This window comes from Sapajus apella, unplaced genomic scaffold (assembly GCF_009761245.1).
Source record: "Sapajus apella isolate SASKATOON/1434 unplaced genomic scaffold, GSC_monkey_1.0 scaffold4, whole genome shotgun sequence".
NCBI classification, from domain to species: Eukaryota; Metazoa; Chordata; class Mammalia; order Primates; family Cebidae; genus Sapajus; species Sapajus apella.
In genome coordinates this window covers 11,815,746-11,949,573 of record NW_022436944.1, presented here as the reverse complement: position 1 = coordinate 11,949,573, position 133,828 = coordinate 11,815,746, and the positions used below count along the sequence as shown (strand labels likewise).

General features: G+C 38.6%; 1 protein-coding gene and 3 long non-coding RNA genes across 4 annotated transcripts; 1 reads left to right on the top strand and 3 right to left on the bottom strand.

The window, feature by feature from the left end:
* The first annotated feature begins 12,170 nt into the window (after positions 1-12,170).
* On the top strand, positions 12,171-44,865 carry TIPARP (TCDD inducible poly(ADP-ribose) polymerase). The gene is made up of 6 exons (XM_032258141.1): positions 12,171-12,621; positions 15,426-16,383; positions 32,407-32,575; positions 34,536-34,696; positions 41,823-42,101; positions 42,785-44,865. The coding sequence occupies exons 2-6, from the start codon at positions 15,467-15,469 to the stop codon at positions 43,230-43,232; spliced, it is 1,974 nt and encodes a 657-aa protein (XP_032114032.1). The 5' UTR covers positions 12,171-12,621; positions 15,426-15,466; the 3' UTR covers positions 43,233-44,865.
* Positions 41,887-116,915, bottom strand: LOC116536460. Its single transcript, XR_004262649.1, has 5 exons — positions 116,882-116,915; positions 114,563-114,725; positions 79,029-79,116; positions 42,304-42,512; positions 41,887-41,977 (listed from the first exon to the last, which is right to left on the bottom strand). It is a non-coding gene; the product is annotated as an uncharacterized LOC116536460 (long non-coding RNA).
* Positions 46,723-50,250, bottom strand: LOC116536470. The gene is made up of 2 exons (XR_004262653.1): positions 49,454-50,250; positions 46,723-49,407 (listed from the first exon to the last, which is right to left on the bottom strand). It is a non-coding gene; the product is annotated as an uncharacterized LOC116536470 (long non-coding RNA).
* On the bottom strand, positions 90,111-95,183 carry LOC116536472. The gene is made up of 3 exons (XR_004262657.1): positions 95,173-95,183; positions 92,784-92,788; positions 90,111-91,551 (listed from the first exon to the last, which is right to left on the bottom strand). It is a non-coding gene; the product is annotated as an uncharacterized LOC116536472 (long non-coding RNA).
* Positions 116,916-133,828: the final 16,913 nt, after the last annotated feature.

Genomic DNA, 133,828 nt, shown 5'->3' with positions numbered 1-133,828 from the left:
AAAAAAAAAAAAAAATCTATTTATGACAAAACAACAGCCAATATCATACTGAATGGGCAAAAACTGGAAGCATTCCCCTTGAAATGTGGCACTAGACAAGGATGCCCTCTCTCACCACTGCTATTCAATATAGTATTAGAAGTTCTAGCCAGAGCAATCAGGCAAGAAAAAGAAATAAAGGGCATTCAAATAGGAAAGGAGGAAGTCCAATTGTCTCTATTTGCAGATGACATGATTGTATATCTAGAAGAGCCCAGTGTCTCAGCCCCAAATCTCCTGAAACTGATAAGCAAGTTCAGCAATGTCTCAGGATACAAAATCAATGTGCAAAAATCACATGCATTCCTATAAACCAATAACAGACTTAAAGAGAGCCAAATCAAGAACAAACTTCCATTCACAATTGCCACAAAGAGAATAAAATACCTAGGAATACAACTAACAAGGAACGTAAAGGACCTCTTCAAGGAGAACTACAAGCCACTGCTCAACGAAATAAGAGAGGACACAAACAGATGGAGAAACATTCCATGTTCATGGTTAGGAAGAATCAATATTGTGAAAATGGCCATATTGCCCAAAGTAATTTACAGATTCATTGCTATCACCATCAAGCTACCAATGACCTTCTTCACAGAACTGGAAAAAAACCACCTTAAACTTCATAAGGAACCAAAAGAGAGCCCGCATAGCCAAGTCAATTCTAAGCAAAAAGAACAAAGCGGGAGGAATCACACTACCGGACTTCAAACTATACTACAAGGCTACAGTAATCAAAACAGCGTGGTACTGGTACCAAAACAGAGATATAGGCCAATGGAACAGAACAGAGGTCTCGGAGACAACACAACATATCTACAACCATCTGATCTTTGACAAACCTGACAAAAACAAGCAATGGGGAAATGATTCCCTGTTCAATAAATGGTGTTGGGACAACTGGCTAGCCATGTGCAGAACGCAGAAACTGGACCCCTTCCTGACACCTTACACTAAAATTAACTCCAGATGGATTCAAGACTTAAACATAAGACCTAACACCATAAAAACCCTAGAAAAAAATCTAGGCAAAACCATTCAGTACATAAGTGTAGGCAAGGACTTCATGATCAAAACACCAAAAGCATTGACAACAAAAGCCAAAATAGACAAATGGGACCTAATCAAACTCCACAGCTTCTGCACAGCAAAAGAAACAGTCATTAGAGTAAATCAGCAACCAACTGAATGGGAAAAAATTTTTGCAGTTTACCCATCTGACAAAGGGCTGATATCCAGAATTTACAAAGAACTAAAACAGATTTACAAGAAAAAAACTAACAAGCCCATTCAAAAGTGGGCAAAGGATATGAACAGACACTTTACAAAAGAAGACATACATGAGGCCAACAAACATATGAAAAAATGCTCATCATCACTGGTCATCAGAGAAATGCAAATCAAAACAACATTGAGATACCATCTCATGCCAGTTAGAATGGCGATCATTAAAAAATCTGGAGACAACAGATGCTGGAGAGGATGTGGAGAAATAGGAACACTTTTGCACTGTTGGTGGGAGTGTAAATTAGCTCAACCACTGTGGAAGACAGTATGGCGATTCCTCAAGGACCTAGAAATAGAAATTCCATTTGACCCAGCAATCCCATTACTGGGTATATATCCAAAGGATTACAAATTGTTCTACTATAAGGACACGTGCACACGAATGTTCATTGCAGCACTGTTTACAATAGCAAAGACCTGGAACCAACCCAAATGCCCATCGACGATAGACTGGATAGGGAAAATGTGGCACATATACACTATGGAATATTATGCAGCCATCAAAAACGATGAGTTTGTGTCCTTTGTAGGGACATGGATGAACCTGGAAACCATCATTCTCAGCAAACTGACAGAGGAACAGAAGATCAAACACCGCATGTTCTCACTCATAGGCGGGTGTTGAACAATGAGAACACATGGACACAGGGAGGGGAGCACTACACACTGGGGTCAGTTAGGGGGAAATAGGGGAGGGACGGTGTGGGGTGGGGAGCTGGGGAGAGATAGCAAGGGGAGAAATGCCAGATGTAGGTGATGGGGAGGAAGGCAGCAAATCACACTGCCACGAGTGTACCTGTGCAACAATTTTGCATGTTCTTCACATGTACCCCAAAACCTAAAATGCAATAAAATAAATGGGGAAAAAATAAAAAATAAAAAACAAATAAAAATAAAAATGAAAACATGATCATGTCATTTTCCTAATTAAAGCACTTCAATGACACCCATTTTTCTTTAGGATTCTTAGGAGGCCTGAAGGTCAACATTCTCAAGTAATCTTCACCCACTCTCTTTCTCACTTTCTATTTTGCAGACACAGTGGCTCTCTTTTGCATGCCACGGCTTCACAATTCTGACTTTGCACTTACCATTCTGTCCTCTGATCACCATTAGCTGCTCCCACCCATATCCTTTGATCTAGTTCATTCTTACTCAATCATCAGAGCTCAACCAGATGTTTCTTTACCAGGAAAGGCTTCTTTTAAAGCACTTATTAAAGTTTATTCTTGTAAGTTGATTTGATTGGTTATTTGAGTTAATATGTCCTCTTCCATATGCAACATGAAGGCAGAGATCCTGTTCATTTTTTTCACCATTGCGTGCCCAGCAACTACTTGTAGCAGGCATTCAACAAAATAGGGAAATAAATAAAAATTACGTCAATCAACAAGTTATTTTCTAGGTCACTTATCTGTGTAACCATACTATTTATTTTCACCAACAGGTCTGTATCTAGGGTTCTGTCAATGCCGCTAACATTTCCTGTCTTTCAACTTTGAGGTCCGATAAAAAGTTTTGGTTTCCATTTATCTAATGCTGACATTTATTTCATTTCAATAGAGAGTTATTTTTAGCCAAAGTAACATTGTTTTTTGGTGATTTTGCAAAACTTTCAAACCAAGAGGTTATCTTGGTTTCAATGTAAACACACTGATAATTGAGAAAAAAGCCATTCAGAGCCTTGATTTCTAATTTAGCTAACTCTTCAGAAAGTGAAAAATAAAAACCAAAGAATCTCAGGCAGGTGGTGAAGTAAAAATGTTACATACAGTAAATAATGCAAGTATTTTATTTGGCTTCATATAGATTTCCCTGGTACCATAAATTTCCATCTGTTTTGCATTTGAACATAAAAGACAGCTGCTTCTTTAAAGTCTGTAGGCAAGAAGCCAATAAATAATGGGAATGCTAATTGATACTGTAAGTTTTTGTTTTAAGCCCAAACTTAAGCTTACATTACTAGAAACTTGCATGAGCCTGTACCGATTTTTAATTTTCATATGCTTGGTCTGGCTATTTTTCTTTCTTAAGTCACATAACATACACATATCAACTGTTTCTTTAGCCTCAAAGTCATTTCTTAGTCAACTTCCCAAAATGGGGTCATCAGGTAACAGTTGGGTAATGGGAACTTTAAATTAGCTTATGTTTATAGGGATTACAGTTTCCTTCTGCTGGAGAAATATGATGAGTGAACATACTACTGGGCAACACCTCACTTCCAGACTTTGTGAAAATAAATCTTCCTCCTCTGCAAATGCAGAATATGGCCCACTGCTCCGCTTTTACAAAACACACTTTAAGACCTCCTAATTAATCTACATGTAAAATGGAGGAATAAACATATTTGCTATGTAAATTTAGCAATGGGGACTTTCTTAGATATGGTAGCAAGTAGCTCCAATGTCGCCTTTGAACTTTAGACTTATGTAATTTCCTACTAACTTTCCCACTTAAATATCTAATATATCTCAATCTTAACAAGTCAAAAACTACATTGTTATTTCTCCCTGTTCCCCAAAACCTGTTCTTACCACAGTCTTCACCATCTAAGTGAAGGACAGCTCCATTCTTCTAGTTGCTCAAGCCAAAAACTGAGGAGTCATATCTGGCGCTTCAGTTTCGCTCATACATCATATCCTCTCAGCTTTACTCTCAGCATGTGTCCAGAATCTAACCACCTCTCTCCATTATCATGATCCAAGTCACCACAGTCTCTTGCTTGCTCTATTAACTAATCTTCCTGTGTTCACTCTTTCCATCCTACAAGGCTCCTCTCCACGTAACACTACAGTGATCCTTTTAAAATGTAAATTACATAGACTTCTGTCTCAGGGTAAAATCTGTCTTAGGCTCTTACCATGAGCCTAGCCTAAAAGAACTTATGAAATCTGGCCTCTGGTCATCCCTTTGACCTCATCAGCAGCACTCTTGTTCACTCCACTCCTATCAAACTGGCTTCTGTGATTTCCCTCTAACATTCCAAGCTTGTCCCTGTACATGCTATTCCATCTACTTTGAATGCCCTTTCCCTAATAGCCATGTGACTTAGGACTTCATTTTCCTCAGGCTTCTGGTTAAACGTTTTCTTTTGGGGGAGGTCTTCTAGGAACAGCACATCATATTTTTAAAAAACACTTCATTTCCTTTTCTACAGCACTCTCTAACACATTATGTAGAGTGACCACACATCTTGGTTTATCCATGAAGGTCCTGATTTCATCTGTACTATATTGACATAATTGTGAATAATTATTCTCAAAGTGTCCTTTTTTGATAAAGTATGTGTGGTTGTCCTACCATTACCATGTCTTAGTTTATCTTTACAGTTTTTATCACTACCTGATGCCACTTGTCTTCCTCTCATTAGAATGTTGATAAGAGTTGACCATTTATTTTATTCTCTGCTGTATTTCTAGCACTTAGAAGTACCTAAAACACAAATGCTCAAGAATATATGTTGAATGAATAAATGAAGTCATTGATTACCTGATATATGTCCAGTGCTCTACTGGGAATCAAAGAGGAGAAGACAAATACAACATAGCCTTTATTCATTGCACAGGGTCCATGAAATTTAAATATATATATTATATATATATAAATAATAAATATATAAATACAAATATGTAGGTATGTATAATACAAATACATATTATTTTTATATATAAATATATATGTATATTTAAAGTAGCTTAAATAATTCTCATGTGCAGGCCAGTTTAAAAACCCAGGAGCTATCTGCCTAGTGGAGGAGTCAGAAATGAAAGGCAGGTAAGCATCAGAATGAGCTCTCTTTAGTGAATGGCTAGGATGTCCAGTCTGCCAAAATCAACATACTGAATGTGGACATCAACATGAAAACGTATGCTGTGTACAGGAGCCTGCACAGTGAGGCCAGCCAGGGCTATTAAGGAATTCAATTCCTAAATTCTATTACTGTGCTGTGGGAAAAAACCCCAAAAAACAAAAACCTTCTTTACTATAAAAACAGAGTATTGGCTTTGCAGTGCCTGAATAGCAAAAATGGGAACTCTTCATGGTCCAGAACGTCTTTAAATGTCTAAGACGTGGGGAGAGGAAAGCTTTCCCACAAAGAACTGTGCCTGGGGCTGGATGAAAATAAGCACTCAGTCACAATTTATTTGCTGTAGAGAACAGATTTGTAACCAAACCCATGCACATAAGCTCTAATTATATCCTTAGGATAAATTCATACTAGTAGAACTGCTGTTAACTCAGGTGATCTCTGCACACGATTACAAGATCTTTAATTTTAGTTGGGAATTCACTTTTTTTTAAAGTAGAGGTTTAAAATTTTTTTGATTTTAGATGTACCCGAAGTAAAAAATAACTGAGTCTCTTAACATTCTAAAGAATAATACTCCTAGCTACTGTAAGAAATCTGCTGTGGTAATCCTCTTCTCTGACAATATAGTTAGGCTTAATTCATCCTCTCTATGTAGTTGTCCCTCAGTATTCTCAGGGACATGGTTTCAGGAACCCCCAGAATACCAAAATCCATGGATGGTCAAGTCCCCTACAGAAAATGGTGTAGTATTTGCATATACCCTACACACATCCTCCTATATACTTCAAAACATCTCTGGGTTACTTATACTACTTAATAAAATGCTATGTAAATAGTTGTTATATTGTACTTTTATTCATATTTAGTTTTTTTATTGTTTTCTTTCCTAAATATTTTCGACCTATGGTTGGTTGAATCCATGAATGTGGAGTGTGCAGATGCTGAGGGCTGACTGTATTTGGCCTTACATGTGTATCTCTATTATGGCACTTACCGGCTAGGCTAGTGTGTGTGTTTTCCTACCTGGCCACACCCTGAAGCCACGTCCTCCCTACCCCCAAGTGTTTTAAAAGACTATGAGTTCTTAAAGCAGTAGTGCCTAGAGAATTTCTTCAAAGTGTGAATTCTCCTGACCTGTTCCCTGAGATTTAGGAGGACTAGGGTAGGACTGGGGAATCTGCAGCAGGCTTTCCCAAGTGATTCTGAGTGGTCAGTTCACACATTTCCTTATAAGAAACCGACGAGTGGAGACTGTCTTAGTCATCATTGCATAACTACTGCCAGATAAATGTGCGTTGAATCAATTGACTGAATGGTCAGGAAAACATCTGGGGACTTCTCAGAGGAAATCATCTTATATAGACCTAAAGCCAGTTAGATCAGACAGTACTTTGAGTATGTGTTGTGAGAATTACTCAACAGGTCCAAAACTGAAGGGACTGAAGAGAATGTTTGACTGTTAAGGATTTTGTGAAAAAACAGTCAAGCAGATGATTAGGCAATTTACAAACGCAAATCTCAGATAATCAGAATACTCTGTGATACTGTTTAAGCATTTTAGATCTTGTCCTATTCATACTTTATCTGTTTCATTTTCTACTAGGCCTTGTAACCCTCACCTTTCCCAGACAGAGGCACCTCATCAGAGGCAGAGAAAAATGTGAGTTTCAGGAGGGAGGAAATTATAACTGAGAAATATTTTTAAAACTTGGAAATGATCTGCAAGGTGCATTTTCTATCAAAATAAAATTCAAAATATGAATTTTAAATTTACACTTATCAAAGCATGTTCATGACAGGCTCTAAACCAACCTACCTTTGAGGTTACATTTAAATCATTAATTCATGTGTGTTAACTCCCCTGCCTTGCTGCTCAACATATTCCCTAGCAGCATTTTCTAATCTTCTCCCACCAACATTATATTTAAAACCCAGTTGAAATAAATTACAATCCAAACCTCATCTTCTTGTAGAACCCCACAGGAACAGAACTCCTCAGGGAAATAGGAAATCTTCCTTTGGGTAAGTTCCAGGAGTTGGTTCATTATAATTACATCAAGACAGTATTTTTAATAATAAATTTTATATGTTTAAAAACAATAGTAATTCAGTTGCCTAGATAATAATAGTTTCATTTTATTTATTTACTTACTTAGACAGGGTCTTGCTCTGTTGCCCAGGCTGGATTGCAGTAATGCAACCATGGCTCACTGCAACCTCCTTGGCTCATGTGATCCTCCTGCCTCAACTGCCTAATAGCTGGGATTGCACCAATCCTGGCTAATTTTTTTTTTTAATTTTGGTAGAGATGGGGTCCCACTATGTTTTCCAGGCTGGTCACAAACTCCTAGCCTCAAGTAATCCTCCTTCCTTGGCCTCCCAAAGCACTCGAATTATAGGTGTGAGCCACTAGATCCAGCCTCCTTCACTTTAGATATATGAGATACATGCACATATACACTTTTGAGTTAAAGAATAAATTACTCTTACATGTACACTCATAGAAAACATTATAGCTCTGACTTAGCCCTCTTAGATAAGGAGTTGTCAGTCTGCCATTTATGCAAGTTGGCTTTATTTCCCATGTATAGCATGGGGAATGCTGTCTTTTTGTATAGCAAAGCTAAAAGACAGAGCCTTTGTTTTCAAATCCCAGGTTTTTCATTCTGCTGTGAGTCATGTTATTCACTGTTCCCTTATGTGGTAACCAAAAATGATTCTTTCCACAAGAAGGATGTTAGGAAATCAACTAACAATTATGAAAACGGAAAGCAACAGAATATTGATATTTACATTTTGATAGCACTTACTGTTAATGAAAATGAAAACTGGAGACCTTGGGTCACTTGAAATTCAAGTAAGAAGGAATGGCTTTTATATTAATAAAGTGTTCATTGTAAGTACTCTACTGATAACTGCTCAGTCATGCTGAAGGCAAATTCAGTAGATAAGAATAACAAAAATTATCAATAAAAGAAATTGGAAATTAAAATATTTCCATTCTTTAAGCATACTTAAAGATAATTTGGCCAGGGGCAGCAGCTCATGCCTGTAGACTCAGCACTTTGGGTAGGCCCAGGCAGGTGGATTGCTTGAAGCCAGGAGTTTGAGACCAGCCTAGCCAACATGGCAAAACCAAATCTCAACTAAAAATAAGAAAATCAGCTGAGCGTGGTGGCCTGTGCCTGTAATCCAAGCTACTCAGGTGGCTGAGGCAGGGGAATTGAACCTGGAGGTGGAGGCTGCAGTGAGTCAAGATCACGCCACTACACTCTAGCCTGCGGGACAGAGGGAGACCCTGTCTCAAAAAAAAAAAAAAAGAAAGAAAGAAAGAAATTAATAAAAATAAAGATAATTAAATAGCTTAGAGTCACATATAAAATATATATACATACATATGCCATATATATATATATGGCATATACTTGTGTCTTCTGTAGTTTTGAAGAGTGCTCTGGGAGGAGCCACATCTTATTCATCTATGTATACTTATAACATTTAGTCCAGTTACTGGAATGTAATAGATACGCAGTTAATAAGTTATGATGAAAAAAGTAAATTGACACGTGCAATGAGAATGAACTAGATAAGCAAAAAATATTATAATTACTTGGAATATTAAACAGCTATTTGTTTAAAAGACTATATTAACATGGAAAGCTGTTAATGACATAATGTTAGGTAAAATAATATAGAAAAATACCTTGAATAAATAAGATAGATTGTAACTATATCAAAGTGTTAAAATGAGATTTAGAGACCAGGTCCTGTTCTGTTGCCCAGGCTGGAGTGCAATGGTGTGATGGTAGCTCATCGCAGCCTTGACCTCCTGGGCTTAAGCAATCCTGAGGCCTCAGCTTCCAAGTAGCAGGGACTAGAGGCACATGCCACCATGCCCAACTAATTAAAAATTTTTTCATAGAGATGGGGGTCTCACCATGTTGGACAGGCTGCTCTTGAACTCCTGCCCTCAACTGATCCTCCTGCCTTAGCCTCCTGAAGTGTTGGAATTACAGGTATGAGCCACTGCTTAGCCAAAATGAGACTTTAGAAGGTTCAACTATGGGCATCATTATTTCTTCTTTCTACTTCCTGTTTTTCTTTAATTAATATGTTTATTTATCTTACAATAGTTTGATATATTTATGGAATTAGCAGGAAGTGTTACAGGAGTTGTATTGCTTTGTGACAGTTCTTGTATTTCTGACATACTAACTCACATTACTTTTTTTTTTTTTTTGAGACAGAGTCTCGCTCTGTCGTCCAGGCTGGAGTGCTGTGGTGCAATCTTGCTCACTGCAACCTCCTGGGTTCAAGTGATTCTCCTGCCTCAGCCTCCCGAGTAGCTAAGATTACAGGCACATGCCATCATATCCTGCTAATTTTTTGTATTTTTAGTACAGACAGGGTTTTACTGTGTTAGCCCGGATGATCTCGATCTCCTAACCTCATGGTCCACCCACCTCAGCCTCCCAAAGTGCTGGGATTACAGGCATGAGCCACTGTGCTGGGCCTACTTACATTAGTATCTAACAGGTAGAGCTTAGAAGCAGGAAGATTACTTAGGAGATACAGTTTATGAATTAGCTAAGAAGGTGTTCATCTATACATAACAGATAACAGTTTAAAAAATTGGGATTTATTTTTTAAACACATTAAATCTAGAGGCAGCCAGTCTAGGACAGCTGCAGCAATTTTAAGAGGTCATGAGTGAATCAAGTTCCTTCTATCTTTCTGCCGCAGCATCCTTAGCTTATGGCTTCTATCTTTACATTTTCCAAGTCATACTTACCTTCATTTTTGTCATGAAATTTCATCTCCATTCTGTTATTCTAGAAGAAAGAACAAAGGAAATGGGTGACTCTATATTAGGAAAGGAAATGCTTTTCTAGAAATCTCAAGCATGTGTCTAGAAGTGTATTCCATGGCCATCCATAACTGCATGGGATACAGGGAAATGAATTTTTCAGCTAGGCACATTATCACCTCTCCTTCAAAAAAAGATGGGCCACATCTGAAGTAGAGATTGTAGATGATACCTTTTCTGGAGCAGTAAAACTTCAGCAGTCTGAGGAGCCTAAATCCAAGATTTTGAGTCCAGAATTTGGTGCCATTTTTCCCTTTGAGGCATTAACATTCGGAAAGCAATAGTGGAGAGAGATTGGGAAACTAGCCCGAGTTTTCAACTGCCTCAAGGAGAGTGGGTGTGGGATTGGATGAGTAAAAATTTTGAGTTCAGGACCTAAGGAGGAAAGATTTTAAGTTGGAACTGGGCTATACCCTGGAAGTAACTTTTAATTATTCTTTGATTGGATTAAGGTGGTCTGTCCCTAATCTAAGTAACTACTAATATGTCACACCTCCCAATATTCACAATCTTGTGTAGTTCCTTCCCACACTGATGCTGAGCTTGCCCATGTGACTTGCTTTGGCCAGTGACACATTAGTAAGCATGATAAAAGTAAAGGCTTGCACATTGAGGCTTGTCTTTTTGGAATGTCCGCTCTTGCAACTCTAAGACTATGATGCTGCGAGGAAGCCTAAATTAGCCACATGGAGAAGCCATGAAGAGAAAAAACAAGGCATGTAGCTAACAGTTTTCCTTCTGTTCCAGCATCCTTAGCTTGTGGCTTCCATCTACATATTTTCCACATCATGTTCACATTCATTTTTGTCATGAGACTCCATGTCCATCCTCAAGTCCCAAGATTTATGACCCTAGTTTAGCCATTCCAGCCAGGCCCCAGACATCATGGAGCAGAAATGAGCCACCTGTACTATGCTCTGACTGAATTCCTGAGCCGAAGAATTCAGAATCATGAGCAAATAAAAGAGCCATTGTTTTAAGTCATTGTATCTTGGGGGTGGTTTGAACATAGCAATAAACAACTGAAATACTACTAAAAGTATAAAGAATGTATAACAAATAACCTAATTGTTGGAAAAGAGTGGAATTAAAAATAATCTATTAAAAGGACAGTAAAGAAACAGAACAACGAGAAAAACAGAAAGCGAACAGTAATATGGTAAACTCAAATATTAGCTTCTAGGCAATCCATGTACGAGTAGACACAGACCAAGATCTTGTCTCAATAAGATTTTAAAAGTAAAGATTTTCATCTTTTACCTATTGTCCTCTGAAGTCCGCCCATATCATTCTCACTGTAGTTTAATGGCCCTGCGTTGATGCAATCTGAAATAAGCTGCTGAAAGGTAACACCCTTAATCTATTCTTTGCTGGTGTGCTTACCTAGTCTGGTTTAGAACAGTTTAACAAAGGCTTAGAATCATAACGTCTATGATTTTTCCCTCTTAGCTCCTAGTTTTACTGACTTCCATGTCTGGAATTACCAGCACTTTTTTTCATATATATGAATTATAAGAACTCAATGTATTGTTTCTTTTCTCACCACTGAAAATCGATTCAATATATGGAGTCACAATTCAAAGTATTTTACAGCCCAGAAAATATGGCCATTCCGTACGTGGTGTGTATTTCAGAGGTGAGTACACGGTGCTCTGCAAGCTCCACGAGGACAAAAATGAAGTCAAGGCTACATGCCTGGCACGTAATAGGCGCTCTGACAGACATTTGCTGAAAGAATAAATTAGTCACTAAGGCGTTTGTGGGCTTTAAAACACAAGTAAATGCGCTTCTAACGTCAAAACCTCGGAGCTAGGTTTCCCTTCTGCAAGGTGGCGTACGAGGCCCACGAAACAGTCGGCCCCTGCAGGTGAGCAGCCCGTCCCGCCTGTCCCCCGCGGGACGGGCTACCTCGTCTGGTGGTGGCGGCGGCTGCGGACGCGGCCTCTTGCTTCCTCACAGGGTGCGCCGGCCTCAGGGGCTGGAGGCGTCTGGGGAGGAGGCAAGTAAACAAAGCCAACCGCACCGAAACGGGTTGTTCCGTTTCACATCCTCCCTCGAGTGCCTGAGTCTCCTCGGAACAAAGTGACCCTCTATCTGTCCGCAGGCAGGTGGAGCCCGCCCCACGCAGCACGCGTTTTCCTTCCTCACAGCCGCGTGTAGACGCGGACCCGCAGGGACCCTGCCGGCCAGAGAAAAGACACGCCCCCTCGCGGGAGCACAGGTCCACCACACACAGCCAGCGAGCCTCTCCTCGAACGAGCGCGCACGCGCGTGCAGGGGGGCGGGTCTTCTTCCCGGCACCCACTGAGCGCCCGGCCTCCTCAGCCCACCCCATCCCCCTCCGACCGCCCAGGCTCCGCCTCCGCGACGGGGCCGTCGGGAGGCGGCGACCGGAAGCCCTAAAAGCAGAGATCGAGGTGACAGGCGAGCTGGCTGGACTCAGAGCGCGGTCGAGGCTTTCTGCGTTCGCGGCGGCGGAATGGCCCGTGCGCGGCTCGCCGCGTCGCCGCTCTGTGATCCCTAGACGCCGGCTCCCGCCCTCGGCGCTGACCCCTGGCGCGGACGCTGCTTTCGACTCGGCTCCAGTCGTCCGTTCTCTCAGACTCTCGTTCAGGTAAAGGGCTCCGGGTGGGCACTGAGGGGCTGAGGGACGCTAGCGGGGAATGCGAGCGCCGGCCTCGCGGCCCCGGCCCCTCGCCAGGAGTGTGCTGGGCTGTCGCGGATCGGGGTGATTGATTTTGAGACTGCCCTTTGTACCGAATTCACTCGGATCCTGTCAGCATCAGGATGGAATTGGCTTACACTTATTAGGCACTTGGAGCCTCTGGCAGGTGTATACATCAGACCGAGACGCTGAAGGATTTAGTTGGGGTCGCCGGCGCCTGCCCCTTCCCAGTTCGTCAGGGCGGGGGTGCGTCTATGTGGCCTTTCCCGCGGGCCGACCCCGGGTGCTCTGAGACGCTGAGGAGTCCTTTCCAGACCCGAGGGGAGGGCACAGCGGCTGCGGGAGCCTTCCCGCTACCCCGCGTTTCGGGCTGCAGCCCAGAAGTTTGGAAGCTATTTTCACGTTAACTTTGAAAGCGCACAAGTCTTCGCCTTCCTCCCAGCCGCCGCGGGAAGCGTCAGCCGCGTTTCCCCCACGCTTCGCGGCTCAGTTTTGCGAGCCCTCAAGACCCGTTGGACCTCCTTGGGAGGTGGGCTGAGGAGGTAAAGAAGAATTAAAGGGAAAGGTGCCGCGAGTGGCTTCTGGGATGCAGGGAAGCCGGGGCGAGTCGTTGGTCAGGAGGAGGCTGGACAGGGGTTGAGGGGCGCCCCGACGCCTGCTGAGGGGAAGGCGGGGGCGGGGACGCCCGGGAACACCCGGAATTGCAGAGCCGGGCGGCGCCTCAGCTGCGCTGCACGGAGTTGGCGCGGCCCGGGACCAGGAGCTGAGCAGACCGCCGCGGCCGGCAGGAGGCGTCGCTCGGACCCGGGCTCGGTCGGCGCCGGGGTGTCGCGCGGCTGCTGGCTGGCAGGCTTAGGAGCGGCGGTTTCTTTGCGAAGGGCAGTCAGCCGGGAGTGCCGGAGAACCCCGGCGTCAGGAGGTGAGGGGAGTCGCGGTGTGTCGCCTGCCGCTGGAGACCGGAGGATGTGTCCTCATCTTTATTTTTCTGTTACGAAAACTAATTGAGGAACTACGTTCTAGTCGCTTCCCCACTCCAGCCACTCCTCTAGTTCTCTGCCCGCCCAGTTTTGTTTCCGAGTTTGATGAAGGGCAATAATAGGCAAAGTTGCGCGCTTGCTTGCGTGTGTACGCGCAGACACGCATATAAATGAAATTGATTTAGTGTCTATTTTGCCTTGATTGGGTTTGATAGGAGTGGTCTGAGTGAGTGCGCGTGGGGAAAGCACAGGCCAGTTTGGTATGGTGGAGAGGGAATACCACAATCTGTGCCAATTGTGCCTTGAGGCAATAGCACCGAATGATGAATAATAACGCCTGGCTTGGCTGCTTTCCAGTTGATTTATGTCTCACGTCAGATCCCTCCTTCTTCGTGAAGCTTTCCATAACAATGCCAAGCTCACAATAAACTCTCCTTTTTCTACCTTTTCCTTTTGTACTTACCATGTACACTTAACACTTTGTTATAAACTAGGCTTTGTATTTTACTTTTCTGAATTTGATGCACTTCTTACACATAGATTATAACTCTCCAAATAGATTTTTAATATTCATTTTTGGGGGACTCAATTTTATCTTTTGTTGACCAACAACAAAGAACTAAGCATTTAATATGTGCTTAACTAATTCAGCCAACAAAATGTGTATGAAACACCAGCTGTGTGCATTGTGGTGGGCACTTTACTAGGCACCTAGGATGCATATTTGATTAAGTCATGGGCCCTTGCGTCACAGATCTCTTTCAGTCTGTTGGACAAGAGAGAAGAGGATTAATTGCTCATCACCATTCCTTTCTCACTTGGCACCGTCTCGGAAAATGTTTTCAAATTCAGTTTTTTCAAGGACTCTGATTCTTGGAAGATAGGACTTTTTCGTCTCTTTCAGTAGTTGATTAGGAATCTGAAATTTGGCATGTGTTTATATTGTTTTATTTTTTAATAACATGCCATCATTTGCTTTTTAAAAAATGTATATATGTAACTTTTCTGAAGACAAGAACTAGGAAGCTCTTTCTGTGTTACCAAGTTGTGCTTGTTTTCTGACACAGTGTGCAGTGTTTGTTGCTGATGTGGCCTCTCTTACTAAACACACTCTGGTATTCCATCAAATGCTTTTGGGGGTTGCAAAAGTAGACTCTTAACATTTTTGGGTAGTATATTATAGAATTTTCTGAATATAGAAATGCTTAACAGACTCCTGGCTTTCTCCCATATAACATTTCAATTGAGAGCCCCTGTTTCTTGTGTATAGCCTTACACACTTAAATTCACTCACTATTTCAGTTTGAAGCTTATCTTTCATTTCATGAACTTTTAAAGAAACTTTTTGTCAACTGATGAGATAGGTGATACATAAACAACTGTGAAGAGAACTGCAAAGCTGAGTGGAGATGTGGTTTCCCTGCTTTCATCATCTAGACAGTTATTTCTACCTCCCATTTCCCATCCCACTCTAGCCTTACAATAAAAATTCATACCCCAGCAGAACTGCAAACTCTTGTGTATTAAGTCCACAAATGCATGCCAATGGCCTGTTGAAACACTCTTCTACTTTTACCTGCTTTGTGCTTTTGAATGGCCTTGGGTGCTTTGGAGCCTTAATTTCTCAATAAAATTTAAAATTGACCTGTAAACACTAAATATAGTATAAGTGGAATGGTTTCAGGTAGTCAGGACAAAAAGAAAATATTTTAATGAATGAATGAAATCCAGTTACTGTCAGTTTGTAAATGATCATATTCCTTTCTTTCCTCATAGGATTTTTAGACTCTGAGGAGCAGTTGGAGCTAATCCACGTCATGGAAATGGAAACCACCGAACCTGAGCCAGACTGTGTAGTGCAGCCTCCCTCTCCTCCTGATGACTTTTCATGCCAAATGAGACTCTCTGAGAAGATCACTCCATTGAAGACTTGTTTTAAGAAAAAGGATCAGAAAAGATTGGGAACTGGAACCCTGAGGTCTTTGAGGCCAATATTAAACACTCTTCTAGAATCTGGCTCACTTGATGGGGTTTTTAGATCCAGGAACCAGAGTACAGATGAGAACAGCTTACATGAACCTATGATGAAAAAAGCCATGGAAATCAATTCATCATGCCCACCAGCAGAAAACAATATGTCTGTTCTGATTCCTGATAGGACAAATGTTGGGGACCAGATACCAGGAGCCCATCCTTCCGCTGATGCTCCAGAACAAGTGGTTCCAATCCAAGATCACAGCTTTCCACCAGAAACCATAAGTGGGACAGTGGCAGATTCTACACCAGGGCACTTTCAGACTGATCTCTTGCACCCAGTTTCAAGTGATGTTCCTACTAGTCCTGACTGCTTAGACAAAGTAATAGATTATGTTCCAGGGGTTTTCCAAGATAACAGTTTTACAATCCAGTATATTTTGGACACCAGTGATAAGCTGAGTACTGAGCTCTTCCAGGACAAAAGTGAAGAGGCTTCCCTTGACCTCGTGTTTGAGCTGGTGAACCAGTTGCAGTACCACACTCACCAAGAGAATGGAATTGAAATTTGCATGGACTTTCTGCAAGGCACTTGTATTTATGGCAGGGATTGTTTAAAGCACCACACCGTCTTGCCATATCATTGGCAGATCAAAAGGACAACTACTCAAAAGTGGCAGAGTGTATTCAATGATTCTCAGGAGCACTTGGAAAGATTTTACTGTAACCCAGAAAATGATAGAATGAGAATGAAGTATGGGTATGTATTTATAACAACTTGTAGAACTGTTGTTAAATGCTATAGAGAAGGTAAAGAAGCTATAAGCTTAGTAGGGTGGTTTCTTTCAGTAGTAACAGGTTTTCTTCTTTTCCACTATTATTCTTTTGACTGTGCTATCCTGATTTTTCATGGTGGGTGAATGCAGGCTATTAACCAGACAATGAAGGTTTTATGATTTGAACAGTTCATATGCCACTCAGTTCAATGTGTGTGTGACTGAGAAATTGCATATACATTGAATACTGTGAATAAAATACTGCTTTAATCATACAAGGAAAGCTGGGTTTTGAAAGAAAGTCTGGCGAATCTTACTATAACGTAATGAACACCTAATTTACCTAATTTTAAAGCTCTGCATATTGAGTAGCTCTTATTTTTTAAAGAAAAATAGTATTGTTGAGAGATGTTTGTGGCCCTCTTCATTTTGAATGGTATAAGCATCTTTTCTGTGAATGATTCAGAAGTTCCTCCCATACCTCTGGATCTTTTATTAATTTCCTTGAAGCTTTTACCATTAAGTTTCTATTATAGATAAAATAAATTTTTCCACAATTTAGGGTATTTTTTTAAAACCTGGAAGTGTCCTTTAACAATCAGTGAAGGGACGAATTTATGTTAATAGGTATGTTTATTATTCAAACAATAATCCTTGGGTTTTGGTATGCAAGATGTGTTATATACATAGCTCAGTTCTTTTAGTATAGATGTCTAAGCAGTATTCACTGGCAGGGAACTGATATTTCCACATCTGAATTCTTCTTTAAACTTTAATCATACAAGGAAAGCTGGATTTTGAAAGAAAGTCTGGCAAATCTTACTATAACATAAATAATGAACACCTAATTTATCTAATTTTGAAGCTCTGCATATTGAGTAGCTCATATTTTTTAAAGAAAAATAGTATTGTTGAGAGATGTTTGTGGCCCTCTTCATTTTGAATGGTATAAGCATCTTTTCTGTGAATGATTCAGAAGTTCCTCCCATACCTCTGGATCTTTTATTAGTTTCCTTGAAGCTTTTACCATTAAGTTTCTATTATAGATAAAATAAATTTTTCCGCAATTTAGGGTATTTTTTTAAAACCTGGAAGAGTCCTTTAACAATCAGTAAAGGGACGAATTTATGTTAACAGGTATGTTTATTACTCAAACAATAATGAAGAAAATGATATAAAGTTGCTAGTGCAAAAACAGCTATATAATAAGCATTAATCTTTGTGTCTCTAAGTTATTTCTCCTGTAGCATAGAAGTAGTTAAATTGTATGGTGTTATAGCTATTTGTGTATGACCAAGAGTAAGGATTAAAATTAAAAGGGAGATAAGAGGACTTCTGTCCATGCTCCCTGACTAGGAAGGCCATGAGGACAACCTAACAGCTTCATAGATAATGAGCGGCCTGGTGTAGTACTGAGATGCATGACCCATATTGGGTGGGGGAATACACTGAATATACCATCCCAGAAATCCGGGAGAAAAATCTTCTTTGAGAGTCATATTTGTAAACCAACAGATATGTTGGTTTACACTACCCAAGTATCTAGAGAGTCAGCAAATGGTGGAAGTAAACCATTTCCAAGTTGTCTGATTTTGGTAGTCTTCATGTCAACCTTCTGAATTCTGACTGGTGCTAGAGCATTGTTGGCATTACAGAAACTTGATCTCTCTCTCTCTTTCTCTCTCTCTTTTTTAACTTATCTTGTTCCCATTCAGTAATGGGTAAATGGTTGTCTTTTAATAATTTTACTATTTCAGTTATATAGTGCAGAAATCCATGTGTCTTTTTAGCAACTGAATTATCATGAGACTAGAACATCTTGTGTTTCAAAAGGGAAGTGTGGAACAAGAAGAGAAACAGTATAATGCCCAAATTCCAAAGTATTACATAGAAGACTCAATGAGATAAAACAGGTCATATCAAGAGTGTAGTATGCCTGACTATAAATGTATTATCTTGATAATATATTACACTCAAGATGATACCTTGCTTCGGTAGTGAAAATCTTATACAGCTAAGTACTTTTAACTTATTTTTTAAGCCAGCATTGGAAGAAATAATGTTTTTCCATCTTATTTTAAAAATCTTTTTATAAGGTATTGTCCGAAATCTCTGTTGCCCATGAACTAGCAATTCTAATTGCTATGTCAAGGGTAATTAATTTTATATACTCTCAAAGCCACTCTAATCCTTCTGTCTCTAGATTGCAAAACTCTGCAGAACAGTGGCTCCCACTTCACCCTCATGAAGCAAATTTCCAGTCTGCTGAGTACTTCAGCATCTTGGTACATTAAGTTTCTATCTGTTTGAATTGGTCAGGAAGAAACTAGCAGGATTACTGGCCAACACATGACATTCTGTTACCATGAGAACAAGGCAAGACAATCATTTTGATCCCAGAAAATCCAGGAACTCTTAGGTCAGGAGCATATGGGTATTTTTTTATCCTTTGGTAAGATTATTTTACTTAAGAGTAGACATAAATACGGGCCCATAAGCATGCATTGTTGTATTATGAGGTAGTTGCAATGGGTGCTTGACTTCTGAATCAGTTTTAGTGAAGTAAACTAATCTGACACTTGGGAGAAGAAAAGTATGAGTGAATTATTATAATTACCATTGCTCCTACTACATTGTTAGTGGTAATAAGTAGTCCTATCCTGGGAAAATAGCAAAAAAGTATTAACTGTTAAATTACTAGTAAAGTGAAGTTCTCTGAAGATTACAGGAAGAAATGTTGTAGTATAGTAGATAGCTAAGTGTCAAAAGTTAGGCTTTTGGGAAGTTGACCTGTGGTCATTGCAACCTGGTTTTCCTTGTATTCCAAAGCGATGTTGTGTTTCCTGGCAACAAGATGCAGATAACGGCATGTTGAGCCTTGCTGAGAGATTCACAAACAAGCTGGAGCAGCCCAGGTTCACATGGTTACCACATTATTTGGCTAAAGCTATTAATCTCTGTGGTCAGGCCTGTAAAGCTGGTCTATCTGTGCAGATTGCACATAACCAGGAAGTGTGTGTTCAGCTGTGTATATGTCCAAGTTGGAACCAGCAGCCTTTGGATTCAGAAGTAATGAATAATGAATGCCAGTTGTTTATCCCACAGTTTTCAGTAGTTTATATGGCTTGGTAAATCATTATTTTCTATATCCATAACATCTTAATTGTGTGATACTTAAGGAAAGTTCATAATTCTGGGTATCTAGCAGAGACAAAAGTTCATAGTTTCGAACTGTACAGATAAAATTTTTTATTTTGCTTTGCAAATGTATTAGATTTAATGCCTAAATCTAAATTAGATGTGTAGTGTTCATTTTGTTCTCAGGAATGAAATTGGAAAGGAAGTTAAACTAGCTGGATAAGTTCACAGGACCTTTCTAACTTTATAGTCAAGATGCTTAGGTACTAAAAACACGTTAAAAAAGGCTTTCAATAATACATGCTTATTTGATTCCTTGAAATGAAATTATGATGTAATCCCACTTTGCTTCCATTCTTTTGTACATCTACAAATGTTTATTACCAACATCAACTGAATACTAGTGTGTATGAACTTCCCAGATATAGATGCTAAGGCTTCTTTTTTGCACAAGATGAGCCTTGGAGAATTTCCAAATTCCAAATATGCAGTTGAGAAAATAACATTGAGTGTTGTGTTTTCAATAAAGAAAACACAGTCTCAAACAGTGCAGGCACTCATCCTTAGTAGACGATAACATGGGATGGCAGAACTAAGCAGTTTTAAAAGAGCCTTGCACACTGCGTGGAGTATTGTTGTGGGTAATTGAAATTATGGAGGTTGTGCAAATCTCTCTTTGGCAGACAAGATCACCATTAGTTTCACATCATATCCATTTTAAATAGTGCCAGAACAATTTTCTTCACCCATCAAGAAGGGACACACTGCAAACCTTATTTTGGAGGCTACCTGCAGGTGCACATATGATTAATGATTATTTCTAATTCTGAATTTATTGAAAGAGAGCGGGGGTGCAGAAGAAGATGGAAAGTTGCAAACCCAGAATCCACTATTAGTTTTTTTCAGAGGACAGGGTTTTTTTCTTTTGGGATTAATGCTTATTGATAAAAAAGGGAGTTTTACTTGCTTTAAAGCTTAAGGCTAGAGTGTTGTCATAGTTGTAGTTGCTGAGTGATTTTGATTGCTAATTGCCCTTGGAAGTCTTTATTTTTAAAATCTGCCCAAGGGGCAACATCATTAGATGACTTCACAGAAACTCTTTATAAAGAGAATTGTATATTAATGATCATAAAAAACATATACTGTTATAGTCCCTGTATGACTTGCATAGTGAATTAGCTAAACCAGAGCAAGCTCCTGACTGAACTTTACTGGAGTAGTTAAATTAGCCAAGTTAGCTTTGGCATGCACAGCTGTGATGATGTATGAACTAACTCATTATGTGTTATTGATAACACGGGAGAGAGGAGAACAGCTGAAACTTACTATGCCTTGTGACTTTTTGGTATTTCTTGAATATACACAGCTGGATGAGTTTAAATTTATTTTAAAAATTCCTGCCTAAGAGAAAGAGAGAGCCCCATAAGCAAGAACTGTGTTTGAAGTGACTTTGAAAATGTGTGTCTTGTGCTTTAGGATAAAGCAATCCAATGAATTATTTTGTGTACTTCTTTATGCTACTATTTACATATGAAATAAAACTAATTGGCTTCTATCTATACTAATCCAGAGAAGTTACTGGATGTGTGTAGAGCTATCATGGGAATCAGTAGCAATCATTCATTTATTCCCTTTCTGGTTTTTCATCAAGCAGATCAGACTTTTTGAAGCAGCTGTCACCTGGCTTCAGGTGGGGTCATTCTTTTCCTGATGTATTTATGGTAATTAAAATGAACCTTGCCAAAAAGATTTATAACTTTTAAATCAGTTAGAGGAAATAGGATATAAAGTTATGTGGCATTCCCTAAAAATATGACATGATACAGTATGTGTTTTATCATTAAGTTGAATCCAAAGCTCTTACTTTTTATTGTAAGTAAGAAAAAAGGAATACGAGTTGAATATCCCTTACCCAAAATTCTTGGAGACCAAGTGTTTCAGATTTTAGATTTTGGAATATTTGTGTAGTACCCCGGTTAAGCATCTGAAATCGTAAATGCTCCAGTGAGCATTTGGGTATCATCTGGGTGCTCAGAAAGTTTTGGGTTTGAAGCATTTCTGATTTTCAGATTTGGGGTGCTCAATTTGTAGTAGTAATTATTCAGCTTTTAAAGCTTTATTCTACACAAAGTGATATAGTGGGCATGAAAAAAACACTACTTTTGACTGGTAACTCTGATGTGTCCCTGTAAATCTATTTCCTATTATACTAGAATTTCTAGATCATAGATTTACAATCTGCCATAAAGCAAAGATAAACTTGATAAGTTCTTCTGTGTATTTCTAATCATGGTCAGTGATCCTCAGTTTTATTCTGGGTTTCGGTGCTATTCCTAAAGGGTAAAGCAGTATGTAGTCCTTAGAAACCTTGACTACTCAAGGAATGCTACAAAAATATAGCCATTTGAGATTCTGACTTTCTTCCCATGGTCTCTTTTGTTTTTATTTATTATTTCCTGATTCGAGACGGCCAGATTCTGTATCCTCTGTCTGATGGTGATGATTCTAGACTGCATTTAAATAAGGACCTTAAGTCCTCTTAGCCTTGGTCAACAACCTTTAATAATTATCAGTCTCCAATTTGTGAGTTGCAGTTGCCTTTTTGTAGAAGGAAAACTTAGTACATGTGTATATCATTTTTTTTTTTTTTTTTTGCAAAGGAAAAAACAAATCTTGGTTTTTCCTCTACTTTGCAATACCTTAAACACAAACTGTACAAGGAATAAAATACTTCTGAAGTTCACCATTTCTAGGAGCAGACAAGCCACATTTTAGATATGAAGGAATTTCTTTAACAAAACTAAATAGGGCTTATTTTTATATTTATATATTGTTTATCACAGTGCTTTCTAGGGACTGAGAATTATACTGCACACAGACTCACCCCAATTTAAAATTTCTTCCTTCAACCGTTAAACCTAAACCAGTCCAATCCCTGAAACAGTAACTGAAAGCTTTAAATTTTTAATATAGATAATTCCTTGTTAACAGGGAATTTGAAGTTACAAGTGGTAGGTTTTGGAATACATTTTGAAATTTTTGAAAATTAAGGATTTTATGTAAGATAAATTCTGTTTGTGAAGATTTACATTCAATGTGTGAAGAGAACAGTATTGCAGACTTAAGCTAAATATAATCAATTCTGTATTTAGAATCTCAAATTTTAGAAGTTGATGACATTAATAAACTTCAGATTATCATTTGTGAAACTTCCAATTTTCCCTTGCTGACCCAGCTAGTCACTGTTACTAAGGCAAGCATAGAAGAGAGTTAACTAAGCAATCCTATTTGCCATTTCCACACAACAAAATGTGTCTGTCTCCCGGATCTTTCTTGCTCTATGCTGTTTACTCGCTGGTAACACCCATTTGACCAGTGAAGAACCTTTGCATGGTCATCACAATGAAAGGATAAGCTCTTACAAAAGTGAGAATGCTAGAGCCACTATTCCTTTTAACCTTCTATAGAAACCAGTGGCTTTCAAGTATGTGTACCACAAAAAATTGTGTAAGGAGTGTATGAGAATCTCCTATAACTAAGTTGTCTGAGGAAGAGTTCAGTAAATTTGTATTCTTTATGCAAATTGAAGTCCTCTGTTTTGGTGTTGTTGCTTCTAAGTATAAGGAAGGATTTGTGAATAATCTTAAGACGAAACATAGTACTTCTTGTAATCATTGGAAAATATGTTTAAGCTACACTTACAAGAATTTCTGTTCATTACATTAGCTTTTTTTTTCTTTTTGAACTAATTGGAGGATTCTTAAATTGTCCCACTTAACATGACATAGCCAGAGAGTTTGGGTAATCATCTTTGGACTAAATATTCACCAGCACTTGAATAGTCAGTGAAGAATGGGAAGGGTGGGGACCAAAGGGTGAACTTTGCTTGCAGTAGTGCATGTGCTTTCAGAATCTTGCATGCACCCTGTGATTTCACCGTTCCTTCAGCTGATCAGATTGTAGAGAGGGCAAATGGCACAAAATACTCTAAATAATTTCCTGATGTGGTTGGTCTTTGGTTTTTGACTGTCACCTGGCTTAGCTCTTTCACTTCCAGGCATTTAGAGAGTAAAAATTAGCACAGGAGAAACACTGGGTTTGCCTTCTAAGTTTAATTATTCATCCTAACAAAAGAAAGACATCCTTGATTCTGGGCAGAGTATGTGAAACAGAAAGGAACTTTGCTTGCTTGCTTTCTGACATTTGGATTATCCAAATGCTGGCAGACATCAGAAGCATTACGTAAAGTGTTCTACAAATTTGTTACTCGACTGTCTTAACTAATTGATAAAATTGAATCTATCAGAGAAATTCGGCTTTGTAGAATCCAACTCCCTCAGAAAAAGTTACCAATTTAAGAGTATGTTGAAAGGTATTGTTATCATAGTTTATAAAATCTAGACAATAAAAAGACTCTTTGTCTTTTCTATAGGAAGTCTTTTTCTCCAGAAATTTGTTTAAAGAGCTATCAAAGTAATGAATTCTCTGTATAGTTTACTTGTATGCATTCAGATCTCTAGTCTGCTGAAAGCTGCTTACTCATCTCTGGGTTCTTAGCATCAAATACATAAAAGTCATCAATGAGTATATTTCTAATTCATTGATTAGTTCATCTGAACTAATTGGGGAAAAAACAAAGCTAAATAATAGGAAATTCTGAATAAAAACCTTTTTGTGGCGATCATTTGTAATTTAAAAGTTAAAGCAGAAATAAATTAGCTAATAGTTTATATCTTACTAGGCATTATTAGAAAATATTTTTATGATAACAATAACTAGTATTTCATTTATATGTAAATGAGTGCTGAATTGAGATTATTTGAAAGCAACTTAAGTAATTTTGTCATTTATAGTATTATTTTACATTTATGTAGAAAAATTTGATAAATTTATTTTATCCTTTTTTAAGGGATGTCAAATTCTATATCCAAAATATTGAATTGACCAGTATTTGTGCCGTGAATACATGGGAGACATTTTTTATTGTTTACTTTGAGATAAGATAGAAACCTCTCAGTTTTAAAAATATTTTTCTTAACAGAGGAGATATCTACTCTTCTTTACAAAAATCAGTGATTGTATAATTTAAGGTAGTATAAAGCATGCTACTATTTTAAAAACTAGCCTGTGCCTTCTATCCCAGCTATTCTTATAGAAATTAAGTTTCACTTTCTTATCAGGCCATGGTTGAGAAGTATGTCTCACGTATAGTACCTTCTGTGATCCCAGGACATGTGACTGATCTTGAATAAAAGTTAAGGCTTTTACGACATTTCTGGTACCTGCTGGGTGCAAAAATTTAATCCCGCACCATTATAATAGCAGTGAGATCTTCTGATCTCATAAGTAGAATTTTTATTTATGAAATATTTTAGACTTATCCATATCTTACTGGAAAGTCTTTTTGTGTTCGTTGATTCGTAGTTTTGTAATAACAAACAAACAATGAAAAAAGTCAGCGTACCATCATTCTCAGCAAACTGACAGAAGAGCAGAAGATCAAACACCGCATGTTCTCACTCGGGCGGGTGTTGAACAATGAGAACACATGGACACAGGAAGGGGAGTACTACACACTGGGGTCAGTTGGGGGGAAATAGGGGAGGGACGGTGTGGGGTGGGGAGCTGGGGAGAGATAGCAAGGGGAGAGATGCCAGATGTAGGTGATGGGGAGGAAGGCAGCAAATCACACTGCCACGTGTGTACCTATGCAACAATCTTGCATGTTCTTCACATGTACCCCAAAACCTAAAATGCAATAAAATAAATAAATGGAAAAAAAAAGTATTTTAATAGGTTCTTTTCCTTCAGTAGATATTGTAATTTGCTTTTAGTGGGTGCACTGGGGCCAGTGGACTTCATTGTATAGTGTTATTTATTAGGGGTTTAACAAACATCTATATGTATTCAAATGGTCATGTCTTAGTATCAATGTGTTTTGAGAATAAACTGTGTTATGTTTGTTTAGTTCCCCATATACTTTTGGAGAATATACAGCTGAAAAGCTTAAAAACATATTATCTTTTCATTTAGGAAATTTACCTGCCTCTTTCTTCTCCTATCTCTTATCCTCTCTTTTTCATTTCACGGGGTTCACATCTAGAATGACTTTTTTTTTTTTTTGGAGACGAAGTCTCACTCTTGTCCAGGCTGGACTGCAATGTTGTGATCTCAGCTCACCACAACCTCTGCCTCCCGGGTCCAAGTGATTCTCCTGCCTCAGCCTCCCGAGTAGCTGGGACCACAGGTGCGTGCCACCACGCCTGGCTAATTTTTTGTATTTTTAGTAGAGGCGGGGTTTCACGGTGTTAGCCAGGATGGTCTTGATTTCCTGACCTCATGATCTACCCGCCTTGGCCTCCCAAAGTGCTAGCATTACAGGCATGAGCCACCACGCCTGGCTTAGAATGACTTTTGAGACTACAGATGTCTAACAATTTGTGAATCAGACATGAGGTTTGGCACACAGATAAATGTGAATTCAGACAGCATTCTTCTCACTAACTTGCTGCCTTCTTGGAAGCAAGAATTTCCAAGATGTCTCAGGAGGTACCAAGGGAGCAGCAACATAGAATTTTGCCTAATGATCACTTCTTAAAGAAGTGATCCTGAGAAATGCATTGTATCTTAAGGTGGGGAACACTTTTACCTACTCAAAAATCATTTGAGGTATTTAGATAAATCCATGATCCGAGTTTTATGTTAATAGTTTTACAGTGTCATAGTGTAATTAAGTATAGAATTTAACCTCTGAGGCTGGGCACAGTAGCTCATGCCTGTAATCCTAGCATTTTGGAAGGCCAAGGCAGAATGATCACTTGAGACCAGCCTGGGCAACATGGCGAAACCCTGTCTCTACAGAAAAATACAAAAATCAGCAGATGATGGTGGAGCATGCCTATAGTCGCAGCTGCTGAGGACACTGAAGTGGGAAAATAGTTTAAGCAAGGGAGGTCAAGGTGGCAATGAGCCTAGATGGCAACACTGCACTTGAGCCCGAGTGACAGGAGACCCTATCTCAAAAAAAAAAAAAAAAAAAAAAAATGAGAAAGAAAGGAAAAGAAATTTAATCTCTGGTGAATATTAAAAGATGTTGCTTTGGATGTAAGCATTCATAAGTAAGTTTTATTGCCCCACCCCCCGACAGCCCTGTACTACTTTATTTTGAGGCAGTGTCAGCAAAAATCTTAATTAGCAACAGAATAAATGATAGTTTTTATATCATTTTTATTCAGCTTTCTGAATACATACTTTTCTACACACTGTTTTCACAAAATATGTTGGTATTATGTATGCCATGTCTTTCTCATCACCTTGTAACATATTTGCTGGGATATAAGCTGCCAGATATTCCAGCATTGCCAAACGAGTTCCTGGAACTATCAAAGCCTAGCATCAAAAGCCAGCTATATTTTGTTCACCTGTAAAATTGTTTTAGCAGCAACAAACATATCTCATCTGTCATAACTGTCTCAAACCAGTAGCAGAACCTCAATACTCTCAATAAATTAAATTGCATTTAATCTTTATCCTTCTATCATTACGACCCTCAGTTTTGGGAGACATTTTCACTTTACATCATAGTAATAAAAGGGCCCACTAATTGTATGTGGTGAGTCTACCTGATTAGGGTGGGTATTAATTAATTTGAGGTCACAGGCTTATGCTTGTAGAAACCAGTTAACTCTTACAGGCAGAAAGCCAAGGTTCTGAAGTTTAACTGAGCTGGTTAAAACCGTAGAGAGTGTAGGGTTCAGAAAACTTTGCATTTAGTCAACGTATGCCAATGTCTGAGTCTGTGTTTTATTTCTGTTACCTTCCCACTTAAATATGCAGTATGTCTTGTAATTTCTTGTTAATAGCACCATTATCCAATCACCCAGACCAGAAACATGGGACATCCTAGTTTCTTTTCACTCTCTTCTGCCCCACATGTAATTATCCTTCATGCAGTTAAATTCTGACTCTTAAATACCTCATATCATCCCTACATTGCCTCCTTAGTCCTCTGTCATCATATGTCTCATGTGCAGTTCTAATAGCTATAGATGGCTGTTCATAAAATAATATTGATGAATATCCTAATATTTACCAGATGAATTGTTTTCTCTATCTGTCCAATGCCAAAAATAAATAATTCTTCTTATTCATAGAAGAAATCATTCTTTATACCACTACAATTGGAGTGACCTTTATAAAGACAAATCTGGACCCTGTTGAAAATTCACTGGTGTTTCCTACTGCCCATAGAATCAAGTCCTAAATTCTTAACCCAGGAAACAAAGTTCTTCATTATCTAGCCCTAGCCAACTTATCCAGTCCAGTTTTACCCCTTACCTCTCATAGATACATATACCTTGACCTCCCACATGAACTGGGTGTGCCTCTTGCACACTATTCTTGTGTGCCTTGCTTGGTTAGCTTCTTCACATGGAGTCACTCTGCATTTGGTGTCCCACTTCCCACTGTTTGCCTGGTAGCTAGATTTGACTCACATTTTATCCACTCTGGGACGACTCCCGTGACCACTTTTATTGACAACTTTCCCAGCAGAGGTAGGCTGTCTGCCTCTGACCACCTTTGTGTCACATTTCACACTATGCTACAGGGTTTGCTTTCCCTACTAGATTGGAGCTCCATGGCATTTTGCCTTTTTCATTTTCTTATGGCCAAAGCAGAACCCAGTACCTAATTAATGTGTCTACTTTCAATTACTTTGCTTTTTAAAATATTGTCTCATTTTCTTCTTGGTTACAAACACTTTATAAATAGATAAATAGCCTAAAATGGTTACATTCTTCATGGATCTCTTAAATGTATAACCTCAAGAGCTATTTATCTGAGAAAGAAGCTGTGTTTTTACTCATTTCTATTTCATTTAGCATCTTTTTCTATTTTAGTTCTGGTTTTCATCCCAACTCCATTTATTGTTCATGTCATAGGTCCTTTCTACTTTCTTTTTAGGATCTTAAATACTAAAATATTAGTATACTTAAATGATGTGTGCAGCATACTTTCTGACTTAGTGTGGGTTTTCGTGTTCTATGCATTGGTAATGTATGTTGAAAAATGTTGGCTTAATTGGTATGTGTAGATACTTGTTGAAGAGGAAAACCATTGTTATAAAGCATCTAAATTATGAGAATGGGCGTCCTTTTCAGCATTTTAAATTAGTGTTGTATATGGATTCTTATAGTAGTATGTGTGGTGATGTGTTGGTGAAATGTGCAAAAACAGAATTGTTAATATTTCAGCGGTTCAAGTTCATTGTTCTGTTAATAGCAAAAATCAGCAATCTGTTCACCCATTTGTTTTTTTTCCTTTCTGGTTCATGATAGGGCCATATATTAGATAACACAATACTGATGAATTTAGCCATGTGATACAGGTAGCAAGATAGAAATCCTACTGTGCAGTGGCTATCACTCACACTCTTTTTTTGACCATCCCTCAGTAGAGATGCCTTTTAGGCCTGATGGGGTTCTCATCTCCAAGGATTATTGCACCTTGCTTTTACAAAGATACCCCCAATCTTTAGCACTGTCTCTCTTGCTCAGTTTCTAACAATCTGTATATACTGCTCAGTTTTCCAATATCCTGTATTTAATGCTTTGACTCTAACTTCATCTGCTCAGTAGTATAAATTCCTACCCTTATATCTTAAGTATATGAGACCCTGGACTTAAAACATCCTCAGTTCATTGCCTGACATCTCTCACATTGCTTGTTACCCACTTACAAGAATTTATAGGATCTCATTTCCTCATCTCTCAGATACCCCTGTTTAGAAGGTCTCCTTTTCCAACTACTTGTACCGATCCTGTCTCCACCCATCTTTCAAGAAGCAAAGTGCTTGGAGACCCCTTTTTCCTTGTTCTTACAACTCTTTACTTACCAGTGATATTTCCTGTTATTTAAACTGCTCCTAAAATTCTTTTTCTTGTCGAAAGTTATTTTAGATTGAAAGAGTAAAACCTCTTAATTTTCCTGACCTTTTTCCATTATTGGATGCCAATAACCATCTCTTCTCCCATATTGCTGCATGTCTATTCTTTGTCCTCTTGTTTCCTGAATGTACTTGCCACTGATGAGCTTAGATAGGCAGATGTACTGCTTCTTTGGCTTACGTTTTGTGAGTTATTCCTCTCTTAAAGCCCCTGGAAGACAGGGCTACATCTGTTTAATTCTTTGTGTATTGTGCAGTAGAGCCTACCATCACGATTACCACACACAGATGACTCATAACTGCTTTCCGATAATAAGAAACAATAGTTTGATAAAGAAGAGTGTGGTGGCTGTTGAACATTTGGCATCCATATTGCACACATTTATACTGATGCAGATTGTAGAGGAAAAAACCTCTTGGGTTTAGATTTTTAAAGCATTCCCTGTTTAAGGGAGAGCAGGTGGTAAAATTAATCTTACAAAAAGACAGTTTAATGTTTTTCAAATTTGCGATTTTGTCTCTGTCAAGTTTAGAAAAAGCATATTGAAAACCAAATAGAGCTAAAACAGTACTTTGATACATCAGTCCAAAGAACAGTTGATTGTAGCAAATTAGGATTTGTCATAGAAACTTCATAATGCCCAAAGGACTGACATGCACAGAGAATGTAGCAAAAGCTGCAGTTGTAAATGTCTTTCTCATGCAAATCGTTATCTATGAAGTCTCAGTAATACAGGCTTACACAGAAATTGCTAGAGTGATGTCCAGAATAAAATCTGACACCAAACAGCAAAAAGCATTGGGTGTTTATATTATAATGCATGTTAACATAATGACTGCTATTCTAAGAAATAGAAATACTGAGGATTTGTAACTCATAATTGGGAAAAGTTGCTGGGTGAAGCTTAAAGGTGGAAAAATATGTTTAGAAACTTAAAACAGTCTTAACAGGGAGAAAGATTTTTATCTCACTTTCTAATCATAATATCAGATTCTTCTTAAGTTAAGGAATATTGCTTGAGGCAACTTGATACAAAGTTTTAGACATAGGAGTTCTAGTTTTCAGGAGTTTTGTTTGTTTCATTTTTTAGGGTTTTCCAGAAACATTTTTCTATTTGAATTAAATATTCCTATTTACCATAAATCATTTTAAAACAGTGGCCAAATACTATTTTAAACTACATTTTATTGTATTATTTCATGCTTAATTAAAATTATATGTTGTTTTTAAGACCACATCCAACTAGTTAGTATTCTTTCTAAGGAAGAAATTGGGGATTTATTGGGAAGATCTGTAGGAATTTTAAATGAATATACTGCTCTTTACAAGTTCCATGCTTTTTGGTATCATCAGTTGGCTATGTAACCTGAGTTTTGTTTTTTTTTTCTTTTTTTTTTTTCGGAGTAGAAACTGATTCATAAATTTTGAAAATTGGGGAAGGGGGGGGAAAGTAGATTTTTTTCTTTTCTGATGTTTGCCAAAGTTGTATTGAGAGATGTTACTAGATATTTGCGGGGGAAAGGGAGAGAGGAACATTGTCATAGGTTTAGAAGGATTTTTTTAGCCTTCATCACAGTACTTTGGTCTCTACCTTAGCATAGGGACTGAGGAGAGACTGTCAAAAGTAAATTATTAAGCTTTGTATAATCAGTTTTTCAAATATTTGACTGCAGAATCTTTTGTGCACAGAATACCTATTAATAGTTTTTAAAACAAGTATTCCAAGAGCAGATTTTGGAAAATGTGCTAGCTAACAAAACCCATAGATCAAACTCCTTTTTTTAAAGACAGAGTTTCACTCTTTTGCCCAGGCTGGAGTGCAGTGGGCAACCATAGATCAAATTTAACAACCCTTTTCAAAATCCTAATTTACAGCCAGGAAATAAGTTAATTATAGGGAAAATCTGTCTCAATACCTAGACCTCACGTGTATCAGTCTTTCTGAATGCCACTAGATCTTGAGTATTTCCTGTATTGTAGACATCCATTTAGAAATCTGTGGTACACTATGCTGCAGTAACTATTGCTGTTATCATATATTTCATGTTTTATATTTTCTTCAAGTAACTTTCAAACATATACAAAAAAGAAGAGACAGGAGTACAATGACCATTATGCCAGTTACTTGAAATATTGGTTCAAATGTTTCATGAAGTTCTATAAAACAGGAAACACAAATGTTTTTATTAGACCACCATTTATAAATTGATTTATTAAATGAGTCTGATTCACTTAGTGGGACTTCCCTCCTAACTGTATGGAGACATTTGTAAAGTCAGCAGCAGCGGACCATATAACAAGATGACCAAAATATTCTCAAAGCTAAATCTCATAATAATCCAAACGATTTTTTTCTTCATGTTTTGCCAATATTTTTCTACTCACAGGATAAAAGATAATATTGATGTTGGGTGGATTAGTACTGGCTTTATCTGGAGTAATTTTATTTTTCCCTTATTTTATCCTGTCTTTGATCAGGCAATACTATATATTCCTGTGTTGGCTCAAGTAAACTGATGGCCTCTGAAAAAAAGGCCGAGCTTCAAGAGAAATTTTCTTTTGTCTATGTTTAGTTTCTACATACCTTCATAGTAAAACTGACTCCCTGATTGGCTGAGGCCAGCCCACTGTAGAGTGGAAGATGGGCTTATTTTGATTGGTTTAGGCCAGTGGTGCTGTGAGGTTAAATCAATCTTACTATAATTCCATGGCCTAGAAATTTTGGTCTTGATTATAAAGGGCATATAGGAAATGGATGCTATGGAAACAACCAGCAATAAATATTCTTTTACTCTAAGTGAAGCAAGTCTTGAGAATTCTACGACAGGCTATGCTATATATTTTTAATGTCCAATGAGATGTTTAGATATTTTTGTTTTACAAATGTATTAACAGGTTTTTGGTTTTTGTTTTTTTTTTAAGAGGTCAAGAATTTTGGGCAGATTTGAATGCCATGAATGTGTATGAAACAACTGAATTTGACCAACTACGAAGGCTGTCCACACCACCCTCTAGCAATGTCAACTCTATTTACCACACAGTCTGGAAATTCTTCTGTAGGGACCACTTTGGATGGAGAGAGTATCCTGAGGTATTTACAGGTTCTTTCTTGACAAGTACATTTTTCAAATTTAATTTTTTCCTTCTTCTATTCTTTTATTCTTTCTTTACAACAATGACTAGGCAGAACTATGAATATAATCAAAGAGCTTATGAATATAAAATTGAGTCTCATTGATACAAGAAAACTTTTTATTTTTCTTAAAATTTATTTCTTTCCATTAATTTGAAATCCAAAGATAGCATACCACTATTAGCTAAGTAAAATTCTTTCCACAGAATCTTACATTATAGAGATGAAGTACTTTGACCTGTTGCCACCTATGGAGTAATTTTCACAAGATGAGAATTGGTGTAACTTTTGATTATATCTGGCTCCTGGGCTTACGGAGATTAGATTAAGTGTTATACTTGGCATTTTAGAAGCCCAGTGGAAACAATCACTCTTACGTCTCTGGAAGAAGTACTTGATAATGTTTATTGAGCTGTGGTCAGGGAAATCAGTTATTTAAAATTTTCTCCTATGTGCATTTACATCCTTAGTCTGAGATAGTGAAAATAGCCCTTCAGTCTCAAAGCAAGATTTTAAAATGATGATGGTTTCCTTTGCTTCTTTTTTTTTTTTTTTAATTTTAATTTTAATTTTAATTTTTTATTTTTTTGAGACGGAGTTTCGCTCTTGTTACCCAGGCTGGAGTGCAATGGCCCGATCTCGGCTCACCGCAACCTCCGCCTCCTGGGTTCAGGCAATTCTCCTGCCTCAGCCTCCTGTGTAGCTGGGACTACAGGCACGCGCCACCATGCCCAGCTAATTTTTTGTAGTTTTAGTAGAGACGGGGTTTCACCATGTTGACCAGGATGGTCTTGATCTCTTGACCTCGTGATCCACCCGCCTCGGCCTCCCAAAGTGCTGGGATTACAGGCTTGAGCCACCGCACCCGGCGGTTTACTTTGCTTCTGAATGACAATTCTGAGTCATTCTAATACCCACAGATGGAATTGAGATTAATTTCACATTCTAAAAATCTGACTTCTTCAATTTGATTAAGTTCATTTCCAGCATTACAAAAGGAGGGAACAACTTATCTACCTTCACTTTGATTTTTTAAGACAATAGCAAAAGAAGAAAACCTAGTTATATTAATTATTATAAAACACAATATTAAACTAAGTAAGCTTAAGATCGGGATCACTAGTATCTACCTTCCAAGTAAGAGTACAAGGTTGTGTAAAATGTACTCTGAGAATACTTGGACCATTCCTGTCTTTTTTTCTCTGAGAAGTTTTTTGGGTTAGGAGCTTGAAGCTTGAACTTTATACACCATCACCTTTTCAAAATTTATTTATTTATTTTCAGAGCTAGGCTCTTGCTCTGTTGCCCAGGCTGGAGTACAGTGGCACAATCATAGCTCACTATAATCTCAAACTCCTGGGCTTAAGCAGTGCTCCTGCCTCAGCCTCCCAAATAGCTGGGACTACAGGTTTATGCCACTGTACTTAGCTAATTTTTTTTTTTTGCTGTTGAGACAGGATCTTGCCGTGTTGCCTAATCTGGTCTTGAACTCCTGGCCTCAAACAATCCTCCTTCCTCTGCCTCCCAAAGTGTTGGGAGTGGCTCACAAGTCACTCACAGGGGTGAGCCACTGAGACTGGCAAACATCACTATCTTTACTTCCTCTTTTGAAAACTCCCTTAACCAAAACCTTCTATGATTTTATTAAGGCTCAAAATAGAATAAAATGGTTCCCTGGGCCCACATGTTTCGTAAGGTGAAAATCCATGCCTTATGAAGAGGGAGTATCTTTCCATCCTACATACTTGGAAGGAAAAAAAGAGTCTCTTAGTATTTAAAGGGAATTAATTTGACTCACTGTACTTTATTGAAATTCCTGTGAGGTTAACTTTTGCCTTTCATTAAATTTTCATTTTTAACCATGATTATTTATTAACTTTCCTTTTTTTGTTGTTACCTTCTGTTTTCTCCTCCACAGTCTGTCATTCGATTGATTGAAGAGGCCAACTCTCGGGGTCTGAAAGAAGTTCGATTTATGATGTGGAATAACCACTACATCCTCCACAATTCATTCTTCAGGAGAGAAATAAAAAGGAGACCCCTGTTCCGCTCCTGTTTTATACTGCTTCCATATTTACAGTAAGTGCTCAGTATAAAGTCTTGTCTTTACTCTCATTTTATGGAAATGCACTCCTGAATACTAGAGAGAAAAATATTTTAAATTAAAAGTTTGCCTTGGTTAGTACCCCTAGAATGTGAAATTCCAAATTATTCGTTGGATTTTTAATTCCTCAAGAAATTGAGTACAAATAAGTTACAATTGACCCAACACTAAAAGAATGAGTATCTTATTGGATTTTTTAGAGTTAACATTTTTCCACAACTAAATATAATTGTGTCTGGATTGAGGCACAGAACTTGCATTTATCTCCTTAATGGAAGATTAAGTTTTTCCTTCTGTGAAACTTCATTCATGGAACTACTTCCAAGATGAGACGCTTCTGTGTTATAGGACAGCTTAGCCAAACTGCCAGAGCAAATGAGGAGAGTCCTACAAGGTGATTTCTCCATACCTTTTCCTTGAGTGAATTTGAATGGGAAAAATTCACCTTTAAAATAATTTACATTCTTACTGGCTAGGAAAGGCACCTCTTCCTATGATACTCATTAAAATTACTTGTCATACTAAGAATATAGTTTCTTAATATAAGGTTAGGACTAAACACACCCTTCTGAATTGTAGATGAGCTTTTCTTCCATTTTGGCAAGAGTTGGTTTCTTCCTTTCATCTCCAGATAACCCAGTGGCATATCATTACAGATACCCAAAGGTGGGCACATTACCATTCGTGTGGCCAACTTTGATAATTAGTATCTCTAGGGAAATCATTATCTACTCCAGTCAGATATGCTGTTTTTAGAGCCTGATTTTGAAAATGATATAGGTTTACTTGGTTTTATGAACTTTAGAGATTGTCTAATGGATGGTTTTTTGTGCTGATCTTTGAGGTAAACATACTGTTTTTATATTCCTACTGTTTTTATTTTAGCTCAAACTGTTTTCCCTAAATTGTTATGACAGAATCTTAGTGATTCTAATCCTGTGATTGCACAAGGAACATTAAAAACAAACCACAGATAAAAATCCCTGAAATGATCAGTATCCAAAAGAAATTTGTAGTAAGACTAATTTTAGAAATGTATATTGGATTGGGTTAAGTGTATACTTTGTTCTAAGTGCCAGTTTGAAAAATTTTACCTTGTAGAGTTTCTTTAAAAATTAGAACTAGTAAAAATGCCATTTCTGTGATTTTACTAGCACAGCTGGAGATAGTGTCAGTGTCCAGTAGTTAGGAATATATTGTCCTCCTGGTGAGACAGTAGAACTCATTAGTGAGACCAGCAGCTTGGCATGCTGAGCCAATCAAGCAAGATATAGCTTCTGTGTGAGGGTAAGAATGCAAGTTCTGCATTGTTGGAAAGTTTTAGTGAGTGGTGAAAATGCTTCTGTTTTGATCCCAAGATAAGTAATCATGGAATATGCCCTCCTCCTCTTTGTATTTTTTTTTTTTTTAACTTAGGCTTGTTTTGTAAAAGTATGAACTATTAAAATAATATAAGCAGCAATATAATTAATGCCATAAATATGTCTTCATTATACAGGCATATCTTGTTTTATTGTGCTTCCCTTTGTTGTACTTCACAGATAACTGTGTTCTTTCCAAATCAAAGGTCTGTGGCAGCCCTAGTTCAAGCAAGTCTATTGATGCTATTTTTTCAACAGCATGTGCTTACTTTGTATCTCTGAGTCACATTTCAGTAATTCTTGAAATATTTTAAACTTTTCAGTATTATTATATCTGTTATTGTGATGTAACCAGTGATCTTGGATGTTACTGTTACAGTTGTTTTGGGGTGCTAAGAACGGCACCCATATAAGATGGCAAACTTGATTGATAAATGTGCTCTGTGTTCAGACTGCTCCATGGACTGGTCATTTCCCTATCTCCCCCCGCCCCTGCCCCGCCCCCACTTGGGCCTCCCTATTTGCTGAGACAAAATAATATTGAAATTAGGCCAGTTAACAACCTTACAATGGATGCTAAGTGTTCAAGTGAAAGGAAGAGTTACACATCTCTAACTTTTAAGTCAAAAGCCTGAAACGATTAAGCTTAGTGAGGAAGGCATGTCAAAAGCTGAGATAAGCCAAAAGCTAGGCCTCTTGTGCCTTAAGATTAGCCAAGTTGTGAATACAAAGGAAAAGTTCTTGAAGGAAATTAAACGTGCTACTGTAGTAAGCACACAAATTATAAGAAAGTAAAATAGCTGCCTTGCTAATATAGAGAAAGTTTTAGTGGTCTGGATAAAAGATCTAACCAGCCACAGCATTGCCTTAAGCCAAAGCCTAATCTGGAGCAAGGCCATAACTTTTTTTTTTTGTTTTGTTTTTTTTTGAGACGGAGTTTCACTCATGTTACCCAGGTTGGAGTGCAATGGCGCGATCTCGGCTCACCGCAACCTCCACCTCCTGGGTTCAGGCAATTCTCCTGCCTCAGCCTCCTGAGTAGCTGGGATTACAGACACACACCACTATGCCCAGCTAATTTTTGTATTTTCAGTAGAGACGGGGTTTCACCATGTTGACCAGGATGGTCTCGATCTCTTGACCTTGTGATCCACCTGCCTCGGCCTCCCAAAGTGCTGGGATTACAGGCTTGAGCCACCGCGCCTGGCGGCCATAACTTTTTTTAGTTCTGTCAAGGCTGAGAGAGGTGAGGAAGCTGCAGAAGAAAAGTTTAAACCTAGCAGAGGTTGGTTCATGAGGCTTAAGAGGACATCTTCATAATACAAAAGTGCAAGGTGAAGCAGTAAGTGTTAATGTAGAAGCTGCAGCAAGTTATCCAGAAATCTAGCTGAGATCATTGATGAAGGTGGCTGAACTAGAGATTTTCAATGTAGACAAAACAACCTTCTATTAGAAGACAATGTCATCTAGGACTTCCATGTAGAGAGAAGTCAATGCTTGGCTTCAAAGGACAGGGCTGACTCTTGTCAGAGGCTCATGTAGGTGATGACTTTAAGTTGAAGCCTACGTCCCTTAAGAATTATGCTAAATCTGTTCTGCCTGTGCTCTATAAATGGAAAAACAAAGCTTGGATAACAGCACATGTGTTGATAGCATGGATTGCTGAATATTTTAAGCCCACTATTGGGACCTGCTTAAGAAAAAAAGATTTATTTCAAACTATTACTGCTCATTGACAATGCACCTGGTCACCCAAGAGCCCAAATGGAGATGTACAGGAGATTAGTGTTTTCATGCCTGCTATACAAAATCCATTCTGCAGCCCACTTATCAAGGAGTAATTTTGACTTTCAAGACTTCCTATTTTAACAGTACATTTTGTAAGGCTATAGCTGCCATACATAGTGATCTCTTTAATGGATCTGGGCAAAGTAAATTGGAAAACTTTTGGAAAGGATTTACCATTTTAGATGCCATTAAGAACATTATGATTCATGGGAGGGGGCCAACATACCAACATTAATAGAAATTTGGAAGTTTATTTCAGCCCACGTGGATGATTTTGAGGGGTTCAAGACTTCAGTGGAGGAAGTCACTGCAGATGTGGTGGCAATAACAAGAGAGGTAGAATTAGAAGTGTAGCCTGAAGATGTGACTGAATTGCTACTATCTCATGATAAAACTTGGATGCATGAGGAGTTGCTTCTTTTGGATGAGCAAAGAAAGGGGTTTTTCGAGATGGAATCTAATGGTGAAGATGCTGTAAAGAATTTTGAAATAATAACAAAGGGTTTAGAATATTACCTCAACTTAGTTGATAAAGCAACCACCAGGTTTGGGAGGATTGACTGCAATTTTGAAAGAGTTCTACTCTGGGTAAAATGCTTTCAAATGGTACTGCATGCAGCAGAGAAATCTTTCATGAAAGGAAGGGTCAGTTGATGTGGCAAGCTTCACTGTTGTCTTATTTTAATAAATTGCCACTGCCAGTTTAGCAACCACCACCCTGATCAGTCAGGCCATCATCAAGGCAAGACCCTCTCACCAGTAAAAATACTACAAGTGATCCTCCTGCCTCAGCCTCCCAAGTAGCTGGGACTACAGGTACATGCCGCCATGCCCAGCTTATTTTTTCTTTCTTTTTCTTTGGTAGAAGCAAGGTCTCACTGTGTTGCTGAGGCTGATCCTGAACTCCTTCCTCAAGCAGTCCTCCGGCCTCAGCCTCCCAAGTAGCTGGGATTACAGGCCTGATGTTGGGTTTTTAAGTTGTTATTAAATGCAAAGAGTCAAAGAAAAAGATAGGTGTTAAAGAGGCCACAATTCTCAGGGAATCAGAGATGTCTAAGAGTGGAAGGGGTAGGGTAGGAGATTGACGTTAATTTATGAATTTCCTGCAAATTCAGCTATTTTTTAAAAGGTCTCTCCTGCTTTCTAATGGGGCTGATAAAAAGGAGCTTATTCTTTAATAATCTTAGAATTCTTGAGCTGAGACTGCATAAGCAAACAAAGCTCAGATTTAGGGGTTAGGGGGTTCAGTGCTTTCAGCTGAAAGAACATCCATCCCATGCAATCACATTATGGTCATGAGAATGTCTGACACAGTTTCTTTAATTCCCCCCAAAAGGATAATGAATTAATTTTTATTTCATCGCTGAAATTGGTTTAATAAACATCCTTCAAAATGGTAAGGGGAAAGAGGGAGAGTTATAAAAAGTGACCTTTGATTCTGAAAATCCATTCTTCAGAGATCTTTGCATAGAAGCTCAATTCCTTTTGACGTGGCCTCTCTAGAGAAGGCTGGTGTGGTACAGTGACACATGCCATATATCTTTGGAATACCCATGAGGTGAATACAAACTCATCATTCTCAGAAAATAAAGGTACATTTGTAATTGTGCTTAGAATATATATTTTTAACCCATGGCAACTAGAGTCTTGAAGCCCATCAGACAGATGTGTATATGCATATTTGTGTTTTAGGCCAGTTAGGATGTTGGCTTGTTAAAAAGTAAGCATCTGTGGGTTGGAATGGATGTTTACCATGTACATAATCCAATTTAATATCTTAGAATGGATAGGAATTATTTATCTCAGCTCATCTTCAAGCATATGTTAGCAATAACAGATCTCCATCCCCCCCCACAAAAGGAAAAGCTATATTTGAAGCTTTCATTTTAAGGAACGGGTGCAAAGTAGTGATATCAGAAAGAAAAGGGCAGAATCTCTTCTGTTAGGGTTAGGTTTGCTGTACAGGCTGACAGTCTAAAACCTCGTGGGCAGAGTGTTTGGAGAGAATCTTACCTTTTTCCTTCAAACCAGAAGCCTTTGTTAACTTCAACCCCTGTTAATAATAGAAAACCTGGTGGGCTGGGGACTCACCCTTTTCTTTGCAAAGCTGGATAGAGGGAATAGCTATTAAATAAAAATAAGGGGCTTATATTGTTTGCTTCCCAACCGTTCCTCCAGAAGAGTGATGGCTTTTTGAAGGAGTTACAGATCTTTGAAAATCTGATTAAAGCAGTGAGGCCTCTCTTCATGAAAGTGTACCAGTGTACCAGAAAAATGTATCAGTACTGAGGATCCAAAGAAATCTGTGTGGGCTCTGAGAAAATGCTACAGAGGACAAGAACTGTTGTGCCTTTTGTTGTGACAGTTGGAGAAACCAGCAGCACTTTAAATCTGCCCCTGTACTTAAAAGCACCTCGGAGATTCAGTAAGCCCTGGATCCACCCATCCAGGACTCTGTCTCACAAAGAGACTCTGAGGCACATTAAATTGAAGGCACAGTCACTTGTAGAAGGTGGGGCTAGAGAAAGCAGTCATGCTTCCACAGCTTTTACTTTTTTTAAAGTCATCCCTTAAAAGACGGTGTGATGATGATAATAATGTAGTGGTGCTGGTGCTGGTGCTGGTGGTGAGAGTCAGGCAAAACCAGGTTGGAGTCCTGGTATCTTGTCTATCACTTTGTAGCTTTGTTTAAAAAAAAAAAAAGAAAAGAAAAAAAAAATTTGTGAAATACATGGAACTAAAAAGAGTATGAGATTAGAAACTACCTAGATGAGCCCAGCCTAGATTCAAATCCTTTCTTTGCTCTTTACTAGCAATACTTGGGCACATTATCTAATCTCTCTAAACCTCAGTTTCTTCATTTGAAAAGGGGAAAACCAAGTCTTCTTAAGGGTTATTGTGACAATTAGTGATACTGTATGTAAAATGACTGGTGCATAACATTTATTGGCTATGATTATGATGAGAGAGATGGTCAGCTATGCTCTTTGGAGATGAGACACATGTTCACACAATGTTGTAGTCTCTGTATCACAAAGCTCTTATGAAAATTTCATTTTGGCACACATTATTACTTCCTTGTGACCAGTATATGCCAATGACTGTTATAGTACCTGGCCCTGAAACTAAGTCTCAGGGTCAGGATTTCCTTGCTCTCTACTTTTTTTTTTTCCTCTGTTTTGAAAATGGCCAAGAAATATGATTTAAATTCAAGCATTTAACTAGGCAGGAATAAGTAACTTACCAAAGCTGCTTATCTAAAATCGTTGTTCAAAATAACAGACATGAATTTAAAGGCTCACGGATATGCATTCTGGTGTCTAGAGTTCATCGTAATTAGCTTCCTCTTAAGCACACTCATAGCTCTAAAAGTTGAATAGTGTTGGTGGTTTTGTTTCTATATGTGATCTTGGAAAATGAAACAAATGTCAAATATTTATCAGTGTTCAGGTCCTGCTCCATGACTTTTGTTTTTATACAGAAATTAAAGTAGCTTTTTTTTTTTTTTCTCCCTATAAGCTCCCTCCTTGCTGCCTGCCTTACTTTGTCTCCCACCCACATATCCTTTAGTAATGAAATCCTTTCTGCTTAGCATCAGCACATTTTGAAGAAAACATATAACAAAGTTTCTTTAGCTCTAAGTAATAAAGAGGAGTCTAGGATTCAAAAGTAAAGGTATTTGTGAACCAGCTCTTGCTTGTTTGCCTTGTAGCTATACATTTCAGAGTTTTGTCCACAGGAAGGAGGCCCAGAGGAAGCTAATATTAGGCTATTCATGTACAGGCAGTGTTTAAGACTTTTTTTTTTCTTAAATAGATAGCATTTTTTATTTTTTAAATAAGCACTAAAGCTATACAGATTACATTAAGTAGACACTGATATAGAGTCCTATAATGCAAGGTGTACTTATTTCTTAATGTTTTACATTAATGTTCCTTCCTCTTCATTTTAGAACACTTGGTGGGGTTCCCACACAAGCTCCTCCACCTCTTGAAGCAACTTCATCATCACAAATTATCTGCCCAGATGGGGTCACTTCAGCAAACTTTTACCCTGAAACTTGGGTTTATATGCATCCATCTCAGGACTTCATCCAAGTGCCTGTTTCTGCAGAGGATAAAAGTTATCGGATCATTTACAATCTTTTTCATAAGACCGTGCCTGAGTTTAAATATAGAATTTTGCAGATATTGAGAGTCCAAAACCAGTTTCTTTGGGAGAAATATAAAAGGTGAGTCAGATGTGTGAAAAGTTCAAGAGAGCTTTATTGTAGCTAATGTCAAATGAGGAACATAATAGTAAACATTTGCATACAATTTATGTTCATATTTTTCCGTGTATTAACTGACATATAATCCTCATAACAGACATGAGTAGGATTATGACAATTTACATTTTACAGAGAAGAAGAAACTGAGTCACAGGAAACTTACTTGCTGTAGGTCATGCAGCTATTAAGATATGGTGCTGGAATTTGAACCCAGGCAGTCTGGCACCAGAGGCCTTGCTCTTAATCAGTTTACTATGGTGTCTCTCAAGTCAGCCAACTAATGTAGTACAAAGCGAGGGAATATATTTAGATTTCAGGAATCTTAGGATCTAAGAGATCTTCAGGTTGGAGGAATTAGGCAAGGAGGACATCCTGAGGAAGGAAAAGATAGGACAACTCTTAATAGATTTTAGATGGAAAATAAAGCAAGTAAATGATTGGTGGAAAAAGAAGGAAAGGGGCTTTTCTTCAGTGGAAAGATAAATTTAAACTTTTATTAGGATCTTTGATGGCATTTTGCCCTTGATAATAACTAGTTTAATATTTCCTCTTCATTAAAACCATAAAGAGAAGTTTATGACTAAATCATTCCTGTTAAATTGACTCGTATTTCATCCTTCTGAATTCTCTGCTTTTTGCATTAGGAAAAAGGAATATATGAACAGGAAAATGTTTGGCCGTGACAGGATAATAAATGAGAGACATTTATTTCATGGAACATCCCAGGATGTGGTAGATGGAATCTGCAAACACAACTTTGACCCTCGAGTCTGTGGAAAGCATGCTACAATGTTTGGACAAGGCAGTTATTTTGCAAAGAAGGCAAGCTACTCTCATAACTTTTCTAAGAAGTCCTCCAAAGGAGTCCATTTCATGTTTCTGGCCAAAGTGCTGACTGGCAGATACACAATGGGCAGTCATGGCATGAGAAGGCCCCCTCCAGTCAATCCTGGCAGTGTTACCAGTGACCTTTATGACTCTTGTGTGGATAATTTCTTTGAGCCTCAGATTTTTGTCATTTTTAATGATGACCAGAGTTACCCTTATTTTGTTATTCAATATGAAGAAGTCAATAACACTGTTTCCATTTGAAAAATCTTGGTACTGCTAAATTATTTGATATGAACTCAATCCAGCATTTGTAGCAGGTTTTGAATGGGTGGGACTGGGTGGGGAACAGCATTGGACATTAATAGGGCACTTTTCAGACCCATTTTTTAAAGTGCTAGAAATTTTTTTTTGTTTGTTTTTTTTAAATGACCACTTACTCTTTAATTGTTTACTAATTGTTAGTGTACTCAGTGTGGAAAAGACTGCAGATTACATGCTCTTTTCATTCACACTTGTACATATAGATAGCAATGTTATTAGGAGCATTAAATAAAAAAAACTGAACAGCCTAATTTAAATGTGGCTTGGGTCTGGTAGAAGTTGGCCAAATGGAATGGAGGCTGTGAGCAAAATGAGGATTCTGTTTATTTATTTACATTTGATAAAACTGACTGGAAATAGTACTACCATGCATATTTTCTGTCTAAAGCATCACTGCTTTGGTATAGTATAAGTTCATGAAATTCTGTCGGGTGGAAAGAAATTTTATTTCTATCAGCAGAACTGAAATATATCAACCAACCAGAAAACATCAGTGACTAACTTCTGCAGATTTTGCCCAAGAATTCAGAGTTCTGTTTAGAGGAAGTTAAAAAAAAACAATAACAAAAAGAAAACAACCATTTGAAAAATTTTTGTCACCCCCAAAATTTTTCACTAACTAGTGATATGAAAGGCAATTTTTGTGTTGTTAAACTTCAGCTTTGGAAAACTCAGTCTCTTTCATTATCATCCATTCCAGTTTGAAGGAGTTGGGCAGCAAATTTGGTTAAAGCCAGTTTTGAGGATTAGAAGTATTATTTTCTTTTGGGGTTCCAGACCTAGCTTATGACTGAAAGTTTTAGAAAAAGGAAGTACATCTGCAGCCAAATTGATAAGTTTTATTACTGTGTTTGCACAAAGTAGATTCGCAAAAGTATTTGCCGGAATTATTGGTAGATGGCAGTCCCACCCCTATACCTGCTTTGCCAGATAGAGCTGGGTTCCCTGGCTGACTCTGTACCTTACTTACACTACTTACTTAATAGAAACACAAACTTGGAAACTGTGCCAGTGGCTCAGCTGGAGCACTGTCTGGTGAATATGCTGCTTCCTCAGTTCAGAGAGGTAGCAACTAAGTATACTCCTTATAGAAAGCAAATACCTGGATTTACAAAAGTGAAAGTGGTTTTTCATAAAAGAATTCACCATGGAATTCTTTCAGTTACCAAGCTCTTTCGGTATGTTTGTGGTTATATCATTTACACAAAACTTTTCAGGAACTTCTGTGTTGTTTAAAGCAAGATGTATCTATACTGATGTCTCAGTGAATCAGTCTGTTTATTAAGCACTTATCAGGGCTTCCACACAGTTATTTATTTTGCCGTAGTTAATCCTGTTGTTTGCTGCCATTGGCATGAAATGGCCAACTGTGGCTGTTACAGTTCTTTCATTCAATTATAACTTGTAAACCAGTGACTCCTAATCTTTTTCATGTTAAGACACCTTACCATTGCTTATTTGGTTTTATGAGAGTTGTTCCTTTTTTTCTCCCTAAGGAAAAAGAAAGCTTTATGACATATTTATTTTTTTAATAAAACTAAGCAAAAATAAAAGTTACGGTAATTCTTTAAAACTTTGTTGTTGTTTTGGTTCCATTTAAGATCACTGAATTAACACATAGTTGGTGACTGTAAATGTTGGTTGGTTGGTTAAATGTATGATTAAGTGACTGAATGAACAGACCTAAACAGAAGTTGCTGCTTAAAGTTTCCTGCGGTGGGAATCTACAGAAAGTACATTATCTAGCAGTCCACTATACACAAGAGAACAGTCCACAAGAGAACGGTCGATATTTTATTTTGCAGGTAATATTTGGAGGAAAGGGATGAGTTTTTTGTTTGTTTTTCGAGACAGAGTCTCATTCTATCACCAGGCTGGAGTGCAGTGGTGTGATCACAGCTCACTGCACCCTTCACCTCCCAGGTTCAAGTGATTCTCTTGCATCAGCCTCCCAAGTACCTGGGACTACAGGTGCACACCACCACACCTAGCCAATTTTTGTATTTTTAGTGGAGATAGGGTTTCACCATGTTGGCCAGGACGGTCTTGATCTCTTGACCTTGTGATCTGCCCACCTCAGCCTCCCAAAGTGCTGGGATTACAGGTGTCAGCCACCGCACCTGGCTGGGACAAGTTTTATATAGGTTGAATATCTCTAATTGGAAAATCTGAAATGCTCCAAATTCTAAAACTTTTTGAGCATCAACATGGTACTAAAAGGAAATCCTCATTGGAACACTTCAGATTCTGGATTTTCAGATTAGGAATGCTCAACTGGGAAATATGCAAATACTTAAAAACCTGAAATCTGAAATTCTTTCAGTCCCAAGTGTTTCCCATAAGGGAAACATATCAGCAGACAGCTGCAGAGCAGGTTGTCCCCTTGACTGGGTGTGAAGGAGATATAAAAGAAATTGTATGGCCAGGCATGGTGGTTCATGCCTATAAACCCATCACTTTTGGAGGCTGAAGCAGGCGGATTGCTTGAGCTCAGGAGTTTGAGACCAGCCTGGGCAGCATGGCAAAACTCCATCTCTACAAAAATAGAGAAACTAGCTGGGTGTGGTAAGGTGTGTCTGTGGTCCCAGCTACTCTGGAGGCTGAGGCGTGAGCCCAGGAGGCTGAGGTTGCACTACAGCACTTCCAGCCTGGGCAACAGAGCGAAACCTGTCTCAAAAAGAAAAAAAAGGGAAAGGATTTGTAGAAGTCTTATCAGCTCTCAACACGTTAGATTTCAGCTAACTTAAAAAGTCATCTGATTGATTAGTATACATAAGCATTTCTAAAAGTGCTTTTAGCCCCCCCAGTGTAATGATTTTTAAGTTCTTGATTTGGTATTGTATGTTGTTTAAGTAATAACTATAGAATCAGTCTAAATTTTGCAATGGTTCTATGGATTTAAAACATACTAAATGGCATTCATTAACTTCTACCAGCACAGCTGAAATCTACACCATTTCAAGAAGCTGGAACTTGCTCTTAAACTATGGTTAAGATTTCCAGGAAAAGAGAGTCTACAAACTCCATGAGATTCCAAAGTCATGTAATCCTGTAGACAGGAAGATTTTGTATGTTTGCAAAGTTTATAAATATTGGATCCTTGGAATTATGAATCTTAATACCCAGCTCTGCACCTTGTTACAAACCTGTTTATTTTAGTAAACAATTATTTGGTTATAAAAACAATCGCTAGGGCCTGAAATACTTTTAAAGAATTTTTATTATATAAGGTCTGAAAATGACTAAATAGAAACCCAATGCCATACTGTCAATTTAAATTTGAGGTTTTTTTCCTCCTTCATTTAAGGAAAGTAAGATTACTGCAAGATGTTTCTAGGTTTCCTTAGTTTGAATGTAACAGTCAAAACACATTTTAGAAAATCCTACATGGCACTTTTCTAGAATCTAATCCATACTACGTATGTTGTTGCTATTACCATGTGGTTTTAAAAAAAAATAGCTTAAGCTCTTCTATTGTAACTATACAGCCTTGAACAAATCACTTAACCTTCCACATGGTTAGTTTTCTCATCTTTCTTGTTTTGACTTTTTTTTTTAATGACTACAAATGAGACTTTCTAACTTTAAAACCCTACAATGCAAAAATTTTTTGTAAAGTGCTATACAACTTTTATAGCATGTACTTAAAAGCCAGATACGCTTTCCATAAAAAATATTCTTAAAAACAATCCCATCTAGTTTATTGATTTAAGTACTCTTATTGCAGTCAAGTTAAAGAAATTAAACTGCTTTTTACCTTCTTTGGCTTTCTAATCTTAGTTACTGGCAAGCTATCATTATAGAAAGTAAAAGGCTATTGAAAGATTTCATCAGCATTAATTAGTTGGCCTTATTTTATTGCTTAACTCACTTTTTCACATACCTTTTGGGAGACTTAACTCCTATACAGAACTGTCAAATGGCAGCTCTTTTGAAGCTTTAATCTTATATGAATGGAAGTGTTTGTGTGGTAGAAGTGTGTCATGAACACTTGCCAAATTCTTTGAGCTAGGGGAGCAGTGCCCAGCCATTTTAAACATGTCAATTTCATCGATTCTCACAGTAACTCTTAATGGTTTATAGAATGCAGAATGACCAAAAGCTACCAGGAACTCAATGATTTTTTAAAAATCGAACTTGAATTACTCATCACAAATATAATTTATGTTTGATATGTGGGAAATACTTAATCTACAGATATATTTGGTGCTTAAATGGATTTATGGGTTCCTCATTATAATTCCTGTATGCTACTGGTGTTCATAATTAACAGGCTAGCACCACTGGGCTAGACTATTTCTATATTCATGTTTAAATGATTTCCTTTTTTAACTAGGCTCATCTCCTTAATTATATCCAATCTTAAAATAGCCTTAAATCAGATAGCTAATAGGTTCAACCCAGTTCAAGAGCCTCTAACCCTTCTAATGCTTAGCAAGTCTTAGGTGCCGAATTGTCATTTGGTGGGCCTCATGTTAGATACATCAGAGCTGCTCTTCAAAGTGTTTCACAGTATATTAAAGATCTCATTTAACAGATTTGAGTGGCAAGAGTACAATAAACAGGTACCACTCAAACTACATGATAATGTACTCTTCAATAAGAATATGAAATTATTGTGCAAACATCAGTTTATAAGTTTTTTTTGAACAGCAGTGATAGATTTGGGGCATTAACCTTTTTTGACAAAGGTCTCACTTGAAGGTTATGTGTTTTATAGTATTTTGGTCAAGGGTTTAAGTCCTAGTTTCTAAGCTGGGTGTAATTAACTATTCCCTGTAGTCTCAGTGGTCTAAGCTAATTGAACCCAGTATCTATAAGCATTAATTCCAACCACTCATAAATGTAGCTGGATTTCTAAATGCCAATTTCTATCCATTATTATAGATTTATGACTACATTTTCTAAGCTACAAGTTTGCAGTCTTATTTATAATTATTAACAACATAGGCACATGCAAGTCAGTGCCAGAAAGGAGTAGAATGCAGATTTTGTGAGCCATTGTTAATTTTGTGATAAATTAGTGTCATTTACTTATCAGAAAGCAATGGCTTAGTCACAAGCCTGTCCAAGAAAGTTATTTAGACAATTTGAGTATGTGGCTTATAGGCCGAGATAAAGAATGTAACACGGAAGAGTGCCTGGCTCTTGATATACAATCAAATTTTAATGAGTGGCAATAAGAATAGCAGTAGTAGCAGCAGCATAAGGAATAGTAAGCAGTGTGGTAGGCTGAATAGTGGCCCACAAAGGTGGGCCTAATCCCAAGAACCTGTCAATATGTAACCTTTTATGGCAAAAAAGCACTATTGATTAGGAATCTCGACTTCTGAGGTTATCTTCTAGTGGGCCTAGTGTAATCACAAGGGTCCTTAGAAGGAGACAAGTCAGAGATGGAAAGATGCTCTGCACTGCTGACTTTGAAGATGGAGGTTGAGACCATGAGCCAAGGAATGCAGATGGCCTTTAGGAGCTAGAAAATATAGGAAAACACCTTCTCCCCTAGAGCACCCAGAATGAGTGCAGCCCTGCCAACACCTTGATTTTGGAACTCTGACCTCCAGAACTGTAAGTATAAATTTGTAATGTTTAAAGTTGCTAAGTTGTAATTTATAATAGCTGCAATAGAAAACTAATACAAATAGCAAAAATAATAGTAATGATATTGGAGAATCAGAGAACTGTTCCAATATAAATTAGTAATTAAAACAAGCTCTACAAATGTGAAAAATTTACAAAGCCTGTTGAAAAAGTAAAAAATTATGTTAAATTCTAAGAGAGTAAACTACCAGTGGCTTTTCAAAAGTGGTATATCTACATGCTAAAGACAAACCCCATTTTAAGTAAGGTTTCTTCAAAGGAGCAGTTAAATACTGAATAATGGCAAGCACTACAGTTACATAGACCAGTAAAACAGATCTCTTGTGGAAGATAGAGGAGGAGGCAAATTGGTTAGTGAAAAAGATGTAGGATGGAAAATTTTAGCAATGAGATTACCTAATAGTAAATTTACTTTGCAGATTCAAGCGCCCTTTAGGTGTTTTTTTGTTCTTACATGGTAAAGGGTACCAAGCTAGTTAGAAAAGCATTAACTAGCTCAGAACCCAGGAAGTTCCTTCTTTTTCCAGGATATAAAGTAGCTTTCTTAAGCTTAGCAAGACAGAGTTTTCTTTAGCCCCTTGTTCATAAAGAATATTATCTTTCATAAAGACGTTGTTAAGGTCTCAAACCTTATTAAGAATAATCTCAGCTTTAACCAGCTTTTTTATTGTTCATAATCAGGACTTCTTAGCAGAAGACCTCATTTTGATGCTTTGCTTTGAAGGATGGGACATCTATTTAACTTTGTTCTCTATTATACCTTTCTCTGAAGAGTTTTGTGGAGAGGGTCGGGGTGATGAGATTGTTTCAGTAAAGACACATAAAAGTATCTTAAATTATAATTAGTATAATGAATTCTATATCTCTCCTAACAGAAACCTAGAACACATTAACTCAAGATTGATTAATTCAAAGGTGCAACATTTACAAGGATTCTGTGTGATTCTCTTGGCTCTTCCCTCATGATTGCAAGGACTGCTCTAGCTTCACATACCACATCATATTTGCCGCATTCAAATATAGAAAGGGATGATCCTTGTGAAGTGCCTTTTTTTTCCTTATAAGAGTTAGAAAAACCTTACAGTAACACTCTAGTGGATTTCCATTTATGTCTTACTCTCCTGCGTACCATGTGTAAACCAATCCGTGGCAAGGGGGACAGATTCACTACAAATGCTTTGAACTAACCAACATTCACTCCCTAGGGAATAGGAGTTATCTATTAAGCAAGTGGTCACCCATACCTGAACCACACTAGGCTTCTGTTTGTAAGGAAAAAAGAAAACACTGTACAGTTTGGCCTACAAGCTGTAATTTGCCAACTCCTATGCTACTGTAACATTTTACAACTTCCCTAAGCCTTTTTTTTTTTTTTTGCAATGTTAATTCACTTTATTTTTCTTGAATAAAAACCCTATGTTGTAGCCACAGCTGGAGCTTGGGTCCTCTGCACAGAGACTCTGGTGTGGATCTTGTCCCTGAGCCTTATGACCACTTGGGAGTGTGAAAACTAGATTCTGGACCCTTTCTCAAACCTCTTGAATTTTGACAAGCATATTAGATGATTCTTAGAGATGGCAAGTTAAGAACCTATGCCCTGTGAGGCCCTCTCCCTCAGAGTGTGTGATGGAAAAACTATAGAGGATCCCTTCGCACTAAAGTAGATGCTTTGGCTCTTTCTTATCCAGAAATGGGCTCACAAGAACATTACTGCAATGACTGTCTGAAAAAGCCAAGTGACATACAACTCAAACAGCTTTCGGGATAATAGAACTCATAGGTGCTAGACACTGTTCTAAGTACTGTTCATTCATTAATCATTTTAAGCCTCATGACTTTGTGAGGCAGGTACTGTTATTATTCCCATTTTACAGATGGACAAATTGAGGCCTCAAGAGGTTAAGGAACTTAACCAAGGTCACATAATAAGCAGAGGAACTAAGTTTAAACTCAAGCAGTTTGGTTCTGGAATTTGTACTTACAGTCACTGTACCCTGTTTCCACCTATACTATATACCACTTTCATTCAATCCAGATAAACCAAAAGTTAGTTTTTTATTTACTTGAGATGTTCAGGTACTGTTTCAATTTTTTGCTTCTAGTTTCTACTACAGATGTGCTTCTAACTACAGGGAAAGCATTATTACTTTTAATTTTGTTTTTGAGATGGAATCTTGTTCTATTGCCTAGTCTGGAGTGCAGTGGCACGATCATGTCTCACTGCAGCCTTGACCTCCAGAGTCAAGCAGTCCTCCTACTTCAGCCTCTTGAATAGCTAGAACCACAGTTGTGTGCCACCAGACCAGACTAATTTTCAAACTTTATTTTGTAAAGATGAGGGCTCACTATGTTGCCCAGGCTGGTCTCCAATTCCTGGGCTCAAGCGATCCTCCTACCTTGGCCTCTCAAAGTGTTGAGATTACAAGCATAAGCCATCATGCCCAGCCTACTTTTTAAAATCCGATTTCCATTCCCTCTCTGTTCTGTATTAGATCATATTCAGTTCAAAAAGAAAATGGAAAGCCTTTAGGAAGACTATGCCTTCGTGGCCAAAGTAGTTTGTGAAGGCATACCACAATGCTTCTATTTTCCACTCAGGGAGCAGCGATGGATCATAGTTACTGAAAGAAGACTTCCACCATTGCACTGACACATCCTCCAAGTGAAGGCAATCCATCCCTGCTGTTCTGGTTCAGCAGAAACCTCCTGTTTCTGGAGGATGAGAAACCAACTGGCTCCAAGATGTTCAATCTCTTACTAGGGTGCCAAGTGGATAGAAAACTTTTCTGACTTTAGAGTTTTTTGTCACAGGATAGCCAAGGACCTAAAGAAGCTGATAAAGGCAGGGGTCCCTTATAATTCTCACCGCCACTTTTCACAAGTTAGAGTTGTCTGGATGGCACTAGGGTTCAGGAAATAGAACAGGGAGTTTTCTCTGGAGACAAAATGAAGCAATAGGATGAAAAGGGTAGAAACAATATTACAGAAGCTTGCCAATGTGCTTAACAAAACTCAGGGTCAATCCCAAACCTGAAGATGCCAATGTCAGAGCCTATAGCTGGGCTGGTGGAAGCAAGAGATCAGGACTTGGACATGAGTTTTTTCTATCCTTTTCTCTAGAAGTGGCGGGAAAGGCTATCAGCTAGCACATGCAAAAAAAAGCCAGAAGCAGACAGCTGGCAGACATGCCTATAGAATTCCCAAGATAAAGAACTTTAGAGAGCTTTGGCAGCTTTTCAGACAATTGCCACAGAGCCTCAGAAAAACCAACAAATAAGTAGTGATGGCTATAGTGATAGTGACCATTACTGTTGGGGTGATGACAGTGGTCCTTCATGTTGATGGTGATTGTGATGTTGATGATAGTAGTGATGTTGATACAGCTGACACTTTAAAAACATGGGAGTTATGAACACTGACCCCCACACAGTTGAGAATCTACATAGAACTTTTGACTCCCCCAAAACTTAACTAATAGCCTACTGTTCACTGGAAGTCTTACTGATAGTGTAAAGTTGATTAACATATGTTTTGTATATGTATTACATACTGTATTCTTACAATAAAGTAAGCCATAGAAAAGAAAATGTTATGAAGAAAATTATAAAAGGATAAAACATATTTACTATTCATTAAGTGTAAGTGGATCATCCTCATCATCTTTACATTAAGTAGGCTGAGGAGGAGGGCAAGGAAGGAAGGAGGGGTTGGTAAGAAAATCCACATGTAAGTGAACCTGCACAATTTAAACCTGTGTTTTTCAAGAGTCAGGTGTAGAGTGGTGATTGAGATGGTTACGGTGGTAGGGGGAAGGTGATGTTCATGGTCAAGGCAATCATGCAGGTCATGATGATGGTGATGGTAATAATAGCATTGTTGCTATTGCCAGTGGTGGTGGTGAAAAGGGGAGGAAATCTAGACACACAGGACTTGATTGAGAACAGGGTTTAATCTTTTATTGCCTCAGTTCCAGCATAGAGACTCTTGTAGAAGGGAAGTACAAAAATGTTGACCTTGATCTCTCCCTAACAATTCAGTCTAAAAACTTTGGAGTCAAAAGCTTCTATTAATTGTTTAGGGAGAGATAGTGACCTATATAGTGAATGACATTTTAGGATGCTCTTAGCTAATGGACTTCTTGATTTTGAAAGTGAAGTTTTTGCAAACAGCCCATTCTTGATGGAAAGAGGCAGGGCTATCTTACTATACAACTCCAGTGAGCATTTATTATTCAGTTGTCAGTGTGAATGGTACCCTGGAGAAGTTTAGTGCCCAGACTGCAGCTGTACTCAGGGCTTTGGCATAACAGAGTAGCCTTCACTAGTTTGAGAAACTAGGGGCAGGGCTTTGAGTTCAGGAAACATTTAAGAAGGCAGAAATTTTTCTGAAAGGAAAAGTCTAGTACCAACAACAGGGAAACAGTCCAGGCTCAACACTAGACAGAATTACTAAGACATTCCCAGCAATGGGTAGCAATTCATGAACTTAGGAAGGGCATTGTTTGATGCCTAAATTGTAAATTCTTTCCAGTTCTTAACTGTTAACCACAAGTCTTAAGAAAGTCTTACAATAGTTACTCTTGGAGTCATGTAGATAAGGAATAGATAAACCTGCAGGTGATAGAGAACTGAGCCAAGAGAGGGGCATTAGGCAACCAGAAAAAATGTAACATACAAAAAGAATTCAAGCACTGCTCTAGACTGAATGTTATGTCTTCCCAAAATTCATATGTTGAAATCAATCCCCAGTATGATGGTATTTGGAGGTGGGGCCTTTGGGAGGTGATTAGTTCATGATGACAGAGCACTCAGAGGGATTAGTGTCTTATTAGAAAAGAGACCCCAGAGAGTTCCCTCATCCCTTCTGCCATGTGAAAACACAGCGAGATGATACTTGTCTTATGCACTAAGAAGTGGGCCCTCACCAAATCTGCCACACCTTTCCAGACCTCAAACTGTGAGAAATAATTCTGTTGTTTACAATTTCCCAATTTATGGTAATTTGTTATAGCAGTCTGAGTGTACTCAGCACTTTCTACTAAAATCAGAGACATATACTAATTTTCCAAAAAATAAGTGGGATGGGAGGAGTTTAATTATTTTATTGAAATATTAAAGAAAAAGGTAATCCTGGAAAGCTGCTGCCGCAGGCCAGATTTGGCTCAGGGACCATAGTGTGTTGACCCCTAATTTAAACAATATAATCCTAAACCCACTCAATCAAGCACAAACAAAATGCAATATGTTACACCCTGAAAAGGAAAAAAGGCTGGATACTTCCCTCTGTTCTGGGAACTTCTCATTCTTTCTGGAGGGTACTATGCATACTGTACATGATATGTGCTCATTCAACAGACAGTCCTAATGAAAGTATTAAAATATGAGGAAACAGCATTTTTAAAAACGTTTTTAAAGATACAAGTAAATGTAAATAGATGTTACATTTGTGTCTTTCATCTCCATTGATCATTATATCCACCCCACTTTCAAGATACTGGCTTAAAGCTACTGCACATCTGCCTGCAAAAGCAGGTCATTGAGGTAAAAATGGAGGAACAGGTACACAGGACCTTTACTGTCTTTTATCCAACTTTCAGATGTGAGGCACCAATGTGATAGCTGTCTTTAAGGATGAAGTTCAGTGTTTCAGAGATGAACTAATGCATGAAGAAACAGAACAGGGCTTGTGGCTCTTGGATAAACTTTTTAATCACCATCCAGACAAGGTTTGTCGTGCTGGTACCATACCCCATTGTCATTATTTACTTAAAGATATGTTTTACAATTATGCTGTGAGCTCCTTAAGGGTATATTTGTATTTTCAGTATCTTTTTTAGAAACCAGGTGTGTCAAACACTGAATAAATAATGTTTCCTTAGTAAATGACTGCAGAGACCACAGCAAGGTGTAGAAAATTTGGGACCCAGTCTTAAGGAATAAGTTTAACGTAAGTTTAACTTAAGATTAACTAAGACACCTAAAAATATAGTCTATCTCTGCCCAAAGTATCACTGTGCATCACAGACCCACTCCCAAGGGGAGTAAAGGAGGGAGAAAATCACTTTGACCCAGCAGAATGGGGTATTTCACCATCTCTGGGAGATGTGCTACCTGAGAAGATATAAGATAAGGCACCAGATTTTTTAAATTGTGTTCCTTCACAGCTAGCCACAGCAGCAATAATTTAGTTAATTTGATCAAGATAGGCTGCCAAACTGGAAAATTCTAGTAAAACATGATCTACTTGATGTAAAATGATGTGGTTTGTTTAGACTTACTGAACTGAAAAATGCCAAATTTCTTTTTCCTTGTCACCACATCAGTATTGTCTGTAATTATTAAGTGCAGAATCCTAGACCAAATCAAGACATCACCAAGCTAATGGCGCATTGTTTTTAAACAGTCATGGCTTCCCCGGAAAACAAAAGTTAACTCTTATCTTCTGTATTTCAAAATTTTAAGATGGAGTTAGTTTATATGTGTCACGTATTTGTAAATCTGGACATTATTTGTCAATTAAGATTTCTCTGATCACATTAAGTTTTGTGAGTCCTTGTAGAGCCCACCCTTGACCCACTCTGAAAATTCCTGCTGAATCAACGTATTCTGTTCTCTTTGAGACAAGGAAATGGACCACACAGTTTGAAACAAAATGAATCAAAATGCAAGTAGAATGTGAAAGCAGGAAATTAATGTTACTTTTCAAGTAGCAAAGGACTCTCTGCCTAGAGAAAGCTTGAATTCTAGTCTCAGCTTTTCTGAGAGCTTTGACCAAATCACTTAATCCCTCTAGGTCTCAGTTTCCTCATCTTAAAAATAGTGGGGCATATCTTTACTATCCTTTCCAACTCAATTTATCTTCTAAGAAATTGTAAGTTTATAGATTAAATCATTAATAGTAAAGACTTTGACCTTAGAGAAATAATAAGCTTCATAGGGAACGTCATCTGATTCCAACTGAGTGACTCCAAAGAAGGACGTCAAAAATAGAAGGTGGAAAATACAAGTCAAAATTCAAGATTATTCACAATTGTCACATAGATCTCCAGGACTCTCAAGGCATATTTGCTGCCTATAGTAGAACAGCCCCTCCTTGGAATGGAGGTACTTTCAGCGTCTTGAGTCCTAGAGTTCTGTCCAAATTATTCTTTCTCTCTCTCTCAGATTTTTCTCTCTCCATCTCTGCTCTCTAGTGCCCACATGGTACCCCTTTCCTTCCGTCTCCCGCAAGAATACTAGAGGATATGTGTTGTTAAGGTCCACAAAAACAAAAGCCTTCCCTGAAACCTGATCATGAGGACAAGGGACCCTGATTGGGAGCTAGCCCAGCCCTCTCTAGTGACCCACTTTTTGATAACTTCCTCCCCTATGCCCAGGTCCTGCCACCACAAATAACAGGCCTGTGCTTGGAAAGGCCTCTTGTAGTACTGACTCTGGCTTTCTCTGGGGCTTGTACTGCAGTGGAAGACCAATGGCCAGTGAGCTGGTGTTCAGAAATACCTTTCATCTGTACCCTACTTCACAGAGTGGGTAGACTCTGCCACCAACTGATGGCATTCATTTCTTGAATGTTGTGTTCAAAGATTCTACCCACACGATGATAAGCAGTTTTTGTCCTCTTTGCCCTTTCTTGGTTGGGTTGTGCTCTCTGACTCAGCTCCACATACAGCTGCTCTCTGGGGTGTTACCATGGCTTTTTGTAATGAGCCATTTCTCCTTCCTGCTGCACCACTGGGACTCAAACTGTAGGCCACTCTGCCAATTCTCCAAGCTCTGCCCCTGTATGAATGCTCACATCCAGCTTGTAGCCAATGGAAATTTTGACTACAAGTGACTTAATTCCTCACAATTCTACTAGATACATATTTAATGCATTTTCAAAATAGATACTGAATGTCATTCCCATGGCTCTTCATTTTATCAATGGCAAATTTTCTTTCAAATAAAACTTGTGTGTGCATAAGTGCTTTATTTAACAGGAGACAGATTTTATTTCCACAAGAAGCAGAGGTTGTAAGTATTATTTGGTGTCCTTTCCTGGCACAGCATTGTAGGAAACAATAGAGATTGTGCACAAAATACAGACATCTAAAAAACATTTGATTTCCATTGTGTTTCTTAAAATTTTACTGGTAGCTAAAGACCCTTCTCAATCCATAATTATAAATGGTTGAGAACATAAATTAGCTGTGAGAACAGAGAAAAACATTTCTGCTGAAGCAAGTTCATTCTTAGAAACCAAGGCCTACCCCACCGTAGAAGAGGAAAAATTATATATGCATTGAAAAGTGTTTTTTAAAAAAAAAAAAATCTGTTTCAGTTCTCTATCTGAACATTGGTCAGGTTAGTTATTCAAATCTTTCAATGGATCAGAAATGAGTGCACTGTCTTCCAAAGAGGATACCTATCCTAAGAGAAAATGCCTTTCCTGAAACGTTTCCTACACTCAATTTTACAAAGACCCTACTGAGAAATGGTCTTTGTAAGATTGAGTTTAGGAAACATAAGCCCAGGCTGAGAGATGCCCATATATTGAGCCAGCCAAGAAGGTGACTATGAGAGCTTTCCCTCTTTTAACATCTAAAATTTGTTCCAGTTAAAATTGTGGTGTGTAAGTACACATGGAATGAACTTTGGATAAAAAAAATTGTAACTATTTATACTGCAATGCTTTATTTTGCAAAACATCTGTTTATTTAAATAGCCAATATATGTACAAGTAAAACAAGTGAAAGTTACAGAAGAACATATAGAGGTTATAAGTATTGTTTGATGTCCTTCTAATTCTCCCCTAACCCCTGCTGAGACAAAAACTGTTATCAATTTTTTTTAAATATATCCTCCCAAAAATTATAGCATATTAGACAAAACACATAGTTCTTGCACCTTGCTGTTATTCCCTTAACAATTTATCTTGGGCCCAACCTCATTCTGTTTAACGGCTAAAAAGTGTCCTCTCATATGGATGTTCCTTACTTTACTTAACCAACCCCCAACTTGCATATGTACCATTCTTTCTTTAGATTTAATTTCTAGAATTGGGATTGTTGGATCAGAGGATAGTGCATTTTAATTTTGGATAGCTACTGCAGTGTTGCTCACCTTAGAGACTGAACCAATTTACCAGCATTCCCTGAATATGTCTGCTCACCAAAAAAAAAAAAAAAATAGTATGAGAGGACAATGGTCTCCTAATCAGTCTCTTTGTTCTATTTGACTTTATATATTTGTGGATTTGCTTTAAAAATAGAAAAGTAAATGTAACAAAATGTGATGCAATTAGCATAATATTATTATTCAGGTCTCAACTCAAATGCTACTCCCTCAGAAAAGCTTCCCAACCAACTCAGCACTCACATCCCCAGTCACTCTCTAGGCCATTATCCTTTGTGCTGTCTTAATATTGCTTGTCACTGTCAGCAATTACTTTGCTTCTTTGTTGATTTGCTTATTTTCTCCCCCTACCAGCCACCCACCACTAGAAGCCTTGGTTTGAAAGCAGGAAGCATTCATATTGTTTGCCCAACATTTTGAACAGTACGCTGGCATTAATCAACACTCAATAAATGTGTGTTGAATGAAACCCTGGGTCCGAAGATAATGTTGGTACCCAAAGATATGAGTTTGCTCTGGAATGACTTTCCAGAGACCTCCAAGAAAGACACAAGCTTCAGGCTCAGGAGAGTTTCTAATGCATTCTGAGACTATTCTACAGGCTTTGGAGAGGAAAAAGAGGTTCCCATCAATTTCAAGGAAAACAAATGGTGCTGGTAGAAACTATCCAGTCCTTTGATTAGGGCCTGAAGAAAAAAAACTGCATTATTCTTGGTTCTGAGCAAACTATGGGTCAAAATGAAATATACATTAATATTTGTAAAGAGGTTTGAAGAACAACATTTTAAAATGAAAAGCAAAGCAGAGGTCTTTGACTTTTAGTCAATGGAGCACCATGTTTTGAGGAAGTTCAGTCAGGTGGTATCTGCAGCAGAGTGATTAACAGAATACAGGTAGTAATAAATGAGTGTTTGTCGAAAGGGTGTTTCCAAATCCTGTAAGGGTTATTCAGCTGGGTTTCGGGTGTGGCTGACAGGTTTAGCTAGGCCTAATTAATTCGATTCAGCCCTGTGGGAAACTTTAGTAATGACGGTCGGTAAAAACATTTCACACCACCCATTCACTGGCTTGGCACTAGGAAGACATGAAAATGTCATTTGAGCTTTCTAGACGTTATATATCCTGAAAGATAGAGGAGACGCCATGTGAGTTTTCCCACTGGAAAATATTTCTCAGACTTGATTAATTAAATATCTGAAGCAGGTTCCTCTTAATTGCTGAAAAATGTGCATTTTTCAGAATAGTGAGAGAATCTGCTGCTCAGTTTTTTATGTAAAAATTGCATCAAGGCTTTTAGGCATCAGTGCCATGCCAAGCGGTGGCTTTTGGACTTCAGACCTACTTTATTGCCATTGGGCCACCTTTCCCAACTCTTTATATGAACAATTGCTATTTTCTTCAGCTTATATAAAGTGCTATGAAAGCATGACTTCAAGGTCCAGCTGGCACCCACTTCCAGCTGGATTGCTGTTCCTAATCATCCCTATAGAGAAGACACTGCTGGGCGTGGTAATCCAGACTTGAAGAAGTAAGAGAAAGCAGCCATCCCTGGGCTGTCTAAAGCCAGCCTCATTTGTCAGCTCTGAGGCTCTTCTTCTGGTCAGATGTACCACCTCCAGGGAATTTATTCTTAGTAGCCTCTCATTGTTTTCTGCTGTAATCTCAGTGAGCCCAGTAATCTAAGTGAACTTCTGACTTTGTGGAAGAATGTGGCGGGACTAGGTGATCCTGTGTGGGACAAACCAATAGCACTTGGTTTAGGAAGACTTCTCTGAGTCTGCTAAGTGGTTTCTTCTCAGGCTCAGGCTCTACAAGTAGAAACTTCCAAATATTAATATTTAACACTTAGCAAAAGGGCCCGACTGTCACACAGGTTCCTCACTCTAAGGGCTGTATCATGTTCTGATTGATCCCTCTAGACCAGGGCACTTGAGCAGGTACCCTCTCCAAAGCTGGGAAGAAAAGACAATGTAGAATTGGGGGTGACCAGAGGCATTTGGGGTTTGTTTGAATCACCTGATATCTAAGACATAAGGACCAAAGTTGATCCAAATGGTTGATACTTCTTTACATAGTATATTTTCCCTAGTCTTTTTATAAAATTCCCTTCACAGAAAAATGAACTACACATTTGAATTTAAGAAATGCACAAGACTCTGAAAAGAGGTAACGCTTGAAAAAAGGTAATGCTAGAATTCTGTCTTACGTAAGATTCCCCAATACAGGTCCATACAAGTTATCAGACATCCATCTATCTGCCTTAGATTTTCTATCCAGGAAATAAGAATTTTCCTACAACAAACTTGTTTCCTGAAGGAAAAGGCAGAGAGAAACACATCCTTCCTAGCATGTGAAATGGGGAGTGCTGTTAGATCCCCACTCACGCGAAACACCAAGATTGTTTCTGGAACAAAATATCCTCTAATTGAGTTGCCCCTTACAAATGCTCATTTTGCCAACCTTGGCTTAGTCTTCACAATGTCTGTACTTCAAATGAATATCTAATAGCAACCTGTGTATTGACTCAGCTTTCCAGGGCTGAGGGCACAATGCTAAGGATAGGGCTTTCTCTGTAGTTTCTAAACCTTCTACATAACTGTTCAGTCCAGGACCTGTGGACAGCCAGCGTGGCTACAGCTATAGCCTAACCCTGAGGCAAAACCATATTTAAAAATCCGGTGTGGGGTATAAAATCAGGAGATCTGAGATTTCTGTCCTAGCTGAGGGAGTGTGAACAAATCATCTGACCTCTATATATTTGTACTTTGTCTGTGGCATAGAGGCAATTCTATGAATGGCTATAAATAGGCTTGTGATTGAGTTTCTCTGAAGAAATCACAGAAGATCTGATCATCTGTTTAAATGCCTATTTAAATACCCTTTCTCACCGAGGTAGGTAAGAGGAGTGCAAGGTTCATAAGGGTACCAGCCAGGCAAGGCTTAGCTGTTATCCCCAGTGGCTAACAGAAGGTAGCCAAGGGTCATTCATCACTCATCTAGTCCTACCGAGTCCCTACTGACTGAGCTAGGTACAGATCTAAGAACTGGGAATAGAGCAACCAAGAAAACAGCATAATTTCCTGCTCTCATGAAGCTTTATTTGCATACGGCACGAAAGTGGCCCACAGTCATTCTGATACAGAGCTAGAGCCTTTAGAGAGCTAAGGTGCTAGCACTCAACCAGTGCTGCATTTTTCATATGTGTATTAATGTTTTCTCCCTGTCAAGCTTGTGAGATACCCCCAGAGTATGTGTTGTCCAGAGGCAGTAGAGTCACCCAGGAGAGGAGCAGATGACTGTGAGCCTGGCCCCAAGAGTAGCACTTGACCCTGTTGCTGACATATTTGTGCAGCCCTGGATCAGCAGCTCCCACCATGGCCCATTTCTTTGCTGACAAAGTAGGGATGATGCTATGTGCTTGTCTCCTAGGGATGCCTGTGAATCATTCACCAGTCACTATTGGAAAAGTCCATTTCAGACGTAAGGGCAAGTCAATGAAATGAGCTTTGCAACCTGCCTCTGCACAGCTAACTTGCTGCTAGCCTTTCAGGAGACCCACATGTAAACACAGGACTGTGTAATTAACCTGATGTCAACACCAGCTGTACAAAGGCACAAGGCTAAGGGGAGTCAGGTGGCCCAAGAGAGAGAGAAACAGCAAGCTTTGGGAGAGAAAGAGCCCTTTTCTCTGGCTCTTTATTCAGATCCCTTTAAGGGAGGAATGACTACCAAATGTGTGTAAACAGTTTCCAGGACTGGTGAGTTTCATTCACACAGAGATAACAGAAAGTTAACCTGGAAGGCATTTATTTTCTGAGAGGCCATGGGCAGCCAGCAGCTGTGAGCACTTATTCAGTTTCTTCAGGTGGAAGCCTGAATTGCCCCCAGCAAATAATTTGACATGGTGGTGTCTGTTGTGCTAAGTAGGGCATGGAAGATGCACCAGGTTTGGTCTTGGCCGTTGCTGATAGAGTTGGGGCAGAGGTGGAATTTAATGGTTAAATTTTCTGTTCCCCATTTTGCCCAATGTTTATCTTCACTTGGGAATAATCTAGATATTTTGATGGGATGATTTATAGTGAATAAAGCAATTTGAACATTGAAGGAGTGAAAGAAAGCTATGTTATTATAGCAACAAAAATTGTAAAAGTGAATTCAACATGAGGTTAAAACTTACAGACCTTTGAAGAATGTCAGGGCAAGACGTGGCATTGCTAAGAGATTCTTGTTTCCACAGTTTAAAGGAAAACTTTAAAATGAACTTGTTATCCCTCCTCACCTCAGAAATAATGAAAAGCTTATCCTAAGAAAGGTAATGCATCCTAGCAAAGGAGGATATGTTTTGGGTTTAAGCTAATATAAATTAGGAGTCAGACCTCTTGCTTGTGACTAGTAGCCAACTGCCCACCCATGCTCATCTCCCTCCATTCCTTTTCTTCTTTCTCTTCCTGTCTTTACTCCCTTCTCTCCCCTTCTTCTAACCAGGATTAACAGGTTTTAGAAGTTGAAGTAAAAATGGACACCTTTTTGGCCTCTCTGTCCTCTAAGATGTTCAGAGTGCATCACATGGCCAGCGTGACTGAAAAGGAACAAGACAGAATTCCAGGTCTGGCTCTGGGAGATCAGTCCCAACACTCTGCAGTCACAGGGCATTGTTTGGGGGATTATCAGCATCCAGAGAGGGAGTTGGGCAGGCACGCAGGGAAGTGACCCGGCAGGAATGTGAGTGTGTGGCCAGCAGTGCTCAGAGTTAGTAAGCCGCTCTAAGCACCCTCACCGTGGGAAGGCCATCCCTTCAGAGCACCTGAGAGGCGCAGGTACACGGCAGAGGGACCAGGTGCTACACAGCCTTCTCAGGACAAGATGTCTGGCTGCAAAGTTTCCTGGCAAATTCCAGAGAGTAAGAACAAGACAACAAAATTAAACACTGCTGCCATGGACTGGAGCCCTCGTGCCTTCTTTTTGTCAATCCCAGACTTCCTGAAACTTCAGTGGGTGCCTCAGAACCTGCTGCAACCCACCATTCCCAACAGCACACATCCCAGAGGAGCGGTGCCCTGGATTAATAGAATAAGAACTAGATGATGATGAATCCTGGTTTCAATGCTTAACAGTCAGCAGAGATGAACTCTGAACTACACTAGTGGTTGTGTTTTTTCCCTTTCTTTTCATATTTTGCTTGTTTGGGCTCTGGTTATTCTTTATGAAACTGACTCATTTTTTATTCAACGGTTAACTTATGAGTAAACAAACATGGGAGCTGCAAGTTCTTGCTGGGGTTGTTAGTATATCAGAGTGATGATTTAAGAACAACGAGCCTTAGAAATGGCCAAACACAAGGACCACATGTCACCTTGTCAACATGCTAACACCTGCAAGGTCTTTTGGGAATGGAGAAGTCATGAATGAATGTCCTTCTTACTTTCAAATGGCAAAGATTTGACCCAGCACATCAAGCCCGGGATTTCAGCCTCTCAGTGCTTTCTTCACTCTGATAGGAGCTTCTTGGATGCATAGGCTTCTGCACACAATGTACAATGGCTAGAAGGATGTGCTGGATGTGACTCTGCTGTGTGGTTCTCCAATATCACACTGTTCCTGTGCTCAGACCAGCAGGGTTCCTTTGCTTTTTGTGAAAACACATCTGTTAGAGTTAACCTTAAGATGCCACGGATAGCATGTTACCACAGCTGTCAGGAGCTATCTGGCCCAGGCAGTGGACTTGTTTGTAGATACACCATGCAGACCTATGGGATTGCATTGGGATGGATTTTGTACAGTCAGAACTTTGGCTGGGAAAAAGTCACTACTGCTTATCCATTTGCCAGGAGTAAGTGTTCACTTACACTGAGTTTTCCTAGTGTGTTTTTTTCCTTCCCCAAAGAGGTAGCATCATCTTTTCGAAGGTTTAAAAAATACTAAGCATAGCTACCACAGAAGTTATTTTATATTTCTTACCACTTAAAAAAATTAAACAGAATTACACAAAGGCAGAGCAATGTGTTGATAATTGAGGAGCTAGGGAATAGCTATGAGGAGGGCTATTATGCTATTTTCTATATTTTTATATATGTTTGAAAGCACTTAAATGAAATCTTTTAAAGACTCTGAACACCCAGTTGAAATGATATAAATCCAATTTTCTTTATATGACTCAACTACTATTAAGAATTATCAGGTCGGGCACAATGGCATGCACCTGTAGTCCTAACTATTTAGGACGCTAAGGTAGGAAGACCATTTGAGGCCAGGAGTTTAAGACTGTATTGTGCTATGATTGTGTCTGTGAATAGCCACTGCACTCCAACCTGGGCAATATAGCAAGACCGCATCTCTTTGAAAAAGAAAATTAAAGAATTATTAACTTTAATTAAAGAATTACATGCATGATTTCTAAGCCTCACAACAACCCTGTAAAAATTGGCTAATTGATCCAATTTACAGGCGATATTCATGGGAGCTAAATGATTAGCTCAAGCTACTTGTCTAGTAACAGAGTCAAGAATCAAACTCAGATCTTTCCATAAGAAGCACAACTTTCCACAACTCTATTCTACCTCTGCTTTGTGTGAATGCAGAGTAGGTGATCACCTAGACCAGTGATTTCCAAGCTCAGCTGGTCACAAGAATGGTGCAGAACACAGACATTTTAGGTCTCTCTCCTAAAGAGCAAAGGTCAAGAGAAAGGCTGGGGAAAGCCAAGTTTTACCCTCAGGTGATTCTCACGGGGAGAATTTAGGAAATGACTATACTCCAATTCTTCTTGATTGTTGGGTCTTGAATTCCTCCCTCCCATACAGCCAGAAAAGAAACTTGCTTCTTCAAAGTGTCTTTAGAAGTTGTCTTTTAAAATGTATTGCTTCTGGGCAGCATAGAACATTACAACACAGTCCTATTTCCCTTCCTTGAATTAATTCATTATATAGCTGCTATTCCCCTGTAGGGAGAGGACATCTTAAGAGCATGGAACATCTCCTGCAGGGGAATTATTAAAAGGTGATAAAAGGTTGCAAAAAAAAAAAAAAAAAAAAAAAAAGAGGGTGTGGAAAATCCAAGCTCCTTTCCTTTGCATTTCATCTAAGACCAGTCAGCACCTCATGCTTATGGGTGTACGTTTGATGATTATACATTGCAAAGTCTGAAAATAAAAGAAATCTCATTGAAAGAGAGCATCATGTCCCCAATTTCTATGGAATATTTGAACCAAGTAATCAGTTCTGTTTTCAAAGGCCAATTTTGATATCTGAATTTTCTTCCTCACTGCCTTTTCTTGACTAGTGTAGTATTTGCTGAATGGATGCAAGGGTCAGTCCCAGGCCAGAAAGAACAGTGGATGTATTAGAATTGCCAAGGGTCAGAAAGAGAAGCATTTCACATCATAGGTCTGAGTTCCAGAAAACCATGAAATTGCTGAACTCTTTGGAGACACTGGCAAGGAGCGATAGAGTATTGTAGCTTCTTTTCCTGTCTCAGAGGACTGCATTGGGTTGCGAAAATCTGCAAGAACGAACACACACACACACACACACACCCCACCTAAGAAAACTACATCATTTCAGTGACTCCTGAGAGTCTTTGACAAAGGTTTATCCTTTTCGATACCATATCCACTCCCACTGAGAAGGATCAAGAGGGCTTTTTAACACACCACTGTGAGAGATGAAAACACACACTTTTTTTCCCCCATTTGTTTGCTCCTCAAGGCTAAGAAAACATTCAAGCCAATGGCTTCTTCTCTCAGCCATCTGAGTCAAGGGCAGAGGGATAGTGAATAAGGTCTACACTGACCTCAAGTCCAAAGATGACAGCTTTCTTCAAAGAAAGACTTCCTTGCATGTGTCTGTCTAACTTTGAAACAGGGGGTGAGAGTGGCTTAGGTCTCTGGGCACCCAGAATAGGAATGGATCTTGTATCCTTCCAGCCAGCAGGTTAGGTTGGCTGAAGAAACGACTCAGACACAGCACAGAGATGCTGTTTTTCACTATTAGCAATCACTCTGAGAAGAGACTGTATGGCCAACTGCTGTCACAGTCTTCTCCTTCTGGGCCCTGAAGGCATCTGACAGGGACAGTGGTTGTTCCAAGAGACAATCTCCTCAGAACAATTTATATTGTTATATGACTTTAGAGGCTCAGGCCTCCATGAATATAAAATCTTAGGCCTGGAAAGCACCCTGAAGCCAGTTCATTGTTGTGCTTGGTCATAGGAAAAGACAGATTTTGTAAGTGAACTTTCCACTTATCCTTTTAAGCTCTAAAATGTCTCTGGTAAACTATTTGTGAAGGAAACATTTCTAATCTAGGTTATTTACTAAGCTGTTTCATTAAAGAGATGTTAAAGATAACTCAATAGTTTCTTAATAACTTGATATCACCCTTAAGCTTCAGTTTTCCCATCTGTAAAAATAGAGAAAACAACAGCCCTGACTTTATAGAGTTATTGTCAGGATTGAATGAGACGTGACATATAAAGTGCTCAGCCCAGAGCCTTATCCACCATCAGTGTTAAATAAATAGTAGCAAGAATCACGACACCAGAGGTCCTAGCCAGAACAATTAGACAAGAGAAATAAAGAAAAGGCATCCAGGTAGGAAACGAAGTCAAACCCTCTCTCTTTGCTGACAATCTGATTCTATACCTAGAAAACTCTAAAGACTCCACCAAAAGGCTGCTGGAACTGATGAATTACTTCAGTAAAGTTTAAGAATACAAAATCAATGTGCAAAAATCAGTAGGATTTCTATACACCAATAACGTTCAAGCTGAGAGCCAAATCAAGAATGTAATCTCATTTATAATACCCACACATACAAAAAAATAAAATACCTAGGAATACATCTAACCAAGAAGGTGAAAGATCTATACAAGAACCGCAAAACACTCCTGAAAAAAAAAAAAAAAAAAAAAAAAAAAAGATAGATGACATAAACAAATGGAAAAACACTACTGCTTATGGATTGGAAGAATCAATGTTGTTAAAATGACCATACTGCCCAAAGCAATCATCTACAGAATCAATGTTATTCCTATCAAACTACCAATATCATTTTCCACTGAATTAGAAAAAAACTATTCTAAAATTCATATGGAACCAAAAACGTGACTGAATAACCAAAGCAATCCTAAGCAAAAAGAACAAAGCCAGAGGCATCACACGACCTGACTTCAAACTATACTACAATTATAGCTACAATAACTAAAACAGTATGGTATTGGTACAAAAAGACACATAGACCAACGGAATAGAAAAGAGAACCCAGAAATAAAGCTGCATACCTAACCATCTAATCTTTGACTAAATGCAAGACCTCAGACTATAAGAATCCTAGGAAAAAATCTTGGCAATACTCTTCTGCACATTGGTCTTGGGAAAAAATATATGGCTAAATCCTCAAAAGCAGCTGCAACAAAAGCAAAAATTGACAAGTGGGCCTGATTAAACTAAAGAGCTTCTGTGCAGCAAAAGAAACTATCAATGGAGTAAACAGACAATCTAAAGAATGGAAAAAAATATTCACAAACTATTCATCTGACAAAGGTCTAATATTCAGAATCTATAATGAACTTAACAAGAAAAAAAAACCCATTAGAAAGTGGGCAAAAGATATGAACAGATACTTCTCAAAAGAAGACTGCCACAGTGAAATCCCTCCCACCATGTGCTATCACCTTCTCTGAGGATCACCATCCCCTGTCTGGACACCACTTTCCTAGGGATCAGTACCCAGTGACTGGACTGTCCCCTGGCCCCAAAGTCTCCTCCATAGTGGCTCTCAAGTTCCCAAAACAGAGTTCAGGTCTCATGGACTTTTGTGAGCCCAAGGCTCACCGTGTTCCCTGCAGTAACGGGACTTCTCTTCCTCTTTCTGTTCTATCACTTTAACCTTTGACTTGCCCATAAAGTTTGGAATGTGTAATTTTGTACATTCCAAATGATATCTCACCAGTCCATCTTGGTCATGATCTCTTTCCTTATTGGAACTAATAGCATTTTCTTTAACACAGAGCTGCCTAATAGAATTTTTTTGTGAAGACGGAAATGTTTTGCATCTTTTCTTTCAATATAGTAACAGTAGCCACATTCTAAGCATTTGAAATGTGACTAGTGTAATCTAAGAATTGAATTTTCAATTATATTTAGGTAGCCACATGTGACTAGTGGCTTCTGCATTAAACAGCACAGCTTTAGATGCAGTGGTTGGCAAGTAAAAAACTTTCTCTTGACGGGAATTTGCAATAAGATAAAGGTGACTTGAGAGCAATGCTTTAACACCAATGTTTTACCCAATTTTAACAAAAGTGGCTCTTTCAGTTATTTTGGTACCTCTTTCCATTTTCTCCGCAGGACTCAGACAGGAGCCCAGGTCTGACTAATCCCATCATCCTTCAGACTTACCCACACACAACTGAATCCCAGTGATGGGTGTGACTCTCTTTCAAATGGATACTCTGCTACAATTACAATCAAACCCAGAATCTCAGGGAGGGAAAGGATGTGGCAGCATATGTAATCCACACCTCCATAGGCCCATCGCTGTTTATGATTCTGGAATTGTTTACTGGGCAGTCCAACTCAGTGGAGCAAAAACAAAATGGCTTTACTTTTTTCAATTACTATCTCCTAATCTGATTTGCTCCTAACAAATAAAAAACAAACATTTTTTTGCCTTAGCACACTGTAGACAGATTCCTTTACTCTTGTCACTTTCAAACACTAAATTGAGGTTGGTTCACTCTATAAACCTTTTTCTCATATCTAATTCAGAATGCTCTCTGGCCCACTTCTCTCAGTTTTACAATCCTCCAAGTGTTGGAGTGGGAAGAAATAGGAAAGAAGGGACCACACCATTCCATGATGTGGAAGATCCAGCTTAAAAGGACATTTTCTGCTACTTCTCAGCAACGCCCTGGCGACACACACCACAGCCTATTGTTTCTGGATCCCTATGCCAGTGGTCAGGCCTCTTGGGCAGATCTTGACAAGACAGCTCAAGACTCCTCTTTCTCCAAGTGCAAACCACTCCTCAGCTGCCTTCTCTGTTCAGTTCACTTTCTCTTGCTCAGGTAGGCAAAGGGGGAGACCTGCAAGTCCATAGCTGAAGCAGATGTCCAGCTGGGGAATGAGGTGTCACTCTTCCCTTCTTGCAGCCCCTCCCCCATTTCTTTTGCCTTGGGGCAAGAGTGGACAGTGGGGAATAGGAAAAGAGTCTCTTCCTACTATGTATAAACTTTGTCCAAGGCTGTTGACCTAGATGATTTCTTTCTGTTCTTCTCCATACAGAAGGAGCAGTGAGGTGGTAGGGATAGGAGTGGGGTTGCCTGTGGAAGCCTAATCAGTTGCTTAGGCAAGTCCTAGGGAAACAGTATCTGACCCTGGTTTCTGAGAGCTCTCTTTTGAATGGGAGGCATCTGTCACCTCTTCTTTACAAGGTCCAGTGCAGTAGAAAAACTCATTCTACCAACCTTATCTCCTTATTGTCTTGGGCAGGACGTGTGGATCTTGGCAAGCTGCTTATGGTCTTGGGTGAGCTTCTGGCAGAAGGGCTGTAGGCAGAAGCTGGCTTTTGTGGGACATGTCTGAAGATCAGAAGCTGGACAGAAATCTGAGCACCAGGAGTTGCTCTCTGGATTTTCAGGCAGTGTCACCCCTGTTCTGGGGTCCTCACATTGGAACAATGACTGCCTGCTGCCTTGCTAGGATAGTACAGGCACCCAGCATGCTAGCTCAGGCCTGAGGATAAAGCTCTTGGCTTTCTTTCTTGCCTCACAGGTGGGCAGTGGAGGAAGTTCCAGCCTAAAGTGGCCTGACCCCTTGGGATTACAGGCACCATGGGCAGTTAAGTCTCCCTGGTGAAGCAAACCTTGAAGGTGAGGTCTAGGAGGCAAAGCAAGAGGCTACGTGCTCTGCTGGGCCCGCTGCCATGGAGGCCTGGCACAGCTGATAGTTCACAGTGATTCTTGGGAATGGATAATTCTCCAGTGTCACAAGTATCTGGCCCTCACACATTATTAGGCTAAATGCCAAGGTACTGTCATTCTTAGTGACCTGCACAATCAATTTGTGTGCTCAGATGTTTGTGGAGGCCAATGGGAGTGGTAGCTCTGGCCAGATTCTAGCATTTACTGCCTCCCCTTGACCTAAACCACTATCCTCTCCTAGATATGCAAACCCTGTTTCCATCTACCCAAGAGGAAGACAGCTCCTCTGTGTTTCCAATTTTTTTTCTCTCTCTTTCCTTCCTTTCTTTTTTATACAGGATAGTAGGGACAACTCACAGCATATCTACTATTTCAGGGAAGCTTGCTGCATTGATCCTAAGGTGGTAGAAGTATCTTGTACTTCTCTTACTAAAGAACAGAAAAGAAAAAAAGAACAGAAAAGAAAATTAAATCTCCAGGACATGGTTCTGATAGAGTACCTGCTCCCCATGTACACATGAGTAAGAAAAAGAAGAAAAGCACCATTGCTCTTAAAGCATGAACCTCAAATTGGCTTTTGGCAGTCTTTTTGTAGCTTGAATATGTCCCCATTCTCAATACCATCTGTTCTCACACACCTGAAACCTTTAAATAGGCCAAACATTCCTATGACAGGTGAAAGATTACCATAAGCAACATACCCCATAAAGGAAATGTGGTTTTTTTAAACTCACTGAATTCTGAAACTTACTTATAATTCACAAGGAAAACATCCAAAATGAATGCATAATAAAAATTATAAAATATGATTGCCTTCTCTTTATTAAAAGGAAAATACAGAGCTGAAAGCTGAATCAGCTTTTCCTTTACAATTGAATGGCTTTTTCCTTGTGGTCTGGCCAACTTTCAGAAAACTTGCTTTTTTTTTAAAAAAAATATATTGGCTCTTTTTTTCCCCTTTTTCCTATTTATTTATTTATTGATGGGAACTCACTCTGTGCCCAGGCTGGAGTACAGTGGTGTGATTATAGCTCACTGCAGCCTCAAATTTCTGGGCTTAAGCAATCCTCCTACCTCAGCCTCCCAAGTAGCTGGGACCACAGATGTGTGTCACTGTACCTAGCTTTTATTAGTTCTTAAAGATGAGATTTTGCTCACTGCACCCAAAGTAACATTTTAATTAGAATTGTGGTGGCATTTTAGATTGTTCATTTTCTCATAATAGAGCCATGAAACAGTATTGTTCCATTATATTTACTAGAATGTTGAGGCACAAAAATGTAGGAAAATATTCTCCAAGGTTATAGATTAATTGACCTAAGATTTTAAGTCATCATGCTGTCCCATATATTTAAGCAGTTCTGCCACTGCTGACTTTCTGATAGGCTATTTTCCTTTAGTTTTTGATGCCAACTCCTTTACCAATATTATAATTTTGAGTGATTTGATGGTAGGTTTAGAATGATAAACATATTAACTGAAAGTGTCACAATTTTTTATAGTGGCTTAATATATAGGTAAAATATGCTCAGAATTTTGTCTCAATGTCTATATATTGTTTCAACTATCTTATTGGTGAATCTTATTTCTAATGCTTCTGTTTTAAATAAGTCCTTACTACCCTCTTGGAGAAAACATACAAGGGGGTAATAGTTTTAAGTTACCACATAAAATCGTCTTCTCAATGTTTAACTTTCATATGAAGGGATCTTCTTTCATGCTGTGCTTTCATGTATGTTGCTACTTGGTCTGCGTGTTCTTGAATTGCTTTCCTAGTTTGTTATCTTTGTTTCCCCTAGAACCACTAAAATTCCCCTCTTTTTCTATAGATGCATAGCCATCTGGCTTCTCTCATTGCTTCTTTTTAAACTTATTTTCTTTCTTTCATCCTTTGGTCACAGGCAGCACTAATACCACACAGCCAGAGAGTAAATGTTTGTACTCCATGAGTGCTTGAAGGTTTCAAACATGTAGGCCAGCAATGTAAGTGGGAGCTTGTCATTCTTGGTTGCAGGAGTAGAAACCTAAGTTGGTCCTCAGTGGACCTGTGTGCAGCAGTTCTGGGCAGCTTCCCTATAAATTGGCAGCAATCTTTTCTTCCCTTTCACCAGAAGCCTCTTCATGTGGTTACCAGGATGAGCTACTTAAGGCATTCAGGGCTTTGCCTCACCTACTTGCTGTCCTTTCATCCAACTTGTGAGCGCTTGCCATCACCTGGCTTCTATGAGCTTCCATTTCACTCTTATAAATGAAGAAAATACTTTAAAAATTACCAAATGCCCATGTCTTTTAGTCTTTGGAAGGTTTAGAATACAGCATGGAGAGAGAGGGAGTGAAGCAAAGGGAACCACCTAGAAAGCACAGAAGCTTCAGTAAATTAAGTGCAAACTAGTGCAAGTGGTGGGATAGTAGAAAACCTGACATTTGAAGAAAGAGAGAAAAAAAACTAACGTTAGGATTGACAAGGACCTAGAACCCATTGACTCCAGGTTTTGGTTCCCAAAAGCCTATCTCAGCACTGTTGTCTTAAAATTGCCAGTGGAAGAAGGTAGTGGAAAGAAGACCTTGCTAAAAATGTATTTCTGGCCCTAGTTGTGTTAGTCCATTTTGCATTGCTATAAATGAATACCTGAGACTGAATAATTTATTAAGAAAAGAAGCTTATTGGGCTCACAGTTCTGAAGACTGTATAAGACGCACAGTACCAGCACTGGCTTCAGGTGAGGGCCTCAGGAAGCTTATATTCATAGCAGAAGGCAAAGGGGGAGCAGGTGTATCATGTGGCGAGACAGGAAAGCAAGGAAAGGTTGAGGAGGTGCTGGGCTCTTTTAACAACCAGCTCTCATGTGAACTAACAGATCATAGATCAAGAACTTATTCATTACTGTTGGCATGGCATCAGGCCATTGATGTGGGATCTGCCCCCCTGATCCAAACACCTCCCACTAGGCCCCACCTTCAGCACTGAGAATCGCATTGCAACATGAGATTTGGAGGGGACAAACATCTAAACCATATCACCAGGTCTATGGACCACTGGAAATTCAGTGCTCTCTCCAATCACCATTTTACAGATGAAGCCCAGAACAAGAACATGACTTTTCCAGCATCTATGGCCATTTAATGGCAGAATTAGCATGCAAAATCTCCCAAATTATTGGTCCATCTCTTTTTCTAATACAACATGGAAATAATGTACTACAACCATGCTCAAGGGGAAGAAGGTATCCTACCAACACAATAATAAGAGCTAAAGTACTGAGCAAATGTTCAATGTCAAGGTAAAAGGAGTAGCAAGGGTAGGGATATACAAGGCCAATCACCTGGAATACTGTAGAGGTTTGACCATATGAAGTCACTATGAAGTCTGAGTTTACATGCACATTCAAAAACACCAAGGCCAGGTATTTTACACAGAGAAAAGCAAAATGACCCAGATTTGGGAAAAAATTGCCCAGCATATGTTTATAACCCCTGTTTCCTCCTCTTTCCCTTCCAAGGTTTGGACTGGTCCTGTGGTATAGAGTTTGGTGAATTCACTATGAAGATTTAGTGGCTCAGAGCCAAGGAGATCATTACATCTCCTGTGTTTCCAACACAGAGTACAAAAGTGATGGTAGGAATGTGTGATGCAGGTATTTTTTGTGTTGTTTGTGTTAGAAAACACAAACAAAATAAAATAAAAACTTTAGGGAGGCCATAAAGGAAAGAACATTTGAGGTCAAAAATTAGAGAAAATTTGCTAAAACTCAGTCATTTCTCTGACGACCTAGGGAACTTCCTTCCTTGCCACATTCAGATCTCAAAATTTTTTTCCCAGCAATGCAGTAAGACAGAAACTATATTCTGCAGAACAAGTTCATGTTGGTCTTTTGGATTGTCTGTCTTGCTTCTGTGCTTTAAGAAATTAACTCAGTAAATATAGGAGGCAAACAATATGACTAGCCTTTGCCCTAATTTGATTCAGCCCTCAGCATCACTGCTAGTAAGGAATAGGATCCTTTTTTTTTTAAACCCTTCAGATGGCACCAGGGCAAATTCTACAGTGCATTTATGAGTCAAGGGATAGTATCTCCATGTGAGAGATATTTATCTGGCTGGAATTTCTAGATGGCTTTCCCACTATAGGAATCCAAGAAACCATTGTCATTCTTCCCTCTCTAGCAAGAGAAAAGAAAATCTCAGCCTTTAGAGCATTCATTCTGGCTCAAGAACAGGGTTTTCTTTCCTGGAAACAAGGACTGGCTCAGTGAGAACTTGAAAGTTGGTGCTTTGTGGTGTTGCCAAAATGCTTGTTGCTGGCAAGCAATGGAAGGAGGTGCTGCTTGGGGGAATCTTGATGCCCCTCAGAGTGAAACAACACATTCATTATTTAATAATTATTCAGCATCGGAGAAATTTTGGCAAGAAAAAACTGAACTTAGATGACTTCGTTATTAGCAATATTTTAAGAATTATAAACAGAAATCAGATTACATTAAATAATGCGTTTCTAAGCTGAGCACAAGATAAATTGCCTAACAGGCTGAATAGGGAAATAAAGAACTTAGTTGTGGATTCACAGTCTTCTGAATGAGTCTGTAACTGGTAGCACTGGGTGAGCCCATTTCCTGTGCCCTCCAGCCTAAGGCCTCACAAGCACCTCAGCACCTGGATGCTCCTAGGACCCCTCTGTTAACAGCCCCATGTGCTGGCAATAACTGAGGCAACAGTGAGACTGACCCAAATAAAGGAGTCAGAACCATAACATGGCACATAATTCAGTCTCTTCCAGGCCTCAGCAATAACCATTTTGTACCCATAACTTCTCCTAAGAGATTTTATTTCCCAAATAATCACCCACTACAGCAGTTCTCTAAGATCCCTGGGAAGGCCAAGGCTAGTTCAGGTGGTCCATTAGATCAATCTATTTCCATAATCACACCAAGATGCCATTTACCTTTTTCACTGTATTGACACCTGCACTGATGATGTCAAAGCAATGGTGACAAAAACTGCTGACACCTTAGCACAATTCAGGGCAGTAGCACCAAATTACATTAATATTTATTATATTCTTTACTGCCACACATTTCATAGTACTCAAAAAAAAAATCCCTGCCAGTTTGAGTGTCCTCAATGAAACTGTGATAACTACTCATTTTATTAGATCTCAACCCTGAAGTACACGTTTTTAATATTCTGTGTTATGAAATGGGAAACATGCATAAAGCACATACATCTCTTGCATATGAAAGTATAATACTTGTCTCAAGGAAAAGCACTTGTGCGGTTGTTTGTGTTACAAGCTAAACTAGCTGTTTTTGTCAAAGAATATCACTTTTACTTGAAAGAAGAGCCATGAGACAAACTACAATTATTCATACTTGGGTATTTGGCAGGCATTTATTGATTGAATAAATGTACTATATTCAGTATATCAAGAAATGCTTTTGGTTTAAAGAACAGAAATGACTTTAACAGTAAGAAAACTACGTCTCATAACTAGAAGTCAAGAGACAAAAGAGCTCAACAATGTCATAAGATCCAGGTGCTTTCCATCCCTCTCCTCTGACTCCTCAGTTTTGGCTTTCCTCTTGTTGCAGGTAGCAAGATGGAAGCAGCCTGTCCAAGGCATCATGTTTAGGCAGGACAATGTCCTGAGCAAAAGAGATTATTTTCCCCTCCTGTGGCTTTCTGTTAGAGGAGAGGACACTTTTTCTAGATTGCCACTGCAGGCTCACATTTCATTGGCCTGAATTTTGTCACATGTCTATCCCTAAACTAATCCCTGGCCAGGGGAATGGAATATGCCTTTGAACTAATCAGGCCCAATATAGGGTCTACAGGTGGAGTCAAGTTTCCCTGAGGCAAAGACCTGGTAGATGAAGGGCTGATCACCCTTCAAAACAAAATTAGGGCTTTGTTAACTAGGAAGAAAAACAGGGAGACTAGAAGAAACCTGTAGGCAATCACATAGGGACCACTCCATTCAGTAAATGAAGGTCTAGAACAGTGGTTACCAAATGCGGGTCAGCAGCCAGGCTACAAAGGAATCACCTGGGAGCTTGTTAAAAATACAGCTCAAACTGTAATGTGCATATGAATTGCCTAGGAATCTTGTTAAAATACATATTCTGCATTTGCAACAAGTTCCCAGATAACACAGTCACTGCTGACTTATGGACCACACTTTGAGTAGGAATGATACAGACCTTCCACTTCAAATTACTGACTTGGAATCTCCTGAGTGATCCTAGTTTAAGAACTGGGTTCAATGTGGTAAACATCAACAATGTACAAGATTGGCATTCATTCATTCATTCATTCAGTCAATAATTATTCATAGAAACCAAGCCCTGTGCTTACTGCTGAAACTACAAAGGGTCCACATGCTGTTGGGGAGGAGTGGGCTGACCTATATACAGATATCTTTAAAGTGAGAAGGGCTCCAGTAGAGATATGCACAAAGTGTTCTGCCATCTGATCAAGGAACAAGGAGTGACTTAGTAGTGAAGGTGGGCTTGACAGGAAATGTTTCACAGAAAAGGAGAGACATTAGAGCTGACTTTCCTTAGGTGCCCAGAGACAGACAATGTGTGTGCAAGAAAGTCTGGAAATTTAAATGAGCCACGTACATTCAGGGAACAGTGAGAATGTCTCTGTGGCTTATGCACAGGCTGAGATGGGGTGGGAGAAGAAAAAATCAGGCTGAGGCTAGATTATGAGAGGCCTTGAATGCTGTATTAAATCACTCTATAGTAACTGTTCTCAACCTTGACTGCACTTGAGGAGCTTTTAAAAATCCTGATGCTGGCCAGGCACTGTGGCTTATACCTGTAATCCCAGCACTTTGAGAGGCTGAGATGGGTGGATGGCTTGAGCTCAGGAGTTCAAGACCAGCCTGGGCAATATGGTGAAATCTCATCTCTACAAAAAATACAAAAATTAGCCTGGTGTGGTGGCACGTGCTTGTAATGCTAGCTACTTAGGGGGCTGAGGCAGGAGGATCGCTTGAACCTGGGAGGTAGAGCTGCAGTAAGCCAAGAGGTCGAGCTGCAGTGAGCCAAGGTTGCACACTGCACTCTAGCCTGGGTAACAAAGTGAGGCTGTCTCAAAAAAAAAAAAAAAAAAAAATCCTGATGCCCAGGCCACACCATAGAGCAATTTAATTCTACTTTCTTTACAGGAACAGGAAGGAGTAATGCAGGCATCAGTATCTTTTAGAGGAGGTGATGCAGTGGGCTGCCAAAGCTGAGAACCACAGCTTTACAACAGCTAGTGCCTGCCCAACCTGTTTGCATAGAGCACGTTCTTCAATAAGGATAGAGCCCTTCCTTCCTAAATGTACTTTTCATTTCCATTTGATATTCAAAATCAGAATTATTAAAAAGTATTTTGGCCCCAGAGGCCACGTGATGGGCACTGAGATGGAACTCCCCTGCACAAGGGCCTGTGGGATGCAGGCAAATGAAGCCTGCCCTTTGTTCCCCTGCCTGCATTGGTGAAAGCTGATCCCTGTGAGCCTCTGTCACTGGGCAGAGGGCACGTTTTTCTCTCACTAGCCTAGACCACAGGGACCTTTGACTAGAAATATCTGCAAAGTGTTTGCTGAATGAGAAACGTTTCATCACCCCACCCTGTTTTCCTAACTGAATGCCTATTCAATAATTTGGGTATATTTTTATTTGATAAGATGAAAAGCTGAACTCTCCACGTTATAAAAGCTGACAGAATATTCTTTTTGTAGGTGCTTCACAATATGAATTTGAAAGGCTAGCTCTTGGTTTCGATCTCTGTACTCAGGTGCTGAAATGTTATAGTTAAGAAAAGTTGTCCCTTCTCTCATTTATCACCATTAAGTTTCCTGAAATAATCTTTAAAGTGTCCAAACATTGCCATAAAATGTTCGTCACTGTTGTCTCCTCAAGTTGCTGAATTTCTGGGTTGTTTTGAATTTTTAAAATATATTTTAAACACATAAATATATAAAACAAACATAACTAAAAAAAAAAAAAAAACCACCACTCCAAACTTGTTTACCATCTAACTCAGTCCCCCAGTTTTCAGTCAAAGTATTCCACCCTCTTTAGTAGAATGGCACATGCTCTTCTGCTGTGGGACAACAGAGAAAGGAGGGTGACCTGTGCAACTGCCACAGTCCCCTAGCTTCCTGGGAATGCTTGCCTGACTTTGGGCAGACATTGATGTGGCCCTAATGAGTATTTTGACTGTGTTGTTTTACAGCTCTATCCAACACACAAGTGGGGAAGTGCGGCTTTGTTTTCAGAATTAAACTGTCTCCCAGGAAGCTTTCTGCGGTCCCCTTTGCTTTTCCTTGGAAAGGCCCCAGTTAAGAGGCAGGCTGTTGTTCCTCCACAGCAATTCACGGGTTTACTTTTCAAATAATGTACCCAATCTCTTCCCTCCATGATAGCCCAGGCTTTTCCCTACAATCAAATGATGTGACCTGAAAACAAACACTTATCTGGAGTTCTGACTCAAAGAACTGGATTCTACGGGAATTACAGGCTTTTGCTCTGGCTGTACAGATGTGACTAGGAATCCATGCCATAGCTCATGCAGCTTTGGAAATGGCCTCCATGTGCAGAGGCACACCAGTGTGTGGGTGGCCCAGGATGAGGCCAGCGCCTCCTGGGCAAGCCTCAGCTGGGTTTGAGTCTCGGAGCAGGAGGTCTGTGACTCACACCTGTGCACTTATAATGTGATTGCCCCCACCACCAAGTTTGCATTCAGGGAGCCCCAGATGGACAGTCCTCAGCATCCTCACTTGTGTGGTGGCCACTCATTCCGGTGGCCACTTTAACAGAACTTGGCTCACCCAAGTCCTTGCTTGGATACAAACAAGCTGGCCTCTGACAGGAGGGGAGTGGAAATTCCCTCAGCATCTTGTTGGGGACATTACCTCCCTCTTTGTGGATGGCTGATTGCTTTTGAAATACCAGGAATCATTATTTTACCTTACAGGGCTAGTGTGTGCTATGATTAATTTAGCTAAGGCTCTTAGAAAACAGTAAATGCTGAGCAGCAGCCCTGTTAGTTCCCCTTTTAAAAAGCACTTTAACAATCCTGGGCAGCTAGTTTGATGAGAAGTGCTACTTACTGTGACTCTCATGAGCATTCCTTTTTTTTAACTGATTCTCAAAGGCTTTTCAGTCTCTCTGATAAAAATGCACTCCTTCCAAATGAATCTGAAAATTAAGCAGGAACACAAATTTTATCTTAAAAAAAATCAATCCTAATTTCTAATGAAGAAAAAAGAAGAAATAATTTCATGCTAATTAGGAGGGAGACACATAGCCTGCATTTTGGAGATAAATAGGACAAGGGTTTGAGTTTAAAGTTTAACTGGAAAATGTCTGCCTCAAAGGAAAATTCAATTTGAAGAACTTGCTCACAGCCTAGGGATCCCACTCAAACCATTCTTACAGTTTCCCCTTCTCTTTCTTTCCCCTCCCACACCCTCTTTCACTGCTGAACCCCACAGGAAACAGGAGTGAGTCTTTACATGGTGCATTAGTACATCTTGGGTGGTGCCGAAAAGCAGGGATTACAAATGCAGGAGAAGGTTTGGCAGCGGATGTGCCTCAACCCAGCTCTACGGATTCCACATTCTTCCCCCGGAGGGGAGCAGTCGCTGCGGTTGCCTGAAAGCCATACTGCCAGCCGCCAGGGGTTCAGCAAATGCCTGGGGAGCTGAAGGGTTTTCTGGAAACCTGTCCAATCTCTGCCTCTTTGGGGATGCACAAGGATGTGCCAAATGCATCCCGTTTGATAGTTTTAAAATTGCCCCTTACATGTGTTTTTAATTTTTATGTAATAAAGGAATGACTGCTTGATAATTAAAGAGCAGCTGGTGATTAAAATCAGTTTCGTTGATGACTAACAAACACAAATAAAACCTGATATAAATCTTTATGAGATCTGTGAGGCCCACAGCAGCGACAATTCCTCTTCTCCTAATCATGTTTTCTCTGAAGCAGCACGTCTCTCCACTTCCCCTAGCTTTGTTTTGGCCTAGTAATTCTCTCTGGCTTATACAATTGCTTATCCTTTAACCTCCTGTTTTTGATGACCAGCTAGTGTTTATTTTAAATGTAGTTACTGGCCAATTAAATAGAAATTAGCTACATTTAGAGACTGAGTTCCTGATTACTGCTTCTTCCTTTAGCAACTATTCATTCTTCTTTAGGCTGTCTTGAAAGCAGAAATCCCAAGGCACAGATCACTTTGCCAGGGCACCTTAGAGTAGCTACCTGTTAATCCAGAGTTGAAGAAAGTAGAGATGGGACGCTCTCTTCACCCATTAGGACCTGGAGCAAGCTGGGCTGTTACTGGAGACGTTTCCTGTTGTAATTCAGTTAACCCTTTTTTTTTGAGACAGGGTCTTGCTCTGTCACCCAGGCTGGAGTGCCGTGGTGTGACCTTGGCTGACTGCAACCTCTGCCTACTGGGTTCAAGCCATTCGCCTGCCTCAGCCTCCCAAGTAGCTGGGAATACAGGCACCTGCCACAACGCCAGGCTTATTTTATATTTTTAGTAGATCCAGAGTTTCACCATGTTGGCCAGGCTTGTCTCAAACTCCTGACCTCAAGTGATCCATCCCCCTCGGCATCCCAAAGTGCTGGGATTACAGGAGTTAGCCACTGTGCCTCGCCAACCCATTTTTGATCCAAGACAGACTCTCCTACCAGTAGATCAGGCAAATTTCACAGAAGGAAAAAGAGGAGGAGGAGGGAGAGAAGCCTTTGTTTCTTTAGGGCAGCTGAAATCCATCTTCCTTTTTACCCAAAAACTGACACAACTGCTTGTTTGGGTGAAGGAGAGGCATCCTTTCTGGGTTGGGTAGAGCACATAGGCTATAGCAGTCAGCATTAGGGAACAGCCAACCTGTAGGCTTCCTATATTTAAGTCAAAGCCATTGTGCTAATCACCCAGATAATCTGATATGGGTATCATTTATTCTAAAATGAGAACAAGAAACACATCTATGATAGAATTCATTAGTGCAATCCTTTTTCAGTCCCAACATGTGCTTCTGCAGATTGCATAATGTCTATATAAATTCTATAGGTTGTATTTCAATTTGTATTGCTTCCTCACGAGGAAATGTCATCTCCTGTTGCTATGGTTTGAATGTTTGACCCCTCCAAACCTCATGTTGAAATCTGAGCCTCAGCATTGGAAGTGATGCCTGGTGGGAGCTGTTTGGGTCATGGGGGCGGGTCCCTCATGAATGGCTTGGTGCCATCCTCATGATAATAAATGAATTCTCACTCTATTAGTTCTCACAAGAGCTGGTTGTTCAGAAGAGCCTACCCTCTTACTCCCCTCTCTCTTGCTGGCTCTCTTGCCATGTGATCTCTGCACACACCAGTTCCCCTTTGCCTTCCACCATGAGTCCTCAACCTGAAGTCCTCAACAGAAGCAGATACTGGCACCATGATTCTTGTACAGCCTGCAGAACCATGGGCCAAATAAACTTTTTTTTTTTTTAATATATTACCCAACCTCAGGTATTCCTTTATAGCAACTCAGACTATGATGCCTATAGGGATCAGTTAACTTTGTTTATAACAGCAAAAAGTGGAAAATTGCCTAAAGTACAATGAATGATTGGGATTGGTTAAATAAAGTAAATTAGACATTCATTTAATGAAATACAGTTCAGCCATTAAAAATGGAAAGGAATCCCACTCTGTAGAGCGATAGAAGAGCCATCATTCTTACACTTACAATGAAAGTAACTGGGTTAACTTCAAATTCAGAAATTATTTTGGAATTTATCAGAGAGCTGAAGTGTCAGAACAAACAACAGGCTCAAAATCCGAAGGCACGAGGGTCAGCCTAAAGCCTGAGGACACAGAATAGACCTGGTGTTGAAGAATCTTAAAGGTTTTGTCCACAATTTCTAGCCTGGAGACTGGGGCCATGGGGGGTTGCCTGGCAAGGTTTCACTGGGGCAGGTCTGCTGCTGTTTTCCAAAGTTACTTAGGGGAGCTGAAGGGTTTTCTGGAACCCCTTAGTTAGCTGGCCCTTACTTAGGTCAGCTTATTTCTTCCCCATCCCTTTCAGGGAAGTTATGATTAATTTGTAACATAGGAAAATGCACTTATCACAATCTGCATTCCATCTTTTCTCCCACATCCTGGCTGAGGTGTTTTTGTTGTTATTTTAATTTTACTTTAAGTTCTGGGATACATGTGCAGGATGTGCAGGTGTGTTACATAGGTATACATGTGCTATGGTGGTTTGCTGCACCTATCAACCTGTCATCTAGGTTTTAAGCCCCACATGCATTAGGTATTTGTCCTAATGCTCTCCCTTCCCTGGCCCTGACCCCCTGTCAGGTCCCAGTATGTGATGTTCCCCTCCTGTGTCCACGTGTTCTCATTGTTCAACTCCCACTTATGAGTGAGAACATGCAGTGTTTGGTTTTCTGTTCTTTTGTTAGTCTGCTGAGAATGATGTCTTCCAGCTTCATCCATGTCCCTGCAAAGGGCATGATCTCATTTTTTATGGCTGTCTAGTATTCCATGGTGTATATATGCCACATTTTCTTTATCTGGGTTGAATTTTTTAAATTTTACATGTAATAAAATTCACTTTTTGTGGTACAGTTCTATCAGTGTTAGCAAATGCACAGAATTGTATTATGGATCACTATAATTCTATACATAATAATTCCATGACTGCAAAGTTTCCTTATGCTATTCCTTTATAGAAAACCCACCCCTCAATCCCTGATCTGCTATCTATTCATCTATTTTCCTCCCTATAGTTTTGCTTTTTCCAGAGTGCTATATGAATAGAATCTAACAATTCTCGGTCCAGCCTGTCAAAATGCAGGTAAGATTTATCTATGTTGTTTTGTGAATCAATGGTTCATTCAGGTTTATTGCTGGTGGCATTCTATTACACATATGTACCACATTTTGTGGTATGTCTAGGTTGTTTCCAATTTTTAAATCAGCTACAAAGATTTACCTATAGGTTTTTGTATTGTAGGAGACCAGAATATGCCACCTTGAAATATGACTTTTTGGCATATGGATCGTTTTATGCTAATCATTTTGAGAAACTGTAGGCACAGAAGATCTGAAAACAGAGTACAAATTATATGTATGTCTATAAAGGAAATCTCCATTTGTACGGGTGTCTCCCTGTGTACTATGAAGAGAAGGATGACATTACATTAGTAGAGACTTAACAATGGAGAAGGCACCGGACTTAAATCTGTGTAAGAAACCTTATCCTTGTTATCCTGCTTTCCTGGGCATCTCCTTATGATTGTCCTTCCTCACATCCTTCCCTCTTTGTTTTGTTTCAGTAGACAATTGTACTTGTCTGAATTCAAAGCCATACCTTTGTGATTTACTTATTCCTTTGGGTATCTCCCATATATACATAAGTTATATATGTTGTTAAATTTTTTGTTTTCCACTTGTTAATCTACCTTTTGTTATAGGAGTTTGTTCCAACTAAGAACTTGAAGAGTAGGGAGAAAATTATTTTTTCCTCTCCTATATTTTGAACATCTCTTATTTTGTTTTGGATACATAGCTAGGCATGAGATTGCTGGGTTTTATGGTAGGTATATGTTTAACTTTGTAAGAAACTGCCAAACTGTTTCCCAAGGTGGATGTACAATTGCGCATCCCTACCAGCAATATATATGAATTCCAATCCTCAACATTCTCACCAGCACTTCATATTGCCAGGTTTTAAAATTATAGCTATTCAAATAGGCATGATGTGGGTTTTTAGTGTGGTTTTAATTTGCATTTCCCTAATGATTACTAATGAACATTTTTATTATGCTTATTTTACATCTAAATATGTTCTTTAGTAAAAACTCTTGTTTCAATTTTTTGTTTTTAAAAATTGGGTTTTTGTTTTCTGGTTGTTGAGTTTATGAGTTCTTTATATATTTTGGATATAAGTCCTTTGACAGATGTGATTTTAAATATTTTCTCCTAGTTTGTGGCTTGTCTTTTTTTATTCTCTTAATCAAAGAGCCAAAGCTTTTGCAAAACAAAAGTATTTTTAAATTTTAATATAGTTTATCAATTTTTCTTTCATAAATACGCTTTTGGTGTCATATCTAAAAACTGTTTTCCTAACTAAGGATTTCTCAACAGGTGCACAATTGACATTTTGGACCAGAAAATTCTTTGTTGTGGGGGGTGTGTTTTGTGCATTGCAGGATGTTTATTAGTATTCCTGGCCTCTACCAGTCAATGCTTGTAGCGTGCATGTGTGCATGCATGTGCAAACACATACACACATACAGGCCCCAATTATAACAATTAAAAACGTTGTCGACATAATCAGATGTTTTCTGAACTACAAAGTTGACATTTGCTCAGTGGCCTAACCCAAGGTCATACACATGTTGGCTAGACTGGTCTCGAACTCCAAACCTTGTGATCCACCTGCCTCGGCCTACCAAAGTGCTAGGATTACAGGCGCGAGCCACCATGCCTAGCCTCACTTTCTCCTGTTTTTTCTCAAAAACGTTTTGTGGTTTTATGCTTTATGTTTAGATCTATGATCCATTTTGAGTTAATTTTATATGAGATGTGAAATAAAGGCTGGGGTTCTTTTTTGTCTTTTCAGCATATTGATTGCTATGGTCTAAATGTTTGTGTTTCTCCCAAAATTTACAAGTTGAAATCCTAACCCTCAAGGTGATGGTATTAGGAGATAAGGCTATGAAAGGTGGTTAGTTAATGGGGGTCCTTATAAAAGGGACCCCAAAAAGCTGTTGGCCTTTCTGCCATGTGAAGATACAGCAAAATAATGGTTGTCTATGAACTAGAAAGCCGGCATTCCCTAGACAGTAAATTTTCCCACACCTTGAGCTTAGAATTTCCAGCTTCCAGACTGTGAACAATAAATTTCTATTGCTTATGAGTCACTCAGTCTATGATATTTTTGTTATGGTAGCCCAGATAGATTAAAATGTGGACATTCAGTTGTTCCCAAGCCACTGATTTGAAGAGACTTTCTTCTGTCTATTGAATTGGATTTGTATCGCTGTCAAAAATCAGTTGACTATATTTACGTGGGTTTATTTCTGGTTTCTCTTCTCTGTTCCATTGATATGTGTCTGTTGTTTCTGAATTACCACAGTCTTGATTACTGTAGCATTACCATAACAGTTTAAATTAGGTAAGAAGCCCTCCAACATTATTTGTTTTCAAAAATTTTTGGCAAGTCTAGGTTTTTTGCCTTTCTATATAAATGTTTAAACCACCAGTCAACATCTACATAAAAGGCTGCTGGAATTTTGATTGGAATTTCATGAATCAATATAATAAATTGGGCAGAATTAACATCTATCTTAACAATACTGAATCTTCTCATCTATGAACGTGGTATATTTCTCCACTTATTTGGATCTTCTCAGATTTTTTTCTTCAGTGTTTTGTACTTTTCATCATACAGCTTCCACATAATTTGTTTCAGATTTATACTTATGTGATTTTTTGTGCTATTATAAATGGTATTGTTATTTTAATTTTGAATTCAATTTTTCCTGCTATTATATAAAAATATCATTGATTTGTATGCATTGACTTCATATCCTGAGACTTTATTAAATTCATTTGTTAGTTCTAGGAAGTTCTGTGTTAAGTTGTTTAGAAATATCTATGGAGAAAATCTGTGAATAGAGCTGACATCCCCTTTATTTCTATATCTTGTCTTATTATAATGGCTAGCATTACCAGGATGATAATAAATGCAAACTGTAAAAGAAGAAACCTTTGCTTTGTTCTCCATCTCTGGGGAAAGGTCTTCAATCTTTTACCATTAAGTGTGATGTTAGATGTAGACTTTTTGTAGATTTTTTTAATAATTTAAGCAAATTTTCCCTCTCTTTCTTTCCTTCTTCCTTTCTCTCTCTTTTTTCTTTTCTTTCTCTCTCTCTTTCTTTCTTCCTTTCTTTTTTTTTCAAGACAAAGTTTTGCTCTTGGCATCCAGGCTGGAGTGCAGTGGCACAATGTTGGCTCACTTCAACCTCCACCTCCCAGGTTGAAGTGATTCTAGTGATTCTCCTGCTTTAGCCTCCTGAGTAGATGGGATTACAAGCATGTGCCACCACACCCAGCTATTTTTTTTTTTTTTTTTTGTATTTGTAGTAGAGACAGGGTTTCACCATGTTGGCCAGTGGTCTCAAACTCCTGACCTTAAGTGATTCACCTGCCTCGTCCTCCCAAAGTGCTCAGATTACAGGCATGAGCCAGCACGCCCAGCTGCAAGTTTTCTTTTCTTTCTACTTTGCTGAAAGTTCATGTCATTAATACATGTGGAATTTTATCAGATGCATTTTCTGCATCTATTTTCTTTTGTAATCTGTTAATAGCTTACAACGATTAGATTTTTAAAAGCTGAACCAGTCTCACATTCTTTAGATCAATGCCACTTGACCACAGCGTATTATCCTTTGTATATATTAAATTTTAAATTTAAAAATGAAAACATACATATACACATATTTACAGAAAATTTACAGAAATAGATATATAGATATATCTAGTACATGAGTTAGTGTCTATACCATATATATGTATTGTGTGTGTGTATGTGTGTATATATATATATATATATAGATAGATAGACACACATAATTTTCAGTGAATACAGCTTGGAGATAATATGCAGATATATATCTGTGTGTGTATGTGTGTGTGTGCAGATATACACACACACACAGATATATATCTGCATATTATCTCCAAGCTGTATTCACTGAAAGGGGTTAGAAACAATGATATTAAAAGGAGAGCACTTAACTTCTAATAATACTGGTTTCTAAATACTGTCCTCCAATAATAGGAACCAGGAATCATTGAAGAACTGTCTGATTCTAGGGCTCGTGCAACGGAAATAAATATGAGCCTGGCGATCTTGTGGTGTTTCAATGTAAGGACGTTTAAAAAAATAAAAAGAAAAAAACAAACATAAAAAATGTGCAGGAACCAATCTGAAAAAGTTCCCATGAAACAATCTGAGCAACAAAATAAATAATAAAAGTACAATGTTTATAACTAAAATAATAATTAAATATCCAAGATCCCATAAATAAATGAATAAATGATTAATATGTAACTGGGAAAAAAGGAAAGCTCTTCTTTAGAAAAGAATCTTAGCTATTATAAATATAGAAGGCCTGGGGGAAATACAAAAGTACTGTTAAACCCCATAGTAACCATTGCTGCAGGTTAAATCCTCCAAGGTTGCTAAAAAGAATGGCTGAATATTTAAGTAAAAACAAGATTTTGCATAGTCTTCAAGTATCTCTGTATTAATATTTAAGACTCTTCTTAACTTCGAAACTACTTCTAAATAAAAAGTAAAATATAATAAGGGAGAGAATAGTGATGTCAAAAAATGTTTTTGATCTATTAAATTTTAAAAAGGCATTAGGTTCCAATTTTATGCACCTACACACATACACACACACACATATAAACACACAACCAACTGAAAAAATTAAAAATTGATTTAAAATAGCTTAAACCAAAATGTAAGACATAGGTATCTCTTGGTGGTGGCACAGAGTGCAGTAGTAGTGATTTCGGTTTTATAGCATCATTATTATTATTGCTTATCAATATTTTCTAAAATTTTCTACCGTGACCGTGTATTCATATTAGAATTAAAAATATATTTAAGACATCCCTGGAGGATGTGTTTCATGCTTCATATTCTGCATTGTGTTGAAAACAATAATGGGTGCTGTCAAAGTGAACTGTTGAAATGATGCCTGCTATTTTTTTTTTCAAAATAGATAATCATCCACCTAATTTATATTTGGATACAGAACTTATCTTAGTGCTTTGGACAAAATACTCAGTAATAGTTGAGTTATAAATTATAGGTTTTGCTCTATTTAAGTTAGTATAAAGTTAAGAACATCTGGAAAAATATCATGTATAACATCTGATAAATAGAAATTACAAAAAACATTTAGAGCTAAACATTATCCTAAGCATTTTATATATCTTAGTTTATTCAATCCTTAGCACAACTCAGAGAGGCAAGGATACTGCTACTACCTTTCTTCATTTTACAGATGAAGAAACCAGGGCACAGAGATGAAGTAATCTGGTCTCACAGCTATAGTAAGTGGCAAGCAGTGATATAAAGCACGTCTATATTTATTGTTATTTGACTTCTCACAGCAATTCATTAAGTTAGGTATCTTTATCTCCAGTTGTCAGATGACGAAACTGAAGCTCAGAGAAGTAAGTGCTGGCCTAACTAAATGTGTCAGGGCTGGGACACTTGATCTCAAAACCCTTGCTGTTTCAGCTATAACATGCTGCCTCATGCATTAACATGCAGTGGGCAAACCAAAACAGGATATTACCAGAGAGCTGTCAAAACACATCTCCAGTGGAGAACTCCACATGTGGATTAGTTCTTTCCCAAGTCTGCTTAAATTTCACACCATCCACCTACATTTTTTTTTCCTACCAGCTGAGAATGGTGACATTTCTTCTTCTCTGGTTTAAATCAGAAAAACTTGCAGGACTACAACCACCAAAGAAGGTACGTATTAGCTTACAGAGATTTTTGTCCCCCTCTCATTTAATTTAAAGAGGCAGTTAAAAAAAAGAAAAAATCCCGGTTCCATTTCTGTCGGTAAGAAAGTGACTGTAGGAATTCTCAGGCAAAAAAATAAAGTAATTTCATTTTTAGAGTAAATGCCCTGTTGACAAGTTGGCAGGGCTGCCTTGTTTGGAAAAGAATGTGCAGAAAACCCAAAAGATAATTAGTGTGTGGTAACGTAACAGCATGCAGCAAGGCTGTAACGTGTCTGGCAGAGGCAGATGTGGCCACACAGTTCATTAACGCTGTATAGTTTGTTTAATTCCAGTTGGGGTAATTAGAGAAGGTTCTAGAACCTGCCTAGAGCTCCAAAATAGACTCTGATTTCAGCAGCAGTGGGGTGGATCTAAGCCACCACAGTGGGCCCCAGGAGATTAGAAGATTAGAATTCCTCACAAACCCATTTGCTTTTCTTTGACAATCATCTCTGCACTGACCATAATGATAGAGGAGAGGAACAGCATGATGGTCACAATAAAGGAGAATTTTTAAACTGGCTTTAAAATGCACTCTATGGTGATTCCATTATTAAGCTTATCTCTTAAATTATATTTTGCTTAAGTGTCCATTAAAATCACAGGAGCTTCTCATTTTTATAGTGAGTAAATTTTAACAAAATTCTTTATGAAGTATTTTTTCTATTAATGTAGTTTTGTCTTTCTAATAATTTAAGAAAATTAAAAATATGTCATTGGAGAAAAACATTATCTAGGTAATACTGGATGTTTTGTATATGAAAATGCTCGCTAGGACTTTGAGAATTTTATCACTTTCCTGATTTTTCTCCTATCCCTACTTCCTTTTTCTACCTTCCTTTCGCTCTTCCACAGACCATGGAAATCACACCTGTGCCCAAGATTCTCTGTCTCCACATTCAAAACTCTTGAAATTCAGCTCTGATAGATCTCTTCCTGCTTGTGTATTTATATTGTCCAACAGAGCTAGGATGCACTATTTCATATAGCCAATAGAAGCCGCTTTAAAATATGAAGGGGCCCCAACTTGATGTATCCACTTAGTAATTCTCTCATGCAAATGAGTATTGCACTTTATGTTTATTGGACCTGAAAAATCTATCATATGAATTTGTTTATAATGCTACACTTGCAGTGTGCACTTTCTGATCCTAGCAACTGATGTGAGGGAAGTAATCCAGCTATGCTGAGCAAATAGGGAAAGCTGAGCTGCTGCTAGATATTTTTCAAAAGTCTTCCTCTATATGGTTAATTGGCCAATAGATATTCAAGTGGTTTAGGTCTTTTTTTTTTTTTTTTTGAGACAGAGTTTCGCTCTTGTTACCAAGGCTGGAGTGCAATGGCGCGATCTCGGCTCACCGCAACCTCCGCCTCCTGGGCTCAGGCAATTCTCCTGCCTCAGCCTCCCGAGTAACTGGGATTACAGGCACGTGCCATCATGCCCAGCTAATTTTTTGTATTTTTAGCAGAGACGGGGTTTCACCATGTTGACCAGGATGGTCTCGATCTCTTGACCTTGTGATCCACCCGCCTCGGCCTCCCAAAGTGCTGGGATTACAGGCGTGAGCCACCGCGCCCTGCCCGGTTTAGATCTTTTTTAAAAAATTAAATAAGAACAGATTTTTTTTCTAGTCTACATGTGTAGTCTGTCAGAACAACTACAACTATTTGCCAAATTCCTGCAGCCCCTGTCTTTAGCAGAAGAAAGAGAACATGTGTGGCTTTTGTTTATAGCTATAGGTCAGTGTGGTGTGTCATTGATCTGATCAATGCTACCATGTACCCTGGGCATGACTCCAGCCTCCCAGAAAAGGATTGCTGTATCTTTCTAGGATCTGCTTTGAAACATTATGTATGTTTTGTTTCTCTCTTTTTACCTGTCTTTTCCTGACTGCCTAGAAGGGGTAAACTTGCTTCACTTACCCATCCATCACCCGTTTGCAATCCCACATCTATTTTTCTATGGAGTAAGGAAAAATCATCGTGAGACTTCTCTCCTACCACGTTAGAGGAGTGGTGACCAACATCCCCAACATTAAGTTTATTGTTGGTACTATGCCCAGTCTGGCTTCCTATCCCTAGTGAAACTGAGTAGTTCAGTGAGAACAAGATATTACCCAAAGCCGGCTCCATTCAGCAAATGGTGTAGGCTTCTTGGCTCATTTCCTCAGTTCTGGAGTTCATCACACCATAAACCACAGGGACTTTGTAGGCATGTTATTGTATTAGCACCATATGGAGGCTACTCATGGAACTCACATGCAGAATGTGTGATGTCAGAGCAGTTTACATGAATCCAAATTTTGTGCAGCTGTTAGACACAGATGTTTCATTTCATTTTTTATGTCAGCACCATCCCAATAAATCCACTGATCCTGAGATTAAAAAGTAAGGAAAGCTCTGTGTGCTCACACATATTTCAGAGCCAGGTGGCTCTATACCACTTATATGGAGATGTACACTCACTACCAGGGGTCACAACAGAGCTATGGCTCTCATACTCACAGAAGGACAAATATATCTGTGGAAATCAATAGGAAAGCAAATGCAAAAGGACAGCAGCCCTCACGCAAATGAGAAACTATTATCTAGAATCGGATGCACTCTTTGCAATAGATTCCTGCAAAGGAAAATTTCAGGATGAACATCGCAATTTCTTCAGAAGACATTTGATAAAAATGAGTTGGCTTCTGAAAAGGAAAAGTTTTGGCTAATGAGTCTCTCTGACTCTACCTTACAAGCCTGTCTTGGGTTTGCCTTCATCAGGGCAAGATATATCATTGTCTTTTACCAGTAAAAGGAAACCTTCAAAGGCTGCCACCCAAATAATGCTCATATTAAAAAATAAATAGTTCTCAATGTTTCCTTGGATTTAAGAAGGCTACACACGTGTTTTTAAATGCCAGGAGTTTTAGTTATGTATGCTATTTATGACTCTCCATTATATGACTAGATGTGTTATTTAAAAATAAATGCTGAGACTGGATTTTCTGTGATTCATTTTGGATAGGTTGTGGTTCTTCATGGTTTCTCCATAAAAAGAGGGCAAGAATTCTCTGCTTTTCTGAACTGGTGTAAGCACACTTTATGGTCCCAAATTAAGACTTGATTTTAATTTTTTTCTCCTTCTTTGCCTCACCCTTATCACCTCACTCCAGGGACTTTTACAGAGTCATCTTGCCTTGTGAGATGGCAGAGTAAAGCCTTGCACACACATTGCCCTGTGTGAAAGTGGCTCATGCACAAGAATCATGTGGAGTTGTTTGACTTGTCTCTCCTCCCCATCATGTTTTATTGTACTTTTTTTTTTAATCAGAGAAAACGAAACTGTGAACATTTTAGGGCATGCTTCTCATTTCAGATGCACGGCGTGCCTAGCTACGTAAGACAGAAAATCCCCTGCTGTGTTCTCTAGGCAGGCACATAGAGCAGATTTTGTGCGATCCTGGACTCAGTTTAGACTCTGGCTCTTAATGCTGTCATTAAACTGCCATAGAAGATGCAACTCTATTTGGTATTTTGGGGAAGATCCACTAAGTGGCTCATCCCAAATTTGGTGGGGAGAAGAAATGGATTAAAATTTAGCAACAAGGGAAAAGTGTGCTTGAAATGAGGCTTACTCAATTTAATTTGGAAGATACTGCTCTTCCAACAGAAAGTTATGCTCCATTGCACCATCAACTTCAAACATTTTTGAAACTCTCTGGACCTGGTGATAGATGCTAAAGGATTCAGGGTCCCTTTTGAGCACAGTGCTGGCTAGATTGTTGTAACTCAGGGGAGGGAACTCATGTAACAGCCATGGCTGATAAGAAACTGCTGGAAATTCTCATCTAGGAAAATTGGAAGATTTGCATGGAGGCCGCATGACAATCATAACAATTACACAAATGCTAGTCATGAAAGCTAAACTTTGTGAAGGGTTCAGCTCTTGGTGAATGAGACTCTTTTGATTGTTTTTTATTTGTTTTTTTTTGTTGTTGTTGTTTTTTTACTTATTCTTTTCATGACTCATACCACTCAAGACTAAGCTGTCATCCTTCTATTAATAATCACATTGTTTTCCCTGTGATAAATATATATCAATTTAACGAGTTCATGTAGGAATTTGCAGCATAAAACAAATCTTACAGAAAAAAAAATCTGTGCCTGAATGCTTGATTTCTGGAGGTAGTTATATTCTTTTTTTTTTTTTTTTTTCCTTTTGAGACAGTATTCCTCTGTCACCCACGCTGGAATGCAGTGGTGCTATCTTGACTCACTGTAACTTCTGCCTCCGGGGCTCAAGCAATCCTCCTACCTCAGCCTCCAGAGGAGTTGGGACTACAGGCACACACCACAATGTCCAGCTAATTTTTTGTATTTTATGTAGAGAGTGGGTTTCATCATGTTGCCCAGGCTGGTCTCAAACACCAAGGCTCAAGTGATAGGCCTGTCGTGGCCTCCCAAACTGTTAGGATTATAGGCGTGAGCCACATGCCTGACTGTACTCTTATATTTCTGCTGTTTATCCTCCACTCTCAACACCTCATTCCCTGACAAGGTTACTCATCTTTGAGTCGAAAAAAATCCATTAACGCTTTCACTGAAGAAAATCCTCTAGGCTTTTCCTACCAAGGTAATGAGAGACTTAATGATCAGATATTGAAATACATGTGATGAGAATACATGAAATTTATAGATGAACTACCCAACCTCCTTTTAAAAGCCATTGACTTTATCCTGAATAGGCAGTTTATATGTCTGATCATCTAATTTACCAAGAAATATTTTTTTCAAATATTTGATCATAATTTTTTTATCTTATCCTTCCAGTATTTAAATTATGCATATGTTACCCCTTTTGATATTGTCCACAGTTCTTCAATTTTCTGGGTTTTTGAGACTCTTTTTCCTCTTTGTGCTTCAATTTGGGAAATTTCTGTTTAAACGATGTTCAAATGCCCTGATGCTTTCTTCAACTATGTCCAGTAGCTAAACCTGTTGAAGACATTCTCCAGTTTTGTTACAGTTTTCCATTTCTAGTATTTCCTTTTGTTTCTTATATTAATAGTTTCTATCTCTTTGCTGACATTATGCATTTGGTATTGCATGCTGGTTATTTTTCCATTTGAGCCCATAACATATAAATCAGTAATTTTAAATTCCATGTATGATAATTCCAATATCTGTGTCATATCTGATTCTAGTTCTGATGATCACTCTGTCCCTTCAGGCTGTCCCTTTCTTACCTTTTAGTGTGCCTTGTGATTTTTTTGTTGAGAGCCACATATTATGCATTTCTGATAGGTACTGAAGTAAATGGGCTTTTTGTGTGAGGATTTATGTTAATCTGACCTGGAGTTAGGCAGTGTTTAATGATTATTATAGCTGTGAGTTCCAGAGGCCTCAAATTCCTCTAGTGTCCTTGTTTTTGTCCTCCCTCTTGCCTTTGTGGCTCCGTTTGTATTGCTACTCAGAGTCTGGATCTTGCAGCTCTTTCAGCTGTAATCGACTGAAAGTATATTGATATGGTGGTAAAGTGTGAAGAAGAGGAGGTGTTCTATAATCTTCTAATTAAGTCTCTGTCTTTCATTGGGCCTATGTCTCAAGGGCATGGCCTTCATAAGTATTTCTGTCCCTTTTCCCTTATAGAGGACCCCACATCACCCAACCCCTCCTTCTCTTACTATACTCTAGTCCTAGTGCCCTACTATGTTTGTTTTGGTTTTCCTTTTGTTTCTTTTAGGTTAGACAGGAAGTCTAGGGAGTGAAGTAGGGTGAAAATCCACTCCACCAGGTAGAATAAGGCTTCAGTATTGCCCTATACCGTAGTCTCCACTTATTTGTGGCTGATATGCTCCAAGACCACCAGTGGATGCCTGAAAACTCAGATAGTACTAAACTCTACATATGCTGTGTTTTTTCTTATACATATACACTTGTAATAAGGTTTAATTTCTGCATTAGGTACAGTAAGAGATTAACAATAACTAATAAGAGAAAAATCATAACAATATACTGTAATGAAAGTTATGTGAATGTGATTTCTCTCTGAAAATATCTTTATACTATACTATACCACAGGTAACAAACCATGAAAAGCAAAACTATGGATAAGCGGGGAGACTACTTTACCCTTGGAGAGTAGGCTTTTGTTACAGGGAAGCAGCTCAGAGGGTTACACTATTGTTACTCTTTCCACCGCCTTTCCAGGGCCACAAGGGGGGTTTCTCAACTTCTTACCCTGAGAACCTGGTAGGATTCTGAAGGAGAAAGACCTCAAAATTGTGGCAAGAAGTATTTAATACCCCTGTGATTGGGGCTTCACTGTTCTCACTGCCACATTAGTCCACACTTGACTTCTAGCAATTCTTCACATTTACTGGTGAAGTAAGTGTTGCCACTCTTTTTCCTACAGTGGCTTCTGCTGTATCTCTCTAGATGAACCTGTCTCCAGATCTCAGGGTATGGGTTACTCTGAAACTTCAGTTCTCTCACAGATCCAAAAAAGTCATTGATTTTTAGTTTGTCTAGCTTTTTCTCATAGGGATGGGAATGGTGACTTCCAAGCTTTTTACACACATCAAAAACAAAATTGACACAAATTTAGTTATAGATCTAACTGACTCTTATTTTCAATTCATGACTTTGGGCATCTTCCAATTCTACAAAAATAGAACAAGAGCTCACCCTGGGCAATGATAGGACGGTGAGTTTTGTAAAGTGGGGACAAAGAAACAGAACAATAGAAAATAAAAGAGCTGACTGAGCCCATACTTATAATCCCAGCACTTGAGAGGCCAAGGTAGGAGGATCACTTGAGGCCAGGAGTTCAAGACCAGCCTGGGCAACATAGTGAGACTTCATCTCCACAAAAACAAAAATAAAAAAATTAGCCAGGCATAGTGGCATGTACCTGTGGTCCTAGCTACTCAGGAGGTGGGAAGATGGCTTGAGCCCAGGAATTTGAGGCTGTAGTCAGTTATGGTCATGTCACTATACTCCAGCCTAGGTGACAGAGCCAGACTCTGTCAAAAAAAACAAAAACAAAAACAAACAAACAAACAAACAAAAACATCGATTAAAAGCTGATTGGTTAATGTCAGTTTACTTTTATGTAAGAGTTAAAGCAGATGAGTCGCCCTTAAGCTGACTCAGGCAGACTGGGGTCTCCTGTTTTTATGAAAAACTGGGCTGTTTTGGGATATGTCTGCTTCTATAAAATTTCAATTTGATAATGTAGCATTTAGCATGAGTGACTCCATTCGATTTGGTCTGGTTTGTTGGAAACTAATGTGGGAGCTCAGTCCAAAACAATGGCCTCCAAAATTTTTGTTTAGCATATGTCAGATTGGACACCAGAAGTCTACAAACTAAAATAAAATCCCAGGCTGGGAATGGTGGCTCATACCTATAATCCCAGTACTTTGGGAGGCTGAGGTGGGAGGATCACTTAGGGTCAGGAGTTAAAAATCAGCCTGGACAACATAAAGAGACCCCATCTCTACAAAAACAGAAAAAAAATTTGGCCAGACTTGGTGACACACACCTATAGTTCTAGCTACTCAGGAGTCTGAGGTGGAGGATCCCTTGAGGCAGAAGCTGAAGTGAGCTATGATCATACCACTGCACTCCAGCATAGGTGACAGAGTGAGACCCCAATCTCTAAAAAATAAAATGAAATCTCATTTTTTGCCTTTCAGGTTGACAAATACTAAGATTGATAATAATATTCAATATTAAAGAGAGGGAAGAAATGGGCGTTCTCATATTGTGCTAATGGGAACCTAAATTGGTATTGCCTTTCTTGAAGGCAATTTCACACTATCGGAGTTTAAAAGGCACAACCCCTTTGAGGCAGCGCTTCTACTTGTCAGCTTGTAGTAATCCATCCTATAGACAAGCTCACACTAATGTGAAAATATATGTATAGGGTATTCACTAAATAATTTTCTATAATAGCAATACACTGGAAACAATCTAAAGTTCTATCAGTAGAAGAATGGTTTAGAAAAAACTATGATTTATTTATTCCATGGCTATTATACAGCCTACTAATAAAGTAGATAGATTAATAAACTAAAATAGTAACATGTTCATAATATATTGCTATGTTAAAAATCAAGTTATAGAGTAGTATGTAAATATGATATTATCACGATAAAAACAAAGCAAGTACTACTTGTGCATGGGGGATGAGGGTGAGTATCAGAAATAAGTACTCGTATCTCCTTAGAAAAATGTCTACAAGTGTAGATACTAAATTCTAACCGTTAATAACTTCTCTAGCAAAGAAGGGAAAACTTCCATTTTAAAGGAAACTAATACATTTTAAAACAAATGTGGATTATTTTTGTGATTGAAAACATGCACACACAAATCAAGCAGGTTCGATTCTTTGATTAAAGAGAAACCTGTCTGGGAAAACACAGCAATAGCCTTTAGTTCATGTTTCTAAGCAATTCTAGGAGTCTTAAACAAGTTAGATTTTTGCCTGAATAAAAGACCTCTTAGGAATTTAGCAGGGAAAGAAAGTCACTTTTCTGCCAGTGGAATGGGTTGGTGGATCTTGGCTTGTGTAAAAGTGAGGGCCCAGACTGTGTCTATTTTATGTATCTTTGTCACTCTACTGTCTATACTGTGTTGGACACTTAGCAGGGTCTCAGTATATATTGTTTGGATTAATCATGTAAAAATATGACAATGTTTCTGTGACAAATTACTGTACTATGTGCAATAGGGAAATCTGGCAAGCAGTTAATAGGAAGTTTCTCTGTTCTTAATGAGTATTCTAGAATTTAAGTACTGAAGTTGCTGGCACCATAGCAATGTTGAAGAAATGAACCAAACCTAGAAAGAATGCTGCTCACTGACAGAATCTTTCTCAAACTGAAATAGCAATGAACTTGCATGGGCAATTTTCTGTCTGCCAGCTCATAAAAAGGACCACAGATTCAGGCAATGACCTAAAAGTACAACATTTTAGCTTTAATATTTGTGTTCAAAAGATAATGTAGCAAATGGGGCCCACAGTTAGGATTTCTTGGGGTTATCACAGGTTGTAGCGTTTGGCCACAAACTATTGAGATTAAAAGAGAGAGAAGAGGCCAGAATTTATTAAGCACCTCCTGCCTACTCATTGAGAAACTAGGCACATGGTACCTAGTCTAGTGACACCAGTCACTCAGCATATGGCACCTCATTAAATCTCACAACAAGCTTGTGAAGTGTTGTTATCATCTTATACTTCCAGATGAGGAAACTGGAAGTTGGACCACTTGGATAACTTGTCTCAGGACATACAGCCAGAAAGTGGGAGAGCTGGGATTTGAATATAGATGGGCCTGGCTCCAAATGCCATACTTGTGTCTCAGGCAACCAACCTGGAATAGTTGGCTTTGACATGCCTCACTTATATTGATATGAGAGAAGTCCCTGTAGAAGACTCCTAAGGGCTTGGTTACAAAGAACTAATTAGATTGAACCATCCCATCTGTAAAACTAATCCAGAGATTTTACACCCATATGTAAGATCCCCACCCCATCTTTAACTTCTACAAGCCCTGGGGAAATGACTCAGTATTACCGAATAGGGCTCTCAAAATCTTGAGTAAACACAGGTATGCTGTACAATTTTCTGAACCCATCCCATCCCAGAAAGCAGATACCCCCATACTGAGACAAATTGCAGTCTCAGTGAAGAACTGCTTACGAGGTCATCATCAGTGATATGGAGATGGTCACTTGTTATAAACACCCTCATGGAATAAAGCTATTCGTTTATTTTTCCATAATATTTGCTAACTCAGATGAAACGATTTTCATCTTTATTTTCACCACAGCAGATAGTTAACATGCCAGAGTGCTGCAGCTTTCAGCATGTTTAGGCAATGTTTGAGTCCTTCTCTCATATATCTTATGCCTGGGGTTTGGCCTCCATTTAGAGTACATTAAATGCTATATCTATTTATTGTCCAGCTTTCTTCTCGTAGGGATGGGAATGGTGACTTCCAAGCTTTTTACACACATCAGAAACAAAATGGACACAAATTTAGTTATAGATCTAATTGACTCTTATTTTCAATTCATAACTTTGGGCATCTTCCAATTCTACAAAAATAGAATAAGAGCTCACCCTGGGCAATGATAGGACAGTGGGTTTTGTAAAGTGGGGACAAAGAAACAGAACAACAGAAAATAAAAAGGCTGACCGAGCCCACACCTGTAATCCCAGCACTTGGGAGGTCAAATTAGGAGGACCACTTGAGGCCAGGAGTTCAAGACCAGCCTGGGCAACATAGTGAGACCTCATCTCTACAAAAACAAAAATAAAAAAATTACCCAGGCATAGTGGCATGTACCTGTGGTCCTAGCTACTCAGGAGGTGGGAAAATGACTTGAGCCCAGGAATTTGAGGCTATAGTCAGTTATGGTCATGCCACTATACTCCAGCCTAGGTGACAGAGCCAGACTCTGTCTAAAAAAAAAAAAAAACGATTAAAAGCTGATTGGTTAATATCAGGTTACTTTTTATGTAAGAGTTAAAGCAGATGAGACTTCCTTAAGCTAACTCCTGGGGCCCTACATGTTGGAATGCTTCATTTCTCTCCTCCTGCTACTTGCTTTTCTCTCCTCCCATAGCTTTATATATCTTTTACACACCAATCACATCCACTCTTATTTCTCCAGCCTTCATTTCTCCAGTCAGATATCCAACAGACATCTTCATATCTCCAGTCAGATATCCAACAGACATCTTTGTAACAGAGCTGCAGAGAATAATTCTTGATTCCTGCATTCATCTCAAACCTATTCTTCCCTGGTGCCATGAATTCAGTTTTCTGTCTCAGTAAACATCACCACCATACCTGAACATTTTACTGGTTTCCTGCCTTTCCCTCACCGTATATCGAATTCTTCAGTAAGCTTTCAGGATCTGCCTACAAAACATCTCAAATTGATCAACTTTATCTCGTGATATTGCCAACTTTAAGCCACCAATCTCTTGCCTCAACTACTTTAATTTGCTCTTCTTGCTTCTATCTGTCTCCCATAAGGCAGCCATAATGATAAATTTAAAACATAGATAATATTGATCTTTTCCTTGAAATCACTCAAGGTTTCCCAGCTGTATTTTACCAATGGTCTACAGCACTTGCATTATCTAGCTCCTACCGATCTCTACTACCTCACCTTGTATGTCTCTTCTAACTTGCAGCCCCACAGTCATGTTGTCCCCCTATTCCTTGAACACACCAAACCCTGGGGTTTCCCTTGCTGCTCCTCAGGTTTTTCCCCCCAGACTTTCCATTGAGTCTTGCTCATGATTTAAGTCTAAGCACAAATACTACTTCTTCAGTGGTTCTATGTCCATCCTGAAGTAGTTATGGTTCACTTTATCACCCTATCACAACATCCTGTTTTATTTTCTTCATATCACTTAAAATTATCTAAAATTATTTTGTTCAGTTGTTTATTTACATGTTTATTGTATGTTTTGCTCTGTAGAATGACACCTCTGCATGAACAGGGAGCTTTTCCCTTTTTTTCAGGACTGTATCTCCAGAGCTAATTTTTTAAAAACTGAAATAGTAGTAGATACTGCCTGCGTAATTTTCTCTCTGCCAGTCCACAGAATAATACATCACTGAACCACAAAATAACCTAAAAGTATACAATTTTAGTTTTTAGTTTTTCATTTTAAAAAAAGGGGGTCTGAATTAGGATTCTGAATCAGAATCAGACTAGCACATAGTAGGAGTTCAATAAAAGTTGGTTGACTGTGGAGTGCACAATTGCTTGAACATGATTACAAAAAAGTGAAATGCTGCCCTCAACTAACCTGAGAATATAATTATGATAAAAGAACACTGTGACGATTTTAAGCAGCATTCTAACTAAATGACAAATTCTGGCTTATATTAAAAATTTGCATTACATTGTGTCATGACTTACTGGATCATTGATCATATCAGTTGGACGTTGTGAAACATTCTCCACTTGAATTCATCCAAAGAAGAGTAGTATGGAGGAAATCTGCTTTCCTAATTGTGACTAACTACCTTTACTGAACATATCCATTTGATTTTCATCATTTCAGATGTCTAACATAATTTCTAAAGTGCTGAGATGGCCAAATAAGGGCTGCCCTGATTAGTGACCTCCATTTCCCCTTCAAAATAATCCCTCTCAGTTAGTTAAATTGGACCCTGGCAGTCCTGGCTTCTAGCCAATGAGTCAGTAGAAAAGAGGGCTGATTGCCTTTGAACAGCACCTTTCTTTAGCAGAGGTTCATGATGAGGACCCTGATCCCTTTTGATAGGGGTAGTAACATCCTTTTGCTCCTTCTCTTTCCCCTTTCAAACAGTAATATATTATGTATTCTCATCACTACTCACGAATGTTGCCTGAAAGCAAAGATGCAGAATGCCAACACTCAATAGAAGCTTGAGGTTTCCTTTCGCCTGCTAAGGAGAACTTCTAAATAGAGGCATTTTATAAACAGCTTGCATGTTCTTTTAGAGAGGAAATTGGAGAAACTGGCTGGCTGAATGAATATGAAACATGGAGCTGTATGAAAGCTTTTTCATCTGATAAATTGTGGGTGAACCTGAAGGAGCTGGGGAGACAGTGGTTCTTTTATTATCTGCAAACTGAGCCAGAGGCATGTCAAATGGCCTAGGGTATCTTCTTCAAATTGAAGTGGATATTCTTTAACTCTAGGTTAAACAACAGCAACAATATAAAATTAAAAACAGTCTCGATAGGTTGCAAGGAGGAGTCATTAATTTTCACTAAATTAAACTGGGCAAAGTTGTCTTTTGCAGGTTGTAAGAGATTTATTTCAGAAGTTTATGTCAACAAAGAGTGCAAAATGAGTTCAAGTCAGATTCCACACAGATTTGGAAGAAGGAGAACATACAAATCATAATGAATGAAGTAAGGAAAGATTTCCTGAGAAGTCACAGCAGTTAAATTCTTTGGGTTATTTTTTCGTTTGATCTGGAAAGGGAAATGCAAGATGACTTACACCTGCAAGGGAGTTAGGCTGTGCTGTTTGTTCTTGAGACTCAGGAAAGTCAAAATCTCATTTGAGCTTAGTTAAGCTTTGTGTATTTTTTAGGACTAAAACATGTAAAGTCGTGGAAATTCAGAGTTAGAGAGGTCTTTGGGGATCTTCTACTCAATTTATAGATGAGGACACATGTCTAGAAGGATATATGTCCCAAAGCTAAAAGTGAAGTTCATCTTAGGCTTACACCACTCTCCTTATAATTGCTCTCTCTCTCTTTTAAATCTGTCTCTCTCCCTTCTTCAACTTGGAAATTCCAAACCTAATTGAAACTATACAGAAAAGGATAATGGGCTGCACTTCATGTCATAGTTGGAAACACATCTCCAATTACCAAATGAAAAACAATTAGGAAAACAAAGTGCAATAGAAAAATTTACTTCTACTTAGACAAATTTTCGTGATTGCTTCTGTTTTATGTATCCAGCTATTCCTTTATTTTCCAGAGGTTTCCAAATGAAGAGAGTAAAAAGAGCTTTGGTATGATTTGATGATGGTAATTTAAGTTCTATTTTAATTTCTATTCCTCAAGTCTCTACCACTCCACTCCCAAAGTCAAATGCCACCTATTTGAATTCTACCTCTGTGTACTCAAAGAGAAGCTGGAGACAATGAAAGTTCAGGCATATAGATCTACTGATCTGGAATACTTGGACACTGGCATCTTAACTTGCAAGTCATTAAGGAAATATTTTAAAGTATTGTGAGTCAGATGATGTCACTGGCCTTCTAAAAACATGATGACCTCAGAAGTATCCCCTAAGACTTAGGCCCACCATCACTGACGTCAGCTGAGAAAAATAAAAATTCCTTTTCATTTTTTTTTTTTTTTAAAAAAAAAAAAAACACCTCATACTCTATTTTTTTTTTTCTTTTTAAGATGGAGTTTCACTCTGTTGCCAGGCTGGAGTGCAATGGCACAATCTCAGCTCACCACAACCTCAGTCTCCCAGTTTCAAGTGATTCTCCTGCCTAACCTCCTGAGCAGCTGGGACTACAGGCATGTACCACCATGCCCAGCTAATTTTTGTATTTTTAGTAGAGACGGGGTTTCACCATGTTAAGCCAGGATGGTCTCGATTTCTTGACCTCGTGATCTGCCTGCCTCGGCCTCCCAAAGTGCTGGGATTACAGGTGTGAGCCACTGTGCCTGGCCCCTTCTTTTAAGAAAAAGGAAAAATAGTAACTCTCTTTACAAGAAAACAAGCTGCTTGTACAAAAAGTGCTGTCTTGCATTAATTATAGTAGTGAACATTGGAAACTATCTTAATGTCCAATAATAAAATAGTGATTAAGTAAGTCATGGCAGACAATCTACATAAAATGCATGCAAAGATCAAAAGGGATCATTATGGAAACTGTAGCAATACGGAAGTGCTTATTTAATAATTATACATTAAGTATCTACAATATTACAGGACCCTTCTGGGTGATAGAAACAAAGGAGATCTCAAATAGCTTGCAATATACTAGAGGAATTAGACATGAATAAGCATCTCAAGAAGAAATTATAATGAAGACAAAGGTGTGGTGGTGTGTTCTGGGAGCTCTAAGCCATTCAGTATGACTAGGATGAAAGAGGCAGGGGGGAGACAGAGAGGCATGCAGGGGCCAAATTAAAGGGGCCTTGGAATTTATTCTGTATATAAAGAGAACACATGGACACAGGGAGGGGAGCACTACACACTGGGGTCAGTTGGGGGGAAATAGGGGAGGGTCAGTGGGGGGTGGAGAGTTGGGGAGAGGTAGCATGGGGAGAAATGCCAGATATAGGTGATGGGGAGGAAGGCAGCAAATCACACTGCCACGTGTATACCTATGCAACAATCTTGCATGTTCTTCACGTGTACCCCAAAACCTAAAATGCAATAAAAATAAATTAAAAAAAGAAAAAAAAAAGAGTTGTCTTTTTTTTTTTTTTGAGGCAGAGTCTCACTCTGTTGCCCATGCTGGAGTGCAGCAGCACAATCTAGGCTCACTGCAATCTCTGCCTCCCAGGTTCAAGTGATTCCCCTGCCTTAGCTTCCCAAGTAGCTGGGACTACAGGCAGGCACCACCATGCCCAGTTAATTTTTTATATTTAGTACAGATGGAGTTTCACCATGTTGGCCAGGATGGTGTTGATCTCCTGTCCTCATGATCCACCCGCCGTGGCCTCCCAAAGTGCTGGGATTACAGGTATGGGCTCCCACCAAGAGTTGCCATTTAAGTTCGAACTGGATACAATACATACTAATCTATGTATATAGTTATATTTTCTTTAATTCACTGAATACATTCACAGTTACATACTCATTAATTCGTTTGTTCATTTAATTTAAGGATCACTTTCTGAGTTTGTATTCACTTTGATGAAGACAGGTGATATAAAAATAAATAAAATATGATCTATATCTCTGATCCCTAACAATCTAGTGGTAGGATGCTGTCATCTAAGAAAATACGAATACAGTGTGATAAGCACGTCAAAGGAACCCTCTACAAGGTGCACAAAAACAAATGCTTTGACAGAGAGTGGACACAATGGTTAGACAGTCTTAACAGAGAATGACTATAAGTCTGGAAAAAAAAAACATAAAAATTTCAACAAAGAAAATTTAATAAAGGGAATTGGCTAACCAGGTCTGGATAACTAAAAAGGCACAATGGGCACATTGAGGTTTCACAGAGGCAGTAACTTTGCATCTCCCTAGGTCTGAGTAAGCAAAAGGAAGAGATTGGTATTATCTGAATTTAGAAGCTTGAAGACATACCTCATAGACATAAGACGCAGACCTCAGGGAAGGGGACATTAGCCAGTGGCGCTTGTGTTTCTGAGGAAGGTAATGAAACCTGGTTATAAGAGTGCCACGAAGCTGGATACTGGAAACAGCTGCTGCCGTCAGGATGCAGGGTCATTGAGGGGTAACGTGAACAGAACATCAAGCAAATAGAAAGGAACGAGTCCCTTCATCCTCTCATGCTTTGTGGTCTTTGTTTAGTGTCCCACACAGAGGAAAACCAAAAGGAATTCTGCTGGCAAAAGAGAAAGGTGGTTTGCAGAGTCTCAACCCCAGCATCACAAAACAACGTAGACAAAGGTGGGTTTGGAGGTGACAGGAAATAGCTTAAACTCAGCATAAGAGTTTAAAATCTTACAAAGTGAGGAGGCTGGCTTAAGAGAGGGCCTTTCAGGCAGAAGGAAACATGTGCAAGGACATGACGCCATCCAAGTGCCTGGTGCTCTTGGGAATTACACGTACTGAAGCAGTTGTGGCTAGAATACAAAATAAGTTGGGAAACTATCGAGAAGTGTATAGAAAGGGACCTTGTGTCCTGAGGGGCAGGGAATTCCATGTTAAGAGGAAGCAGGATAATATTTGTTTTTAAATCTCATTGTATTTTTCTTTTTTAGTAATTCAGGATTTTTTTTCAACCTTACAGCCAGTAAAAACCGATAGGATGTAAGGCTTTTTATCATGGAAAAGGAAAGTATTACATTTGATACAGCATAGAACAAAGAGGTCATTGCTTAGATTTTTGAATTTCAAAATAGTTTTTTAAGTCCCTAGGGATACAAAATAGCCTGAGAGTGAGGTCTTTTGGCTTGCAAAAGTCTGGCTTTTTGAGAGGAAAGATTGACTCAAACTCCAAAGCTTTAACAAGAGGAGAAATGAAAACCAAAGTCTATTCTAAGTATCCAGAGTAGGAATATACAGGATAGGATATAAGGTAAGTTTCTTTCTCACAGGACAAAGAAGAGCCTTCAGCAGCTGAGGGAACCAACCACAATGTAAAATTCTAGTGTGGTCACTGTGTTCATTTCTGCACTCCACCTCTGTGTCACACCTGGGTGGGTTGAAGGAGTGTGTATACGGATGTAAAAATGTCCTAAGACATTTAGCAAGAAGTTCCAGAATTAAAAGTTTATTCCTCAGTTCCCCAGCTGCAGCCTGTTCCAGCTACCTGCTCTTCAGAGAGGCCCTGTGTTAACATGGTGTCACAATGGTACCTTAGGATGGGTATAGGTAGTATCACCAGACAACGTAATGCATTTTAGAATCAGTTTGCTGATTTTAAAGGAATATCTTATTTGGACTTTTACTAGAATTGCACTGAATCCACTCAATCTCAACCAACTTAATTCTGGCTTCAATTGCTAGGATACCACTGAAATTGATCTTGTCAAAATCGCCAAAAATCCCCATATTGTCAAATCCAGTGGCTTTTTCTTCATTCTTGTTTTACTTGACCTGTTAACAGTATGCAACACAGATGAGAATGGCCTCCCTTTTTTGACTAACTTCATGCTCAGAGCTGGGGAAACATCACATAGTCTTGATTTTCTTCCTAACCCACTGAACTCTACTGTTTTTATAGCTGGTTGTTTTACTTCTGCCCGACATCTGAAAGTTGGGATACCATATAACCTGGTTTTCAACTTTCTTGTCTACTTCCCTTCGCCTCAGCTCTCTTCTGGTCCCATGGTTTTAAATGTTACTATGTGCTAATGAATCCCAAATACACACACACACACACACACACACACACACACACACACACCCCTGAATTTCATTTTGTTTTTTCCATTTTCAGCTCACTAGAAAGAAAAAAAAATGCTTAAATGTTTCAATGTCTCCATATATGGTGAACTATAGCATTTGTTTGTTTTCCTGTGTGAAGTGTAATGATTTTCAATGCCTTTCTGGGTACTTTTGGAGATGGCAACAAATCTAAGCCAAGAATCCAGGAAAGGCCAAACTCTTCCTTGGTTCGTTTGCCTTTAGACAATTTTAAGAACATTTTACCAATTTCTCAAGTTTATTGATTAGCAATCAGCTGATTTGGCATTCTTGGTCCACTGGGCTTATCCCATCCCCAAAAGGTAGGCACTGTCATTCCCAAAAGAGGCAGTGCTAGAGGTGTCATGGGCATGTGGGACCTCAGTGGCCCTCTGGCCTAATTTTTCTTTAGACAGATGAAGAGACTGAGCTAGAAGAAGTTGATAGAAGTAGTCCAAGCCCACACAGCTAGTTGATGGCAGAACAATATTGAATCTGAGATTCCAAGTTCTTACTTTTTTGCTTTTCTCTGTTATATCTTACTACATCTTTTACTGCTGTTGAAAATACAGACATTATCTTGTATGAATACATTAAACTGCTCTGTCCCAACTTTGTTATTTGCCCTTATCCACATTCACTGGGATAATCAGTAGAGTTATTTGAGCATTGAATATGATCTACTTCATCTTTAGGCAGGGAAATTCATTATTAGCTCAGAAATATAAACTGGTGGTTTATTGGACATTGCTTATGAGTCTGGGCTTCACCACTAATTGTGTGAATTAATTAATTGGTCAACTAACTGGGCATTCTCCAATATGAAATAAGTGGGTTGGATAAGTGGCCCATGATGTACTTCTCAGCTCTTGTATTCAGGTTTTTTATGAACTATCATTGCAACTCCCAATTATCTTGTCCATAGGTGCATTTGGAACACATAATAATCCTTTTAGGTCTCGATTAAATGAGATCTTGTTTTTTAGTAGCTTAGACAGTTTTGCTTCCTTATTTTTCATGTTGCTTTCAGTGCTTAATACACTAAACCTCTAATGTTTTTTTTTTTCCTCCAAATTACCACTAAGTATGTGGTGACCTGTCATTCTGTTCTGACTAGTCTGTTCATTTTGTTTTGGGTCACGGAGAGGTCTATTGCTAAAATCAGTAGAGAAGAAAATCTCTCATGGGTACTCTACAGCATCCCAGGGTCTAAGTCAAATGTTGTCACACTTAGGACAATCAATATGCCTCTGGTTAAACCAGGTGTTGGTGCCTGGTCCTAAGGCCCTATGAATCCTCATGGGGAAACTGATTTCAGAACTTAGCCCAAAATATATGCTTAGGACAGATCCTCTTTCTTGGAGCTTTTGAGTGGAGTCACAAAAGGTGAGCCACAGATAGAAGAGAGTATCAGAGACTCAGAGGCATGATGTGTAAAGGCTTAAAGCAGAAGCAATGAGGTAAGAGAAGACATAAAGTGGAGAAAATTTATAAAAGGAAGGAAAGTAAGTGAAGAAATGGGAATGGCTGAGTCACACTAATTGTGGACTCACTAGATAAACAAACCTGAGGTGATGCCCAGATGACCAGAGCTCTTGTTACACTGTAAGAGCTTCAGATACTATTACTACACCATGCTCTAGTTCTCTGTGAGACTGGGCCACCTACAAGGGGCTTCTTGCAGCTCCACAGTTTTCCATATGTTTTTCTAACAATTTCTTTCTTCTCAAGTAACCTAAGTATGCCTTTGTACCTTGCCAAATAAAAAAGCCTAAATAACATGGTATCTTTGTCAAGTCCATACTGTTGGAGTGCCTGCATATTGCATGGCAGTAAGCACACATACAGTGAGCCAACATGCAGTAAGCATTTAGTAAAGTTTGCTGAATGAAGCTGGGGGGGATCTGATTACTTTAGGAATGATTGAGTCCATGTTAGGCTGGTGAAAAGGTATTTCTATTTCCAGGTCAAGGTGTATCCAAAGTTATCTGAAAACTTGTGGGCTGGAGCAAAGTGAGGCCTTGTGAGAAAGTGAAGAAAGAAATAGTTTAAGTAGCAAGATTATCAAGAAGGGCCTCGACTCAAAATATTTTTGCCTCCAACTTGCCATAGCGCCTGAAATATAGACAGGATATTAACTCCTTCAGTGGAAGGCAATGGCTTTCCAAGTGCTTGCTTACAAAGTATTTATGTTCAGAGACAGGAGTAACACGTAAAGCTGTTATCATATTTCATACCTTAGTGTGCATTCATTCAGCAAATGCACTTCTAGACAGACTTTTTTTTATCCTAGAAACTGAGGAAATAGGAGTCTTGATGGTGTCAGGTCATGGAGAGTTGGAAGGTGGTACTTTTGGAGCATGGAGCACTGCCGAAAGAAATTAGGATGACCGTGTGGAACAACATAAATTCTGGGGTTACTCCTAGTGAAGGGAAGAGGGAAAGAAATGGTAGGGATGTCAGATTTTTCCAGGCCTCATTCTAGATGACCCCAATTACCACATGATAACCTTCAAGGATGATATGTGTTGTATGACAGAGATTCTAGGTTTTAGAATAAGAATATCTGAGCTTTATCCTCCACTGCTGTTTAATATATGTGAAACTTGGCGTTTCTGGCTTCAGTTTCTTCATCTATAAAATGGGAGATAACAAGATATCATTCTTCAGAGGGACGTGGTGGAAATCATCTGAGAGAAATGGTGGTCAAATGACTTCAGTAATTGCAAACTGCATGTGTTGCAGTTCAGTCTGGAAGGAACAGTGACGTAAGAGTAACCTTAGTTGAGAGTGGGCCCTCTCTGCTGCTAAGGGCCCTGACCTCTGCTCAGGCCCAGGGTGAAGTACATGGATTGACTTTTCTCCCACCTCACATGACTATTGTGATTACTCATCAAATCAAAGTAAATCTAGAGGTTTTTCCTGGGGAAAAGTTATGCCTTCTTTCTTGATAGACAAGAGCACTGGTATTAAAGAAACTTGAGCCATTTTTTTCCCTCATACTTTCCTCATCCTTTCTTTTATAAATCTCTTCCAACAGATAGGTATGACAGTTACAAAGCTTTGGTTACAAATTACAGGAAACCTGAATCAAGCTAGTTAAAGTAGTATTGGAAAGTTAATGGTTTATATATATAATCCAATTATAGATTTTCAGGCAAAGCTTGATCCAGCAGCAAAATGATGGCATCTAGGGCCTGATTTCTTCTAGTTGTTTCTCTGTTCTGTCCTCCATAGTATTTGCTTTATTTTAAAGCTGCTCATCATGATCCTAAGGTAACTGCCAACTGATCCACTGATCTTGTTAATCAGGCAAGAAAGCATAACTTCTTCCAAGAAAAAACCTCTAGGTTTACTTTGATTGGATGAGCTTAGGTTACACACTCCCTTTGAACAAATCTCTAGCTTGAGGAGATAATATATTGAATAGTTTAACCTAAGGTAAATTATCCATTCTGGGGCTAGAGGTGGATTCAGTTGTTTTAAAACCCCATGGATCCCAGAACAATTTCTGGGCTAATAAGAAAGTGAATGGGGAGAAATAGATACTGAGGAAGTGCCACTAACAAAGACCACTATTATAGGTTAGAAAATGATGCCATCCTTATATGAAAAGCTGCAGTGTCCAAATGTGTAGAGATTCTGTCATTTGAAAACTAGAGCACATGCTGTTTAAACCAAATTTGATGTGTCTACTGTAACAGAAATTGACTTTCATCAATAGGCACGATGAGCAATCATTGACCTTTGGATTTTGTGATTTTATAAAACATTGAATTCTACACTTCTGTGCTCTCAGAAGGGAAGCTTTTTTTGTTTATACATTTTGGTAATTTTTAACATGCTCTAAATTAAAATAGAGAATGTACTTTTTTTTCCTTCTAGTATAAAATTGAATAAGCAACAGTACAATGCAGGAAGTCAGTCTAGCCACAGCAAATCTGTACTTGTTTTTGTGAGAGGATGGGAAGAATGAATATTTGCCCTGTGGCATCAATTTCCTGTTTAATGTTCTCCAAGAGGCATTTGGAAAATGCCCAGCAACACAGATGTACGTAAATGCCACACATAACTTGTTTTCGTGAGTGGAAAGAAGAGTCTATAAAATTATGACAAGGCTGGTTTACCCTCACCTCCTGAAAGTTGATGAATCACTCTACCTTTAACTTAATGATTTGGAGGATGGATTATTCCAGAGTTTGGCATTGGAAGAATAAGCAGTATAGGAGCAGCATGGCTTTTGGCTTCTTAGCCCAAGTTCTTATTCATTTAAGGCTACTTTTATCCCAAAGTTTTCCATATTTCTGCTGGAAATTGCCTATAAGAAATGTATACATGGGGCCAGGCACAGTGGCTCATGCCTGTAATCCCAGCACTTTGGGAGGCCGAGGCGGGTGGATCACAAGGTCAAGAGATCAAGACCATCCTGGTCAACATGGTGAAACCCCATCTCTACTAAAAATACAAAAAACTAGCTGGGCATGGTGGCACATGCCTGTAATCCCAGCTACTCAGGAGGCTGAGGCAGGAGAATTGCCTGAACCCAGGAGGCGGAGGTTGCGGTGAGCCGAGATTGCACCATTGCACTCCAGCCTGGGTAACAAGAGCGAAACTCCGTCTCCAAAAAAGAAAGAAATGTATACAAAACAGGACAGGCTTTAAAAAAAAAACCAAAAAAAAAAAAAAAAAAGCCCTCCAAAACCAGAAACCTATCTTTAAGATTTGCAGACACAAATTTGTTTCCAAACCACAGAAAAACATATGTGCACCCTACATAATATCTATTATGGCGTGGGCAGAGACGTTCTTACACCAGACCACTCACACACCATTTTTGGACATCTTATTTAAAAGGTCATGATGTGGTTGAAGAACCAAAACCTATTTTTGTTCAACAACTAATCTCTAGGGTTACTATAGAATTTAAAACCTTGACACACAAAAGAAAATTCAGATATAAAGAATCTGTCCTCTAACATACCCTTTTGAGCTACCTCCTGACATAAAGCAATATGAGAAATAATCATTATAATCTATTAAGCACCTAGTCTGAACAAGCAAGATCTTTCTATATGTTAATGCTAATCCTTACATTATCTCCATGTTCCATATCCCTCATCTTATAGATGAGGAAATTGGGACCTTAAGAACATAAATAACAGTCTAAGGTCACTCTGGTAGCTAGTGGGGCCGCATTCAAACCTAGATCCATCTGGCCATAAAGCCAAGGCTCTTTTCTCAAATTTAGGAATTGTCAATCTAGAATTCCTAAATGGGTCTCAGAAGATTCTCAGGAGCCTAAAATTAAGTGCAAATCTGTAAGTATATGTGTACATGCATTTTTGTGGGGAGAGGATCTAAAACTTGTTTCAGATTTATTCAGCTGTATTTACAGAGCCTATCACAGTCTTGAAGACAGTAGGTACATAATAAATATTTGTTCAAAAATAATATGGGTCTGTGACACTAAAAAGGTTAAGAACCATTGCTTTTATTATGTGTCCCAGTATTGCTATAGCTTATCCCATTATCTATGCTATGGTTTAACAGATTTGAATTTCCAGTACTACTGGCTTTGTTTTGGACACAAATATTCATTCTTTTTTTTTTAAAAAAGAAGGTTTAAAATTCAGAATCTAGTTGATATGCCATTTAAAACTATTTGATATCTATATTAAAAGATTAAAAACTTTTAGACACTGTTGTCCAAGGATGATTTTTCTTAAACAGATCACAACAGTGCAAAGGACTGCAAACTATTTAGACTAGCAGTACAGAACAGAAATATAATGTGAACTCCAAACGCAAATGACATTTGCAATTTTAAACTTTCTAGTAGCCACACCTTAAAAAGTAAAAAGAAACAGGTAAAACTAAATTTAATAATATAGTTTATTTAACTCACTATATCCAAAATATTATCATTTCAACCTGCAAACAATAGCAAAGATTACTGAGTTATTTTACATTCTTCTTTTCATGCTAAGTCTTGGAAATATAGTGTGCATTTTACAATCAATTCACAAGGCTCCCTTCTTCACACTTGGTGGCCACATTGGCTCACAGCTGCCATACTGAACAGTGCACCTAGAGACTCAGGTGACTGAAAGACGTGGACAAGGTTGATGGAGGCCACAACAAAGTAGGAAGAAAGTGCAGCAGGTTTTGTCATGTGAGGAGGCACTTCAGTGATCTAAGGTACAATGATGTTAGGTCAGGCTGCCAGCTCATATTGCCAAAATTGCAGCTTTGTAGGTGATTATTAAGATGGCCCAAGAAAACAGAGTAACATTCAGCATTTCAGTAGAAGTCTTTTCTTATTCCTACAGTCACCTTTTCTTGGAAACAGACATGCACATGGGTGCACATGTAGGGGAAGATGTGATGCAGTGACTAAAGTTATGCATAGCAATTATAATAATTTTGTTCTTTTAACCACACCTAGAGCAAAGGATCTAAGGGTTTTTTTTTTTGTTTTGTTTTGTTTTGTTTTTTTAATATACAGTCTTGTTCTGCTGCCCAGGCTGGAGTGCAGTGGTGCCATCTCGACTCACTACAACCTCCACCTCCCTGGTTCCAATGATTTTCCTGGCTCAGCCTCCCGAGTAGCTGAGATTATAGGTGCCTGCCACCATTCCTGGCTAATTTTTGTATTTTTTAGTAGAGACGGGGTTTCACCATGCTGGTTAGGCTGGTCTCAAACTCCTCCTCAGGTGATCTACCTGCCGCGGCCTCCCAAAAGGATCTGTGAGTTTTATTGTGTGAAGTTCAGGCAGTCTTTGGCTCCTTAGGAGAGAAAAGAGGAGTTGAGATCCAGAGTTGCATTCTTCCATTTTACTGATAAAGGAAGAAGACAACAGAGAGCCTGAGAGTATAGACTGCAAGACCAGACCATACCTTAAAAGAGCCCAGGAAATTCTGTTCTGCACCCTAACCAAGTTTAACTCACAGATCCTGTAAGTGCTTTCTGAGACCCTACAAAGGCTTATCTTACTCTGTGCTATGGTTTGCCTCTTCTAAGGCTGAACATACTGCACACTTAAAATACCTTCCGCTACTAGGCAGGGCAGTTGTGTTATCTTGAAACTCACAAATGTAAAGTAGCTTTTGAAACTATATGTCTTCTTCTAAATTTTTCAGTTACTTAACATGACAAGCATAATATTGTCTTCCTCCATAACCTACTTATAGTCTGTTTGGGAATTTATACTTTGATTGGCAGGGGTACCATACCTGGAATTTCCCCAAACTGAGAAATTATCTGAATCCATTTGACATGGTTCCATTTTACTCCTGGCCTTAATTTAAAGGATTTATTTTAGACCGAATGGTAGATGTTTTAAATTTTAAAGAAAAAATATATGAAGACCTATATACAACTTGAGGAAAACAGAGATACTGTTTACTTGGGAATCCTCAATTTTAACAACCTCATAGCACCCTGATAAATTATGAAGCATTTATAAGATAAATCCAAATTGTCAGAGACTAGAATGAAATCATACTCTAGACTGTTGTGAGGTTCCACTTGATTGGAAAAAATTTCTTTAACACCACTGCTACTCACCACTACCGTTACCAACACCATCACTAGCATTACTACTATCATAATTGTTACTATTACAGTCAGTCTGCCATATCCACAAGTGCCATATCCATGGTTTCAACCAACGACTGATGGAAAATATTTGAAAAATAAAAATAACAATACAATAATACAAGTAAAAAAACACAGCGTAACAGCTATTTACATAACATTTACATTGTATTAGGTATTATAAATAAACTAGACATGATTTAAAGTATATGGGAGTATGTGGGTAGATTATATGCAAACACTATATTATTTTATATAAGGGACTTGAGCATCGCAGATTTTGGTGTTGGGGAGGTGGTTCCTAGAAACAGTTCCCTGTGGATACTGAGGGAAAATTGTACTACCATCATCACCACCACTACTAACATGCCTCTCTTTCCATTTATCTGCTCCATGTGGTTGGGAAAGGAACCTAGGAAAATAACATTTTATGGGGAGTTTCTTTTGCACTTAGGGCTACATCTTCCCAGCAGGTTACAGAGTCATGGCGTGATAGGAATTGCAAAGTGCAACATCTGCAAAGCAATCCACAACCCAAAAACAATTTTTTCCTCTTCTATAATGATGCAAAGTGACTTGCTGAGCTACCATTGAATAGTAGAATAGAAAAGTTGAAGAAAGCAATTAACTAGCAGGGTGAAAATAAAGGTCAGAGATAAATGCTGCTGAAACCCCATGGGGAGTAATGAGATAAGAATTCTTAGGACTTAATTCATAACGGAGACAGTCAGAATGTGGAGGAGTGGATGGGTAGGCAATGACTCATGTTCCCTGCCCAGGGTACAACCTCAAAATAGTGAGGCTGACCCAACAGGCACATATAAAAACCAGTCTCAGAATTGTACTCACTAGTCATGGATGATCTTTGTGCTGGTTAATTTCTAAGATTGCTTTTGTAGCAGAGTGGTGCCCTTCTCACAGCTAGTTTACAATCAGAAGCAACCAAGGAGGCTGGTTCCTCAACATTATGATATTGAGCAAGCTTCCTAAATCTCCAAACCTTTGTCTTCATCTGCAAATGAGAATAATGCAGTATAAATTAGAAAATGCATGCTTCATTACATAGAATCTTCAAAACATATTGGGAATGATGGTGATAATGTGGACCTTGTTTACTAGCAGAATGCTTGCCTTATCTCTATTTATCCCCTCTACATTCCTAGGAAATAGGTATTATGATCTCCATTTTATAAATGAGCAAGGTTACTCAAGCTCAGCAAAGTTAAGGTCACATAGCTTGCAGAAAGATTTCTTCTTCTACATAACTTGATCTCTTTAACATGTAAACTGTGTAATTTGCAGTAGTTTGAAAATCAATGGAAGATGAAAATGATTCAAACTCCCAAAATAAATACATATAGAAAAAGTCACTGATTTGGACCAACTACATGAAAGAAAATGCAGTTTTCCTTAGAATTGACTTGGCTATGTGTGCTCTCCTTTGGTTCCATATGAAGTTTAAGGTGGTTTTTTCCAGTTCTGTGAAGAAGGTCATTGGTAGCTTGATGGAGATAGCATTGAATCTGTAAATTACTTTGGGCAGTATGGTCATTTTCACGATATTGATTCTTCCGAACCATGAACATGGAATGTTTCTCCATCTGTTTGTGTCCTCTCTTATTTCGTTGAGCAGTGGTTTGTGGTTCTCCTTGAAGAGGTCTTTACGCTCTTTGTTAGTTGTATTCCTAGGTATTTTATTCTCTTTGTAGCAATTGCGAATGGCAGTTCGTTCTTGATTTGGCTCTCTTTAGGTCTGTTATTGGTGTATAGGAACGCTTGTGATTTTTGCACATTGATTTTGTATCCTGAGACTTTGCTGAAGTTGCTTATCAGTTTCAGGAGATTTTGGGCTGAGATGATGGGGTCTTCTAGATATACAATCATGTTGTCTGCAAATAGAGACAATTTGACTTCCTAGTTTCGTATTTGAATAAAAACAAGCAAAGAGGAAAGGATTCCCTGTTAAATAAATGCTGTTGGGAAAACTGGCTAGCCACGTGCAGAAAACAGAAACCGGACCCCTTCCTGACACCTTACACTAAAATTAACTCCAGATGGATTAAAGACTTAAACATAAGACCTAACACCATAAAAACCCTAGAAAAAAATCTAGGCAAAACCATTCAGGACATAGGCATAGGCAAGGACTTCATGATCAAAACACCAAAGGCATTGACAACAAAAGCCAAAATAGACAAATGGGACCTAATCGAACTCCACAGCTTCTGCAGAGCAAAAGAAACAGTCATTAGAGTGAATCGGCAACCAACAGAATGGGAAAAAATTTTTGCAGTCTACTCATCTAACAAAGGGCTGACATCCAGAATTTACAAAGAACTAAAACAGATTTACAAGAAAAAAACTAACAAGCCCATTCAAATGTGGGGGAAGGATATGAACAGACACTTTACAAAAGAAGACATACATGAGGTCAATAAACATATGAAAAAATGTTCATCATCATGGGTCATTAGAGAAATGCAAATCAAAACAACATTGAGATACCATCTCACGCCAGTTAGAATGGTGATCATTAAAAAATCTGGAGACAACAGATGCTGGAGAGGATGTGGAGAAATAGGAACACTTTTGCACTGTTGGTGGGAGTGTAAATTAGTTCAACCATTGTGGAAGACAGTGTGGCGATTCCTCAAGGACCTAGGAATAGAAATTCCATTTGACCCAGCAATCCCATTACTGGGTATATATCCAAAGGATTACAAATCGTTCTACTATAAGGACACATGCACACGAATGTTCATTGCAGCACTGTTTACAATAGCAAAGACCTGGAACCAACCCAAATGCCCATCGACGATAGACTGGATAGGGAAAATGTGGCACATATACACCATGGAATATTATGCAGCCATCAAAAATGATGAGTTTGTGTCCTTTGTAGGGACAAGGATGAACCTGGAAACCACCATTCTCAGCAAAGTGAAACAAGAACAGAAAATCAAACACTGCATGTTCTCACTCATAGGCTGGTGTTGAACAGTGAGAACACATGGACACAGGGAGGGGAGCATCACACACTGGAGTCTGTTGGGGGGAAATAGGAGAGGGATGGTGGGGGGTGGGGAGTTGGGGAGAGACAGCATGGGGAGAAATGCCCGATGTAGGTGATGGGGAGGAAGGCAGCAAATCACACTGCTATATGTGTACCTATGCAACAATCTTGCATGTTCTTCACACGTACTTCAAAACCTAAAATGCAATTAAAAAAAAAGAAAGAAAATGCAGTTTTATTAGTTTCAAGGACATACAGTACCAGAAAATGACTAACCAGTTCTGGCAGTTCAGGCCCAGATTTTGTAAACAGATAAAAATGATTAGCATATCTAAAAAGACTGATCTTGCTTTCGTGATGGTTAATACTGAGTGTCAACTTGATTGGATTGAAGGATGCAAAGTATTGATCCTGGGTATGTCTGTGAGGGTGTTGCCAAAGGAGATTAACATTTGAGTCAGTGGGGTGGGGAAGGCAGAACCACCCTTAATCTGGTGAGCACCATCTAATCAGCAGCCACTGATTATAAAGCAGGCAGAAATACTGAAAAGGTGAGACTGTCTAGACTTCCAGCCTACATCTTTCTTCTGTGTTGGATGCTTTCTGCTCTCAAACATCAGACTCCCATGTTCTTCAGTTTTGGGACTGGGACTGGCCCTCCTTCCTCCTCAAACGTGCAGACAAACCTACTAGAGAACTTGTGATTGTGTAAGTTAATACTTGATAGACTTCCCTTTATATCTATCTATCTATCCTATTAGTTCTGTCCCTCTAGGGAACCCTAATACATCTCCATTTTGAATAGAGTGATTTATAAATAAAACTGAAATTGTTTTCTCTGATAAGTAAATGTTTATTTTCAACAATTACTTAAAATGTTTATTTACTTATTAAGCAATTATTTTCACAGATAGCATAAAAGTACACTTCAGTTCAATCCCTGCAGAAAGAATAAAAAAATTAGAGATTAAAAAGTCCAAATTAAGTTTCATCATAAATGTTAAAATTTCTAAGTGGCTTGTCTTTTTAATTCTTTAAAACATAGTGTTCTAAATAAGAGTAAATTTCAAAATGTTTTTCAAATCTTAGTTATCCAAACTTCATAAGAGATTTATTCTGGTATCAGCTATGTCCTTTTTTACTTGACAGAGTTTCTGAGAAATGCATTTTTTTTTTCTCAGATGAAATACTTCTGTAATTTCTGAGTACTCCTTTTAATAGAAAATAGAAAGACAGAGAAGAAAGTGTTCAGACTATAGGCTTTGGCAACACTGGTGGTAAGACTGCCTTCAGTCATGGACTCGAGACTTCCATTCACTTTGGTGCTCCAGACACAACCCAACTTGGGTGTGAAATCTTTTAGCTATTGCTATTAATCCAGGTAAACTATCTCAGTGAAATATGTTCCCCTTATAAGTTAATGAATTATTGCAAAAGAACAATGAGATTTTTTTTATTAGATATGGTGGTCCTGAACCATGCCAAATATTTTGTGGTTTTCTGGGAATACAGCAAAGGTAGTTATTAGTATTGAAATAAATGCAGATCTTGGTAAGTCCCAGCTGTTGAACATATGATCACTACTTGGGAGAACAAATAGCAGTATTTTTTCCATCCCTAGATTACATTCTGCTCTTGATATACATATATAACTACAATGAACAATTAATGGGAGTTACACACAGAGAAAGGGGACTAAAGGGCTACATTTTTTTCTGTTGCCTAAATGAAACTTCATTTGGTTGATATCTGTCTAGAGTTAGATTTTCCATATGATACAAATACTGTGTTAGCATTTTAATTCCATTTTGATAGGATGTTTTCTTTATAAAAGCCAACCAGGCATCTGTAATAAATTTTTACTAGGTGGTATTTGGTTTTTATTGTGTATTTGTAGATATAACTAAATGTAATGTTCAACAAACAAATACTAAGCACCTGCTTTATGACCAGCACTGTAACCTGGACAAGCAAAGGAGAAGCACCAGACACTGCCTTTCAAGAACATTAAGTCTAAGTAGACAGGTCAAACACATTTACTCATAATTCATAGATATGTAGTGTTGAAAGGTACCTCAGAGATAATACAATCTTGCATATTGAAATACAAGTTTGCATATTGAAATTCCAACAGAGTTAACAGAAACAAGTGAAATATCCGAACAAGTTGAGGATTGTATCATGTCAGTGTCTACACCTGATATTAAGGGACAGCTGTTTTCTTTCTCAATGAGTTTTCTGCCACCCAAAAATGTGGGTCTATTCTGATCTTTTTCAGAGTGTATATAATTCCAAGCTTTCCAAAATTTCTCAATTTCTAAACGTCGTCAGCTAATTTGAGTTTTACTAAGGCTGAATGAAACACATATGTGGGCCTTATCCAACTGAGACAGAGCAGGACCCCTCTGAGGGGCCTGCTGGGCACCTCCCACCCTGTGCTCCAAGCATGGAAATAAAGGAAAATCTCTATTTAGCCTGGGCGCAGTGACTCACACCTGTAATCCCAGCACTTGGGGAGGCTGAGGCTGGTGGATCACCTGAGATAGGGAGTTCAAGACCAGTCTGGCCCACATGGTGAAACCTTGTCTCTACTAAAAATACAAAGTATTAGCCAAGCATGGTGGCATGTGCCTGTAGTCTACTTGGGAGGCTGAGACAGGAGAATCACTTGAACCTGGGAGATGAAGGCTGCAGTGAGCCGAGATCACGCCACTGTACTCCAGCCTGGGTGACAAAGCAAGGCTCTCTTTAAAAAAAAAAAAAAAAAAAAAAGGAAATGAGCAACTTGATAAGCAATAAGGTAATAGTAACTTAAAACAACAGCCAAGAAAGTCATTAGATGTTTGATTCCCTATAGAAACTAAAGATATTAATAACAACCTAACATAAGTCCCTGAGTTGTTTTTCAGAAACTTGGACACTACCAAATGGAAAATGCTATCTGCTGGCATGTAGACTTCAGATAAGAGGGAACCGAGGACTGAACTATAACCTCTGTTCTTTGTTGTAAATTTCTTCCTGAGAAGCCTGGAGGAAGTCACATCCACAGGCTCAACATTCCTTTCTGTGGACTCTAAATTTTTAGACAAAGCTTCACCTCCTTAACCAGTAACAAAATCAGAAAATCTTTGAATCTACCTATGACCAGTGGTCCCCTGCTTTGAGATGTCAGGGCTTTTTAGGTCAAGCCAATGTACAGCCTGCATGTGTTGATTTATGTCTTTACTTCTAACCTCTGCCTCCCTGCTTTTAAAAACCCCTGCATGCAAGCCATCAGGGAGTTCAGGTCTTAAGCATGAGCTTCCCAATTCTCCTGAATTGGTATCCTGTAATAAATGCCTTATTTTCTTTTACTGCAAATCTCAATGTCAGTGTTTGGCTTTGCTGCACTGGGCAGGCAGACCAAAGTTTGGCTCAGTAACATAATCTGTGGCCTGCCATTTTGCAGCCTCTGGTCTGCAAATGAAAGGCTTAATCCTTTGATTTTATGGATGTTGAAAATGGTCTGTCCAAAGTCTGAAATTGTTAGCCAGGACTCCCAGTCCAAAGCTTTCCTCACATAACTATATCCTCTCTCAACAAGAAAATAACTAGAAGACTCAAAAAGGAAAACACTGTGTTATAAAGCAATATGTTAAAAATAAAGCACAAGATAATATAATGAAAACTATAGAGGTAAATCCTGTGGGGAGGAGAAGTAATATAATGTTCATGGCAGGGAGAATTTGAGAAGACATTTTTAAAGGTGGTCTTTGAGCTAGATTTTGAAGAAAGTGACTAATAAAAATTGACAAAAAGAAGCATGAAGGGAATTCAGTAGAGAGGACTAGAATGAAAAAAACATATGTCTAAGGATTGGCAAATAAATATGCAAGACATCATAGAGAATTAGCTTAATCGGGGAGTAAAAATTATGTCAGCATAATTCATTCAACAAATATTTATTGAGTTCTGTGTGTCAGGCACTGTTCTAGGTCTTAGGAATATAGCAGCCAGCAAGAAAGTCAAATTCTAGGCCCTTGTAGGTTATTTATTCTAGTGGCACAGATAGATAATAAGCAAGTGAAAAATAATATAAAGTACTATCAATAAAATAAAACTAAGAAATGTGACTATAGTGGCTGTACGTGTACAATTTTAAACAGGATTGTCAGGAAAGGCCTCACTGAGGAGACAGCATTTGGACTGAGTCCCAACAGAGGAGAAGTCATGCAATGACCCATGTGAACAGCTCTCAAGGCAAAGGGAAAAGCTAGCACACAGGGCCTGGATAGGAAGGAACAGGAAGAACCGAGCATGTTTACAGCAGAGTGAACTGTGGCAAGGGTGGTAGGGAATGAGGTCAGAAAGACAGGCAGACACTTCTTAGGCCTGGGTAAGGAGTCTAGAATGAAATGAGGTTTCCCACAGGGAAGCAGTATAAGTTGATTATAAATGGAGTGTTTCCAACAAGGAAGTAGCATTATTTGATAAGAAAAGAAAGTAGATAATAGAGGTCCTTGAATTGAAGCGGACAGAATACAGTCAATTTCTGGGAGAAGATATAAATTTCAGTGAGCAGAACAAGATTGAAAATAGGGATTGAGAGTCTCTTCTGTCTGCTGAGTGCAGAATGAGTCGGAGTCGGGAGCTCTGGGTGAACCCTGTTGTAGATCCCAAGGTGGGGGGATTATAATTCAGTCAGGAGTGGTAGAAGTGAAGAGGAGGAAGTAAGTATCACGAACACTAAACAGAATGAATGGATGTAAGTCACAACAAATGAAAGAAAAAAAAATGTGAGAAACATGCACATTTCAGTGCTGGAAAGCCATTTTAGGAAGTGGCTTTGGTAACTAAGATGAGAGAGAACTATCAAGATGTAAACTTTTAGGGAATTACCAGACATATATTATTACAAGCAATTGGAAATATAAAATTAGAGGCCTTTGGGGTGGCAGGTCAGGGCAGCAGAGCGGTTTGGAACTACTCTTTGTATCAATAAAAATGGAAGCTAACAAGAGGTTTAACTCCCAAAAGGTAATGGAAAGGAAGAGAAAGAAGTCAAAAAACAAAATCCTAAATATATCCACTGCAAGGGTGAGAGTTAAGTGTTGCTAGGTGTTTATCCTGTTTTATTTTTTAAATTGATCTGTTCAGTCAAGGAAAAAAGAACAAAGTCCCTTTGTGAACTCAGGGCTGGAAAAAAAAATAACTTGCTATTATTTATCAATGTAATAAATAAACACTAATATGTTTCATTGTAAGAAAGTGTTATTTGAAACAAAATTTAAATATACTTAAAATTTACACTCAGTTGAATGGCTTCTCTGTAATCTTTACTTGCTATTGATGATTACTCAATGTCTGAATGCAAAGTTGAGTCTTTTCCTGGAATCTCCAGCCTCCCTATAGAGTCTAAAGCTGATAGTCCCGAACTTGAAGGCTCTGAGTTTGCAAATTAAAGCAAACAAAACTTCAGCCAGACTTAAAAAAAACAAACAGCTCTTTACTTTAACCATAGAAAGCATCAATTTTATCTTTCAACAAAAATCAAATTTGATAAGACCTTTAATAGAATAACTGTTTTAGCATAGCACAGAGCAGGAGATCATTTAAGAAATAAAGCAGTTGTTTGTTTTGTAGGAAGACACTTTACTATTGTCATTTCCTCTTTAAAAATAAGAATCGAAGTCCGGGCGTGGTGGCTCATGCCTGTAATCCCAGCACTTGAGGTCAGGAGTTCAAGACCAGCCTGGGCAATATGGAGAAACCCCATCTCTAAAAAAAAAAAAAAAAAAAAAAAAAAGCCAGGCATGCTATTACATTCTTGTAGCCCCCACTACTCGAGAGTCTGAGGTGGGAGGATCCCTTTAGCCCAGGAGGTGGAGGCTGTAGTGAGCCAAGATCATGCACTCCAGCCTGGGTGACAGAGTGAGACCCTGTCTCAAAATAATAAGAATCAGCATTGTAAAATGAGTATAGAGAAAAAGAGCAAGAACAAATTTTGCCATTCAAAATGCTACATTATGCTAAGAAAACCCTGAGAAAATTATTCCAGTCCGAAAAATTCTAAAGGAATTTCTTTAAACTGTTTTTAAAATGCTTCCATTTTTGTGTATGGTTTTTGGGAAAATTACTAGTATTGTTTTTGTAAACATTAAATGTGTTCACCAGTGCTCATCAAGAATTAAAACAATACAAATCTGAACATGAAAAAAATAATCTCTTTCACCACATATCATTAAGAGTATAAAAAAGTATCCAGATGCTTTCTCTGCATATACACAGATGAGAAGATAGGTAGATAGAAGGATAAAAATGTAGTAGGGAGATAGAGAAATACTTTAATGAAAGTTAGGTACTGTGTTGCTATTTTTGGCAAATTGTATTGCATTTCATTTGACCTGAATTTCAGTAGAAGAAAAGGCAAAAAATAAAGGAGGAAAAAGGTGGAATAAAATATCAGAAAACACAAAAAGCATTATAGTACTTTGGCCTATAGTGCCATGCAATTATCTGTGAGGTATGTTAATCTTTGTGATTTAGTAGACATTTATTGGCTTTATATAGTTATGTTAAGATACATGTTTAACACTTCATTTTGACATATTACCCTGATTAACCTTGTGTTTAACCCATTCATTTATAGTGTACAAAATGGCTTTCCATCAAGAGAACATACTTTTCATTGATATATGCTAAAAAACTAAGAGAATATAGCACAAGCAGTCTTCTCTTTGCACAGTTCTGATATGCATGAATTTCACTTACCACATTTTAATTAGATAATACTAGTCCTCCACTAACACAGTTCAAGTTTCAGTTACCATGGTATATTAATTGCAGGTAATCATATAAAGTACAAAGTTTGGTCCTAACTCTTGACAAATCACTATGTAAATAAAAGACACATATCACAATCCATGATGAATTACATCACTTCCTCCAACATAGTGTGTGATTGATCACTGCACATCTGTTATTCAGTTTACTCCCAGAGAGCAGAGTGTATAGCTGTATTGTCTTCTTGTCTCCCAGTGATGAACTCCATTAACATTTTCTAAAAATGAGTAATCAAAAAAGGGAATTGACTAGCAAAGATGGAAGTGCAGCAAATAAATGAAAAGTGATAGTGCTGGAAGTGAAATTTTAATCCAATGTAAATGGAGTTATAGAAGAAAATGCCGACTGTGGGAATGTTGACACTGCTGGGGTTTCAGAGCTTCACAAAGATATGCAGCCAGAGGAACTCATTATCATCAGTGAGGAAAGTAGTTGTGATGAAAAGGATGACAATGTCCCAGAGGAAGTGACAGAAAAATATTTCATATTAAAGAAAGTCTGGGAAATATTTCATGACATAAAAAATGCAAATAATAAACTGTTGGAAGCTGATTTAAACCTAGAAAAGTATATTCCGATGAGAGAGATCCAAGATGGCTGATCACTAGCAGCTCGGGATTGTAGCTCCCAGTGAAAGCGCAGAGAATGAGAGAACGCCACACTTTCAGATGAATTTTTGTTGCTCACGCACCAGAAGATTCCCAGTGGAGGAGCCCCATGGCTCACCAGGGCGACTCTTGTGGCCGGCGAGGCAGTTTTGCCGCTGTCTTGGTGCGGTGGTTCTTGGTGCAAAGTCAGAAAAGCACCATCAATCATAATGCCGCTGTTTTGGCTGGTGCAATGGGTTGCTCAGATTTTAGCACTGGGAATCAACAAGTTGGACGTCCACTCAGAAACCCAATTATAAAGACGGTAATTATAAAGACCACAGATGGATAAATCTATAAAGAAGGGAAGAAAACAGCCTAAAAAGGCTGAGAATACCCAAAATCAGAATGCCTCTCCCTCTACAGGGGATCACAGTTCCTCATCAGCAACGGAACAAGGCCTGATGGAGAACGAGTGTGTTCCATTAACAGAAGCAGGCTTCAAAAGGTGGATGATAAGAAACTTCTGTGAATTAAAAGAACTTGTTCTAACTCAATGCAAAGAAACTAAGAACTTTGAAAAAAGGTTTGACAAAATATTAACAAGAATACACAGTTTAGAGAGGAATATAAGTGAATTAATGGAGCTGAAAAACACAACACAAGAACTTCGCGAACTATGCACAAGTTTTAACAGCCAAATCGATCAAGCAGAAGAAGAGATATCAGAAGTTGAAGACCAACTTAATGAAATAAAACGAGAAGACAAGATTAGAGAAAAAAGGATAAAAAGGAACGAGCAAAGTCTCCAAGAAATATGGGACTATGTGAAAAGACCTAATCTACGCTTGACAGGTGTACTTGAATGTGACAAAGAGAATCAATCCAAGCTGGAAAATACGCTTCAGGATATTATTCAGGAAAACTTTCCCAACCTAGCAAGGCAGGCAAATATTCAACTCCAGGTAATACAGAGAACACCACAAAGATATTCCTCAAGAAGACCAACCTCAAGGCACATAATCGCCAGATTCACCAGGGTGGAAATGAAGGAGAAAATACTGAGGGCAGCCAGAGAGAAAGGTCAGGTTACCCATAAAGGGGAGCCTATCAGACTCACAGTAGATCTCTCAGCAGAAACCCTACAAGCTAGAAGAGAGTGGGGGCCAATATTCAACATCCTTAAAGAAAAGAACTTTCAACCCAGAATTTTACATCCAGCCAAACTAGCTTCATAAGCGAAGGAAAAATAAAATCTTTTGTGAACAAGCAAGCACTCAGAGATTTCATCACCACCAGGCCTGCTTTACAAGAGCTTCTGAAAGAACCACTACAAATAGAAAGGAACAACCAGTATCAGCCTTTCTAAAAAATACCAAAAAGTAAACAGCATCAACATAATCAAGAATTTACATCAACTAATAGGCAAAACAGCCAGCTAACATTAAATGGCAGTATTAAACTCACATACAGTATATTATTATTAATTCTAAATTTAAATCGACTAAATTCCCCAATCCAAAGACACAGACAGGCAAAAAAAGCCAAAACCCATTGGTATGCTGCAACCAGACCCATCTCACATGCAAGGATACACAAAGACTCAAAACAAAGGGATGGAGAAAGATTTACCAACCAAATGGAGAGCAAAACTAAATAAATAAATAAAAAGCAGGAGTTGCTTTAAAGCTAAAGATCCTAAATATATATGCACCCAATACAGGAATACCCAGATATATAAGACTTATAAAGAGACTTAGACTCCCACACAATAATAGTGGGAGACTTCAACATCAATATTAGACAGATCAACGAGACAGAAAATTAACAATGATATCCACGATTTGAACTCAGATCCGGAACAAGTAAGCTTAAATAACATTTATAGAACTCTCCACTTTAAATACACAAAATATACACTCTTATCAGTACCACATCACATCTATTTACGGGTTTAAATGAAATATTGGTTGGCTGCTTGTTTGTTATTTTCTTCCCTCATTTTTTTTTCATGTCTCTATTATTAAGCACAATTATAGGCATACCCATTTTTAGACTGCATTCTAGCCTGGGCAATAAAGCAACACCCCCGTTCTCTCTCCCTCTTCCCCTTTCTCTTTCTTCCTCTCCTTCATTCTTTAAAAAAAAAAAGAAAGAAAAAGAAAAGTATATTCCATTTGCCAAGGCATAGAAAAGATATGGTAAGTTACACAATGAGAAGAAGGAAAGTACTGTTGAAACCACTCTTGATGAGCTTACAAAAAAGTGAAACACTTTGATCCTCAATGTTTCTAATGTTTTACTGCATATTAAATGTTAATTTTTACTTCTTTTTTCATTTCTTTACACATTTGAAATGACTGTAAGAGGGCTTTTAACGCTTTCTCAAAAATTTGTCAGGAACCTGGAATAATAATTTCCCATTATTATTATTTTTTTTTCCTCAGTTCCTTTTTTTTATTTATTGCATTTTATGTTTTGGGGTACATGTGAAGAACATGCAAGATTGTTGCATAGGTACACACATGGCAGTGTGATTTGCTGCCTTCCTCCCCTTCACCTGTATCTGGCATTTCTCCCCATGCTCTCTCTCCCAAAAGAAGACATACGTGAGGCCAACAAACATATGAAAAAATGCTCATCACCACTGGTCATTAGAGAAATGCAAATCAAAACTACATTGAGATACCATCTCACGCCAGTTAGAATGGTGATTATTATTTTTAAAATATATATTTTATTGCGTTTTAGGTTTTGGGGTACATGTGAAGAACATGCAATATTGTTGCATAGGTACATACATGGCAATGTGGTTTGCTGCCTTCCTTTCCATCGCCTATATCTGGCATTTCTCCCCATGTTATCCTTCCCCAATGGACCCCAGTGTGTGATGCCCCCCTCCCTGTGTCCATGTGTTCTCATTGTTCAACACCCACCTATGAGTGAGAATATGTGGTGTTCGATTTTCTGTTCTTGTGTCAGTTTGCTGAGAATGATGGTTTCCAGGTTCATCCATGTCCCTACAAAGGATATGAACTCATCGTATTTTATGGCTGCATAGTATTCCATGGTGTGTATGTGCCACATTTTCCCTATGCAGTCTATCATCGATGGGCATTTGGGTTGGTTCCTCCCCCTGATTATTAAGATCACTTCCCATGGCTTCTGCTTGCAGTCTTTTTCATGATCCTGTGCAAAAGTGAGGTCTGCCTATATTTAATTATATCATGCAAATTAGCACTTAAATATATTTTGTCTCCATTTCATGTATCTTGACTGCCTAACTATATTTTAAACTACTTAAATGCAGAAATAAGGCACCCTCTAACTTCTACATTGCCTACCTTACTTAGCACAGCATTGAATATTTGGTAATTGCTTAATTTGTACTTACTGGTCCACTAATTATTCTTATGTTGAATGTTAGGGTGTCGATAGTATGAAGTCATAACAATAAACATTTTTTTTTCATTAGAGTATAAGCTTTACTCATTCTACTTTCATGTTAGGGCTACAAATATGACCTCTAGATTGTGCCCTGCCAGCTCCAAGATGCACTGCTTCAAACAGTGGTCTATAGATTTCCTTCATGTACAACCTGTATAATCCCACAGGCAACCCTGATGCCCATTCCTAGCACCTAGAACAAAGGCACAGAAAAAATATTTATTGATGAATTGAATAATTACTATGACTGTGCAATGCATATTACTTTGTGCCAGATGTTTTATATATTATCTCATTTTATCTTTAAGATAATAATCCTATGACCCCAATTTTATAGATTAGAAAAGTTTAGCTCAGAGAGATTAAGTGACCCACCCAGGAAGGACATGTTAGAGCTGGAATATGAATCCAGGGCTGCCTTATTCTAATGCGTCTCAGCCACTACACTGATGAAAAACTGACATCAGTGCCATCAAATGATGTGGAAATGGATTATACAGAAAGATGATGCAATTAAAAATCTCTTCAAATTCATTTCTTTTTTAAAATCACAGGCCTATTTTGACAAGGTGAATACTTCTTATCGAATTTATTTTTGCATAATTTCCCTTATGATATTCCTTTTTTAAAAAAAAGAATCACAAAAATATATTTCCTATATTAGCCATAAGTGGTAAAGTATTAAACATAAATGATAAAAATATTATATTATAATCATTTATGACAGTCTCTATATTTATAGGTCACTTTAAAAAGCTCTTCTGTTATATAAATGTATGAATAACGTTACATTTTCAAAAGTTCATGTTTTTAAAAAATTGTTTTTCTGCTTTGATATATTGCTATACAAACACTTGATAGGCACTTCTGGCTAATAAACTCATTGATTGCAGGGGATAATTATCACTGTGGTACTATACAAACTATAAATATCTATTCATTTTAATTTCTTACCATAGGAACAGCACACTGGATCAACCACAGTAGGCTTTTCATGGGAAATGCCAGGTAGCACATTAAACTTGAAGAGGACATCATGGACTATAAGACACTGTGATGGAACTGGGTAAACCCACTATTACTAGAGGGGTGTTATCACTATCAACTTGGCAATGCCATTGCTTCACACTTCTTTACTTTTACTTTGTATGCAGTAAAATATGCTTTTGACTGCTCTTCTCCCCACCAAATAGATGCATATATACTATTTGGGGGAAGAGTCAATTTGAATACACTGCCTTACTATCTAATTTCTAGTCCCCAGCCCCTTCCCCTTTCCTCTCTGAGGATTCAGTGTTAAAATTTTAAAATCGGGATTTTATTCTTTTAATTTAATTCTTTGATATTTGTTCTACTTTTAGATCTCTTGCTGTGTGTTATTCACAATGCCTTTTTCTGGTAGTTCACTTTGCCTTCCTTCAAAACTTCACAGTTATCTTCCTTTTCTTTAATCAAGAAGATCAATTCATTTAGAAGATCAATTGAATTTAGTAAATGCTCAGGTAATGTGGCACCTTGGCCTGTATTTGGGACCTAGAATGATTATATCAATAATGGTTAGTAGGGCCCTTCTGTTGATATTTTCTCTCTCAGATATCTCAGCCTCCTTGGGGCTTAAATCGTATCACCTATGTGCAGATTCAATCATGTAACAACTGTTTATTGAATACTTACTATGTGCTGGGCCTGTAGATATGGTGGTGAAAAATAATCCTCTTACTTTCATTGAGCTTACATTTTGATGGGGAGGATATGAAACAAAATAGTAAGTAAAAGAATAAGCAACATAAATTCTGATAAGATAAGTGCAACGTAGGAAAGGAAAAAAATTTCCTCTACTCTTTTAGTTTCTGTACGTGAAACTTGTGAATTAACTGAGGAAAAGCATACACATATGATTTGATGTTAATCATGTTACATGGTATGGGAGCTTCATGAGTAAGATATGAAAATCCCAAAGAAGTAGTTGGACTCAGGGATCATATACCATCTAAAAAAAAAGGGCAATAAATTGTGGAGAAGAAACTAGACAAAGGAAAGAGGTTTGGTTCATAGGAGTGGTAAACTGTGAGAACATGACTAGGAAATACATGGATGAAACTAATAAAATTTAAGAATAACCCTTAAGTTTTATTACTTTTGTGTACACTCAACTCAGTGCCAACTCCTCATATCTGATGACAAGACTGTTCTTTTCTTTCCGGTACCAGGAAGACACTTTTTTTTTTTTTTTTTTTAACACAAAATTTATGTCCTGCTAATAGGCAGAAAGTGGGGAAGGCAGAGAGCCTTTTTGTGTCTGCTGTCTCTTGATTACCTTTAGCTCCAATGGTTAATATATCAAAGCAGCTGTGATCCCCTTCACTATGAAGGCAATAAGTGGGTACTATGATGGGGTGGGAATGCACTACTTTAAATAGGGTGATCAGGGATTAGGTTTTTAAGAAACGATATTTGCTCTGAGAACTGAAGGTGATATACTGACAATCTGCCAAAATCCCAAGACAGACATTGGCAAGCAGAGGAAGCAGTACTGCTACCGTGAAGTAGCAATGAGTTTGTCCTGTTTGAAGAACAGAAGAGGCCAGGTAGCTAAAGAACGGTAGGCAAGGGTGAGTGTGGAGGAAGTAAGGCCAAGGAATAGTCAGGGGCTGGATCCTGTAAGGCCATTGTGGGTCATGGGAAGGCAATTGGGTTTTATTCCAAATGTAATAAGGGGGAGGACTTCTGAGGATTTAAAGAGATAGATATGTCGACGTATATTTTTTAAAGTTCCCTCAGAATATGTGTGTAAAATGGATTTTAGGAGGCAGATAGTGTATTAGTCTGTTCTTATGCTGCTAATAAAGACATACCTGAGACTGGGTAATTTATAAAGAAAAAGAGGTTTAATGGACTCACAGTTACACATGGCTGGGGATGCCTCAAAATCATGGCAGGAGGCGAAGAAAGAGCAAAGACACATCTTACATGGTGGCAGGCAAGAGAACATGTGCATGGGAACTCCCCTTTATAAAACTATCATATCTCTTGAGACCTATTCACTATCATGAGAATAGCATTGGAAAAACCTGCCCCCATTACTCAATTACCTACCACCAGGTCCTTCCCATGACATGTACGGATTATGGGGGCTACAATTTAAGATGAGATTTGGGTAAGGACACAGTCAAACCATTTCAGGTGGTAAACATGGGAATAGTTGAGAGCTGAATAGTGGCCTAGACTAGGTGACAGCAGTAGAAATGGGAAAAAGCAGATAGATTTAGAATATACTTTAGAAGTAGAACCACCATGACTTGCTGATGAAGTAGATATAGGAGAAAGGAGAAAGAGATAAGGAAATAATTTTTAAAGGACTATTAGAATTCTGACTTGACTACTATGGTGTGTTTACTAAGAAGGGAAGACCAGGGGAAGAACAGGTTGGGAGTGAGGAATGAAGAATTCTGTTTGAACACGTTTAATGTGAGATGTCTATTAAATATCTCAGGGAGATGTGTACAGTAGAGCTTGGGTTTCAGGGGAGGTTGGCTTCTCATCCCCAGGTTTGAAGAAAAGTGTAAAGAGCAAACAGTTTAAGAAAAAAAAATCTATCTTGAAATTAGACATGCTGGGTTCAGTGGCTTATGCCTATGATCCCAGCTCTTTGGGGGGCCGAGGAAGGCAGGACCTCCTTGAGGTCAGGGGTTCAAGACCAGCCTGGCCAAAATGGTGAAATCCCGTCTCTACTAAAAATACAAAAATTAGTTGGGTGCGGTGATGCAATCCTCCTGTAATCCCAGCTACTTGGGTGGCTAAGGCAGGAGGATCATTTGAACCCAGGAGGTGGAGGTTGCAGTGAGCTGAGATTGAGCTATTGTACTCCAGCCTGGGTGACAGAGCGAGACTCTTCTAAAAAAAAAAAAATTATACCTTCACTAATTAATGTTTGGGTCAACTGCCTCATTTTGGGGAAAAAAAATGACTGATGATGGTAGGTTGATACTACAGTGTACTTCTGACATTTGCTATCAACTCAATGTAGACAGTATTTCTCAGAGTAGCATTTTCAAAGTGTACATCTAGGAATGTTCCAAGCAATTTCCCAATGGATTCTAACGTTAGACTTACTGGATTTAAATCCCAACTCCATCACTTACTAAGTTTGTGACTGTGGCAAATTACTAGATTCTCCACATCTGAGTTTCCATGTGTATAAAATGGAGATAATAGTGACTTCACAGGATAGATTTCATCAGAGACCTCTTACAATCTTATGTAAAAACTACATGGAGGGAGATATAAGAACAATGAAGGTTATGTTGTTTATGGCTCCCAAAGCTGAGGCCAGAGCTGGAATGGCCCAGGAGGAGTTGGTTAAGGTGCTCAATTCAGCAATGTAGAAAAACTGCGCTCTTTCCATGGTCCCTTCCATTTTGAGATGTACTATGAAGATAGTGAGGCCCGCTGCCAACTGAGAAGGATAAGGCACAATGCCAGTCTTAGCCTTGGGCTATTAAGACTTGCCTTAATTTCAAAAGAATACATGTTTGTTGTTCAGACAGATACCCCTAAGTGGTTCTCAAACTTAAGTGTGCATTAGAATCCCCTGGAGGGTTTGTTAAAGCTGAGACTGCTGGACCCTACTCACAGAATTTTACATTGAGTAGGTATTGGATACAGTTGAAACAAATTTCCAGGTGATGTTGATGCTCCAAGGACCATCCTTTCAGAATCACTACCCTAATGCATCTTAGTGACCTAAAAACTTGGTATGACTGACCTCATAATTTGTACCTGTCACAGGCAGGAGTTATCTATATTGGCAACAATGTTAACAATGAATACAACACTCTCAAACTATGGGGAAAGCCCCTCCAAATAGAGTGTCTCTCAGCTCCAAAGAGAAAATTCCTGGCTTCCAACATCAACTCTATCAGAAACATAGTTGACATAAAGAATATTAAGTAAGAAACTTCCCTAAAAAGCACCTCTCCCTGCGTTGTATACCATCCTAAGGCTTGGCTTCCCTAGCTGGGACCACTGCATTCTCCATAGATTGCATTAACTATAGAAATTGGTACAGGCAGAAGCCTGACGAGAATTACAACTTCCATGCCTCATTTGAAACAGCACACTTCCTCATGGAGACGTATGTGATCTATCTTAAGAATTTAATCTGGGGCTTTCATCATACCTTAGGTGATCAAATTTGGCACAGAAGAAAAGGCTGGAAGTTTTTCCTAGTCCTAGTCCCAAAAGAATGTTTCATTTCTACTTACAGACAAGAATAAGGTAGTTTTTTCTTTAATTCATTCTGAATTGTGTCATTTTTCCACCTGTCTTAGTCTGTATGGGCTTCTATTGACAAAAATACCACAGACTAGCTGGCTTATGAACAGTAGAAATTTATTCCTTACAGTTTTGGAGGTTGGAAATCCCAGATCAGGCTGCTAACATGGTTGACTCCTATGAGGTCACTCTAGGCTATAGACTGCTGACTTCTCATTGTATCCTCACATGGCAAAGAGCAGAGAATAGCATGTTCTCTCATGACCCTTATAAGGACACTAATCCCGTTCATGAGTGCTCTGACATCACGAGCTCATCTAATCTTTACTTCTCAAAGGCCCCACATCCTAATACTGTCACACTGGGTAGTAGGGTTTCAAGATAGAAATTTGGGGAGAGGAACACTTAGTCCATAATACTATCCTCCTATTTCCTGAAGGAAAGTTATTGTGCAGGTTTGTTTCATTTGGATCCTTTGGTCCTGAATCTTCCTGTCAGAGCATTTAATATTTTCTATGGAGGCTTTCTTAATATCTGATTGGAAACTAAATCTCCTGTCTCATGTTGTCACAATCTCCTTGACTTTTTTTTCTCCTATCAAACATCGCTATTGCTGTTTTCCATTTGCTTTCTGGAACTAAGGGGTGTATCAGTAGTCAAGTCAAGCTAAGTTCTGCTGCAATAAGTGACCCTAATATTTTTGTGGTTTAAAACAAAACTTTTTTCATTTACATTAATTCCTCATTCATGTAAATAGCAGGTCATATTCAATGTCATTCCATTCTACTTATTTTTTCCCGGTCATTCAAGCCATTAATAGTTTCTTTGGAATGTACAAATGATCTGAAGCCATCTTTAGTTGAGAAATCGAGAAAGGGAAGAAAGAGGTTAAATGGAGAAAAAAGAAAAGATGCTCCTGTCTTTTTAAGAAGCTTAAACAAATGGACTTTCATCCATATCCACAAAACTACG

Excerpts from the sequence above, each read along its gene's own strand:
- TIPARP (XM_032258141.1), top strand. The coding sequence starts at position 15,467 with ATGGAAATGGAAACCACCGAACCTGAGCCAGACTGTGTAGTGCAGCCT. Across the intron at positions 32,576-34,535 it reads GATGGAGAGAGTATCCTGAG|TCTGTCATTCGATTGATTGA; the intron begins GTATTTACAGGT and ends TCTCCTCCACAG. Across the intron at positions 42,102-42,784 it reads CTTTGGGAGAAATATAAAAG|GAAAAAGGAATATATGAACA; the intron begins GTGAGTCAGATG and ends TTTTTGCATTAG.